The sequence below is a fragment of the Cornus florida genome, unplaced genomic scaffold, assembly GCF_030987335.1.
Source record: "Cornus florida cultivar Cherokee Brave unplaced genomic scaffold, ASM3098733v1 CherokeeBrave_3.0.0_Hap2_Chr05, whole genome shotgun sequence".
Classification (NCBI taxonomy): domain Eukaryota; kingdom Viridiplantae; phylum Streptophyta; class Magnoliopsida; order Cornales; family Cornaceae; genus Cornus; species Cornus florida.
The window spans coordinates 118,571,047-118,715,225 of record NW_026775575.1 but is presented as its reverse complement, the minus strand read 5'-3'; the positions used below and the strand labels follow the sequence as shown (position 1 = coordinate 118,715,225).

At 38.4% G+C, this 144,179-nt stretch overlaps 1 protein-coding gene and 1 long non-coding RNA gene across 3 annotated transcripts; both read right to left on the bottom strand.

Annotated features, from left to right (window-relative positions):
* Window positions 1-1,364: 1,364 nt before the first annotated feature.
* On the bottom strand, window positions 1,365-9,742 carry LOC132309014 (uncharacterized). Its single transcript, XR_009482531.1, has 3 exons — window positions 9,397-9,742; window positions 8,480-8,543; window positions 1,365-4,784 (listed from the first exon to the last, which is right to left on the bottom strand). It is a non-coding gene; the product is annotated as an uncharacterized LOC132309014 (long non-coding RNA).
* A 19,567-nt stretch (window positions 9,743-29,309) lies between these two features.
* LOC132309013 (rRNA (cytosine-C(5))-methyltransferase NOP2C) lies at window positions 29,310-118,633 on the bottom strand. Of its 2 annotated transcripts, XM_059807368.1 has the most exons (13): window positions 118,479-118,633; window positions 118,217-118,335; window positions 93,541-93,991; window positions 92,069-92,216; window positions 84,425-84,562; window positions 74,852-74,914; window positions 56,461-56,582; window positions 52,651-52,891; window positions 49,572-49,783; window positions 44,429-44,529; window positions 41,194-41,275; window positions 37,075-37,136; window positions 29,310-29,688 (listed from the first exon to the last, which is right to left on the bottom strand). In XM_059807368.1, exons 1-13 carry the CDS (start codon window positions 118,551-118,553, stop codon window positions 29,574-29,576), a joined length of 1,929 nt encoding a protein of 642 aa, XP_059663351.1. In that variant the 5' UTR covers window positions 118,554-118,633; the 3' UTR covers window positions 29,310-29,573. The 2 variants fall into 2 exon arrangements, with proteins under 2 accessions (XP_059663351.1, XP_059663352.1); XM_059807369.1 differs by lacking the exon at window positions 74,852-74,914.
* Window positions 118,634-144,179: the final 25,546 nt, after the last annotated feature.

Sequence of the window (144,179 nt, the reverse complement as noted above, 5' to 3'; positions counted from 1 at the left end):
CTCACTACTTGTCACATTAGCATTTAAATTAGAACTGCACACACCGTACCTACCACTTCTCGTCACCATACTCTTCATACACAATCAACATACTCTTTTTTTTTCTTTCACATTTCATTTACACGGTTAGATCATCTAACTATTCCTCGTATATGACCATATAACATAAACTTTAGCATATAAACATATAAACGTGCAAACACATAGCAAAGAAGCATGTTTTTCAAAACCGTTAGCATATAAACATGTAAACAAGTAGACAGTTAAGCATGCTTTTCAAATAACAAAACACTTTAGCTAATAGTCACATAAAAAATGGAAATAACTTCCCACACAACAGTAGGTAGGCCTCTACCCGTCGTCCTAATATTTTTCGAACCATTACTCTGATACCAAATTTGTAACGACCCGAACCCGAGGGTCCGAATCGCTAATCGGGTCTTTACCTGAACTCGAGGTTAACTAAGGGTACTATTGTCCATTTCTATGTCAATACATAATGTCATCCTAGGGTTTATAAAATAATAATAATAATAATAATAATAATAATAATAATAATAATAATAATAAAATGAGATCATAGTTACAAAGTATGTCAAAACAGTCTACTAACCCAGCAAAACCTATAGAGGAGCGTCGTTCGCCACTTCCTTTCTGTATATTGAAAAATGTTAATAATAAAGGGTGAGCGAAATTGCTTAGTAGGTGGTTGATCGTGTTTAATTTTACCACTCGCAATAGAACGATTCCGTGTAGAATAGTGCTATAAAGAGAGATATCGAACCCACAGGGAGATGAGATTTATATTCAGTTTTATTGGTTTACAGGTAACTGGTTGAAAATTTTGCTTAGTTGTCACGATTAAAAATAAACTAAAATTAAACTGAAATATTAAACTAAGTAATCAGAGGGAGAAATCTCATGGCTTTGACTTTACCACAATCATTATACTATGGGTAATTGTATCAACTCTGGGAATTTAACCAATTATGTTTTTAAATGAATTGAACTCAATAACATTCATTCAATTCAGGTTTTAAAGAAAGATATTTTACAAAATCCAGTTAACTATAACCTATCTGCGATTAACACGAACTATCCACCTACTTACTCTAACTACTTTAACTACTTTGCAAATAATCTATCTTTCCTAAGCATAGACTATGAAAACATTCTTTTATAAATAACATTGGAACACCATTATATGACCTCTATTCTTATGGCCAGCAGGTCTCCGCCAGATATCGTCCAATAAGATAGGTTGAGAATAGTAAACAAGCAATTACATTTAAGACAAGGTAATAACAGTTTGTAATCTATTAAAGCATGAAAACTAATTGAGTTGTCTTAATTGCTCATAGTCATATAATTAAGAAAACATAATATATTAAAATAATCCCAGAGTTAAGAACAATCAAACCATCATACTAGATTGGGTTACATCAGTGCCCTAAGAGAGGAATTAGCTACTCATGACTATGTTGGGTATCATCTGTGTTGGAGTTGTCTCTATCATCACGGACGACATTTCTCTTCTCAGGATCTTCACCTTCTAAGGTTGTAGGAACCTTAAAAGCCATCACACTACCAGCCTTCTAAATAACACCGTAAAAAGGACTTAAAATTTTGGACCTCTTCTATCAAGGTTTACGCCTTCTTTTATAGAAGAAAATAAGCATTTTGTGGGCTTTTAGGTCTTATGGCCCATCTGGGATGCGATACGGCTGATAAAGAGAGCAATCCCGTACTTTAATTCTGACAGGTCATGGAAGGCTCGAGCTTTAGGAATAAAGGCTCGAGCTTTAAGGTTCAGGCTTGAGCTTAAGGAACAAGGCTCGAGCTTCTCTGGATTGATGCTCGAGCTCCAAGAATTGGTGCTCGATCTTCACTTTGACACTTAGCCAATTTTCTTCAACTATTTTCCGAAGCGTCTTTTTTCTTCAATACTTAGAATATTTTTGAGATTGAAATCTTTTAACATTGCTCGATCTAAGCTTCATGGGCTCAAGCACTAGGTACCAGGCTCGAGCATTTGGGACTCAAGGCTCGAGCTTCAATTGATGGTGCTCGATCCTTGGAGTTAGGCACGAGGTCTGGGAGCTTGGAAATCAACTCTTTAAATTCTGACGCCTTGTGCTCGAGCTTAAAGGTCAAGGCTCGAGCACCCTATGGTCAATCTTGAGCACCCTTGGTTCAGGCTCGAGCCTAAAGGTACAAGGCTCGAGCTTCAATGCCTTATTGACTTTTCTTCTTTTCTTTGTTTCTATGCTCGAGCCTCAACACTTGGGCTCGAGCTCTGGGGCTTGGATTTCTTCAAACTTCACAATTTAAGCTCTCGGCTTGCTCTGGATGACCGACAACGACTCTGTAAGCTTCGATATCATCATAAAGTCCCAGTTTTAACCATTTCTCTGGAAAAGTACCTGTAAACACACACTAAACATAAATTAGTCTAACTATGGATAGAAGTATCACTTTAGGCCTTAACATACGTATATTTAAGGGCTCGAATATGCATATATTCAACGCTCATCACACCCCAAAACTTACATATTGCTAGTCCCTTAGCAATACAGAACTAAAAAGCCGCTTTTGTAGGAATCACGGTTGCATTTAGCCTATGCAACAAACCTTTAAACCCCTAAGTTACCCCTAGTGGACGAGTTATAGTCTCGTGAGGGTTTCCAGTGAAGATACCCACAAACTTCTCAAATCAGTGCCTTAACTGCACAGTAAGCTTATTCAAGCCTACTTTTAAATCATATTGTCCCTACAGTTCATTAATCAGTCAAATACAACAAGTATACCAATCATGTAATTAGAAAAACTTTCAATTTTTAATTTCAATTAAGCAACCATGGTCTACATATCAGTTTAATCATTCATTCAACAATCTTAATCTCTAAAACACTTTTTTAAAGTGATCTTACAATTCAACGTGTGACTTACTGTCCATACTTGCATTTATTCCTTGCTATTCCTCAATTCACATGTAAACTTTTCAAATTCCAATTCCCAAGGCTTTATTATTTTTTCTACGGGTATGCATTTTTTCAAAAAGGATACTGTGTAATGTTCAGGTCTATTAAGTTTTCTAAATCACCCATGTAACAAACTTTCAGTCAATGATTCCCAGACCAGATGGTTTTACGAAATTAAATGTTGAAACACCCCTAAGGACTTAATTGTTCAAGTAATCTAGGCAACCTAAACCCCTTATGTAACAAACTTTCAGCCAATGACTCCCAGACCAGATGATCTTAGGGCATTAGGTGTCAGAACGCACCCCTAAGGACTTAATCACTCATGCAATCTAAGTACAAACTTGAACTTGATCATTTTCTACTTCTTTTTTATTTTTTTTTTCATTCACATTGGTGAAGAATTTTTTCTTTTTATTGTATTGCATACATACCAATTTTTTTTAAAATTTTTTTTTTAATTTTTATTTTTAATTTTTAATTTTTATTTAGTTATTTTTTTCTTATGCCTTGGTCATCAAAATTATCGAATCGACCTGCTCATCTCAGTTTAACTCAAAATAAAACATGACTTCTAGTTTTTACCCCATAGAATTTATGCAAGTGTGAATATGTGCAAAGTGCAGCATCTCAGAGATCAATATTATTAAACAATAACCAAATTAACAAAGTGGACCACAGACCACTAACTGATTTAAATTTTTTTCAAGAAATCCCTTTCATAGTATTTTAGCATTCAAACCATTTTTAACCAACATCAGACTGCAAATAGATTACATGACCATCAACAGACTCAAATTCATGCTTGTAACATCAACCATTAATCATATCCTTGTATAAGCAAAAATTTAAAATTTCCCAACACAACCTTACCCCCAAACTTAGTGTGCACATTGTCCTCAATGTGTGAGAACAAAAGAGAGCTAGAAAGATATTACCAGACAAGCAGACCAACAAAAATATGTCAAAATAATGCATAGATGGGTAAAAATGAATTTCTAGCATCGTCTCCTTCAACATAGTGGTTCCTCTAAAAACCACCCAATGGTGCTTTTAGTCAAATCACCCCCAAACTTAATCTGTAGTATCTGGTAAAATCAATAAACTCCAACACACATTAGAGTATCAAGTATATAGAGTAATCATAGAGAAATATCACAATGAACTAAAATATCAACACAAGGATAATAAAAACAAAAAGCATGTATATATATCAGAAATCAGTACAATGCTTTTTAAAAGAAAAACTTAGGCAGATATACATCATATAAAAATAAATACATCAAAAATACTGCCCTAGTCAATAAAAATACAGAAAAGCCCTAGAAAGCTAATCCATAGAAGGTGGAGGAGTATCTGTAGAAGTGGATGGAGTGGACAGAGTGCGGTACAGTAACTCCTCCAATATGCTCTGCTACGCAGTCAACATCTGTCGCAGCACCGTCTGACCATCCTGTAGCTCGGCCACCCTGGCTGTAAAACTTTAATATCAGCCTAAGAAGAACTCTCAGGCTGGGCTATAGGAATGGGCCTCCTCTTAAGTGAGGGCTGGCTATCGGAGAGATCTATCTCCTCGTCCGTAGCCTTATCATCAAACTCCTCAGCATTGTCCTCCTCTGTCAGTATTGCATCAGCATGGTCGGTAGACAGAATAGTAGGCGAGGGTGGATAAGGTGGAAAATACAGTATATATGGCACACCCCTCGCCTCGGCATCCATGCGCTGTCGATCCTCTCGGAACTTATCGTCAACACCCCATTCCAGCTTCCTCGTCTTGGGCATATGCCCGAAGACTTTGTTTCACTACATGAAATGGTACTGGGTGAAGACAGTAACAATAGCCTCATTCGGGGGTATCAGAATTTAATGTTTCTGAATTTCGTCATTTTCCATTTTTAGGTTTTTCTGTTTTTGAAAAGGCATTTTCGTCTTTTCTCGTTTTGTGTGTCACGTTGGCACCGAAGGGCGTTTTAGTCATTTTCTTGAGCTGAGGGTTCTAGTGATTTTTTTAAAATCATTTTACGTCATTTAAGAGTGGTGGCGTCATTCTAAAATTTTTTTCGAGGTCGGAACAATTTTTCGAGAACTTTTTTTGGTTTTCTCATTTTAAGTGAGGGGCATTATGGACATTTCACTCATATATTTATATTTATATATTTACATAATTGGGAAGATATTTTGGAGGATAGAGGAGGCATTAAATGGAATGAGCAAGGGTAAGATTGGAATTTTACCAAAATTAGAGACCATTTCTTGTTTGACAAATGGCACCATGAGGACCATTTGACCAAGTGCAAGACCAATTTTTTTTTCCCCTCCTCTTCCATTTTTGGGTATCCCCTTCCTCCTCTTTGCTTTTCACTTTCCTCTCTCTATATTCCACATCTATGTATCACATTTATGCCTATACAAATTCAGGCTTTGATTTGAGGTGTTTGGAGTGAGCTTTAAGGAAGATTGAGAGGAGATCATTAAGGAGCTTGAGGAGGGCTTCCATTTGGCACCCATATTGCTAGGGTTTGGGAGAGATTAAAATTTGGCTTAACCTTAGGCCTTGTTTGGCTAATCACTTGAGGTAGGGGTGTTCTAATCCATTCAATCTTTGATTTTTGTGACCTAGCTTCTTAAATTTGTTGTATAACATGCTAAATTAGGTAGTTCCTTGAGTAGTTGCTATAATATTTTATATAAACTTTGTGTATCCATGTGTACCTTTCATATAGAAGTGATTTTTGAGTTATAGTTGTTGGATTTAATTGAAAATCATGCTTAAATAGTTGTGTTTTCAATTTCATTTGCTTAGTTGTTAAAGTTTGAATGTTAGTAAGTATGTTTTATTCTATTAGAAATTTTCTTGTTAAGCATGCTATATTGTGAGGTTGAATTGTATGGGATTTCTGTATTGCCATCGTATTGAAGGAGTTTCCTAATTCATACATTATCATTGGGAAAGAAAAATGGGAGAAGTGTTTTGAAAGCAAATGAAATCGTTTTGGGAAAATGTTTTGATAGAATTTTGTGAAAAACCCGGACGCCTAGTGGTCTGGGGTGTTAATGTGATCTAGAGGGAGCTAGGGAGAGACCCTAGTATGGTTGAGCTACCTAGGCCTAGACGATGCTATGGAGGTGCCATGTGGTTGGGGATTACGGGCCAACTCGTCCCTCGTGACGCCATAGAGGTGCTATGGGTCGGGTTATATTAACGGTTGGAAATAATGGTTTCAAAACGGGGAGTGGCATTGCATACCATTACATTGTATAGCATGGCATGGCTTGCAGAGGATATTGATGTGTTGTTGGATTTGTTGTTATGTTTTCCCTTCCGAATGAGCATGACCCCTTTTTCTTTTTTCTATGCTTTGTATGGGTTCACGGGGTCACAAGAAGTGTGTCTTAGACACTTCCTACTGAGCGTTTAGCTTATCCCTTTATTTAACATTTTTCAGGTTCGGGAAAAAAATTAGCAGATGACAATCCTCCACAACCCTAGACTGTATCGGAACCACCATTTTGTTGCCTTTGTATAGAATTATGATCTGGGCTCTTTTATAAAGATCAAGTATTGTGGTGTAATGTTGTAGTGACAAATGTAAATTTTGACTGTAATTATATGGAATTTTTGCTCTTTTGTAAAAGACTATGGAGAACTATGTATGATTATGTTGCTATCGTTTTTAAATGGAGATCAAAATTTGTATTTTAATGGTTTTGCATGATTTGGGATATGTTTGGACTTGAATAAGATCACCAAGGGACCAAAGGGGTTCCCATGTATAGGTGCACAGTTTTTAGACTTTCTGGACAAGATTTTTATGTTCTGGACATGTTGAACCGGTTCAACATGTGACTCCACCTTCAACTCCTCTGGTGGATTATGGAATAGAACTTGAGGAAACATTCTTGGGATGTGGATTATGAACGATAGGAACAATGGGAATCCTAAGCCTCTCTTTTTCCTTTTGTCATTTTTCAACTTGGTTATCAACCACTTTACCACTCCTCAATGTAGTGATAGCCTGAACTTGCTCATGATGAATACCTGAGGAATTGGTTTCATTAATCATGTAAGTTTGCCCTTTCGGGTTAGCTATTGACTAACTAGGTAACTTTCTATCCTCCCTTCGAGATAGAGTACTCGCTATTTGCCCAACTTGTGCCTCTAGCTTTGTCATAGTTTGACAATAAGAATTAAAAAGTTGGGTATTAGCTTTAAGATCAACAAAAGTATTGAGTACTTGATCCTCAAAAGTAGAATTATTTTGTGGCATAGGATTGGATGAATTTTGATACTGCCCCTGTGATTGAGGAACAACAGTTCCTTGATTTTGATTACGCCATGATAGATTAGGATGATCTCTCCAGCCAGGATTATATGTAGAAGAATATGTATTATAAGCTGGTTTAGAGAATGCAGCATTCACTTGCTCCTGTGGGATCTCAGATGATTGTCCCAGCATAGGGTAAGTGTCAGCAAAATGATTAGGATTAACACAGATTGAACAAACTTCTTTTGGTAAGGCAGTTTGGGGATTAACAACAATAGTAAAGCTAGATGATAAGATTTGATTGAACTTACGGTTCAAGGCTTCTATTTGAGCGGCTAACTTACTAGATTTATCTACCTCATAAAGTTTTTCAACCTTATGCATTCCAAGTGAAAACCTAGACCTAGAGGAAGAAGCATGTTGCACTGAGTTTTCATTTAGGGCCTCAAACAGTTCCCAAGCGTCAGCCAGACTCTTATGTAGAAAAGCTCCATTACTGGAAGCATCAATAATGTTTCTATAAGAATTTGTAAGACTATCATAAAAAATCTGTATTAAGTGCCATTGAGCAATATCATGGTGTTGACACATTCTTAGAAAATCATTATATCTCTCCCATGCATCATGGAGCTATTCTCCCGGGATTTGGGAAAATGCCATAATTTTTCTTTTCATTTGTGTGGTTTTACCCATAGTGTAGTATTTCTCCAATAACTCCTGTTGCAACATGTCCCATGTAGATATGGAATTTGTTGGAAGGGACTGCAACCAAGTTCTTACTTTATCCTTGAGCGAGAATTGGAAAAGACGCATTCTGAATGAATCATTGGTAATAGTGTTCAACTTGGTAGTCGAATACAATTCCAAGAATACATCCAAGTGCTTATAAGGATCCTCTATTGCAAACCTATGAAAGGGGAAGTATATGTGGTAGGAATAAAATGATCCCTCAATTGTGGTTGTGGTGGAGGAACAGGTGGAACCCGTTCTCCATTACCATTACCATTTCCATTATTACCTGGTGCATCACGTTGATCAGCTATATTATCAGGGAACTTCTTATAGAATTCAAATGTCTTTTAAGTTTTCTTAATTGTTTAAGAGTTCTCTCTATTTCAGGATCATGCACTAAAGGTGTTGTTCGATTATGGCGAGTTAACATGCACTGGTTCCACTAATCCTAAAGTAACGAAAATAAAATATTCTAAGTAAGAAAAAACAGTAAAAACTCACAGAAGTTTTAACAAACCGAAGCTTTTTATCCCTTAAACGTCTTTGTCCTCACTGCTAACTTGTACTTGAAAAGAAAAAAAAATTAAGATGAGATATCAGAAAGTCCGAAGACTGATAAACCAGAATAAACTAATTAAAAACTAAGTTAAAAACTAATCTCCCCTGCAACGGCGCCAAAAATTGATCGTATTTAATTTTACTACTCACAATAGAATGATTCTGTGTAGAATAGTGCTATAAAGAGAGATGTTGAACCCACATGGATATGAGATTTATATTCAGTCTTTAATTTAGTCATACTAGTTTACAGGTAACTGGTTGAAAAGTTTGTTTGGTTGTCACGATTAAAAACAAACTAAAATTAAACTGAAATATTAAACTAAGTAATCAGAGGGAGAAATCTTAGGATGATTTCCTTAGTTCCCTTTAGGTCATATTAACGCCACAGACCCTCGGTATCTCCTCGGCGTCCGGGTTTTTATAAAACAACTTATCAAAAAAAAAAAAAAAAAAAAAAAAAAAAAACCAAAACCCCTTTTCATTTCAAAACAATTCTTTCCCATTTTTCCTGCCCAATGCTATGCATGAATGCATCATGCTTATCCATGTCATGTCAATGACCATTATCATACATCCAATTTAAGTTCAAGTCACATAGCATAATTTTACAAGAACTCCCAAAGGAAATATCATGCTTTCACATCATGAAATTTGACAAATTCTAAACATAATAGGCATAAAATATTATCAATTAAGCATGTTTTTCATATAAATCAACTACTACACATAGTCATGAACTTCATATACCACATTTATATCATTTTAAGGATAATCAATATGAATTAAGTATGCTTAACAACAAATTATGTAGAATTAATTCATAAAAGCACAAGAATGCATGGATTAGAGACCCATACCTCTTAAGATGCAAAAACCCTTAAAATGGGTTCTAAATTTGAAATCCCAAAAGTACACCAAACAAGGAATTGCTTACACCTATGCGTCGATCTCGCTGTACTCTCCAATTTGCCGCAAATGACACTAACAAACTCCCAAAAGTTGAAGAGAAATCAAACTTGTAAATGATGGTAAAAGAAAAGAAAAAGGGAACTGAGAGAGGAGAAAGAGAGAGCAAATGTAATTGAAAAGAGAGAAAAATGAGAGTCTGATATGTGAATTGAGTCATTTGTAATGACTTTGGTACAGGTGAGTCCCACTGCTATAAAAAAATATCTCCTTTATCACTTCATACTCATAGTACACAACCACAAAATACATCAGAGCCAAAAAAATAAGGGAAAATTACATATAAATGGAGTCAAAGTTCCATATTTACTTAAAGGCTGAGTCAAAGTTCCATATTTCTCTAAAATGGATTGCTGAGGTGGCACATGGTTTTTTACTGTTTAAAAATTGTGGTGCCTAAAATACCCTTCCACGAAGGTACTACTTTTTCTTCGAAGGTACTACTTTTTTGAACTGAAGGTACTACTTTTTGGCGTCCAGGTACCATGTTTTTTAAACACCCGCGAAGGTACTACTTTTTCTCCGAAGGTACTACTTTTTTGAACTGAAGGTACTACTTTTTTGCACTGAAGGTACTACTTTTTTGTTAGGGAAGGGCATTTTAGGCACCACAATTTTCTAAATAGTAAAAAACCATGTGCCACCTCAGTAATCCATTTTAGAGAAATATGGAACTTTGACTCAGTCTCTAAGTAAATATGGAACTTTGACTCCATGTATATGTAATTTTCCCAAAAAACAAACAAGGCCACGTGAAGAAAGTCAAAAAAAAATCTCATTTCGACTGGCAGCAACACTAGCATACAATATATATATATATATATATATATATAATAAAACTAAATCAAACCCAAATATCTCCGTGGGTCCCGCACTATACCAACTCAATCTTTCTTTCTCCTCCTCACTTCAGCTGGTGCATCTCCCATTTCTTTAATTTGATCACTTTATTCTTCTTATCTCTATATTTCATCCATTTCAATAATCATCACTCACACCATAAAGCAAAGCCACGTGCGACCCGCACAAATAAAAACATTTCAATCTCTCTAATCTCATTTTGGCTGTTACCCAAATTGTGCCAACAGATTACATACATATATATATATCATACATATATATATATACTGTAACAATCCAAATTAACCCAATAAATATCTGTTTAATGAGTAACTCTCTAATCATAATTAAATAATCATGACAATTAAAAATGACGAAATAAATTAAAATCCTAAAAAATTCGAGTTGTTACAACTCCATCTTCATACCGAAGGCTTGTTGGGCGGTTAATTTATTTGACTATCACATGACCCGACTTGACATATGCATTCTATGTTTTAAATCAATTTATGGACAAACCATGAGTACCACATTTAGAAGCAGCCCATCGTGTCTTACGATATGTGAAACAAACACCAGAACAAGGAATATTTAGTTCAACAGAAAGTTCAATTCAACTGAATGCCTTATGTGATGCAGATTGGGCTTAGGTGTCGTGACACTCGACGGTCATGGGTATTGCATACTTCTTGGCAGTTCATTAATTTCCTAGAAAACCCAAGAAACAAACGATAGTATCACGGTCCAGCGTAGAAGCAGAATATCGATCTATGGCTGCAACCTGTTGTGAAATTACCTGGTGAAGAACAATTCTACAAGATTTGGGCATCAAACATTCACATCCTGTTAATCTGTATTGTGACAACTAGGCAGCGCTCCATATTGCTTCAAACCCAATCTACAATGAACGAACAAAGCATATAGAAATTGATTGTCACCTTAAACGAGAAGTTCAAGAAGGAATGATCAAGATGACTCATGTACCCACATCAAACCAGCCAGCAGACATTTTTACAAAACCATTGAGTTCTTCACAATTCTCAACTCTACTTAGCATGTTAGGAATTATTAACATACATTCCAAACTTGAGGGGGAGTGTTAAGGAATGTAAAGTCAACAGAATTTGGGATTGCACAAAATCTGGATTGCTTCTTGATTCGTTTCCATTTATATAGGAATGTAAATAGGCATTCATAGTGCATATGCTCTAATTTAGGATCTAAATTACTTATTGTATTGTATATATATTCCCATATTATTAATGAACAAATATAGAGAAATTCATTCGTTTTACAAGTAAATAGATACAACTGTTTACCAAATTTACTTACTTTTTATTTTTATTTATATATAAATATATATATTTTATATCAATTTATTTATTTATTTATTTTATATATATATTTTTCTATCCCTTCTATGTTATAATCTTCCTATACATATATATATGTTGTGAATATGCATTTTAACAAAAAAAATTCCTAAAATAATAAAATAATGATTAACTAAAATAAATTACTATTAAAATAAAGAAAAGTTTGAACACATTTTTAGTTTTCTATTTAAGGAAGAGGTAGAGTTTTTCACTAATTAAATATGCTTGTATAGGTTTTTAGGTGGGATATAGTAAACTCATACAATACAATTAATTTTATAAGAGTGTTCTAAGAGGCGTGGGTTTTAATTGGAGATAAATGAGTTTTAGTAATTATAGATACTACTGTTTACCAAATTTACTTGCTTATTTTATATATATATATATATATATATATATATAGATATATATATATATATATATAGATATATACTCCCTCCGTCCCATAATAAGTGTCATGTATTGGGAATAGTGACTCACAAATATGTATTTTAACAAAAAATTTCCTAAAATAATAAATAACTAAAATAAATTACTAGTTTTTTATTTAAGAAAGAGGAAAATTTTTTACTAATTAAATATGCATGTGTATATTTATACGTGAGACGTGCTAATTTATTTTTTGGAATTAATGTCCACGTGCCGTATAATTTGTTATACTTTAATGAACTTTTTTTACACTTCTAGAATAGTTTAGATTTGTTTCCAGTTTAATATGAATCGGTGATTGGAAAATAAAATTGCATTTCTAAGTGTTGCCTGGATACTGACATCCATACCAAGTAAAGTTAAACGTTTAAAAGTAATTTGTATTAAACCTATATGGATATACTTGTATTTCTTCATGTCTCTGAAGATCTTGTGGAGACAATAACCTAATTATTGTATCCTGATTGCTCAATTGCATTGTCGGTTCCATGGTTTTTACTGCCCATAGATCAGTAATATTGAGCATTCCGATTTTGTAAATGCTACGAGCATTTACTGGAGGAATAGTCAATTTGTTCAATTGATTTTGAACCCTTGTAAATTCAACCAATTCTGAATTTTTTATAAATTCAGAATCTTGTGAATCCTATACTTCCAATCTGGAAGAAATGGGGTTTAATATAACTGTTAAAATATTGTTAATGCTTAAGATCTAAATAGTATAATCATTGTTATATTATATAATGAACAGTAAGTTATTATTTTGTTGGTGTTCTACTTAAGAGATGCCCTATTACTCGTCTGTTAACGGTTTACTGGAAACAACGACCTGTAGAGCAATTTAATGCAAAAATGGTCTTAACATTCCAACGCGACTTTTGGATGACCCATAATAGAATCTAGTTTAAGTAGGATCCAAACAGATTAGTAGTCTCATTATTCATTACATAATTACAATAATAATTATCCTACCAGAACCTAAAAAGCATTAACAATTAATATAAAGTTAAGCCAACATATGGCTCTGATACCAAATAACGAGAGGATCGTGAATATGATAAGTGTTATTTATCGCATCCATTATAAGGTACTTGATACCTATTGTCCAAATGCCATACGCCTTGATTCCAAAGGAGAAATAGCGTTATGGAATACAAATATGTTCACCTCAAATGTTGCCACAAAAAAGGATGATTCCTTGGAGTGAAATAACATTTCCAGAACATTGGAAAATCCCTAATGCTGTTCTTGCAAAGCTTATTTTGAATAGGAGTCTAGATTGTGTTATCCAGGATAATGATGGTGATGTTCTTCTAAACTTTAGAAGATCTTTGGATTTACCCAGAACTATATCATCCAGAGGCATTAATTTGCCTAATAAAGTTTCATATACTTCTTCTCGAAATTCTTTCTCGGGATTCTCGACAGCTGAAGACAAATAGGCAGCATCAGTAAAACTAAAGGGGATCCAGTAGTCCAATAATGAAATTCCAATGGGAGTATATGAACCAGAGTCAGAAAAAGGCCAAAGGTTTCCACGGGAATTTGGTGTGGAATTTACCCCTACAACATCAGAAATGGGAGATGGGAAAGAAAGAGAAGAATTTTAGTTTTAATGGATTTTACACCAAATAGGAAAACCATTAATGCTGAATTTCAACAGGAGCAATATCAAGAATTCAGAACTTGGTATTTTAATGAGTTTAGTAAAGAGCAACTACAGCTTTTTAAAACTCAGTTTTATGAGTATCTTCAAGAAAAGGGGACTGTTATACCTTTTGTTTCTTGGTTTTGTTTAACTCATCATTCCATTATGAATTTGAACATTTTGGATGAGTTTTAAAGACATGGACTACAAAAGAGGATAAGGTTATTCACTCAGTCCATACCCCTGCTGAAGCTCTACTTTTGAGAAAAGTAGATAGTGACACTGGTGCCAAGGTAGAAACCAAGGCTTATAACCAGCCATCTTTTATTGACAAAGTAGGTACTGTTGTCAAATAAGATATTTATAAAGCAAACAGACAAAATAATTATACAAATGTCTACATGCAAATGATAGGGTCCCAGCTAGGGAGAATTGAAACAGGTATGGATACGGTATTGAATATTCTTAATACCAAATACATAACTATAAAACCTTCCCTAGAGGCCACCTTATCCAAGGCTCTTGTTCAACCTACAATCGAGGTTTCAGGTTTCAAGCTGTCACATCCAAAGAAGAATGAGGAATTCTTAACTCTTTTTACTCAGAAAATTCAGGGACTCAAAATCAATACTTTGTCCTATGATGAATTTGAAATTATTTCTGAGACTGACGTATTTCCTCATATAAAGGATTTTCAGGTTGATTTCTCTACCATGCCTGAATTCAACAGAATTGTCTACAATAAAAATATCCACTCTAATATAGCTCCTGCTCCGAGTAGATATTATTATCCTAGACCAACCCCTCAAGATATTTTGTATGAAAAAGATTATTTTCATACTCAAAAATCTTTTCATGGGAAAACCATTTATGAATGGAACATAGATGGAAAATATGGTTATTAGATTTATGAGGTTATACATCAAATGTTGATGTATAATCAAGTCTGTAAAATCAATCAGAACACTGACCCAACAATTGCTAAATTTATTGTTGCTGGTTTTATAGGAATCCTTAAAGGATGGTGAGATAATGTTCTCACAGATGTTCAGAAAGCCGAGATTTTCTCAGCAGTCAAGATTATCAAGGATGAAAATACTCAGCAAGAGGGTCCGACACCTGATGCGGTTTATACCCTCATCATTACTATTGTTCAACATTTTGTTAGTCCAGAAGGGGCTAACAGTGAACGTAGTAGAGAGTTGTTATAGAATCTGAGATATCCATCATTGACTCACTTCAGGTGGTACAAAGATGTATTTTTAGCCAAGGTTTTATAACTCAGTTTTACCTTGAAGGGGTTAACTCGCGACGAAACGCTCAAGACGGACCTACAAATAGGCGAAGGCCCCAAGAGCCTAATGCCCGAACGGGATTGACCAGATAAACTGCTCAGGTTCAAAAAAGCTGAACGGCCCCAAGAGCCGATTGCAAAATAGACGAAGACCCCAAGAGCCTAACGCCCGAACGGGCTTGACTAGATAAACTGCTTAAGTCCAAAAAAGCCGAACGACCCCAAGAGCCGATCGCAAAATAGGCAAAGGCCCCAAGAGCCTAACGCCCGAACGGGTTTGACCAGATAAACTGCTTAAGTCCAAAAAAGCCGAACGGCCCCAAAAGCCGATCGCAAAATAAGTGAAGGCCCAAGAGCCTAACGCCTGAACGGGCTTGACCAGATAAACTGCTCAAGTCCAAAAAAGCCGAACAGCCCCAAGAGCTGATCACAAAATAGGCGAAGGCCCCAAGAGCCTAACGCCTGAACGGGTTTGACCAGATAAACTGCTCAAGTCCAAAAAAGCCGAATAGTCCCAAGAGCAGATCTCAAAATAGGCGAAGGCCCCAAGAGCCTAACGCCCGAACGGGCTTGACCAGATAAACTGCTCAAGTCTAAAAAAGCTGAACGACCCCAAGAGCCGATCGCAAAATAGGCGAAGGCCCCAAGAGCCTAACGCTTGAACGAGTTTGACCAGATAAACTGCTCAAGTACAAAAAAGCCGAACGGCCCCAAGAGCCGATCGCAAAATAGGCTAAGAGCCAATTGCGAAATAGACGAAGAGCCGATCGCAAAATAGGCGAAGGCCCCAAGTGCCTAATGCCTGAACGCTAATTGCAAATTAGACAAATACATCGAATCACAAGCAATAACGTAAGCAAAAGCAATCCCAAAGATTGTCAAAAAGAAACCTCCATGTTCTTAAAAGTAGGTGAGGGTTTTTTACAAAAGAGGTAGGGCATACCTAACACCTCCAAAAAAAAAAAAAAAAAAAAAAAAGGAGTTACGCAGGATCACTATCAGGCACAGCTCTACCTTCTGCATTAAACCTCTGTGTAAATGCATCAATCAACTCTACCCTGGCTGAAAAAGAGGAGGGGGTATCGAGGGACAAGGCAGGTAATCCCTGGGAACCCGAATGATATTAGATGGGAGGCAGAACCTCGCCAGACACCTCACCCTTCAGTAGAGCAGCAAATTCTGTCTCTCTAGGGCCAGCTGAAGGCTCGGCATTTTCACTTGCAATCAAGAGCCCCTGTTCGGCATCATGCTCATCAACGTCACCATAATCCCTGTCCTCAGAAGGCAGCTACCCCTGAGCAAAACCAAGCCTGAAGCATTTGGCATAGTGAAGATTCGCAATCTGGGAGAAATGGTTAAACATCTCCAAACCCCCATCCTTGCAGGTTTGAATAAGAGAGTTTGCCTTCTAAGCTGTAGGTCAAGCTCAGCTGCTTTGTCCTCGAGTTCTTTATCTCTTTTGTCAAAATACTCAATTGACTTAAGCTGTTGAGCTTTTTCCCTCTTTTCCTTGACGAGGGAAGCCTCCAAAACGCTTATCCTCTTTTGAAGGGCAGCAGACTGGTTTGTATGAAGGGAGTCAGCTGAGAGCTTTTTCACAAGAGCAAACATTAAGAAAGAGCTTTGTGCAAAGGCAACATAGAATTGTTAAAAAAAAAAGAGAGAAACCAAAAAAAAAAAAAAAAAAATAGAAGGATAAGAAAGGGTTACCTCCATTATGGACTTGGGAGTAAGAGACAACATATCATTAACACTCATCTGTTGTTGTAAAATTTCATCTCTGGGAGGCCACATCCCTCTAGCTAAGCCCATCAACGTCTCTGGGTCTTCGGCTCCAGAGTCACCAATGGTGATAGGAAACACATCAAACTTCATCATTTCGGGGAACCACTTCTCGGTAGACCCCGCAAAATCACCCCCAACGACATTAGCAGTGCCAGGAATTAAAGCACTTTTTTCCTCCAAAGGCCCTAGCCATTAGCTTGGGACGCATTGAAGAAGAATCATCCTTCGCTAAGGGACATTTAGTCCCTGATTGGACTCCTTTTTGCTTTTGAGAGGGAGAGAGCTTGCTCGCCTCGACAAGGAGGTTTTTCCTTTCTTGCAGCAACTTAGCAGTCGCCACCCTCTCTTTCTTCATCGTACGAGGTTTTGGAGGAGGAAGTTCCATCGCTAATTGAGAAAGGGAAAGAGGGGCAGGCGATAAGATAGCCTCAGAGTCAGAAGCGTTAAGATTAATAGGCTCTTCAGGATTTAGAACAATTATTGGAGAATCCCTCGAGATCACCTCAAGAAGAGAAAAGGAGATAAGGATCTTGGCAGAAGGAACGTCACTCCAAACTCTTTCCTGTAAATAAGTAAGACGACTATCTACAAATTTTGAAGAGAAAAAATCAGTTTTGTGACCTAGGAAGTCATAAATATAACAAAATTGCTTTACGACACAGACGAAGCAAGAAGACTCGCCCGAATCATCAAATGCGGGAACAGATGGGGCATGAAAGTTCGATCGGACGAATAAATCTCGAGCGAATGAAGATCGCCACGCCTGTCCGACCTTAACGATTTTGTACTTCCACTTTTTGTCAGAGGTATTAAGATGAGAGAAAAGAGTTCTACCCAGTCTAGAATGAAGGTGGAACCTACCCTCTCCTCCTTTCAATCCATCAAGTGAGTAGCAAAACAGAAGATCAGCAAGATTCAAGGTTAAACCTCGAACCCTGTTTAGAGCAAGAAGACATGAGAGAATACGGAAGAAATTAGGGTTAACTTGAAGAAGAGCCAGATTCAACACCGACAAAACCCGAAGGTAAAAAAGATTTAAGGGGAATCAAAAGGCGGGAAAATGTAAAGCTGAGAAGAGCATTTCGCCCTCCTCCAATTCCTCACCTATGCTGAAGTTCAAATTATGGTTATACTCCTTAAGGGTAACGTCAGAAGGAATACGATTCTTCTTTCTCAACTGAGAAATCAAAAAAAACTTCATTTCTACAACATCTGCAAAAAGGATTATAAGACCCTCGGCATAATCGCTCAGACTCACCGCCACAGTTCCCGACTTAGAATCAGACATATGAACGCTATGAGTTCGTTCACTACTTTCTTGACTCATAATGTAAGAAAGATGGAACGAAAAGAAGACTAACCTCGGCGGATGAAAGGAGATGTTGAAGCAGCAATCAGATTCTCGCCAAAACTTAGGAACAAAATCACAGATGCAGATGTCCAGATCCCGAAAACCCAGTATATAAGCTAAAAGGGGCAGATAACGGAAGGGCAAACATGAAGTCCCAGAATCGACAGCACGAATGATACTGATTAGCAGTAACAGCCGCGAAAACTTCTCCACTTCCCGAAAATAGTTACAATTCTTTATATGAATCAAATTTATAAAAAGGAATCGGGGGCAAAGTGTCAAGGGAAAAAATCACACCAATCGCAAAACACCACGTGGCTGCAAAAAGTAGTCCACAACTAAGTTGAAGTAGCTAGAAGCCTACAATCAGATGTAAACCCAACAAAGGAAGGCCTACTTAATACAAAGGCTAAATGGACGACCCAATCTTGATAATGCCCAAATCCCATAACATCCGTAATAATGTTGAGTGCACGATCTGTAGGCATAATTACCTACGTTTGGGAATAAAAGCCAAAAAACGGCTCCATGGAAATTTCTAAGCAAAAACTTATAAATAGAGCCTGAACAAAGTGAAGGATCATTGAATTCCCAATACTGCTACTCTTTCATAGATTTGTTTATTGCCTTCTTGATTTTTTCTGTGTGTTCTCTATAATTATCTCTTTAGGTGTTCGGGTGTAAGAAATTGCACTTACAGTAAATTTTTTTTTTTGCCCTGTGCACTGTTCCCTCGGGAATAGTGCTCGCGGGTACTGTTCATGTGAATAGTATTTTCTATTTTTTATTTTTCCCTGGGTACTGTTCCTTTGGCTACTCTTCCCTTAGGTACTATTCCCTTGGGTAGTGGTCCCTTGGGTAATTTTTCCCTTGGGTACTCTTCCCTTGGATAATGATCCCTTGGGTAATTTTCTCTTAGGTACTATTTTTGGTACCCTTGGGTAATCTTCCCTTGAGTACTATTTTTAGTACCCTTGGGTACTCTTCTCTTGGATATTATTTTTGGTATTCTTGGGTAATCTTCCATTGAGTACTATTTTGGTACCTTTAGATAATCTTCCCTTGGGTATTATGTTTGGTACCCTTGGGTAATCTTCCATTGGGTACTATTTTTGGTACCATTGGATACTATTTTTAGTACCCTTGGGTAATCTTCCCTTGGTAAGGGAATAAATTGTACGAGCTTCACTCAGGTTGTCACTTCTTTAATAAGGGAATTAAATTTTACGAGCTTTACTCAGCTCGTCCCTTTAGTAAGAGATTTTTATTTACTATCCCTTATAGTAAGGGGATATTGATTACGTGATTCATTCAACCCGAGTTCTTTTAGTATAGAACATTTATTTACTATCCCTTATAGTATGGGGATATTGATTACGGGATTCATTCAGCCCGGGTCCTTGTAGTACAGAACATTTATTTACTATCCCTTATAGTACGGAGATATTGATTACGGGATTCATTCAGCCTGGGTTCTTTTAATACAGGACATTTATTTACTATCCCTTATAGTACGGGGATATTAATTTCGGGATTCATTTAGCCCGGGTCATTTTAATACAGGACACTCATTATCATCCCTTATATCCCTTTAGTAAGGGAATTAGATTTTTGTCAAGCGTCGGGAATGCCAAGTCCTACTGAGCTAAGCATGCTTGATGATTACTTTCTTGCCCCTTTTAATAAGGGAAATAGATTTGCTCGAGCGTTGTGAGCTCTCCCTTTAATAAGGGAGTAATTGACCCTTCGTCTCTTTACCGAGGGAAGAAGATGAAGTTGACCCTTCGTTCCTTTATGAGGGAAAGAGGTGTAGTCTGAAGGAGGGTGACCCCTTTAATACAAGAGGTAGTCGTCTTGTCTCTTTAGTAAATGAAGGAAGCTTTAATTATCTCACCCTTCTGTGTAGAAGGAGTAGTCGGCTTCTTGTCCCTTTAATGAGGGAAGAATGTATTGTTGGCCTCTTGTCCCTTTAATAAGATAAGTGAATTAATATGAGTTTAATATTACCACATAAGTAGGTAACTGAAAATGTAATATTTTATAGCGTAAAAATTGAGGGTCATCCATCTCATTGGTGATGGTGACTTTATTGGAAAACAAAATAACACGTGAGGGAGCTACCCTCCATATAAAATGATGAACTGAGATGCCCCCAGTCTTTATTTTGAATGACTTGATAAGGTTAATTCCAGTTGTAAGACAATTGTTAGTCGGTATACTTATCTGAGTCCTCCTCACGATATGTCTTATCACTTTTGCTAAAAAACGATCTAATACCTGGTATCTTTTTCATCAATGGTGAGAGGGGCAGACCTTTTCTTGTCCTCTCTTTCCTTTCCCTTCCGTGCATTCATGGCGTCTTCAGCGTTCATGTGTTTCTGCGCTCTGATCAACAACTCTACCATATTGGTGGGAGGTTCTTTATATAAGGTGAACAAGAATCTGGAGGTTTGGAGGCCTCCTATGAAAGCGGTCAAAACAACCTTGTCGCCCACCTCTTCTACCTGCAACATCTCTATGCTGAATCGGGTGATGTATTCCCGGATCGACTCTCCCTTTTGTTACTTCACGGTAAGCAGGTAGGTAGCCGGCCTCATATGCCTCTGTCCTGTAATGAAGTGGCTCACAAATTGCTTACTCAGTTCTTCAAAGGTGTTGATGGTTCCTGGCTTCAGCTTATTGAACCAAACTCTTGCCGATCCTTTAAGTGTATTGGGAAAAGCTCAGCACATGATTTTATCTGGTACGGCGTGTAAATGCATAAGAGCTTGAAAGGTCTCCAAGTGATCGAGGGGATCTTTGGTCCCGTCGAAGCTTTCGAACGAAGACATCCTGAACTTACGAGGCAGGGGGCATTTCAAACGGCGGGGGCTGAACGACAAGTTGGTCCTCTGCACCAGGTTATCTATGGCAATAGGACTGTAATGACTCTGTCATTTTCTTTCCTTTCCTTTTTCTCAGATTTTCACGGATATTTTTTTTTCTGTTAATCTTTTCCTTTCCGAGTTCAGTTTCTCGTCACTTAGTGTCGTCTCGGGTGCTCTGGAATGATTTCCAAGACTCTTTTATTTGGATTGACAACTTTCTTTGAGAATCGCGTCATTTCCACATTTTTATTTTTTTCGGCACTATTCACTTTTTGTTCTTTTCCCTATTTTGTCTTTTCCCCGTTTGTCACTTTGTTGGCATAACTTCATTTTCATGCCCAGAGTTGGTTTTTGACTTCACATATCTTCATTCTAAGTGGTTTCCACGAAATATGTATCTTTACTTTTGCAGAAAAGAACTCTGGTTGCTCCCGGTGTCCATAGGGGCATGGATGCATAGTTTTTCAGAATCTTTTTCTTTTCTTGGGGTGTTTTTCGTAACTATCTTTTGAAGATATTTTATTTCAGGGGTTTTTAATTAAATATTGGGGCCATTGTGCAATTAAGGAAAGTTATTGCAAAAATACCTCGTTTTGAGCCTAGATCTTTGTATGGGATTCATTTTCACTTTTTTTCGAGTCGTGTACTCTTAGAATTGTCTTCTGGTCATTTTCCCCCAGTTGCAGGGTTTCTGACCCCGGTTGCCGCCATACTTGTTTGGGGCATATATCTCTGCTCGGGACTCAGTTTTTGACGCCGTTTCTTTCGTTGTTCATCTTTCTCATTTTAGTTCGTTTTCGTTCACGGAGTTTTGCAATTTGAGTGCGTCTGCGCGAATTTCACTTTTCTGGACCCAGCGGGGCCCTTTCAAGGCACTTTTAGGGTTTTACTATAAATAGAATGCCTTAAAGTAAAAAATCACTTGTTTACCTTCTTCCTCCCTCTTTTGGCAGGATTCCATGGCAGCCATGGGGCTGTCACCTTTTCTCTCTTCTTTTGGACTTCTTCCCTTTGTTAAAAAGTCGTAGTGCCTTCGTGTTTTATGCTTGTCTTGATTACGCGCATCTTTCCCCATTATTAGAACCCGTTTTGGCCATTTTTTGAGTTCAGGTTTGAGGTCAAGTTAGGATTTTGGTAGGTCCTCTTTGGAGTTTAGTGTTCACCGTGTTGTCCTTGACAAAATCCCGAAGTTTCATCGAATTCAGAGCGGTTTCATTTTGGTGGCTTTTGAGATTTCATCTCAAATTGAGGTAAGGGGTGTTATAGGTTATTGCTTTTGTTGTCTTGCATGCTATTGATGCTTATACAACTTGTATGCATGCTTTTGTTCAAAATCTAGAATTTAATTTAATTATTTTCTATAGTTAAGATTTAATTCTCATGATGATATTCAACTTAGAATTAAATTGTGGCATGCTAGTAAATTAGGTTTTGCTATGTTTGTTAACATATATTAAATTGGGATTATTTGAATAAAGATTGCATCTTTTATTTAATAATTTTCTTTTGAGAAAGTTTAATTATTATGGTCGTACCTTGTATGGAATTAACTTGTGATAGACTATTAAATTAAGTCTTGGCATGCTCTTTAACATACTTTAATTTTGGAGCATTTGGATGAGTATGAAAATCTAGAGATTTTAATTAAAAGAATTAATTAAAATCGATTTAAGGGTTCCTTTGGCTAAATTGAGTTTTAAACTTGATATTTGAAATGACTAGGACTTGTTTACTAGCATATATATTAATTTGGGACCATTTGAAATTGCTTTAGAAGTTAAAGATTTAATTATCATGATTTAATTAAATTCTACTTTGTTGTTCCATTGACCTAATTAAGATTTTGAATGGATGTATGTAATGACCAAGCAATGTTGTTTAATATGTGTTAATTAGGGTTCATTTGATTGAGATTTGAAACTTAAAGAAATTAATTAGTTTATTTAATTAATTTTCGTTTCTATAGCGTTAATGATTTAATTATGTGTTTGACATTAGTTATATGTTTAAATCATGATTATGGATTTGTATTAGATTCATGAGTTTATGTTTTCAATATTGAAATATATTGCCATAGCGTGTAACAAATCGCACACTGAAGATTCGACATTTGTCATGCCACAGTAGTTGTGGACTCAGTGCATGTATTGTATGTGTTTCCAAATTCGATTGTGCATGGTAGATAATTGATTATCTTGTATATACATGTTGATATATACGTTGTTGCACAACTTGTTGATTTTGGAAACTTGGGGATGTCGTTGTTTGACTACGGCTAGGACATGGTTCTAGTACGGGATATTGTCCCTCTATAGTCTAGTGCGCACGTAGGGAGGTTACCCATGGGCTAGTAACCCTAAAGTAACTATGGCATCGGTCTGATCCGGCGTGATGTCCAAGTATCCACCTTGTTTAATTTCACTTTTCATTTCAAGATGATATCATAACTTGTTGTTCCTTAATTGATTTCCCATTTTGAGTTTCAAGATGTTAACTTTAAGAAATCATGCTTTATGCATTGTATTGGAAGTTCCAATGTTGGTTAAATTGCATCGATATTGTGATTTGTGCTTTGATGTTCAAATGTAGCTCAGGAACGATCCTATAAATTCATTTAGAACATAAACGTTAGGTGGCATGATCCACTTTAGTTATTTTCGTGTTTTAGATTTCAAGTTGAGGACTTTGAGAATCTATATCTTGTTGTTTTGTATAACATGCTTCTATGTTGTTAAATTGCATGAATGATGTGATTTATGTTAGAAATGATCTAAGGTAGCTTAGGATGATCCCCGAGTCTCATCTTGACATAGATGTTAGGTAGCATGAGCCCCTTTGACTTGTTTCACCTTAAGGTGATAATTTTGTAAAATACTAGGTCAATGCATGTTCATGTCCTATGCGTAGCTTTATGTTACTCACCCCGAAGTTACTAGGGATTTGTTTCAGGTATGAAGATTTGGTTCATGATGCTCATCATACTTTGGATGACGTGTAACTTTTAAGTTTCCATTTCATGCAAATGTTAGCATGAAATGTCATTTTGTAGCCTTATATGTCTAAACTTGTATCTTTGATTCCATATATGTAATGTGTACATAAGTACACCTTTTACAATGTATTTGACTTGTGTGAGATGGGGCCGAAGACCAATGACATTTATATTGCATCTTATGTAATTCTTGATTTCATGAAATGTTATGAAAATATTGAAAAATGACAAGTCATTACTTCACCATGTTTGCATCAGGTGTGGGAATTTCATTTTTATTCTTTTATAGGGTCTCATTAATCATGTTTGAAGTGTGGCCAAGGGTCAAACGGTAATTTAAAATCATTTGTTAATTTTAGTTTTCTAATTTCCCATTTCTTATTCATTTTTATCTTTTTTGGCCGTCGGGGGGATCGGATTTTGCGTCGGGGCTTCTCGGGAGCCGCAGACCATTCTCGCGCGCTTAGAATCATTTATTACACTTGCGTGCACATTCGTTTCAATCTACAAATGCAGTTAGGGTCAAATGCATATTTAGTGCAAAGTTGCATTTTTTAAGTTTTTAAGCCCTTACTGATCTAGGGGCATTTTGGCCATTTCATAGTGTATTTTTTTTCATTTTCTCCCATGTGGCCGGGTAGAAAATTTGATTTTGGGAGGGGTTTCTTTTTCATGTTTTTTAAGAAAAAATTGTTTGATAGCCCGTTTTTTATCTCAGATGTGGACAGCTACTGTAGCATTTTTTTTTGCCCTCTTGACCTGTTCTGATCTAGGGGCATTCTGGGAATTTTTCCTTTCATGAAGTCGGGTAGAAAACTCGATTTTAGGGGGGGTTTCTTCTTTGTGTTTTTCTAGAAAAATTCGTTTTTGACCTCGTTTCGGCTCTTAGTTTTGGCTGGAACTTTTCTTCCGCTAGCATGTCATGGTGCTTGTCAGGATGCTCGTGGGATGCTCGTGGGGTTCTCGTCTCGACGTCGTGACTTCGATTCTTGTTTTCGCTCGTTCTCCTTCATTCGGACTCCTAATAGAGTGAACTTTTTATTGAACTTGACTAATTTTTCACTGTCTTTCCAACGGTGTGCTCGGTTGCACCGGATCTTCCTGGAAAATTACCAATTTACTCTTTTAGCCTTAAGTGCTCGTTTTTCTTCGTCATGCCATTTCTCTTTCGTCCGAACTCCGAATCATGTGATTCTTGAGTCCATATTGATTAGTTTTTCGTTGTCTTTCCAGCGGTGTGCTCGGTAGCATCCGAATTCATATTTTTAGAAATTACCATTTTGCCCTAGGGCTTATTTGTCATATTTTCGATCTTTTATTTCCGCATCAGTTCTCATTGAGTTCTACGACCTCATAGAAGGTCATTTTGACTTCTTAGAGTCTTGTTTTCTGTTTTCACTTCCGCATTCGGATCTGTTATCAGGTCAATCTTCAGTTCCTCACAGGATGCACTGGCTTAAAAAACCAGGGTTGTCATAAGGACCTTTCCCTTTCATTGCCTGCATTACATCTTCCATTTTCGCCTTGAGATCTTAGATCTGTAGGTCGAAATAGGTAACTTTCTCTGTCCTTTCCTTAACACAGAAGGTTGTGCCTGTTTGAGACTGGGGATTCCGTGGCGGCGAGGAAGGAGGTTCTCTGTGTCGGTTTTAGACTTGGTTTTGTTCTGCTTCGAACTTGTGAGAAGGATTGTTTTCTTGGTCCTCCTCGTGTTGTTCCCCATCATTCAGATTGGGAGGATATAGGTCGGACAATTCTTGTTGAGGTGGTGGTCCCGTTGGGATAAGATGTTGCAGGGTCTCTGCATTTTGTTGGATCAACTGGTCCATACCCTGATTCAGAGTTTGGACCTGTAGTTCTAACACTGCAAGTCGTTCCTAGTCATTCAGGATATCTGGGTGTTCACCCGACCTTTCTCTTTGACTGGATCCCTACAACGATGTTTCTGTTCCAGCTACCATACTGGACCGCAAGTACATATACCCAATCGAGTAATTGATTTAAGGGAATCGTCGTTCCCACAGACAGTGCCAATTGTTAGGGGAGAAATTCACGCGGTCCGATATGGCACCGTTTTCTTGCAAAGAAAAGAGTAGAAGATCGATGAAGCTTGACGGCACCGGTGTGGTGCCTGCCAAGAGCTATCCGACGATCAAGTCAGTCACCGGAGGTCTAAAAGAAAGGTAGGGATTTAATAATTATTTTTTTTCGTACCTTTATTGACTGGTAGGATCTCTTTCTTATAGTCGTTTTTCCTCAGTTCATTTGCGAGATTAGAGGATATCCGTTTGTTGCCAAATTTGTTGGGATATGATTTAACCCTTTGACTTTCTCAAATCGTACCAAGGTTATCTTATCCTATTGAATCACATCATCTTATCCAGTGAAAATATCATCGTTTGAAAGTAGAAGAGATCTGGCGGCTAGTCGATACTTAGTTGCCTCTATTGTTAGGTCAAGATAGATTAGATTTATTTTTCCCTATTAATATATATGTTGGACATAAGTAAAGAATTAACCAGAGGTTTCTTCACAGCTCATTAATTTTTCAAGCGAATAATGCATATTACTATATATACTTGCATTGAGATATATCCAAGTGGGCAATTATATATATGAAAGAACTCTATATTAGGATCCTAGTGATGCATGTTCACATTGGCCCCCGGTGCTGTATTAAAGCTTCTTCAATGATAGGACTATATTTTGCTGAATCGGAAACATTGTGATTAAATGTAATTATTTTTTAAATCCTTAAATTTATTGATTATCTATTTTAGCATAGATATCTTTGTCGTTTCAATCCATTTGGAATATAGAGATGATGATGTTATGGAGATAGAAAAGTTTATGCTCAGATTATGTTATTGTATAAAACACAATGGGAACAAAAACTGTAGATGACATAAATGCTTTGAAACAGTTAGAATTATGTTATAGTTTATGCTTCGAAACAAATGAAGTTTTGTTCTAGTTCATGTTCTAATATTAGAGTTCTATGCTCTATTATTATAATTATTATTATTATTGTTATTATTGCAGGTAAAAGTGGGTGATGCTAGAACATAAAGCAACATGAAGCATTGGGAAATATTTTAGCTCATTTCTATGTTATTTTTGTTCGGAAGAATAATATGAAAATGTATGTTAAAACTTGAATAAAATTGTTTCTATGTTGTAGAAATGAAATTACTTATATACTATATATTCTTCAATATGTGCAACTGATATTGTTTCTTTAGTTAGAAAAAAATCTATGCGGATGTGGAATTGTGATGATAGAGTACAGTTGAGGTCTAAAAACGAAATAACAATTAGGAAATAGCATTATTTGAGATCAAAATTGAAAAGGAAAGCAAAAGGACAAAGAAGGTATTTGCGACTGTAAATATTGTCACAAGTACAATATAGGTGACAGAATTTTGCTGTCACAAATAAAAGTAGTTGTGGCACTTAAACGAAAGAAAACTGTTACGTCGCGATGTAGTGCAAGGTGGCGGTACCGTACCGATATTTTTGTAACTAAAACTTTTTAGTGACAAAATATCGGGTATTAGTGATAATACACTCATTTGTTGTAGCGGCATAAGTCTACCACTTAGTAGCATTAAAATACCATTCATTTATACTTTTCCATATTTGTCATAGAATAAGGGTGTGTTTGTGTGAAATGTTCACAATCAGGGTTAATAGGGTTTTTATATGCTCATCATGAACATTAAATATATATTGTTTGATCACATGATGATTTTAGCAACGGCGACTCTTTTTCTAATTTTTAAAATTGAAAAACTATTATACATATTTCTCAATGTAAATTAGTTTCCGTATTTTCATGACAAAAATTAACCTAGTAATAAAAAAGTTAAAACTGTAAGAAAAAAGATAATCTTGAAATAAGTATAATATTTAGTTTCGGCATTTTAGCCGAAATGATGGGCCTAATGGGTTGCAATAGAGAGGGACTCATATTGATTTCTCCCTATTTCATTTTATGACAGAAGTTCGTTCAACGATTGAAATGCCATGTTTAAGTATCATTTATTTTATTTTTATTTTTTATGGTGAAAAGGTTTTCTTGATAAATCATTAAAAATTACATGATTTTAAAGTGTTTAACTACTTGGTTAATACACTTGATTGAATGTCTAAAGGATAAAAACACACATATATATGTTGGTTATTGATGAATAGATGAAGTCGGGGGGTGAGGAGGAGGAACTGTAGAAACAGAACCACAACCATTCCCATTAAACAGTCAACCCTGGAGCCCACACCAATCCTCCTCCATTTTCTGAATAATAGGTTTAGAAGCTTTGAGGCTCTTCCAAATCCAAGATGCACTGCCACAGAAATTAGATTCCAGAAAAGAGCATGAAGTAAGTATTTTTGCTTTAGAGCACTGAACCACCCTTCAGTTCCAAGTCTCCAAGCTACTTTTGATAGATTGAAAGCTTCAATATTTAGAAATCCAAGACATTGCATGATTCGGTGTAGCAATGAGGACTGACTTTATAAGAGTTTATCTTCCTGCTTTGGAAAAAATTTCTCCCTTGATCAGCTTTATTTTTGAAGTCACTTTGTCCACCAATTACTTGAAGGAAACATTTTTAGATCTGTCAAGAATCCCAGGTAATTATTAGTCCATCCTGCATTTTTGATACCCAAAATTTCCCTTATCTCATCTCCATCTTCTCTGCTCACATTAGGACTGAATAGGTCACTAGACTTGTCAAGATTTATACCTTGTGCCGACATAAGCGATTCACTTTCACATTTGTAATTGAAAACTCGGGTTGACATGACAGGCAAATTGTATTTCAACAGGCATAGTTCAAGCATGAAAGGTGCAAAAACATCACATGTGCCCCCTTTTAAAAATATAGGAACAATATGCAAGGCATTTAACCAAAAAAAAACAATATGCAAGGCTCAAATCCATTCAAAATGATCACCCTACACACTCCTTATTAAATTAGGAGCTGAAAGTCTCAACCATTCAGTGACTTTACAGTAGTATTCTTAATGGAGAAACACTAGTCTAGCTATTATCTCCATCCAGAAACGCAATTTAACTAAGCGATTTGCCACATTTTGCTTTCACGTTTTAGGCAAAAAAAAGATGAGCATGAAATTCATGTCCCACCTGTGATTTATTTGGCACAGTTTCCCCCTCTCAACTTTGGTTAAGAGAAAAAAAAAAAAAAAAAAAACAAAACAAAAATAGTAAAGGGTTGTACCATAGTATAACACAAATTGTTTAAATAATTTGCATACACAATTTCTAAGAATGAATTGAAGGCGGAGTGATAATTCTCAATCATATACCCCTCTACAAGATGTTCGACCCAGAATTCCGTGAAGCAAAAAGATTGAAAATATATATAATTTTTCACAATCTTCAACATTGTTTTCCCCAGAGCATTTGCACTGTGGCCACAATAATCAGATCCCCAATCCAAGTAACATGTTTTTTGAAAATGAAGTCAAGTGTCTTTTAGGCCAACACTAAATTTGGCTATGAAAAACCCAATTGTATCAAGTACAGAAGATGGATCAAACCTCTGAACAAGATCTTCTTCACCAGGTCTTAACCATTCCCTGGAAATCCAGCATCAGAACAAATCAGCACTATCAAGATCGGATGAATATGACGTGAAACTAAACTTCATATACCTCCTCGAATTAGAAATGGGAAATCTTGTTCAACTACTTTGTTAATGTTTAAACTAATAATTACTCCAAAATGTTAAAACATAAGAGAAGATTTCTTTAGGTTGCTTCACTAAAAACAAAGTTGCATTTGCACAAATTTTAAAAATGGATGGTCATTATAGCAGTTGGGATTCTAGTTTGGTAGAGATGAAATGCCGACACATCCTGAAAATATGTTATCATGTAATCAATAAATCTTGAACTTTGGAAAATCCATAATTGCACGAAAACACAAATTAAAGGTTGAAGGGAACAGTGTAGTGTTCCGGATTTTTCGGCACTTTTTCTTTATTTTTATATTTATTATTTCCAAGTCTTGTTTCGTGTGCCATGCGAGTCCCGGGAGTTTTTTGGGACATTTCTTCAAGTTAAGAACTCTTAGAAATGTATTTTAGTCCATTTTACCATTTTTGGATTTTCGGGTCCGGGACCAGGTTTCCGTGCTCGAGAATTCTTCCTGGTTTTCATTTCCATTTATCATTATTATATTGGCATGTTATTTATATGTATATGAGTGGTTGGATATTTCATGGCATGGAATGTAGACAGACTTAGAGAGGGAGGGTATTTTAGTAACCTTGGGTGAGAGGTGGGGGGCACCTATTATGGAGATTTGGGTGTGAAAGGTCGGAGGCGTGTTATTGTTTGTCGGTTTGGGGAAGAGGAGGGAGGTTGGGTGTCTAGAGGTGTGACTTCATCAGCAGGTATGGGTTCATGGAAAGGTATACGGTTTCGAGTTAGGGATGGGTTGTTATGTGAGTTTTTGGACGGATGTTTCGGGTGAGGATGTGGTGTTGGCTTGTAGGTTTCTTAGACTTTATAGGATGGTTGAGGAGAATCATGTAGTGGTGGCAGATTATTTTAGGTTAGAGTATGGGAGAGCTAGTTGGGATGTGAGATTTCACAGAAATTTTAATGATTGGGAGTTGTTGGAGTTTACCGAATTAATAGGATTAATTTATAATCAAGTGGTGGAGGGGGAAGGAAGGGATGAGATGGTGTGGATGGGAGATTCTAAAGGGGTGTTTAAGGTGATTCTAAAGGGGTGTTTAAGGTGATTCTAAAGGGATTCTAAAGTGGAGCTGAAGTCTTACGAATTCGATAAGCAATGGGTTTCCTTGGAAGGCTGTATGGAGGACTTTAGCTCCACTGAAGGTGGCTTTTTTTACGTGGACAGCGGTGCTTGGAAGCATTCTTACTCCGGACAATCTCAGTAAGAAGGTGGGCGAGTCGGTTAATCATCTCTTGCTGTATTGTAGAGTGGCAGCAGATGTGTGAAGTTTGGTCTTGAATGTTTTTGGGGTGGAATGGGTAGTGTTAACACGATGGGTATGTTAGAAGCTTGGAGAGGGAGACGAGTGGAAAGTCGGGTTAGGAATGCGTGGAGGGTTGCACCTCTTTGTATTTGATGGGGGGTCGTGGTCCAAGCGGAATAGGAGATCTTTCGAAGGAAAGGAGTCGTCGGTGTGGGTTATCAAGGCGAATATTTTGCATTCTCTTTATTCTTGGGTTAATGGGTAAAACTGCCCATCTGTGGATAGTTTTTTGGATTTTATTGCCAACTTATCGTTGTAATGACGCATTTTGCGTATTTTGTTTGCTTTGTTAAGGGTTCGCTCCCCTTTGAGCACGTTTGTTAATATATTTTTACTTATCAAAAAAAAAAAAAAAAAAAAAAGTGTGCGGACCAGCTGGCTTATATGATGACTCATGGTGTTACTAGTGGTCCGTTTCATACATCACTATCCAAGTTGGGCATATGTGATATCTATGCACCAACTTGAGGGGGAGAGTTAGCGTGTACAGTCGTATAAATATCTACATATCTAGGTTTTATATAGTATTAGTTGTCAACTTAATTATATAGTTGACTTACCTTAAATAGGTTTGCGTATTCGGTATAAATACCCTGGAGATATATGAAAGTAATGGATTTGGTCAGCCAATTGTCAATTTATAATTTTCTCTTGAGGATTGCGTGAGAATGTTACTTGTGGAGTTCAGACCTGAGGACCAGAACGACATGGTTATTGGGATTGGATTGATGATGGGAAATGGCCTGGCCAACCATTTTTCTTGAATCAATCCTTCCTTAACATCATGTCGGGTTTAAGGTCAATGATCATTTCGTGTGAGTGGTAGCAGTGAGAGTAGGATGTGGTGTGTCACATAAACGAGGTGTTAATAGTTTTATTTAGAGGTAAGTTCCAATTGGAATTGATGGTACTTCTATGGGTTGAAGTGATTTGTCTTCATTGATAAGAGTGTTCAGTTTAGATGTTTGGAATCCAATAAGCTTGAATGGTTTGAGCATTTGACCTTCGAGGGTATTTTGGAGACTTGATGGTTCGAGAGTAGTGGTGATTCCACTTAGGAACAATCATTAGAGGGCTTATCTATTCTAGCTGCACTGAGAGTTGATGAGTATGACGAGTCATTTGAAATGTACTAGGTGGTAGCTGGGAGTCGTGTTTTGGATTGCGTGCACCCTTAGAATGGTGAGTTGAGTTGGTGTCGATGTGTCGAGTGGTCTTGCTGACACTATCCTTGCAAGTTTTCAGGATACTTTGAATGGTTGTGTAGAGTGCATTGGATGCTGGATCCAACCCTTATGTGGAATCCGGCAGTCTTTGAGGTGATGTGCCATATGAGGAGCACCTGGAAGGGGTGATGGGCATTAGGTTGCTAGTGACTTTAAGGTGAGACTGTTTCTTTGACTTTGGGTATGTCGAGTAGTGAGGATAGTGAAGTGGTATCCTTTAGAATTTTCTGACATGTCCTTTGGGAGGTGATTACTTGGAGCCTTTTCTCTTGCGGAGGATAAATTTCAGGGACGGAATCTTTTTAAGGAGGGTAGATTGTAGTGTTCTAGATTTTTCGGCGCTTTTTCATTATTTTTATATTTATTATTTTCGAGTCTTGTTTCGCGTGCCATGCGAGTCCCAGGAGTTTTTGGGTCATTTCTTCGAGTTTAGAACTCTTAAAAACGCATTTTAGTCCATTTTACCATTTTTGGATTTTCGGGTCCGGGAGGTCCCATGTGGGGCCGAGACCGGTTTCCGTGCTCGGGAATTCTTCCCAATATTCATTTCCATTTATCAATATTATATTGGCATGTTATTTATATGTATATGAGTGGTTGGATATTTTATGGCATGGAATGTAGATAAACTTAGAGAGGGAGGGTATTTTAGTAACCTTGGGTGAGGGGTGGGGGCCACCTATTGATGCACATGGGAAAAGAAGACTATAGAGTCATCTTGGAACCAACTTCTCATTCCATTTTCCCCTCTCATCCAGCCAACTCTTCTCTCTCTTTATATATATATTTTCTCTCTCTTTCTCTCTCTACACCATAAACTTCTATCTTCAACCTTAAAATGAAAAGTGATTTACTTGGCAAGAGCTTCATTTTGACACCAATCTTGCTTGCAATTAGGATTGTTGAATTTGGGCCAAGCTAGGTTTTTGTCCTCCATTGAGGTAGGGGTGTCTAAACCATGTAATTTTGCCTAGTGAGTTTTCCTTGGTTTAAATTTCAAGATGAGCATGATAATTTCAAAAATTTTGATGAGTTTGATTTAGCTGTGTTTAGAAATTGAAATCGCGTGTTCTTTTTTGACAAAGTTGTGGTTCTTGCTATTTACTTGCTTAATTGTATTTTCATGTGACCATATATGTAATTGGAAGCATATGTATGACTATTGTGTTATTATATGTGCAATCATATGAGGTCTTGCCTATCAAATGTGTTTAACTATGACACTGTTGCCATGTAAGTATCTCTCCATCTTGCTTAGTATGTGTATGATAAAACGCCTCAATGAATGTGCTTATTAATTTTAACAAGAATGCATGACTTGAAATGGATGGTTTCATACTTGTACATATCTATGGAGTTGATGGTATAACATGATTTATTCATGGCATTGGCATTGGCACGGGGGGGCGGGGGGGGGGGGGGGGGGGGGGGGGGGGGGGGCCTGTGTTGGTTTGGTTAAGGAAATAATATGATTTTCAAAAGGTTTGTGAAAAAAGATTTTAAGAAAGAAAGGGCCGAAAATCGCAATCCGGTGGCTAATTCAACCTAGAGGGAACACATGCCGGTTTTGGACGTGTATAATTGAACTAACTAGGCCCCAAATGGTTGTCGGTTTTGAGGTCAGGGATAGTTGTCAATTTCACCTCGATACAGTTGATTAGCGGTTTTCAGTGTGAGTTTGGGTTGGAGTCGGGATTGCATTCATTGCATGGCTCATTATCATTGGCATTGACAATTTTATAGCCTTACGATATTGCTTATTGCCAACATTTGATGCTTTCCCCCTAAGCATGATCCCCACTCCACTTTCATCCCTTTTCTTGGGTGTGTGGCTCATGGGAGTCCAAAGTGTGTGTTTTAGGCATTTCCTACTGAGTCGTCATGCTCACCCCTTATTTTAACATTTTCAGGTCATGGAAAGGAAGTAATAGATGACATGCCTCCACGAGCTTAGAAGTGGATGTTGCACCCTTTTTGATTCATTTTAAGACTTGCCTAATGTAGAAGGATGACCAATTCTTCAAAGTTGTATTTTTGTATCTTTTGATGAAAAACATTATAAATGTGACCTTAATGAGTAAGAATAACCATGCCCAAATCACTTTTTCATTAAGAATAACCATGGCATTCGAGAATAATCATCAATAAAATTGACAAAATATAGAAACTCATTCAAATTGGCAGTTCGAGAATGACCCTGGATTTCCGTGTGAACTAAATCATAGGACTTGGTCTGGCGATGCTAATGACGACTTGGGAAGGAACTACGATGATGCTTGCCCAACTAACAATCTTTACACACTAAAACAGACACATAACTCAATGCAGGAATAACTAACTGTAACTTGGCCAAAGATGGATGACCTAAACGAAAATGCTACTAAAGAGGAGAGACTGTAGCACTCGAAGCTAATGACAAGACAAACTGAGGTTCACCAAGATCTAAGTAATATAACCCATCCTTCTCATGTCCCGAACCAATCATCTTCTTTATCCTTAGGTCATGAAAAACACATGAAGTCGAGGTAAAAGTGACGGAACATTGTAATTCTTTAGTCAATTGACTTACAGAAATCAAATTAAAAGGAAAATCAGGTACATTGTGAAAAGGCATGTAAAGGGTGTTGGTACTCTAATGTTGTAATATCTTTACGAATCATAGTGGAATCTCTTCTCATTTGTGTGCGTGATTGCTTTGTTGGCTTTCATTGGATCTTTCTATTCATGTATTTCCGATGTCCCAACAAATTGGTATCAGAGTCGAAGGTGAAGGAGAACTAGAAAACATAAGGAGTCTCAACGAGTGCTGCAACGGGTTTCAGTTGCAGGTAGTGTTGTTAAAGGTGCGCACCTAGGTTCCAGGTTCTTATAGGCACAACAATTGTGTCTGTTGTGTGCCCAGGTGCGCCTTTGACGACATTTGTGCCTTTAATATTTTAAATGAATATTCTTTAATGGCAATTAATTTTTCACTTGTGTGCCTTGCATTACTCAGGCGCGCGCCTCGCCTCGCCTTAAGCTTAGGCTCCAAAGGGCCTCTAGCGCCTTAGTGTGTCTCGGGCCTTTGATAACACTGGTTGCAGGTGGAGTCAATTGGCCTGGTTGATCATGATGCTTAAAAAATCGTGATGGATTTCATGGCGTGGAGCTTAAGTAGTCAAGGTGGATCCTTGGAGGTTTGATTGATCGGGAGGACAATCAGTGTGGTAAGAGGATCGGGACATCTTGGCATGAAATCCGAAGGAAAATGAGGAACTGGGTCTGTGGGTGAATGTCCCACAATTAGGTTGACTAGGTTGTAGTGAAGGTTCATGGATGGAAGTCCTTGAACTGTTTTGGTTTGTATGAAGTTGCAATGAATTATCCTGATCAATGCCATGGAAAACGACGATTGGTTGGATGAAATTTGAGCCAAGATGGAAATTGTCTCAAATTTCTATTCTAATTAGGTTTCTATTTCAGAGACGTACTCTGTTAGGAACGTACTTGTTTAAGTCATGAGCTTCAAGGAATTATAATCCTCGTCCAACAAGGAATTGGGTTTGGAACTGTATAACTAGGTACTTGGGCTTTGGGTTAAGACTTATGAGATTGAGAGCGATGTAGTCTCACGAGGGAGTTGATGAGTAGAGAAAGTTAAAGGGTTAGTAGAGTAAGAAAAACACAGGGGATCACTGGTAGCGAGGAGCTAGAATCGTGGAGTGGAACATGGTAAAAAGGTATGTACTCAACTGTTGTAATATATTTACAAATTATAGTGGAATCTCTTCTCATGCGTGGATGTAAACCGGTTTTGGCCCAATCACGTTATATCTTGTGTTTGGTTGGGATTGTTTTGTTTGATATCATTGGAACTTTGTATTCATCCATTTCCGCTGCACCAACACTATCTCTACCCATTAACTCCCTTATGAGACTACATATCTCTGAATCTCAGAAGTCTTGATCCAAAACATAGGTGTTTATTTATAGAATTTCAAACTTTTTTTTTCCTAAATGAAGAATTTTTTTTTTTATAAATATTGAACAATATGGTACAAGGTAAAAAGTAAGGGCATACCCTCACTGAAACAAGTTCCTAGAGACAAAAAAAGCAGGGGTAAAGTCCTTGCTACAAGTTCTTGAACCCCTACTTAATTTAGTATATTTCGAAGACAAGCCCCCAAGACATCCAAAACATCCCATACAATACACTTGGTAGAATTTCAAACTTAATTCCTTGGAGCCCAAGACTTGTCTAACAAGAAATTACTTAATAAAATACTACTCTAAAATAGAAACCTAATTAGAATATGAATTTGAGACACAAGTCCCAACGGAATTGAATGAAGACTTGAGACAGGCGACATGTAAAAACAAACCTTCCACGCAACCCTTGCAATTGAGGGACTTCTCTCTTTGTTCATAAGAATCTTAATAAAACTGACCTTCCACAGATAAAACATTACTACACTCAATTCAAAATAGGCAAGCAGGTAGCACAATTCATATTACTTTCTAATGTGGATGGCATCTTCCTTAACTATAATTATCAGTTAGGAAACTGAGCCAGAAGAAAACAATGCATTTGGAACTATTTATAACATGATAATACGAATATAGCAGAATCATTTAGCAGCAACATTAATGCTTCACCATGGAACCAAAAACATAGTACTTCTAATTACAAAAAAAAGAATGGCATCTTAGGGAATATATTCAATAGCATACGAAAGGAAGAAAGTACATACTCAGTATATCCGTCAGAAAATTCACAACCACCAACAAGGCCAGGTCCTCCAATTCTTGGATGCTGAAAATGTAATATAAAATCAGGGTAAAAAAATCATATCGTATACCTATTTAATAATCATATCGTATTCGGCAAACCATGATATATACATAAATATATACATATATATCATAGTAATCTAGGTGGTAACATAAAGCTATTAGAATAATAATTATACCAAGAAGCAAATCAAATTTTCATCACAGTAGCTTAAGTTTAATAAGAAAAATTAATAAAAGTAAGTCCTAATTAATAGGAAAAAGGAAATTAACAAATAAAGATAGTTGCTTAGGACTAGAAGGTGATAAGGAACAGGAAAGCTACAAAATATAGTTTGAGAAGATTTTTTATTTTTTATTTTTATGAGTTAGATGCAAGTATACATGAGCAAAGAGTATCTGACTAGTGGTCTCTCCGAGTCTTACTATATATTTACATACACTTGGAAGGATCCTTGAAAAAGAAAAAATCAAAGACCTTCTGTGTGTGTGTGTGTGTGTGTGTGTGAGAGAGAGAGAGAGAGGGGGGAGGGGGGGAAAGAAACAAGGGAATCTGCCATCATTACGACAAGCGCAGCGAACCCAATAAACAATCAAGAAACACGACAGAAAATAAACACACCACATGCAAAGAACACAAAGATTTAGCATGGTTCGACACAAGTCGTGTCTACATTCATGGTGAAGATCCAACGAAAAGTTTCACTATGCAATAATCAAAAGATTACAAGTTTTAGCCCCCAAAACCCTAGCTCTTGTTCTCACTCTCTTTTACGCAATTTGCAGTCTCTCCATATCCCACTCCAAACCCTAAATGCCCTTATATATTGGGCTACAAGAGAGTACTAAATAGGGTGTCCACAAACCACAAGAAAAAAAGGGTCAAAAAAAATTTGGGTCACGGTTGAAAACTGGTCGCAACTCAAACCTGGAACCAAATTCGGGCCACAACATCACATATAGAGACTCCAAGATTTTATCTTTGGTCACATAATTTAGATAGAGTTTCATTCTTCCATCTTCAAACATGCTTATTTTATGTTCTGAAGTTATATATCACATTTGATTTCATGTATCATCATCACCATCATCATCCTTGCCTTTATCCCATAAGAATGGGGTTGGCCACATGAATTATCTTTCTCCAAGCCTTTCTATTACGTGTCATTTCGCCTGCTATATTTAATTTTTAAGATCATCTTTAATAACCTCACCCAATGTTATTTTTTGGTTACCCTCTCCATCTCTTCCCTTTTATCACAACTAGTCTTCCTCATTTGACCGGTGCATCTCTAAGTAACCGATGTATGTGTCCAAACCATCTAAGTCTACTCTCTCTAATTTTCTCACCAATGGGAGCCACCCCTAATTTTCTTTTCACATTTTCATTAGTGATCCTATCTCTCCTTGTCACTCCACTCTTCCATCTTAAAATTCTCATTTCCGCTACACGAAAGCGTTGTTCTTGTTTCTTTTTTAGGGACCAACACCCCGCTCCTTACAACATAGTCTAATAACGGTTCCATAGAATTTCCTTTTAGCATACGTGTTACTCTTTTATCACATAAAATCTCCACTAGCTTGCCTCCATTTTGTCCAACCCGCTCCAATTCTACAAGTCACATTGCTATCTACCCCTCCATTTTAAATACCAAAAGTGGTAGTTTTTAGTAATTCTTTGGTTTTGAAGTGTTATCATTATGTTATCAATATCCAAATTTTTACTAAATTTGCACTCCATATATTCGGCTTTAGTTGGATTAGTTCTCAATCCTTTTGATTCTAAAGCATTTCTCCACGTTTCTAGTTTTATTGCTAAATCCTCTTTAGAGATATCCAAAAGCACGATATCATTGGCAAATATCAAGCACCATGGAATCTCGTTTTGGAATTCGGTTCTTATTTCATTTAAAATTATTGCGAATAGTATTTTTTTTTTTTTTTTTTCTTTTGGTAAGTACAAAATTGTTGCGAATAGTTATGGGCTTAGCACCGATCATTGGTGCAATCCTATATTTTCTGAACTCATTAGTTTCCCCAAATGTGGTTATGGACTTTAGTTATTGTGTTCATCTATATATCTTGGATACTTTTTATGATTTGTGAGGGGATTTGTTTTCTTTGTAGGGCCCATCAAAATATATCTCTTGGGACACTATCATATGCTTTTTCTAGGTCTATAAATACCATATGAAAGTCTTGTTGCTTACTCCTACATTCTTCAACTAGCTTCCATTGTGGATCTCCTAATATGAAAACGAATTGATTACCGGATACCAAGGATTCCTTTCTTAGTCTTTGCTCCATTACCCTTTTCCATAATTTCAGTGTGTGATTCATTAATTTAATTCTTTTTTACCTGCCACAATTTGTGTATCCCCTTTATTTTTGTAAATTGGTACTATTGCACTTTTCCTCCACTCATGTGGCATCATGCCTTGTTTTAGGATGTTAAATAACCTTGTTAGCCACTCAATTCCCACATGACTTAGTGTGCACCAAACTTTTATGGGTATATTATCCGGGCCTACCACTTTATTACTCCCCATCTTCTTAACCTACCACTTTATTACTCCTCATCATCTTAGCTGTGTCCTCCACTTCCTTCTTAGTGATTTTATTTATCATTCCTATGATAACTTCATTTCCTTCTATTTCTTCTTTAGCATATTCCTCATTTAATAGATTTTGAAAATAATTTTTCCATCTAGTTAATATTTTGATTTCTTTGCCTAAAACTGTGTTATCTAGGTCCTTAATACATTTAATTTGATTTAGGTCCTTAGTTGATTTATCTCGATTCTTTGCTAATTTATAGATATGTTTTTTGCCCTTTTTTGTGCCTAGTTTTTAATATAAGACATTTAGTGAGTTTTGCTTAGCTTTTGCTTACTATCTTCTTCGCTTCACATTTGCGTTTAATATACGAGTTTGTCTTCTTGTTGCTTTATTTTTTTCCATGCTTTAAAGCTTTTTCGCTTTTGTTTAATTATACGTCACATTTCCTCGCTCCACCACCATGTTTTTTTCTTAATGAACTACTCTCCATTAGTTTTGTCCAAAATTTCTTTTGCCTTACTCCTAACTGATATAATTTGTCATTTCAAGCCACAAGTTGTTTACATCATCATTCCAATCCCATGGCTTTTCCTTTAATAGTTGGTCTTTAAACGTGGTCGTTATCCTACCTTTTAATTCTTTCCACTTTAATGGTTTTATGGCCATTTTTTTTTGCTTTTTCATACCTAAACCCTTTGCTTAATAAGTCTAAACTTAGTATGCGATCTTGATTTGTGAGGCTCTCCCCAGGATTCACTATACATGAGGTCCATTCCCTTCTTCTATACAAACAATAATCAATTTCTGTTTTACTTAATCCACTTTTAAAGGTTAAAAATGCTCTTCTTTCCTTTTAAAGAAAGGAAGAAAGTTTTAGCTATTGTTAAGTCATATGCTTTTGCAAATTCTATAGTGTTTCTCCTATCTCATTTCACTCTCCAAACCCACATCCCCATGGATTCGTGTATAACCTCTCCTATCAACACCTACATGTCCATTAAAGCCACGCTTACAAATAAACTTTCATGATTAGGTAAAGATTGTATCAATTCATCTAACAATTCCCAAAAGAGTTTCTTTTTCTTGTGGTCTAATGCTCCTTGAGGAGTGTATGCACTTAAAATATTCAAGATATGTCCATCTAAAACAATTTTAAAAGTAATTAATCTATCTCCTTGTCTCCTTTATCTTTTCCTCCCAGTAGAAAAGTTTATATCCTTATTCCTTCCCCAATTTCTCTAGCCTTTTAACCTTTCCATTTAGTCTCTTGCAAGCAAGTTATGTTTACTTTTCTTCGTTTTAAGGTATCTACTAAATCATTACACCGACCTGTTAATGTCCCTATGTTCCATGTTGGTATCCCATGTTATGGTGGATAATACTTTGGCAACTGAACTCCCATAACTAAATTTCGAGTGATGAATTGTACAGAAGTGATCAGTAAAAACTAAAAACTGTTACAAAATAACAGTTTATTCATGGAAATCGTATGTAAAATTTCAGTAAGCTTATGATCTAACCTGTGATGCCAATGTGAGAAACTTGTAAGTATCCAAAGCATATCGAACCAGTGCTTCATTCTCACCAGGATTTATTGTACAACTGGAAATTAAAAGCATTATTGGCAATTGTACTTTCTTTTCACAGTAAAAGGAAAATTATTGATATAACAAGATAATCACGCCACTCCCAGAATTATCCAAACCAAAACTCACAACAAACAATAAATAAGTACTAAAATGTAAGTTCCTAGATGATGGATAGGAAGGAAAGAGGGAGCATATGCTAGTACAAGAATGTGAGAACTACACGCATATAACTTGCATATGGAAATTCTCTCAAAGTTTTATACAAGTATGTTAAACTACATGCAAATAACATGCAGTTCAAACTTCAAAGTACATACATACAAGATGCCTGTGTCAGTGTGCCTTCGAACATAGCTTGTGATAACAGAGAAATACTGACATGGAAAAGAATCCTATAATGGGGTAATGACATCTGAAAGTCCACGAGAATAGTGTTAGCCAAACTACCACATTTATGACCAACTGATTGGTGCATCAATTTTTTTCATGAAACCTTTGTAAGAAACAAGCATGCAGTCAACATCCCACATCGCCTATATGTGAAAAAGGTGAAGTGCTTATATGTGGTGAAGTTATCTCCAAATGGTATGAGGCCTTTTGGGGTAAAATCAAAAATCAAAACTGTGCGGGCTCGGGCCCAAAGCAGACAATATCATACCATGTGGTGTGGTAGGTCATTACAAATGGTATCAGAGCTTGACCCAATCGGAAGTGTGGCCAACGGGGATGTTGGTCCCCTAAGGGGGGCTAATTGTGGCGACCTATGTGGGCGGGTAAAAGAGGCACTGGCAGGCTACCACATTAGGCAAGTACAAGTGCATAATCCCACATCGCCTAAGTGTGGAAAAGGTGGAGTGCTTATATGTGGTGATGCTATCTCCAAATGGTACGAGACCTTTTGGAGTAAAACCCAAGAGAAAGACCGTGCGGGTTATGGTCCAAAGCAGACAATGTCATATCATGTGGTGATGGGAGTCATTACGCTACCACACTGGGCAAGCTACAGGTGCACAATCCCATATCGCTTGGGTGTGGAAAAGGGAAGTGTTATATATGTGATCGGTACACTCCAATTGTTATGAGGCCTTTTGGGATAAAACCCGAGAGCAAAACTGTGCGGGCTCGGGCCCAAAGCAGACAATATCTTACCATGTGGTGAAGTCATTATAGCATTATTAGGAAATCACTATGAACTCAAAAAGGAACAAGAGAGGTCGCAGAGATTGTCCTATGGCATCTTAAGCATGAATGTCGGCAATGGATGAGGAAGAACTAGCTGTCGAAACAGCACATGTGGAGATGTTCATAATACTCCTGTCTTACTACCTAAAAATTGCATCCATGAAAGGTGGCGCAAAAAAGAACATGAAACTTCTTTATCCTGTGAATGTTACATAGTTTCAGAAACTGATTTTTAACGCCTTTTACTGGTTTCCTAATGTAGAATGGGTAGGGCTGTTCTGATACTAAACTGCCATAGGACCAGAATGATCTGATATACTAATTTGATATAGGGCCAGAAAGAAAGCAGAGGATGAGAAAACAGAAGATGAAAAGAGGCTAGAAGAAGGAGATAAGAAGACAGATGGAAGGGGTAAGAAGACAGGTGGAAAGGATAGGTTGGATAGAAGGAAGCATTGAGAAGAGCAAGGATGACGAGGATAAAGAAGGACACAAAGAATTTTTTTTTTTTTTTTTTTTCCCATAATTGAGAAGACACAGAATTCTTCAACCATGATAATATTTCAATAATCAAAGATAAATATAGGCAAAAACAAGTCCATTGTAAGTGTTGGAATTGTCTCTCAAATTCTTACTCTAATTAGGTTTCTATTTTAGAGTTGTATTATGTTAGGAAGTTTCTTGTTAAACAAGTATGGGCTCTAAGAAATTGTAATCCTTGTCCAACAAGGAATTGGGTTTGGAACTCTATAAACAGGCACCTAGATTATGGGTTGAGACTTATGAGATTGGGAGAGATGCAACCTCATGAGGGAGTTGATGGGTAGAGATAATTTATGGGTTTGGTAGAGTAGGAAAAACACTAGTGGCACTGGTATCGAGGAGACAGGCTCGTGGAGTGATACATGGAGAAAAGACATGTACGCGGTGTTGGTACTCCATTATTGTAATATCTCGAATCATAGTTGATGTAGTACAACAATGAACAGTGCATGAACAGTTAGTGAACAGTGCCTAAACAGTGTTTTCTAGTTTTCATTTTCTGTTTTAGGAAAGTTTTCATTGTTTTAATTTCCTAACTAGTTTAGTCTTTGCTTTAGGAAAGTTTCCATTGATTTAATTTCCTATATAGTTTAGGATTTGCTTAGGCCCCATAAATACATGCTATTATAATAGTTTAGGGCAATCAATTATCTCTTTTATTAATATCAGAAAATAGAGAGCTTTTCTCAATCTCTTCTTGTGGATTGGAGTGTTTAAAGAATACATTGCTATTCCTAATTATTTTGCTTGCTTTCATTAATCTGCTGCGTCAAGTTGGTATCAGAGCCTTGATTTACCTTGGGTGGATGACGATTGCTCGTTTTGGTAGCACTAACTTTGATGACAATGGTCGCAGAGTGAAGGCCCCTTGGGCAACCATGCATACTCAAGATCTGTTCGTAGCAACTGGTTTTGGAATTGGTGGCAACCAGGTTCGTGGTTCAGTTGGTTCAGTTCGAGTTCGCGTTGATGATGTGTCTCGCAGCCAACCGAATATGGGTTATATTCCTGTTTATTCACGTAAGCCTCCAGCCTATGCGGCTTATTTCGATGATTCTTCCGATGATGAGAAGTTCGTATTCATATGCACTTCAAGCTCTCGGGCCATGTTTTATTCTCCATCATCCCCTTAAAGGGAAATTGGATTGTATAATATGAACTTGTAAATTATGCTACACCTGACACTCGTAAAGCTCTCCACTCTTTCTAATCACAGACACTTCTCTCCAGGGAAAAAGAGAACTCACCTAATTCTAAGCCTTAAGCTTCCTCCTCAACACTTCAGAAGACACAGGAAGGATTGTTAAATACTACATATAACAAGACTATTTACATTAATCATGATTGGTTAGTTAATGATCAGGACAATTTTCTATTGTTAAGTTGCATGAAATGTATGGCAAGTGGTATGCCAATTGAAAACTAAGAAAAAATTGCTTACGTGGAATACACAAGAACTCCACCAGGACGAACTAGATGGACAGCCTGGTCAAACATTCTCCTCTGATACTTCGCATGGTTCCTTAGTGATTCTATTGTTTCCTGCAATAAACAACAAATTATATTTGGCTTCTTCTCAAAGTAGAAAGAGGAAAACAAGAAAAGAAACAAAAAAGGATAAGAATAACTGCATAAAACATTAAGATTATAAAAACGCTCTTACTAATGACGTATTATTCAACGCTCCCCCTCAAAGCTGGTGCTAGATGTTATACATTCCAACTTACAGAAAATAATATGAAAGTTTCCACTCATCAATCTGTTGCTCAAAATGGCTACAAGTTGATCCCCCTATTTCTACTTTAACATGCTTGACTCTGCCATGTTACATTGGGTTATGTACAAAATTCATGGCAGTACAATGTCTCAACAAAACCAAGTAGGATCCTACTCTTTGATCATGATCTTGGAGTTTGGCAGTTCACTAGAAATGAGAACAGTATCAAGTCTAGAAAGATAAAAACAAGTTACACTGGTCAACAGAAGGTAGTAAATGAGGCTAGGAGTATGATGACTTCTATAGTAAGATACATATAAAAAGACAATGAGAAAGCTTAGGGAAAAGACCAAAATATTGTGTTCCTTAATCAGTTTTGGGGAGTAGGAAACAAGCTAAGAAGTACAATAACTAAGAGACCAAACCATAGCAGTGTGATGACATTTATCATAGGTTCAATGAAACTGAGAAAACCATATATATATAAATATATATATGTATATATATATATAGAGAGAGAGAGAGAGACTAGATGTAAAGTCACAAAACTAAATATTTTATAATGTAGGTGAACATTATTATAGATGCTCCATCAATTTCCAAAAGTTTCAAAATTCTTGTTGAAGCCAATTTCTAATTTCAGGAGAAAGCAATTTTGAATTTCCTCTGAACTTTAGCTGATGCATACATCCAGGGGCCCATCTAAAAAAAGCCAATTTCTATGAAAATAGTTAAGGCCCCGCTTTTTCTTCCACTCTCGCAAATAGAATTATTGGTGTGCATTTGGTTTCTGTGGCTTTATTAGTCAAAAGAGGGGCACCCCGCGGACCAAGGAACACATTTTGACGTGCTTCTTGTAGGCGCTCGAGCAGCTCCCTTCTTCTGAACTTGTAGACGGTCAAGACCCTTAGTGATTGGAGTGTTTGCTCCACAGGTAAGACCACATCCTGTCCATAAGTGAGGGAGTGTGGAACAGTGGCAGACCGAGGAGAAGTCCCTCATGTACAGAAGGCATCGGACAAAGCTGGGGTTTTTCTTCACCATCTTCTCAATAATAGCTTTGATGACCTTATATTGTGGAAGCTTCGGCCCCTTACTATGCTCAGAGAAAAAGATTGCGGAGGAAAGCGAATCTGGCGCTAAGAATAAGAATGACGGCAAAATCCCTTGACATATGAAACCTTATATTCATTGTTTGAGTTAAATAAACCACCCAAAGCTTTCTTAACCAGAAAAACAACCAGAGCCATATACATTATATGAACATAAAGCAAGCGCTCAGTAAAAGAATGGAAAGGCCCTGCACTTCCCCCCGCTCCGACCAAGCGGCATCGTCCTCAAACATGCACATCCAAGATCATTTCAAGTTATTGAACTTTATTGTTTATTGGTGTCTCGCAACATCCTCTGATTATGGAGGATATCACTGGGAAACTTCATGAGTTTACCCTTACTCAGGCGTAGGATAGCATGTCAATACATTTATACAAAACTTCTACCCTGAGCACACGCAATAAAGCTGTAGACAGTCAAGTGAAATCCAATCCACGAAATAACTTGATTCACCCATGTTTCTAACAAGGACAAATTCACTTTAACATGATTAAAATTATGTAGTCATGTATTTAAATTTGCAGCTATTAAAAAGTGGCTCCCACTCATTAAAGATTTACAGCATAATTGGTGCAAGCTAAAGTTACTTCCCTCACCATTCTAGGCCTAGAAATTGATCTGCTCTTTCAAAAAGCAAGAAGTGGCGCCTACAAGGGAATGGAGAGTTCCTATCTGTCTTCTGCAGCAGGAAATATTTTAAGGTATCACATATATGCACTTTATTAGTAGATATTGTATTAAAAAAAGGCACTTCAAGATTAAAGCATATAGAGATGTCTGGTAATTGATCTTGTTGGAGGACATTATTGTAGTATTATTTCGTTATCAAGGATATTATTGTACTTTGCTGGTTTTAATATATAAGAGGGAGGTACTGTAGAAATCCCTACAGACCTACAGATTTCCCCGACAATTCTTCTTTTCTTTTTTTTTCACTTCTTCTCATCTAACCCTAAAACAAGTTACACAAACTTCAACTTGGTATCAGAGCCTCTCAAATCAAAGCCAGAACATATTGGCATCGAAGCCGCAGGACATTAGGAGTCGCTACAGTCTCCATCCTTACGCTGATGTCGAATGATGTCATGCTGACATTAGCATCCACAGGCTGATAATCATATGTTTAAGCTTGCCCGAGTGTTCTCGCAATTTTGGCAGTATTTGTTCTTCGTTGTGAAGCCATTTGATTCCCTTTTTTTTTTTTTTTTGGGGAAGTTCAGCCCAAGCAGTTTCGATACGGATTCTGAGGTTCTTTTGGCTGGTTTTTCTTGTTGAAATCTCTCCTAAATTGTTCGTCTAGACCTTAAAGGGGTTTGTTTGTTGATTGTTTGCTGAGTCATTGGATTTGTAATGATTTTTTAGCCAAAAAGCTGTTCGGTTGTTTATCAGTTTGCTATTGGCAGTTCATATTGGTTCTTTTTGGGATTAAATCTGACAACTAATTGCTTCTGGAACTTGTTTGGGTGCTTGAGATTTCCAGATCTATTAGTTTTTTTTTCCTAATTGATTCTCACCCCCCTCCTCAAGGAATTGTTTGCACCCAAGAGGAGTCGAACCTTAGACCTGATGCTTCCCGAGGCACCAGGGTCAAGTTCTTACCCACTTGAGCCAACCCCTTGGGGTCAGATCTATTGGTTTGTTACTTCTGCAATCAATTTTTGACTTCTTGTTAGATCTGAAACTATAAATTTGTTCAGCTCCCGTTTCCTTCTGTTAGAATATTACCTATGGCTGATGCTAAACCACAATTCATCAAGGATGATGATATGCCTAAATCGATTACCTTGAAAAAATTAAATGGAGTTAATTATCTCTGTTGGGCTCATGCTGTTCAGATTTTTTTGCGTGGGAAAAGAAAGTTGAAATACTTAACTGAAGATCCTCCCTCTCACAAGAAGGAACTTGAAGACTGGGTGTGTGAGGATTGTGTTGTTATGGGATTGCTATGGCGCAGTATGGAACCCGAGATTTCTAGTACAGTTGAATTTTGTGATTCTTCTAAGAAAACCTGGGACTCTCTTGCAGATTCATATTCACACCAAAGTAATGATTCTCGGATTTATGAGTTGTACGAGAAGAGTTTTGCTACTAAGCAGTCCGGGAAACCATTATCGGAATACTACAGTACTCTGACTACAACATCGGGCATTTACTACTGATTTAGAACAAAAAAAGCGACACTGGAAGGAGTTTATGATTTCTTCATAGATTTCGTGACTTCAAAGATCAGATTATTGCTAGCGAGAAGTTACGTACAGCTGCTAATGCTTATTCTCGACCATTGAGATCATCTTTGGGGTGATGCTCCAATGTACTCCTCCAGAATCTTCTACATTAGTGGCTAGCAGTGGAGGTCGTGGTAGTTCTCGTGGTGGTTCTTGTGGTAGCCGTGTGGTCGTGGTTTACAAGGTGGTTCCCGTGGTGGTGGCCGTTCTAGTGGATGTGGTGACAGGAAGTGTGATCATTGTGGTGATACAAATCACACTGAACATTATTGTTGGGTGAAATATGGCAAACCAGAGCATGCACATCAGGTTGCAGATAGTACTACATAGCCACTGCAGCCTCAGACTACTTCTGAGTTCTGGACATGTTTCTGATTCTGGTTCTTGTGAGACACTCACTACTCAACTTAGCGAGCTCCTTCAAACATTGAAAACTACTCTTCCATCCACTTCAATTGCAACCATAGCCAATTCAGGTAATATTGCATATTTGCATGTGCCGCTCAATCTCCTCAATCCTGGGTCATTAAATCCAGAGCTAGCTCGCATATGTCTAGTACATTATCTCTCTTTTCTGCTTTTACATCTATTAAACATCACATAGTTCTAGCTGATGGTTCCTCTAGGCCAGTCCTTGGGAAAGGTGTTCTTCACCCTACCAATTCATTGTGCTTAACATCGATTCTATATGTCCCTAATTTTCTTTTTAATTTGCTTTATGTAAGTCAATTAACTAAAGCATTAATTTGTTCCATAACCTTTTCTCCTACTTCATGTGTTTTTCGGGACAAAGAAAATGATTGGTTCGGAGCATGAAAAGGACAGTTGTATTATCTGGATCCTGAGGAACCTCGTCATGTCTTGTCATCTGCTTTGAGTGCTACAGTCTCTCCTCTCCGCTTTGGCAAAGTTGCGATCTGTTTTAGAATGTGAAGCTTGTCAGTTAGGCAACATCACCCGTAGTTCCTTTCCAAGTTGTAGTCGTAGTCATAGTCGTCAGACTGAGTCTTTTGATGTAGTCCATATGGAAATTTGGGGTCCTTCTCGAACAGCCAGTTTGAATGGATTTCTTTATTTTGTTATATTTGTTGATAATTCTCAAATGACATGGTTATTTTTAATAGAGATAGATCTGAGTTACCTCATATTGTTGCTAAATTTTATAATGAAATTCTTACTCAGTTTGGTAAGCGCATTAAAAAATTTCAATCTAATTATGTTCTCTGACAAATCTAACACAAAGAGTTCATCTACTTTTATTATACTAGGACTGGTTGCTGATAACTTGGAGGAAATGAAAAGTGACAAGAGAAGAGATTGTGCATTAAAAAAAATATATCCATCCATAGCACAAGGCATGTGAAAGCTAATGTGGTTCCAACTACAGCAAAAGACTTGGGCTTTCATTAGGAGATTGGTGAGTCCAAATCGTGGAGACAGGACAGCCATATGACCCAAGGCAAAACAAAGCAGTAAAGCTAAAGGAACAAAAGTATTTTAGTAAACAAATTTTCGGTAAAATGTCTTACCTCTCCAGCAAATAGCCGGGGTCTCAGACCAAGAGCAGAACACGGAGCATCAAGAAGAACTCGGTCAAAGCTATTTGGAGAAAAGCCTTCAGATTTCCCAACCCTACCACCTGCGCAATGATTTCTTCCAGGTCCATTTCTAATTTTTCGAATATTCTTCCTGAGGTCAGCATTGCTAGCATATGTTCTTTGCTTTTCTTGTTCATTGCTAACTGAAAGATTTCGTATTAGAGATGGGAGTCAAACATGTAGAGAGAAAAACTTCATCATGCAGACAAGATGAACCCAGATTAACATACCCGAAACAAAAATAATTTAATGGCATGCATATTCTAAGGAAGTAAAACAAAACCTAGTATAGGAAATTGACAGTAATCAGCACCTTAGTAAGTATGCTTGGAGAAGGATGAAAAATAGAAATGACCCTTGGGCCTCACTATCAGGCTGATGAGTCCCACCTATGGTGTTACATTATTTGAAACTGTAACAACCCTCACCCCACCAGACAATATTGTCCGCTTTTGGCTCCCCTGGACCAGAGACTTCCCAAGAGGTCACCCATCTAAGTACTACTCCAGGTTAGTAAGCATGCTTAACTCTGGAGTTTTGGTAGGTTCACGGCCATCACGGCTTTAAAACGCGTTGTGTCATACAAGGGTGTTGAACCTACATATAGCACTTCACTCTTCCACACCCAGGGGATGTGGGACTTGTGAGCACACGTAGCTCGCACCAATGCCTTGCGTCTCATAAGCTTGCTCCCATCCACCAAGCCTCACAATTCCACCCCCTTGGGAGTCCGACATCCTCATCGGCACACTTCCGGTTGGGTCAAACTCCGGTACCATTTGTAACGGTCCTCACCCCACTAGACACGATATTGCCCACTTTTGGCTCCCCCAAACCAGAGACTTTTCCGGAGGTCACCCATCTTGGTAATACTCCAGGTTAAGTACGCATAACTCCGGAGTTCTGGTAGGTTCACGGTCATCACGGCTTTAAAACGCATTGTGTCACGGAAGAGTACTGAACCTATATATAGCACTTCACTCTTCCACACCCATGCGATGTAGGACTTGTGAGCACACCTAGCTCACACCAAAGCCTTGCCTCTTAGAGGCCTGCTCCCGCCCACTGAGCCTCATAGAAACTACTATTGGGTTTGCTTAAACCAAATTGGCCCCACTACCTCTAGCAAAAGCAATCCCCTTAGCAGCCCAGACCCCTAAGCCCCCTGGGGGAACACCTACTACTGCAATTGCTTACCGCCCCTATTCTCACAATAAAGCCTCTCCTTTATAGATGAGGCAGAGTCCCTTCGCTACCCTACCAAAGAAATGGCTTGATTTGCAAAAGGGATGAAACCAAGGTCACACCATTAGGGTCAGCAAGAAGAGAAGTTCTATCACGGAAGAGTTACTCGCTTCATGCCCCCTTTTTTTTTCCTCCCTCTGTCTAATTCCTTCTCTTCAACCTGAAGTTAAGTTCTTCATTCATATAAATAAGGTTCGGCGGTTCATCCTTATTTTAGAGATGATATTATAGAATGAGTAAAGTCATACTGCTCAACAACCAAAGGAAAGGTTGTCGCAAAATCGAATAGCTTTCTTCGAGAGTCTTCTTTTCGGCCGAGTCTTACTAGCTCTTACCTCCCTGTTGCTATGATAATTCAACTCAGTCAGTCAGGATTTCCTTTTGGCATAAATAAAAACTAGTGAAAAGCCCTACACAAGATACTAATACAAGAGTAGTCTCATTCTCAACTACCAAGGAATTTTGTTTTTTTCCCCTATTTGAAACTCACACGCCCATTTGCCCCTACGGGGACTTGAACCCCCAACCTTCTATTTTGCAAGGTGGGGAAGTACCAATAGGCTACAACACTTGGTGGTAACCACCAAGAATTAAAATACAAAGAAGTTGTTATTCAGTTTGGTTGTTTTTTTAGTAATATTCATGAGACAAAAGTCCACACTCATTAAACGATGCATTGTGTTGTTAAAAGCCCTACACCGAAAGCCATAATGGAGCTTTACACTATGCAACTACAGGAAAAGTATGTGTTATGACAAACGCAACGAACCCAAGTTGAATCAAGAATCACGACAGAAAAGTAAACACGCCACACAGAGAACACAAAGATTTATACGTGGTTCGGCAACAGCCTACGTCCACGGTTGGGATCCGGCGAAAGTTTTCACTATGTGTCAAATCGGAGATTACAAGTTTTTAGCCCCTCGCTCTATTTCTGTACGAATTTCAGAGTCTTTCTCTTACCCCACTCCAAACCCTAAACGCCCTTATATATGGGGCAACAAGAGACTAATTAGGGTCCACGACCCATGAGCAAAAAGGGTCAAAAAGCTCATCCAACGGGTCGCCGGGTTATAAGTAGGTCGCAACGCGACCCGGCACCAAATTCGGGCCACAATATCACAACATGCATAAGCAAAGGGTAGAAAAACAAACCCAAAATTATGATAAGACAAGCTTATACAAGAGAGACAAAAGGTAGAGAACACTAATCATTTATCATAGGAAAAGAATGCTCCTCGGTGATACAACGTAACCTTACAGAAAACTTTAGACAATATCTTATGCAGGTAAGGAAAAAGAATATGCCAACTTGTGCTTCCATTTTTCAAGCTGCTATTAACAAGACCATCTCTAAAATTTTCCTTGCAAGACAAATCAGTGCCAAAACAAATCTGAGAGGTGCACATCAGCCAAATAAAAGCTTCCCCGTCCCTACAGTCGTAAGAGAACTAAACCTGAATCTATGTAATCCAGTCAAGGAATCAATTTTTTTTTTTTTTTGTTTCAAACATAATTCAATTAGCATCAGTTAGTGACTAGTGATCTTGATAGTTTTTCAGCATTTTATGTGAGAGAATGGAAAGTCAGAAACAACTCACGAATTTACTGGAAATTCCAAAAAGATTTTCTATTAACATGCACCATACACCACACAGACCATATGCTGATAACACTATTCAAAAACCTACCACACCCAATAATACTTTCTTTTACATATAAACAGAATTCATGAATCACAGATATATGAACAGAGAGTGCATACAATTTTCCTTGCAAGACAAATCAGTGCCCAACCCTTCTCCAGGAATGGAAGACATTTTATCCCTTTGAAGTCTCATGTAGTCTGAATTTTGAAAAATTGGCCCCACAGTGTCCTCACTACAACACAAAGTGTTCATATCATTCAATTCATTTCTTCGCCGCACAGCTTTAAGAGCGTCCAGTTTATACGTGGTTATACAATTCAAGCCCATTTCAGCAGCCAATTTCTGAATATTGAGCACCTAAAACAAAATTAAGATTTAAAATAACAAATAAAATCATCAATATATATATATATATATATATTTTAAAATGGAAGGGGGCATAAACAAACAATTATTAATTTTAAGAAGTGACCCAAGTAAAATGAATAGTATGATTTTTGTTTCTACAACATTCATTTTAATGTCAAAGAATCAGAAATATCATGCCATGTGAAATTTTAGAAGTGCTGATGAAACCCAAGGAAAGTGTAATTTCTGTAATACATTTTTTGGGTTTTCAAACAAGTAAAAATTTTCAATTTTTTTTTTAAATACATAGATTTAAACATTCAAGAACATTGACTTAATACCAGGTTAGAGACACAATCCTAGTAGTAATAGGACCTGCAATGCTAAAAGGAGGTAAAAATATTAAATATATAATTGTGCTTGCCTTCACTTAGAAACCCCACGCCCCTCTTACAGTAAGGCATGCTGTCAAAACTAGAATCACTTTTTTTTACCGATGCTATTCCAGTGAAGTCCAGTAATTAGCCTATCCCAAACAGCTCGATGCCGTCATAAACTCATTCTTGAGTTCTATCACAATTAGCCTATCCCAAACAGCTCGATGCCGTCATAAACTCATTCTTGAGTTCTATCACAGTGGGTGTTCTTGTGAGGAGATCCCCGTGACAATGAAGAATGCTTTTACTGGCCTGGAACATTAAACAACACAATCACTTTCCATCCAACTCCAGGAGGGCAGAGGGATTTATGTGAACCCCCAACTTCCTTTTAATCCACATCAAAGAGCTCTTGCTATTTGCCTTCTACTTGACATATCTGCCTTAACAGGCTTCTTTCCTCATGAAGAAGAGCTAAACCCTTTTGTTTTGCAAATTTACGATTTCAATATTAGAAGTCACCAAAGAATGAAGGAAATGAGTTTTCATCTTTGTTGGAGTCTTTCATATATGGATTTACCTTAAGATGGAAATCCATGAGTAACAAGTTTTTTTTTTTTTTTTTTTTTTTTTCTTAGTTGGTACTCACACACACATGCCTCCAAGGAGGCTTACCCTTGACCTCCCTTTGGGAAGTAAGGGCATGGTACCGTTAGACCACTGGCCCATTGGTCATGAGCAACAAGTTTGTAAAACTATTCTTAAAAATATAAGAGGGTCAAGCAGATATAGAGAAAACGCATAAAGAGATCTTAGACTTGCTATCTCAGATTATCATACATCGTCGAATGTATGTGTGAAATAACGAATGCCATGAACATTCATTCTAAAAAGGAGAATTTTTGCACATCATCCATGCATTTACTTTACATGAATACATCAAACATAGATAACCTTTATTTGTCAAAATAAAAAACAAAAAAGAAATGAAAAAGAAAACTGATACAAGTTAGGGTTCAAAATATTTTTATCAAATCATGATTGTCAGTCCTCTTGTTTATTTTTTCTGTAATATCCATAAAACTTAAATGTAGCTAATGCAGTACAAAACATCGGGTATGAGTTAATGCAGCCTCAAATAATTTCTAACTTCCCAGATTATGTTCACCATAGAGGTTTTCTTATTAACCTTTTAGCCAATGCATTGATGATCAATAGCAAAGATGTTTCCACTCGAATGTACAAGAGACCAGGCAAAGAGATGGGATGTCTCATCCAGTCCCTGAAGAAGTTTTCGATCACAGATTAACCGCCTTATCTTGATTACTTATAATTGACGTTTTTCCTGCCATAAAATAAATTTGTGGAGGACAGTTGGTGCTGAGACAGCTCTACTACATTATGATTTTCCCACATTACTTCTGCATTGATTAATGTTGGTCTTGCTTCTTCTTCCACCTGGTGGGTTCAAAGATTTCAATATCACAAGGGATCCAAATAATTCAAAACTCCATACCTTCTTATTTTAAAAATGTTTCCACAAAATTGTAGATATATTTACTTCGTTCTTATAGGACTTCAGGGTGTGAACTGTTGAGTTCTATGGAATCTTAATAGTGTAAATTAATTTCAAAAAGAAACTTTTGCTAGCATAGGCATATCATCAAACCATCCCAAGTTAATTTGATCATCTTTCCTCCACCCACTGGGACCGCCTCACAGGTGGCGTAAATTAAATAAATAAATAAATATTCTTTTCCAGGCCACCAGGACATCCTTTAGAAAAGGAGTGCTCGGTTCTCATGGGCGTTTGCCAAGTGCATGAAGAGCAAAAAAATCTTTAGTAAAAGGCAAAACGATAGATAGATCTGTGCTCACATATGTCTTTGTAATAGTGGCAAATCTTGTGACAACTTTTTCCTTCACATTGTATTCTCAGTTTAATATTTCACCTTTGGAATGCAAAATTGGCTACAGAAAACAGGCCTATATTTCCACATTTCTTAGCTCTTCATTTTGGGCCTTTGGTGGACAAAGGGATGGCTACGACACTATAATGCCTCTCTGGTACATACAAAATGAAACATTCAGATACTTGAGAAGAACAAGAAACATTGCACTTTGCAACCAATTTGATACACAATTCCATTTTGGCCCTCAACATCCAAAAGCCTTTTAATATCTTCATGCATTTTGTACCACCACCCTGCAAGTGAATAATGGAGACGATTTGCATTGTTTTTCTTTTTCCCCTTTTAATTTCCAATAATTGCTCCCATTATGCAGGGGCTTCTGCATATTCAAGGGAGTAGTGAGAACCATGGTGATACCACTACCAAATAACTTTGGCAACAACAATAAAATAGAGATGGGAGCTTTTCTATTGACTTAAGTAAACTATTTCCCTTAGGCCGTCATAAATTGTCAGGGACAGTAGATAGCTCAAGTGTAATTGAGGATAGTATGGACAATACACAAGGCCCTTACTGCCTGCACATTCTTCCATTAAGAAAGCTGTAAATTTTTAAACATCATTGAGATATATTTTACATGGGTGCTTTAATCTTACTTGGAATAAGGGTTTTTGGCTAAAAGGAGGAGAATGGTTTTAGAAGTATACTCGATCTGCCCCTCCCAGCTCCCTCAATTAATGGGTCCAACATTAAGTATGGCCCTTTTTTAGGGAAGATGACCTCAAAAGATATTTTACAATTATATACCATCATAAACAGCTTGATGAGTGTAAATTCAATGGATGCCTAAACTCTCGCTGGTTGCTTGTGGTTTCATTTTAATTTGAGTAAATTCTTTTCTTCTATTGTATTTTTTACTTTATAATTCTATTTATGGCCACCCTAACAGGTTGTCAAGTGTATACTTGTTGTATGTTTAAATTGCCTGGGGTTTAATTCTAATTGGAGAAATCTCTCCATCCCCTTATACTTCTATTTTGGTAAGGTTTTGTTTCATACCCCCCACCCCCACACCGAAACACCTCAACACGCGCGCCCAAATTTTATATGCATTTAATCCAATTTAAATTTAACCCTGTCCAGACTCTATAATGTCCAATAGACATGTTTCTTTTTGCCATAATGCTCAATCTAGGGTTAGTCTAATGTGCTTGAAAATTTTATGATTTGGGAGCTATATAAAGGAACTAATAATATTACAGTTACATGTCAAGTTCAGAAGCTGCACCTTATTGTGAGACCTATCAACAGCAACCACTTCTCCTTTGTCCCCCATAAGGATTGCAATCGCAGTTGTTTTCCCTCCCGGAGCTGCGCACAAATCCAATATTCTCTCTCCTTGTTGAGCATCTAAGCCAAACAGAAAATGACCATTTCAAACAGAAAAAGGAACTTTCCCCCAAAAAATCTAAGAACAAATATGCACATTTTCAATACAAAACAAACCAAGTAATCGACAAAAAATTGACACTTTTCATGCTCATTATTCTAAATAGAGAAAATTAACACCTCCTTCCCACCTACCTTGTTGAGAATCATTAAAAAAAAAAACAAAATAAAAAAATAAAAACCAATATACAGTAACAACTGCAGCTCCAAGCTATGACATTTTCTCTCCCGGTGAAGAAAATTATGATTCAATTAAAAGTAGATTGAAAATCACACAATGAAAACCTCTTCTTAGTCAGGCCTTAATCTCTAGATACTGAAGATTAGGGAATTCTTGCCAGCTAAAATTCTTCATCCTGGGGATGAAAACTGATGTAGTACATGAATGGGCAGACATGAACAGTGTATGAACAGTGCTCGGAATAGTGTTTTCTAGTTTCTATTTTCTGTTTTAGGAAAGTTTTCATTGTTTTAATTTCCTTAATAGCTTTGTGTTTGTTTTAGGAAAGTTTCCATTGATTTAATTTCCAATATAGTTTAGGATTTGCTTAGGCCAATAAATACATGCTATTGTAAAGATTAGGAATCAATTATTACTTTTATCAATATCAGAAAATCGAGAGTTTCTCTCAACCTCTTCTCGTGGATTCGAGTGTTTAAAGAATACGTTGCTGTTCTTATTTATTTTAATTGCTTTCATTGATTCGCTACGTCAAGTTGGTATCACAGCCATTCACCATGGACAGTAATCAGGGAGAACGTGCGGTGACTGCAGGAGAATGTCAACAATTGCGTCAGGAATTCAAACAAGAGATTCAAACAGCAGTTGAACGTCTAACTGAAGCCATGAATCGTGTGCAGATTCGTAATAGGCATGATCAGGACCAACCTAATGGTGTGAATTAGCCATGACAAAGGGCTGGAAATCAACGTGGTCATCTTCAGCGTGCTAATAATCAGCGCCAGTTTCAACAAAACGTCTGGTCAAATTCGAGCAATGATCAGATTGAAGGTATTGTTCTAGCATATGAAGATCACAGGGTCGAAGCAAATCATCGAGATTTGTGGATAAAAACTGACCTTCAGTCTTTCAATGGTCAACTTGATATTGAAGATGTCTTGGACTGGCTTGAAGAAGTTGAAGACTTTTTCGAGTATTTTGAGATACCCGAGAACAAGCAAGTTCCGCTTGTAGCCTTTAAATTTAAAGGATGGGCTTCAGCTTGGTGGAAACAAACACAGATTAACCACAGGAGGCAAGGAAAACAGCCTGTGCAGTCGAGGTACAAGATGAAACGGCTATTGATGGCTAAATATCTGCCACCAAATTATGAAGAGCTGATGTTTAAAAAATATCTGAATTGTGGAAAAGAGAGTCCATCTGTCAAAATATCTACAGAGAATTTTTTTTTAAAAAAAAGAGAGTGATATCAAGAAAGATCAAAATAATTTTGTTCAAGTGACGAGTGATGTTATGGAGGTTGATCAGAAAAAAATTTGTTTTGCTCCACTTCTTATAGTTGAAGACGATGCAGTTAAGGAATTTGACACAGTAAAAGAAGATGGTGACAAAAATATTGATGATGAAATTGAAAAACAGGGATTAATAGTTGATCAACCGGGTAATTAAATTTCCAAATTAAATGTTGAAGACGACATGAAAGAGTTTGTCGGTGAGGTAGCAAATCTAGACACTACAATGGTTAGTGACAGAACAAAGAAATTTTCTTTCAGTAATTTTTCTATTGCCCCTGGTGTTGTTGCAATGGGCCCCATCAACCATTCCAACTCCAGTGTCTGGGTTTTTCCCAAAATCATGTGTACCAACAGCTTCCATCTTTCATCACATGAGGCTTATAAGTTTAGAGATGGTCTAATATATTTTCGTAAGCCAATGACGACAGATTTTCATAGAAATACCGTGACTTTGTTCCCTAAGACTGCGAGATTGAGGTATCTAGCATACTCTGCTCCGTTTTGTATGGATTTCACTAAGAGAGTGATAAATAAAGGGCATAATGATGAAGAAGTAATTGACACCCAAGACTTTACTAAAGTCTTCGATGGGGAGGTTCCTATAATGCTCTGGTCGAATTACTGCACACCATATCAAAACTCAGAAAAATATTTGATGGAGGTTGGAGGGTGTCCATATGATCAAGGCGGGCATTATCACTTACACAATTCCTTTCCTTTTGAGTTGCCAAGGGAAATTGAAAATCTATCACTGTTGGTGTTCTTTTGCTATTGGACAATTAAGAAGCAATTTTATGAAGTCCCAAGGTCAAATCGTCAATGGTATAAAATTTTGTTCATACTCATATACGATGAACCATCAGTGAAACATGAGGATGACTTCTACCAGTGTTCAACTCGAGGGCAAGTTCTTTTAAAGAAGGGGGGAGCCTGATGTAGTACATGAATGGGCAGACAAGAACAGTGCTCAGGAATAGTGTTTTCTAGTTTCTATTTTCTGTTTTAGGAAAGTTTTCATTGTTTTAATTTCCTAATAATTTAGTGTCTGTTTTAGGAAAGTTTCATTGTTTTAATTTCCCTAATAGCTTTGTTTTTGTTTTAGGAAAGTTTCTATTGATTTAATTTCCTATATAGTTTAGGATTTGCTTAGGCCTATAAATACACTCTATTGTAATAGTTTAGGGATCAATTATTACTTTTATCAATATCAGAAAATCGAGAGTTTCTCTCAACACCTTCTTGTGGATTCAAGTGTTTAAAAAATGCATTGCTATTCTTATTTATTTTAATTGCTTTCATTGATCCGCTGCGTCAAAAACTGAGAACACGTATTATAAGGAAAAGAAACATCCTGAAGGGGATAAGATGGAGGAGCGGACTCTAGAACCGTTTCTAGGTCTAGGATGATCCTTGGGTTCCAAGCCTTCCAGATTTCATCATTATCGAGAGTCTTTCGACAAGACAATGTTCGAATTTGTTCGGTGACTTAGGCTGACAAATGTTGTAGAACAAAACTGGAATTTGTAACTTTCTTTTTAATTTCTAGCTTAGATTAGAAATTTCAAAAAGTTAGTGTGTGTTAATCTCCTACTCATGGTGATGAAGAATTTCAAGCTACACCCGAGGGTAATTGCATAATCTTATTCCACAAGGGTAAAAGGTAAATTGACACATTGACGCACTCACCAAAATAGGGTTCATGCATACATGGTAAGGGTTTCTAATAATCACATGATTTGATTCCCTAAATCTTTTTAAATATGCATAAAAAGGTTTGTTGACCCAAAGTTTCCAACCAAGGGTACAACAGACATTCCCTTTTTTTTTTTTGATAAGTAATAATTCATTAAACAAAAGGGGTACATTAGACATTTTTTAAAATGATCCACCAATCAAGGTTTTGCATCCATTTATTAAAACTTTAATTTTAAATAACACAAAAAAAGGGGCCAATAGGCTTCAGGCACTTCCTAATCTTAATTGCTAATTAGTGGCTAAGGAGATTTAGCATGGATCCCATTATCTGACCATTTCAAAGTGGTCTATTCTACAATTTTAGCTTGAACCCTTTTCTGGTTCTTATTCATGCTTATGTACATGCGCATTTTCTTTGGTATCAATTAGCTAAAGAAATATGAAGTAATCTTATCTACCAAAAAGTAAAAGAAAAGCAATTTTATAGCTGCTTGTTGGGTAGTGGTTAAGAGGATTTCTGTGAGGATCCCATTACCTTATTTTAGTAAGTGGTCATCACTCATCTCTATATTTTTAGCCTGAACACTTTTGTGGTTTTCATTCATGCTCAAGTACATGTACATGTTTCTTTGTTATCAGTTTTATAAATAAGTATGAAGCAATTATCATCTACCAAAAAGAAACCACCGCTGGAGGGTCAATGTAATATTTCCCATTTTTCCTATTTTTCATGGTCGGGGATTTTTCGATTTTTCTGATTATTTATTTTCTTCACCTTGTTTTGCGTGCCGGGCACCGTGGGGTGTGCTAGGTGAGTTCCAAGAGTTGATCGAGCATTTCTTCAAGTTCAGGACTCTTAGAAATGCATTGTTGGCCATTTCGGCATTTTCCCCTTTTTTAGGCCGGGCGGGATCGGCAACCCGATTTGTAGTGTATATATGTGTAGTAATGTGTTTATTTTTCGGGGCTGTGGCATGTCATAGATTATTAATTGATGTATATTTGTGTAGTAGTGTGTTTAAAAGTATGTGGTTGTAATGTGTTTAGTTTATATATGTTAGAATGTTTATATCCTCCATAATGTTGGGTCATTATGTAATTACTCATAGTAGTTAGGCTTATTGTGTAATTAAGCAATATTGTGTAATTAAGCAATATAACCCTTGTTCTTTATATAAGCCTCATTGAGAGGGCTGAATAATACACACAGAATATACATTTCTCTCTCTCTCTCTCTCTCTCTCTCAAGAATCTGAACATGGTATCAGAGCAATATAGATTCATGGGTGTGGGAAACGACAAGTGTGTTGCCCTTGTATAAGATTGGACGCGCGATTGGAATCGCGAGTGTGCTGTTGGTGTCTTTGCCGGAAGTTCTTGTTGCCGGTAGGTTGAGAGCAGCACTCGTAGTCATCATCGTCCTTCGTCACCGTCAGATCTGAAGCCCGTAGTCGTCGTCGTCAGATCTGCAACCTCCTTCGTCGCCGTTAGATCTGAAGCCCCTTGGCCGCTTGTGTTGTTGCCGCGTTGATCGTCAGAAAGCTCGCTGACATCCACCGTCATCGTTTGCAGAGGTGAGGCTACATAGATTCGTCCTTTTTCTTGGTTGGAAGTTGCGAAGGTTCGGTGCGGTGTCGCCGCTGTGTGCTTGCCGGAGTCTGTTGGTGGTTGTGAAGAAGAACAGCCTTGTTTGGCTACGCGGCTATGGTATTCCAACCCTAGTTTACTAAAACCGGGATAGCAGAGACCTGGTTTTGATCCGACCCGGTTGCCCAGACCCGACCTGGTTGCCGATTCTACATTTTTTTTTCCCAGGTTCGTCTATGTTTTTTTTACCTTCTCCATGGCTTCCAATTTAGACCTGTTATCTTCTAGCTCCTTCGATCCTCCCATGACTTCAGTCAAGCTTAATGGCAAAAATTACAATTTATGGGCAAGTTAGTGGCCATTTTCCTGAAAGCCAAAGGCTTTGGTGCTCATTTGGTTAAGGATAAACCCAAAAGCACTAATGCTGATTTCAGTTCATGGGAACAAAGGGATGCTCAAATCATCTCCTTAATGCTGAATTGTATTGAACCTCATATTAGCTCCAACTTATTATATCTGGACACTGCCAAGGATATATGGACCCGACTCCAACAGTTATATTCCGGTGCTGGTAATATAACCAGAATTTATGAGGTGTGTAGACAATTTTTTGACCTCCAGCAAGGGACTCAAAGTTTAGAAGAATACCTCTCACGGGCAATGGGACTTTGTGAAGAAATGAATATGTATCAACCCATCACCTCTGATGTGAAAAGCATGCAAAAGCAACGTGAGGATTTTAATGTTGTTCGGGTTCTCACAGGATTGTCACAAGAGTTTGAACCTATTCGTGCACAGATTTTGGGGAGTCCTGCACTTCCCTCTCTACCTGATATGTTATCTAGACTCCAGCATGCCACTTTATCTAGTGGCGCTTCAGGAGGTGCTACCAGTGGTGTCACTGCTCCTCCTAGCAATGAATGTTCTGCCTTAGTTGTGAACCAGGGTGGCTTTCAGTCTTCTCGTGGTGGTGGTGGTCGTTTTACTCGTGGCCGTGGTTGAGGCAGAGGCCGAAACTCAAAACTTTACACTCACTGCGGTCTTACTAATCACACTGTCAATTACTGTTGGGATCTTCATGGGAAACCACCACCTTCTTCCTATGCACAACAAGTGACTTCTCTCTCTGCCACACCCACTGCTCCACATGTGGCTGTTGAGAATGCTATGGTCACGATTCCCCGCGATGAGTATGCTCAGTTTCTGTCTCAACAACGGCCATCCACCTCATCTTCCATGGGGTCCTTGGCCGAATCAGGTAGTGCCCCTGCATGTCTTTTGTCCTCTAGTCAGAGTCCCTGGATTCTTGACTCTGGCGCATCCGATCACATGACTGGTAGTTCTCATCTCTTATCTGATTTTCAATCTGTTCCTTCCTCTCAAAGTGTTACTCTTGCTAATGGATCATCAACTAAAGTTTTGGGTTTGGGAACTATTCATCTTACCTCTTCTATGTCCCTTTCCTCTGTGTTATATGTTTCTCAATTCCCTTTTAATTTGTTGTCCATTAGCAAAATTATCCCACATGTTGTCTTTTTCAGGATCTCAAGACAAAGAAGAGGATTGGTACGGGACATGGAGTAGGTGGCTTGTATTACTCCGATCTTGCACCATCTCCCACGGCTTTTCAATCATCTTTGTCTTCTTTCCAGTGGCACTGTCGTCTCGGCCACCCATCACTATCAGTTCTGCAGTGTCAAGTCCCCGGTCTTAGTCGTGTTGAGTCCATGTCTTGTGAAACATGTCAGCTTAGTAAGCATTGTCGTGTAACTTTCAAAACAAGGGCTAATAATCGTGTTGCTAGTCCTTTTCAATTAGTTCATTCAAATGTATGGGGACCAATAAAACATATTTCTATTAATGGATTTCGTTATTTTGTGACCTTTGTGGATGATCATTCTTGGATGACTTGGTTGTTTTTAACGAAAAATCGTCTTGAGTTGTTTTCTATTTTCAAAATATTTCGCAAAGAAATAAAAACTCAATTTGGGTGTTCCATTAAAGTTTTACGTTCTGACAATGCCAAAGAATATTTCTCGGACCCATTTGAGACTTATTTTCATGCTAAAGGCATCATTCATCAATCCTCTTGTACTTATACTCCGCAACAAAATGGAGTAGCTGAACGTAAAAATCGTCATCTTCTGGAAGTCTGTTGTGCCCTTTTATTTCATATGCATGTTCCCAAACGATTTTGGAGTGATGCCGTTCTTACGGCATGTCATCTTATTAATCGGATGCCCCCATCAGTGTTAAAAGGTAAATCTCCTCATTCTGTTCTATTTCCTGACTCCGTATCGTTTAATTTGACTCCGCGAGTCTTTGGCTGTGTGTGTTATGTCCATAACCTTGGACCCGATCTTGATAAACTCAACCCTCGTGCTACTAAGTGTGTTTTTCTTGGGTATTCTCGCACTCAGAAGGGCTATCGTTGTTATAGTTCTCATTTTCAACGCTATTTCACTAGCGTTGATGTAACATTTTTTGAGTCTCTCCCATATTTTTCTGATTCTACTACTTCTCTCGATATTACTTTTGAGCCACCTATGCCAACGATTCCATCTCAGTTTCCTGCTTTCGCACCTCCTCGCTTTACTGTCCCATGGCAGGTTTATACTCGACGACCTCGACCGCCTACTTCGCTCCCTCCATCTCTTTCAGAGTCTTCGGATCCGATGCCTTTACCTGATGATTTGCCTATTGCTCTCCGTAAAGGTATTCGGTCGTGTGTTACTGCACATTTCATTTCTAACTTTGTCTCTTACCGTCATATTTCATCCTTTTTATCTTGTTTTTTAATCCAAAGTATCTGCTACTTCTGTTCCCAAGACTTAGCAGGGTGCTTTCTCTGATTTGGGTTGGCGACAAGCCATGGTGGATGAAATGGATGCCCTTCACCGTAATGGAACATGGGATCTTGTTCCCTTACCTCCGGGCTCCAAAACGGTTGGTTGTGAGTAGGTCTACACAGTTAAATACCTTCATGATGGGTCTATTGAGCGGTTGAAGGCTCGTCTAGTGGCAAAGGGGTACACTCAGACTTATGCTATTGATTATGATGAGACTTTTTCCCCGGTTGCTAAGATTTCTTCTATTCGGGTTCTTATTTCCATTGCTACCAATTGTAACTGGCCGTTGTTTCAATTGGATGTTAAAAATGCCTTCTTACATGATGACCTGGTTGAAGAAGTTTATATGGAGCAACCACCTGGGTTTGTTGCTTAGGGGGAGTATCGTCACACTGTTTGTCGCCTTAAGAAGGCCTTGTATGGGCTGAAACAATCTCCATGGGCTTGGTTTGGAAAATTCTCTGAGGTGGCATTAGAATTTGGTCTTAACAGATGCCAGACCGATCATTCGGTATTTCACCTGCGCACTAAAGCTGGCTTTATTTTTCTTGTGGTGTATGTAGATGATATTGTGATCACAGGTGATGATTCTGCAGGCATTGCTAAGTTGAAGTTGTTTATGCAAAATCGATTCCACACTAAAGACTTGGGTAAACTTAGGTACTTCTTGGGTATTGAAGTTGCTAGATCCAAGGAAGGTATAAGTTTATCTTAACGAAAATATGTGTTGGACTTGCTAGAAGAAACGGGTATGTTAGGTGGTCGTAAGGTTGATGCTCCTATGGATTCAAATATAAAACTTGTGTCTGATGAGGGTAATCTATTTAATGACCTGGGCAGATTTCGTCGCCTTGTTGGGAAATTAATTTATCTCACTATCACTCAACCTGATATTTCATATGCAGTTAGTGTTGTAAGTCAGTTCATGGGAGCTCCGAGAATGCCACATTGGATTGTTTTTCTTCGGATTATCCGATATCTCAAGCAAGCTCCAGGTTTTGGGTTACTATACAAATCAAATGGTCATCTCAGGGTGGAAGGTTTTACAGATGCTGACTGGGCTGGTTCTCCTTCAGATATGAGATCTACTACAGGCTACAGTACATTTGTAGGAGGAAATCTTGTTACGTGGAAAAGTAAAAAGCAAACGGTGGTAGCTCGATCTAGTGCTGAAGCTGAGTACAGGGCAATGGCCCATACCACTAGTGAGTTAACATTGATATAACATTTTCTAAAAGAACTTGGGTTGACAGTTAAAGCTCCTACTCTATTGTTCTGTGATAACCAAGCAGCTATTCACATTGCATCGAATCCTGTGTTTCATGAGAGGACCAAACATATTGAGGTTGATTGTCACTTTGTTCGGGAAAAACTATTAAGTAGGAGTATCTCTACTCCATTTGTGAAGTTTGAAGATCAACTAGCTGATATGTTTACCAAAGCACTGGGTCATAACCGGTTAAGGACTATCTATTCCAAGCTGGGATTATTTTATATATATTCTCCAGCTTGAGGGGGAGTGTTAGAATGCTTATATCCTCCATAATGTTGGGTCATTATGTAATTACTCATAGTAGTTAGGCTTACTGTATAATTAAGCAATATTGTGTAATTAGGGTGTATAACCCTTGTTCTTTATATAAGCCTCATTGAGAGGGCTGAATAATACACACAGAATATACATTTCTCTCTCTCTCTCTCTCTCTCTATCTCTATCTCTATCTCTATCTCTCATGAATCTGAACAATATATATATATATATATAAAACAAAAAAAAAATGAAAATGAATGATATTTGGCCTCGTGGGACCCACCATGGCATTAGCCATTTAGATAACCAAATGGTCATCAATCAGACAATTTGTTTTCTTTCTCCCTTTCCTGCGTCTTTTCTTTTCTTCTTTGTTTTCTTTTTTCTCTTCACCACCTTAAAGCTTAGATCCGTCCTCCTCCATTGAGAATTTGACTTTGCCACTGAAGGCAAAGTTAACAAGCACGACGAGAGCTTCGAATTGATCACAGCAAAGGTGGATTTGGGTGATTTTGCTGAATTTCAAAATTTGGAAAAATTGGGGCTTTTGCTTTAAATTAAGGTAGAGTTGTCCTTTTGTCAAAGTCCTTGATTTTGGTAATTAATTGGATGTCTTTCCCCTCTTTTAGTATGCTAATTTGATGTTTAATTGGATTATTTGGTTCTTGGGTTTTGGTTTGTGTATGAGCCTTGTCTAATTGCTGTGTTAAATGTGATTATATGTTTAGTTGTGTAAAATTGCAAGATGACTTTTTGTTGAGTTGCTATGTGATGGATTATATAATTTCTCCTTACATAGTTGTTGTGGGATTATTGGTTATTAACTTGCTAGGTGATTTTAAAGAGCTTAAAGCATGCTATAATTGTCAATTTATCTTGTTGTGATTATGGAAATGTCAATCGTATTATGAAGGCATGTTGATTATTGAATAATTGAATTTGAAGCATTTTCATATGCACGGCATAAGGGTGTTTATGGGCTTGAGAGCTATGTGGACTTAATGTGTGGATACATGAGGGTGTGGTTGTGATGTGTGGATACAGGTGTGGGTGTGGGTGTGATGTGTGGACACGTGAGGAAGTGGGTGTGAAGTGTGGTTCCATTGGGTATTTCATGCATTGCATTATTTATTGATGGTGATGAAGATTAATTGGAAATGAAAGTGTTGTGGTTGAATCCCCAACATGATCCCTTATTCTTTTTTTCTATTCATTGTATGTAAGGCATGTAATCACTAACCTTGCTTGAGGAGATGCCACTTAGGCAATCTCTACTGAGCCATTGTGCTCACTCCTCTACAATATTCAGGTTACAGGGAAGGGTAGGTGGATGTTGATCCTCCACATGCACGGACGGGACTAGAAAATATTTCTTATTAGCCATTTTGTATTATGATGTATATTTGTAAAGTGTTAAACATTTTTATGTAACTGTTTTATAGTTGTGACCTGACGATGTAACTTTATTCTTTGGGGCATGTTTAAATATGTTTTTGGGACATGTATATATATATTGGACTGGACTTCTGTAGTTAAATTTAATTAATTATATTTCCACAATGGAAATAACTGTAATGTCTTAGACGACCTCGGGTTCGGATAAGGACCCGGTTAGCGATTCGGACCCTCGGGTTCGGGTCGTTACAATCAATGCTAATGTGCTCAATAACATATTATTTCTTTTTTGGGGGAAATACCCTAACCTCCCTAAGGTTTGTCTAAATATCTCTCAACTAAAACTATTGTCAGTATAGCCCTTGACCTCCCTGAGATTTTCAAAATAACCCTCGACACCCCCCTTGAGGTTTGTCCGAATTTGTATGACCAGTTGACCTCCCTTAATGTTAATCAATGGAATATTTTCTAAATACCCAAATTACCCTTACATGAGAGAAAATGACTCAAATTACCTTTTTAGAATACCAAATGACCATTTCTTATATCTACCTTTTTGGATTGTATTTATAAGGTTGAAAACAATTTTTTGTGGGCAGTTGAAGACAAATTGTTTTTGAACAAGTGGTTTGTTGATGAATCAAAGGATGAATTATTATTAGCCAATGTCTATGTGACGTTGTGGCCCGAATTTGGTATTAGGTCACATTGCGACCCGCTTACGACCCGTTGGATGAGCTTTTGACCCATTTTTGCTCATGGGTTGTGGACCCTAATTAGTACTTGTTGAAATATATAAATATTTCTATATAATTGTGGAACAAAATCCTTCACTAATCATGCTGATCCGGCCAATTTTCTTCCAATTATAAATATTTCTATATAACGGTGGAGCAAAATCATTCACCAATCATGGTGCCTCCTTTGACTATTGTACACCTTCCATATTCTTTTTATCTTTACCGTGCCTATATATAAGCTCTTTGTACTCAACCAAAATATATCTGAATAATAGAAATGTAACCCTTAGTGGCTCTTTGTCCATTGCTGTAGGCCTTAGTGCCGAACCATGTATATGCATATGTTCTCCATCTCTCTCTCTTCCTTTTTCTTATTTACATTTCTTATTTCCGCATCCAAAATTTAACATGGTATCAGAGCCTAGATGTTCTTGTAATCTCATATAGAATTTGAGGGGGAGTATTGGTATTATTATCATAGAGCATATTCTCCATGTCTTCGTATTCATTTCCCTTCCGGTCCATTTTTCGGATGGTTTAGCACCTCGGCATTCCCTGATGTTGTTCCAACCCATTCCCGGCGTTGTTTCGACCATTTCCCGGCTTAGTTTCGGCCATTTCCCGACGTTGTTCCGGCCATTTCCCGGCGTTGTTCTGGATTTTCCCGTCATTTCCTGGCTTAGTTCCGGCCATTTTCCCGGTGTTGTTCCGGCCTTTTCCCGGCTTAGCTCCGACCATTTTTCCCGGCAAGTTCTAGTTTATTTTTCCCGGCAAGATCTGGTCATTTTCCCCAACAAGATCCGGTCAATTTCTTGGCTTTGTTCTGGACACCTTCTCATCATCTTTCAAGGTGTTTCTTTAGCACGTTAGGCATTTATGATATTCATGCTCCAACTTGAGAGAGAGAGTTGAAATATATAAATATTTCTATATAATTGTGGAGCAAAATCCTCCACCAATCATGGTGATCCGGCCAATTTCCTTCTAATTATAAATATTTCTATATAACGGTGGAGCAAAATTCTCCACCAATCATGGTGCCTCCTTTGACTATTGTACACCTTACACATTTTCTTATCTTTACCGTGCCTATATATAGGCTCTTTGTACTCAAGCAAAATATATCTGAATAATAGAAATGCAACCCTTAGTAGCTCTTTGTCCATGGATGTAGGCTTTAGTGCCGAACCATGTATATGCATGTATTCTCTATCTCTCTCTCTTCCTTTTTCTTAATTGCATTTCTTATTTCCGCATCCAAAATTTACAAGTACTCTCGTGTAACCCAATATATAAGGTCGTTTAGGGTTTGGAGTGGGTGCATGAGAGAGACACTGAAATTCATACAGAATTAAGAGTGAGGGGTTGAAACTTGTAATCTCCGATTTTACACATATGGAGAAAGCACACAGTACAATTTAGTTGTGCTTGAGTAGCGACGTTCTGCGAGAAGTTGCTATAGAGACTACGGCGGATGGGCTGTGGAATAAGTTGGAGTCCCGGTATATGACAAAATCTCTTGTGAACCGCTTGTATCTAAAGAAGCAATTGTTCACTCTTCAGATGTACGAAGGTTCGTCTCTCAAAGACCATCTTGACGAGGTAAACAATATCATCATGGACTTAAATAATATTGATGTCAAGATAAAGGATGAAGATCAGGTTATTATTCTGTTGTGTTCTCTACACCTTCGTATGAGAACTTTGTCGATATGATGATGTATGGCAAAACTGCTTTGTCCATGGAAGATGTGAAAAAAGCTCTGAATTCCAAAGAGTTGCAGAAAAGGACATTTGAGGGCAATACAAAAAGTTTGGCAGAAGGGCTGGTTGTTAGGGGGAGAACGAATAATAAGGAACAGTCTGGCAGCAGAAATCATTCTAAGTCTAAGAACAGAACGAAGGTGTTGAGATGCTACATTTGTCGCAAAGAAGGGCACTTCAGGAAAGACTGTCCGCAGCGTAAGAAGGGAAAGGGAAAATCCTCTGAAGTTGTTAGTTAGGATGTTGTAGAGGGTATTCAGATGGTGCTAACGTTCTCACGATTTCAGTCGGCAACTCTTGCAATGAGCGGATTCTAGATTCGGGGGGTTCGTTTCATGCTTGTCCAAACAGGGATTGGTTTACCTTTTATTGATCTATTTATGGAAGGGAAGTTCTGACAGGGAATGATGCGGCGTGCAAGGTTGTAGGTATCAATACAGTTTGAATTAAGATGTATGATGGGATTGTGACGACATTGACTGATATCGGGCATATACCAGAACTGAAAAAGAATTTGATTTCACTGGATACGCTGGATTCCATCGGGTGCACTTACAAGGCTGGAGATGGAGTCATTCGGGTTTCAAATGGTGCTCTTGTGGTGATAAAGGGACTGAAGAAGCATGGTTTATATGCTCTACAGGGTAGCACAGTCACAGGTTCAGTTGTTTTATCGTCCTCGGATCCAAATTCACATACTACATATGCGGCTTGGGCATATGAGTGAGAGGGGGATGGATGTTCTGAGTAAGCAGGGTTTGCTTGGTTTTCAGAAATCTAAAAAGCTGGATTTTTGTGAGCATTGTGTCTTGGGAAGCAGTGCAGAGTGAAGTTCAGTATAGGAATTCACAGGACCAAAGGTACGATGAATTATATTCATTCTAATCTTTGGGGTCCCTCTCAGGTTACTTCACATGGTGGTGGTAAATATATGATAACGCTAATTGATGACTTTTCTTGGAAAGTTTGGATTTACATTCTGAAGCACAAGAATGAGGCCTTTGTTACATTCAAGCAATGGAAGACCTTGATTGAGAAGTAGAGTGGAAAACAAGTCAAGCACTTGAGACAGACAATGGCTTGGAATTTTGTGATGAAGAATTTAACGAGTTCTGAAGACTCACAGGATTGTGAGGCACCACACAATGAGGAAGACTCCACAACAAAATGGAGTTGCAGAACGGATAAACATAACGCTATTACAGAGGGCACGATGTATGATGTCCAATGCAAGGTTAGACAAAGGGTTAGGGGCTAAAGTTGTTTCTACAACTAGTTACTTGGTGAACCGGTCTCCATCTATTGCTATCGACTGTAAGACTCCGAAAGAGGTATGGTTTAGTTCAACTGCTAGTTACAATAATCTGAGAATATTTAGGTGTCCAACGTATGCTCATATAAATGAGGGAAAGCTTAAATCAAGGGCTAAGAAATGCATATTTCTTAGTTATCAGCTCGTGGTTAAGGGATACAGATTATGGTGCCTAGAGGCTTCGGGAAAAAAGATAGTTGTTAGTAGGGATGTGACCTTTCATGAGTCTGCAATGCTTACTCCGCAGAAGGAAGTAGCTGATTTAGGGAGAGCTCAGGGTGTCAGTGAACAGGTGGAGCATGTAGAGATTCAGTAAGAGGATAGTCCTGATCGGTCGACTAATTAGTAGGTGCAGTTTCTGGCTGATGGAGATACACAGTTGCAGCATTATAGTATGGCTAGAGACAGGCCTAGGAGGGATATTAGGCCACCTGAGAAGTATGGGTTTTCACATGTTGATTCGGTTGCTTATGCACTTAGTGTTGCAGAGGATATTGATGAGCAATTACTGTGTACTTTTCATGAGGCCATCAGAGGTAGAGAGTCAGCACAGTGGTTTGTTGCCATGAGTGAGGAGATTGAGTCTCTACATAAGAATCATACTTAGGAGCTAGTTAAGAAGCCCAAGGGACAGAAGATTGTGGGCTGTAAATGGGTCTTCAAGAAAAAGGAACGAACTCCAAGGGTCAAAGATGTGAGGTACAAGGCATGCTTAGTGGCAAAGGGCAATACACAGAGGGAAGGGGTAAACTTCAATGAAGTGTTTTCTCCTATGGTGAAAACATATTTCAATCCGGATGTTACTTGCTATCGTTGCTCTGTATGACTTGGAGTTAAAGCAGTTTGATGTCAAAACTGCTTTCTTGCATGGTAAGTTGGAAGGGCAAATTTATATGCATCAGCCTCAGGGGTTTGAGATTTTGGGAAAGAAAGATCATATTTGCCTACTGAAGAAATCCTTGTAAGGGTTGGAGCAGTTTCCTAGACAGTGGTACAAATGATTTGACACCTTTATGGTTGGGAATGGCTACTATAGGAGTAAGTTTGACAGTTGTGTGTATCACAGGAGGCTCTCAGATGGTTCATATTTGTAATTGTTGTTGTATGTTGATGACACGTTGATAGTTTGCAAGAACATGTTTGAAATCAACTTGTTGAAGGCTCAACTTAGTGATGAGTTTGAGATAAAGGATCTTGGTGCTGCAAACACGATATTGGATATGGAAATTCACAAGGATAGAGGAGCGGGCAGATTGTATTTGTCACAGAGGAAATACATTGAGAAGGTGCTAGAACGCTTTGGTATGCAAGCGTCAAAGCCTGTGAGTACCCCATTGGCTGCCCATTTTAGACTTTTAACACGATTGTCACCACAGACCGAGAAGGAGGTGGAGCACGTCTCGTGTTCAGTATGCTAGTGCAGTTGGTAGCCTCATGTATGCTATGTTGTGCACTAGGCCAAACATTTCACATGCAATTAATGTATTAAGCAGATACATAGATAAACCTAGGAAGGTCCATTGGCAGGCTATGAAGTGGATATTGCGGTACTTGCGAGGCACTGCAAATGATGGCTCAGTCTATGACAGAGCTAACAGCACGTGTGGTAGTGTTGTTGGATATGTTGATTTGGATTATGCTGGAGATCTTGATAGGAGGAGGTCCTTGACAAGGTATGTCTTCACTCTTTGTGGGAGTGTGATTAGTTGGAAGGCGACTTTGCAGCCCATAGTTACATTGTCTACTACTGAAGCTGAGTACATGGCACCTACAAAGACAGTGAAGAAAGTTAGAAAGTTATATGGTTGAGAGGCTTGGTTGGTGATTTGGGCTTGCAGCAGGATGATTAACTGTGTTTTGCGACAGCCAGAGTGGCATACATTTGATTAAAAATCAGATGTTCCATGAGAGGACCAAACACATTGATTTCAGGTTTCACTTCATCAGATATGTGGTTGCACAGGGTGCTATTGCAGTGAGGAAGATTGGGACAGCAGAGAATCTGGCAGATATGATGACTAAGGTCATTCATACTCTCAAGTTCAGACATTGTCTGGACTTGATTGATACTTGCAGTTGCTAAGGCCCTTAAGGGCATACGATGGAGGCGAAAGGAGTAGCTAGAGATGGTGGAGCGTGGCGTAATTCGAGCCAAGGTGGAGATTTGTGATGTTGTGGCCCAAATTTGGTGTCGGGTCGCGTTATGACCCACTTACAACCCATTGGATAACCTTTTTGAACCCTTTTTTCTTATTTGTTGTGTACCATAATTAGTACTCTCTCGTAGCCCAATATATAAGGGTGTTTAGGGTTTGGAGTGGGTGCGTGAGAGAGACTGAAATTCGTACAGAATTGAGAGTGAGGGGCTGAAACTTGTAATCTCCAATTTTACAAATAGTGAAGACTTTCGCCAAATCTACACCATAGAGGTAGGCTTTGCCGAATCATGTATATATCTTTGTGTGGTGTGTTTATTTTTCTGTCGTGTTTCATAATTGTTGCTTGGTTTGTTGCGTTTGTCGTTACAGTCTATTTTGTTGAATTATATGAATTCTTTGTTTTGACAGCAAATATGTGTTAAATTATATGTTGAAATGGTTATTTGGTACACTAACAAAGTCATTTGAGTCATTTTCTCTCACTTAGTGGTAGTTTGGGCATTTATAAAATATTCCATTGAGAGACTTAACTACTCTAACTAACGTCAGGAGTGGTCAGAGAAATTTGGACAAACCTCACGGGGTGTCAGGGCTATTTTGATAATAGTTTCAGCTGTGAGATATTTGGCCAAACTTCAGGGGAGGTCGGGGTATTTCACCCTTTTTAAAAATGTAACAAATTATTTCAAAAAGTTTTATTGGACTAGGATTTAATTAAAATAGGGATGCTAAAACGATGTGAGGGGTGCTCAAGAGATGACAAGGGCATCACAAATTATTCGATATTTAACACAAGAAACCTAAACTCAACCCCTGTGAAACAAAATCAATTGCATAATGCACAGTATCCTAAATTGTAAATTCAATTTTAAGTCTTTATCTAATGAGTTTGATTAGAAAATTTATGGGTTTCTCATTGAGTAGTGTTTAAATCATGAATACCCTTTAGGGCGCCATGATTGGCTCGAAGGTAGGCTGCCCGATAGCCTAAGATCGCTACACTTACTTGCACAACAAGGAGTTCTGATCCATTTCAACTGGAGTTGTGCCATATATTGATGAATAAATCCAATTAAGCCCCTTTGAAAATCTTTTGTAGATGACCTAACAAAGAGCAATTGGTCTGAACTGCATCACTTTGGTTGGATTCTTCACCTTTGGGATCAAAACTCAAGTTCTACGATTCAGGCTTTTCAACAGACTACCTGATCGAACTTCCGAAAACAAAACAGACTACCTGATCGAAGAAAATCATTAAATGCAACGTGATATCTCTCTTGATGACATCCCAATATTTCTAAAAGAACACTGGGGAGAAACCGCGTATCAATTCTTATTCAATTAGATAGCTCATCCCATATGGATTCAAATTCCCTCTCTTCAAACCTCCATAAGGAGTCCGCACACGGGGATCCTAAAACCCCAAAAAATGTCTATAGTCAGAAAGAAAACTGGACCTGAACTTCCAGCAGCTAGAATTTCTATAACACAAATCCTGGATCTTAAAAACTTAAATTATTAAACTTACCGGCAAATAAAATAAAAAAAAAACCCTTAAATTATTAAAGACTTCAGGAACAATTGAAAGGATAAATGAGTTCGGTAGGTATAGTCAATTAAGTTATGTAAAAAACAAATATCACAATAGACAGCAATACTTCCATCTGAGAGAGAAGAGAGTATTAATAATCAGTTAGACAACCAAAAGGCGACGACAAATACCTAGGGTATGTGCAGTTATAATGCTTGGCAGGTTTTGAAGAAAAATTTCCCCCTCAAGCACATCTGGGGAAAAAAAAAAAAAAAGAGATTGGGAAAAGTAAAGTCAGAAAATCTTTACATCTAATCAGCAAGTTTGAAGATGAAATAGTAAACCATAACAACAGAACATAAGTCTAGAAATCAAAACAACACGGAAGCTCACAGAGGGTAAAATGCCCACTAACTGGCAACATTATGCGATTTTGCCGAGCCTCCCTCGATGGTGATTTTGTTGACTTCTTTAGTCTCATGCTAAAAGGATTTCAAGTCTGACCCATCCATTTTACATCTTAAGTACTTACCATTCAATAACATATCTTAATTTGTATTGGAAAAAAGGACACCATCATATACTGAGCAGATGCAAATGTAGCAACAAATAAAGAAATAGTGATGGCAAGATCCTCATGCAGATGACTTATATTCCATGATAATAAGGAAAGGGGGAAAAACAAACAGAAAAAAATAAAAAAACAAAAAAATAAAAAACAAAAACAAAAACAAACTAAAAAACAAAAGAGAAAATAGGTCTCTTTTGTTTGAGTGGTGAATGCAAAAAACCCCAGTGGAATCACAGCGATGAAAGATCCAGACAAGGTGCATAGGTCTCTTCTGTTTGCATGTTCAATGACTAAAACTAACTGATTATTAATTTCTACTTTTAACCAACTAGTCAGTCATGCAACAAATACCAACCACCCAATCAGAAGTAAAGAAACAAAATAAAGAGTAGTTTTAAGTGGAAAATCCTCAATAGGAAAAACCCAGAGAACCTTGTTGAGAGCTACCTATTCCACTACTAATGAGAAAAACAACATTACGGCCAATTATAGAATCAGACTACGAATTATCATCCATTGATTTAAACTTCAGTCACATAGTTCCAGCCAGTTCTACACATTGTCGAGCACAGATCAACTTGATTCTCAAACACTTCAATCTACAAGGCTAGCTGCTACTTATAATAGCAGCAACCAAGTACTCCATGTTACCCCATTGACGCTCTCCAACCAGAGGATCAGCACACTCTAATGTGAAGACATAATTAAAAAGCAGCAGCTAGCCATTCTTCAAAAATCTCCTTGCAAAACTCCAACACAAAGTGAAAGAATACCCAAAATCCCTAAGAGTCCTCTCAAACTCTAAGAGTAAGTTTATGAAAAAAAGAACTAAAAAAGCCCTTACTCTCTAAAATTTTGATATGTGTATCAGTGTATGTAAGGGCCAAATCTCTAGAAATCTCATAAGGCCTCTTTATAGTGTATAGGAACCCTAATGTCGCTTCAACAATGATTTAAAAGCCTTTTCCGACTTTTTCATCTTCAATTTGAAAAGTATAGGAATACCACTAAAACTAAGCTCTTGGAGGAAAAGAGAAAATTGTCGCATGGGGGGTGTGGGGCAAAGGTTGGAATTAAATCCCATCTCCCCTAAAAATCTAGTAATGAATCAACCAAACTTTAAGATCTCCATAAGCCAAAAATATAGAAAGGTTGATATCTAACGGTTTGATTTAATTTAGGAAAAGGTTTTCCTTATGAACTACCAATACCCTAGTCCTCGGGCAATGGTCAACAGATAATTCGCATATTCTATAAAATTCTCACCAATACAGATAATTCACATATTCTTTAAATTTCTCGTCTATACAATACCAATTAAGGAGGAAATTTCCCTTGCAACAAAATTATCAAAGGTCAAAATCTTCTCTAAAACTACAATCCACCGTAAAAAAGAGCCACATTGGATGGGACTACCCAGAATCATTTTTAGGGAAACCAGGAGGATCTCTCTCCCCTCAACACCTTATAGGAAGAACGCAACTCAAACTTCCTTACCTTATCAATGCCTAATTCAGGGATCCTTACTCCCCCAATCTAAAGCAAAGGCAGAGAGTTCCAATAAACTCCATAACACGTAATCGTCCTGCTGAAACGAGGATCCCAACCCATTCCTCCCTTACAATCTAACTAAATAGGTGATATAGGCCTCCTAATCAACAATAGTTCTAGATAGGCCCAGAAAAATCATTTCAAAAGGTCATCCATACCAATGATCGTGCAAAAACCCCACTATCTGCCCATTTCACAACATATGTAATATGCTTGTATAACTCCTCACATCCCTTACTAGTGCTTAACACCACCACCACAATTCTTAATTCAGGAAATGCCCAAAATTCATGAGTGCAAGAACCTAGAGTGAGTCTCCTATTGATGCGGAGTCTTAAAGGGAGTTTGAGAGCTAGAAGTTGGATGGACTACAACCAGTTAATGACACAAGTGTGATGATGTGGCCCGAATTTGGTGTAGGGTCGCGCGACCCGACGACCGGTTGGATGAGCTTTGTGGGGGCCCAAGCCCACCAAAGCTCTAGTACTCTCTTGTAGCCTGATATATAAGGGTGTTTAGGGTTTGGAGTGGGTTGTGAGAGAGACACTAAAATTCATATAGAATTGAGTGGGGCTAAAACTTGTAATCTCCGATTTTACATATGGTGAAGACTTTCGCCGGATCTCTACCGTGGACGTAAGCTTTGCAGAACCGCGTATAAATCTTTGTGTTCTTTGAGTTATGTGTTTATTTTTCTGTCGCGTTTTTTAATTGTTGCTTCATTCATTGCATTTGCTATAACAATAAGGATAACTAATAGTTTTCCTACACGTTATGGGGAAGAAAAGGAAATAAATCCCCTGCTTAAATGCTACTATAAAAGAGAGGGAGGGGGGGTCAACTCAAGAGGTACGACAAAAGATCCCTACAAAAGTCTTTTCATCATCCTGATATAGTACTAACTTTATCGTCGAAGACTCTTTTTTTTTTGATAAGTAATAATAAATTTAAAAAAGGCGTTCAATAGGGGAACGCGTCCCATAGACATATTATCGTCGAAGGCTCTTACGCCAGTACCACACCGGTGCCCCTCTGATTACCTTCTCTCTTCTCTTTCAAATACAACGTCGTTCCTGATTAATGTGAAATCTTGCATCAAGGGTTGCCGCTGTCTGTGGGAATCACAATGGTTCAGTTGCAATCTAAAACTCAAGTGGGATGTCAGCACCAACCACACCATGGCGCTGGAGACCAATCGGAGGGGCACAATTGTTCAGTTGCGATCTAAAACTCAAGTGGGATGTTACCAAGGTTGCCGCTGTCTGTGGGAATCACAATGGTTAACTCAAGAGGTACAACAAAAGATCCCTACAAAAGTCTTTTCATCTTCCCGATATAGTACTAACTTTATCGTCTACCTTCTCTCTTCTCTTTCAAATACAACGTCGTTCCTGATCAATGTGAAATCATGCATCAATAGTTGCCGCTATCTGTGGGAATCACAATGGTTCAGTTGCGATCTAAAACTCAAGTGGGATGTCAGCACCAACCGCACCATGGCGCTAGAGACCAATCACAACATGGCGATGGGAGTCAGCACCAGTCACATCACGACGATGGCCACCATTCACACCATGATGGCGGTCACAAGAGTCAATCCCATCGTGGGGGAGACCGATCAAGTGGTTCTCAGTCCCGTGCCAAGGGAGATTAGTCGATGCATGCTACTCGTCATAAAGACGCGCCTAGGCATGGGGAACGTGTTGTAGCGTTGGAACAACAGGTCCATAACCTTAGTCAAGGCATGAATCAATTGGTCCAGCAAAATGTGGCAATTATGCAATGCCTGGCTATCATTTTTGTACCACCTGTACCTCTTAATCGGGAAGGTGATCACCTAGACCAAGACGATGACGGAGTCGAATGTAGCCAAGTAGAAGATCGACAAAGGGAGTTGCGCACTCCCACGCCCTATTCCCAACAGCAGGAGGATGCATCTTAAGTTGGGGAGCACATCGAAGCTACCTATGTTGACCAACGGATTAAGGATCTAAAGTTGAGGGTGGAAGACATGGCCAGGCCTTAAAAGGCAAAGGCCCTGCTACGGTTGACGAACTAGTACACAAGACCAATTTGCCTTTTTCTCGTGAGATCATGGGCCTCCTGTTGCCAACGAAGTTCAAGACACCACAGTTTCGACGGAACTCAAGACCCCTTTGATCATTTACAAACTTTCATGTCACTTGTGAATTTGCAGGTTGTGCCAGACCAAATCATATGCAGGGCCTTTCCTGCCACGCTCAAATGATCGGCACGAGCTTGGTTCAGTAGGTTGAAGCCAGGCTTAATCCATAAGATTGACGAGCTCAGCAAGCAATTCGTTGGGCACTTTATTGCAAGAAGTGCATGGTATATTTAATATTCATTAAGGAAGGTACATTGTATTACAGACCTTTGTTACAGGTTGAATAGGTCATAATTCTGGTTTACACTGACATTTGTCCTTCCATGGGCATTTCTATAAGTTTATGTGTGAGTAGTGCACATGCTTGACACATGTAATGTGGTCCTTTAGAGATAATTCTATGAAAGTTGCACAATTCTTTGGCAACAAGTTAGAATTTTTATCACAAACCCATACATGTATGTATTCAGTTATACATTGTACTACTAGACAAAAAAGACTGGGTTGGCAAGGGTAAAGTGGTCCTTTCACACAGGGAAAGTCATAATATTCCCCTCTCCAATGATTGGTGGATTGTAGCACAATTCCATCCACTTTTAGGGCTGCATCGGCACACAATGTACCACTATATATATACTGTTATAGCAATTGTGTACAGTGTGCCTCTTGCGAGCTGTGAGACATTGTTTGTGAGCTACATTGTGTGAGACACTCGAGAGACAAATGAAGATGAGCATTTCTGAGTTTTAAGTCCATTGTGTGAGCTTTAATTCATCTCAGAAATCATTATAGTGAGTGTGTTCATCATATTGAAATAAACTATAAGGTCTTATGAAGTTGTTTTCTGGTGCAAGATGGTGGTTCAAGGGTTACATATGTAGTGAGGCATTTCCAGAGCTCCTAGAAGGTTGAGTCAAGTTTGTTTTAACATTTTACATCTGTAAAACCACGTTATTGTTCATATTTTCACTGCAATAGTTTTTTACCTCTCAGAACTCAGTTTTTGTGTAGTTCTTGGTGTATAGCTTCTGATTTGAGTACTATATGTTGATATCTTGTTGTGGTGGCTACTACGTTTATCATTTGAGCAAGTTTACTTTATCATTTTGAGGTTATGTAAGTTGAGATTTGAACTATGCTGTGGTCATTTCTGGATTTGGACCTTCAAACCTAGCCAGTATGTATTTTCTGCAGAAAACAAGCCTTATATTGAGTTGATATTGTTATACCTTAATATATTGATCATGTTCATCATCTGATCAAGTGTATTTTGGTGAGATAAGGTTGTGGCAATCAAGTTTGGGTCTGTATTAAGGCTGTATTTCATTTTGATTAGTCATACCTCATTTCTGCATAAATTGTTCAAGTACTTTTGTACTGTTTTCATCTTGTAGCTGTGTTTTCATTCTGATTTCTTGTAACAACTATTGTAAGATGTATATTCAAGTTTTATCATGTATTTGAAGAGCTGTGAGAGCTGTATTGGTACAAGCAGGGGTGCTTAGGACAGGGGGAGTGCTGTGTGCACAAGGTGAGCTAGGGGGTGTGCAGAATGTGAGACAGCTGAGTGTGTATCAACTTGCATACAACTAGTGGATGATTTTGGGTGAAGCCCACGAGTTTTTTAATCCCTATTGAGGGGGATTTTCCTTGTAAACCTGGTGTCTTTGTGGTTGTGAAGTTTCATCAAACACTTGTGACAGATTAAGGTTTCACGAACTTGGTTTAATCCGTGAATGGTTTATTGTGAAAAGTGTCCAAGTGTTTAAAAGAAAAGAGAAAGAATCAATTCACCCCCTCCCACTCTTGGTTCATAAGGAAGAAGGCATAGAAAATCGCTTACTTATCTGCTAAATGTCAAGCAGGACAAAGGAGTCTTGTTGCTGGACTTCATCAGTCGGTTCAATACCAAGATGTTGCAGGTGAACGAAGTAGATGACAAGGTGGCTCTTACAGCTTTTATGGGGGATTGAGTCTTCCAGATTTTTGTTCTCCATATGAATGCCAAGAACGCTATGAACACGCCCAGAAGGGTAAGTCAAATAACGACAAAAAGGGGATTAAGAAGGGGCTAGCCACAGGAGTACACGAGGTTCGGATGCACGAACCCCAACCAAGTCCCCTTGGGTGGAAGAACAAGTCATCACCTTTTTGGTGGAAAACGCCAAGGGAGTCCACCAGCCCCACAACGATTCCCTGGTCACGACGATGGTCGTGCACAATTACAAAGTCCACCGCGTGCTAATCAACAATGGTAGTTCTGCTAACCTACTGTTTTTTTATGCTTTTGACAAGATGGGGCATAGGCAGAGAACGGTTGAGACCTACTACATCACCCCTAGTTGGCCTCTTCGAAGAGTTGTTCCCCTTAGGGGCGGTTATGCTCCCATTGACAGCAGGGATCAGTCCAAGACAGGTCACTGTGATAGTAGACTTCCTGGTGGTAGATTGCTCGTCTACATACAATATCATCTTGGGGAGGACGGCCTTGAATGCTATGAGGGCTATTACTTTCACTTACTAGTTACTACTTACTCGTGCGGTTTCCTATGGAGCAAGGAATTGGAAAGTTAGGCGGCAACTAGGCGTCAGCAAGAGAGTGTAACGCCGCTGCCTTGAGAGCAAAAAAGCTATAAGAGGCGTTAACCATATAGGGTCTCAAGGCGTTGGCTAAAAAGAAGTCCACTCAGTGGGCAAAACCAATAGAAGATCTTGTCGAGGTTAACCTAGAGGATGAGGAAGCCAGGAAAAAAAGTGAGTACATGGTCGCTTCTCAACCTGCTTATCAAAGATTTACTCGTTTAGTTCCTTAGAAGAAACCATGATGTCTTTGCATGGACGCATGAAGACATGCCCGGTATCGACCTTGCCATTGTGCAGCATCAACTCAACGTGGATCCGTCCCTTAAACCCGTCCGACAAAAGAGGCAGGCGTTTGCTCCAGAAAAGAACCTAGCCGTATCAGAGGAAGTAGAAAAACTCCTGAAAGCCAATTTTATTCAAGTACACTATCCCAATTGGCTGTCAAATGTGGTCTTGGTGAAGAAAGCAAATGGCATGTGGAGGCTCTACGTTGATTTTACAAATCTTAAAAGTGCATGCCCGAAGGATAGTTTCCCTTTACCGAGTATCGATATGTTGGTGGAAGGAATTACGGGGCATGAGTTATTGAGTTTCATGGATGCTTATTCTGGATACAATCAGATGCCCATGTATACTCCGAGGACAGTGAGAAAACTTCTTTAATCACCGACAGGGGCTTGTATTAATATAAAGTGATGCCGTTCGGACTAAAGAGCGCTGGTGCCACTTACCAAAGGTTGGTCAACACAATGTTTAGCAGATAGGAAGAAATATGGAGGTAAATGTGGATGATATGCTTAGTGAAGAGCTTAAAGGCAGAGAACCATCTGGCCGATTTACAAGAGGCCTTTGATGTAATCAAAGCGCACAAGATGCACTTACTTATCCAAAAAAAAAAAAGTGCACAAGATGCACTTTAATTCTCTAATAGGTATCTCATTGCACTCTTTTCTTTTCCTTTGTTTACAATACCCAATAGGGATATCCTATGAAGCACGGACACTTATAGGACTGAGCCGTACCCGTGTCGTGTCCGTGTACCCGTGTCGTGTCCATGTCGAATACCGACACTCGTCAGACACTCCTCGGACACATGTCCGACACTTCATATACGTGTTCGTAAATAAAAATAATTTTTTATTATTTTGGACACTTTCCCGACACTTCTGGACACTTCTTGGACTCTTACATTGACATTTCAAAATATTTCTAACACAAGTCTAACTGGTGATCTTGAAAATAATATTAATACATTCTAAAGTATTCAACTTTTTTCTTGAAGAAAAATTAACATTATACACATATGATCACAAGCGAAGCATTAAATGATATTTTGTCATTTAAAATAAAAACATTATTATGACAAAGTAGTCGAATAACTGTATATATAGTGTAAAAGTCATTATAACTCTTAGTATAAAAATTAGAAATGAATTAAGTTTTATAATACTATTACTCAATCTCACTCCTTACCTCTCATCGGGACTTCTCTCTTTCTTGGTCACCCAGATGTTGTAACTCAATTGCCCACATGTTAGGCAAATGGGCTCTACAATCACACCATACTGATCTTTATTGGCCCTTAAGGCCAAGTTGGCTTGTATTAGCTTTAGATGTTGAAGCCCTCTCCCCTTCCCTTAAGTCCTTTTTTTCTAGCCAGGACAAAAAAAATAAATAAATAAATAAAATAAAATGGATGTATATAAATAAAAATTCATATTTATTTATAGCCGTACCCGTGCCCTACTTTTTTAAAATTTGGCGTGTCGACGTATCCATGTCCAATGTCCCGTGTCCATGCTACTTAGGGTATATCAATGAACTTACAGCCAAACAATGGGGCTGCAACACAAGCTGGCTAACCCGAGCCCAACCCAAAAAAAATTGGGCTTGTGCAAATTTTATTTGGAATAAGGATCCCGAATTCATTTTGGTCTGGGTTGGGTTCGGATTTGGTTGTGTGTAATATATATATATATATATTTGTTTGTTTTGTTTGCATATTGATAGGTAGTTTGTAATATTTGTATTACTTGCACATTGAGTTCAATATTTTTGTTAATTTTTGTTCAAGTATGGTGCTCGCATTGTTGTCTCACATTAGTGTTTTAGTGTGGAGATTGGCCACACAGGCAACCTGAATTGGCCTGACTTTCTAACTTGAAATCTCAGCCCGAGTTGCAAACCTAAATCCAACCTGAGTTTAAAATTTTAAAGGATGGGTGGTTGAGTAGTTCGAGTGGAAGGCCGGGCTACGGTTGGGTTAGGATTTGAACATTTCATATGTCGCATTGAATCCGAGTTGTACCTCTAACCCGCCCGAGTTGCAACCCTACCAAACAATCATGTTTGTCTATGAAGATGTAGCATATACTTCTTCTGAATAAAGACGCTACTCTTCTCTGATTTAACCACTTCAAACCAAGAAAGCACTTCATGGTTTTTTACCTTGAATTCCCTAGCCAAGTGAGTCTTCACTATAATCCCAGCATTCAGCATAAAGAACAAAATTCTAGTCGGAATACAATGTTTCCATATAACATTCAAATAACCTAAAATATGATACTGAGTATCAGTTACCTCTCATGCAAAGAGAATATAGAATGACCCGTAATTAGCTTATTTGCATTTAATACAGTCATCTACTCAGTTCCCTTGAACTTGTTACCTTGATTTTCCGACTGCATATATTTTCAAATAAAATGTGGCAGCCCATTAGGGCATCTTGGTCAGATCACTCCGGACCAATATTAACTAGATGCAACAATCATATTCTCTATTCTATGACCCATTTCAAACTGTTGGATGTTGTATATGTGAATACACAATAAAACTACATTGAATTATGAATACTGAAATGCATGGGCCCAACACTAAGTTTCTTATAAACAGCATAATTTTTTCAAGTATATTCACCTAAGAGAAGATGTATACCATGAAAGGAAGGTAGTTGAAATACTCTGTTTTTCATATCCAAGGCTATTCCTTCTGAAACGCGGAAGATCCCAGCTCTTGACATCAATGTGGTTCCTTGACCAATATACAGTCCATTCCGTTCAAAATAATAAGGATCTACGAGAACAATAACAAAAGTCAAACCGAAATTTCCAAGAAATTTTAAAACATTCTTTTAGCAGAAAATGGAAAAAAATTATTTTGTTAAGCATAATACTAAACAAATATTAAAGTATAAAAAATAAAAAAATAAAAAACTGCCATAGTATACATTTTTTATAAAACAAATATATTGCAGGTAACAGATTACTCACATATCTGACCACATTTAGAATTTGATCTTAGATTCCATAGACCTTCACAAACATCAGTATAGCTATATAGCGATATGTCTTCAAAATAAATATGTTCTTGTTGAAAGATTTAAATATTAAAATTACACCCTCTAATAGCTTAAGCTTTTAGAGTAGATGATAGTTAACATGGTATCAGGGCAGGTAAGGTCCTGTGGCACCCTGACAATTAAAATTGAAATACATGTTGGACCAAAAGAATGCCACATGTGAGAAAGCTTAAGGGATTGAAACATGAGATTAAAAGGTGGAATAAGGAGGTGTTTGGGAATTTGGAGTGGAGGAAGAATAGGGCATTTGCGGAGATTGCCGAGATTGATAGGCGGGAAGGTGTTAGTGGCATTGATGAGTGTCAGAAAAGTAAGAGGGATGCGTGCCAGAAGGAGATTGCTGAGATTGCAGTGGCGGAAGAAATCTCTTGGAGGCAGATATCTAGAGCCATACGGCTTAAAGAAGGCAATAAGAATACTAAGTTTTTCCATCGCCTTGCAAATGCCCATAGGAGAGGTAATCACATTGGGAGGATTACAATTGATAGGGAGGTTCTGGTTAGGGAGGAGAATGTCAGGGGATTGTCTCTTTTTATCATGGTTTGTTTACGGAGCTTTATTTATGGAGACCCCAGCTTGATGGTCTGCACTTTGACGTCATTTCTGAGATTAATAGAGATGATTTGGAGAGTCCATTTTCTGAAGAGGAAGTGTTGAAGGCGCTAAGGAGTTGTAACGGGGACAAAGCTCTGGGGACAGATGGTTTTACTATGAGATTTCTACTAGAGAGTTGGGATGTGGTTAGGGCAGAGGTGATGGCTACGTTTCATGCCTTTCATATTCAGGGGAGGTTTGAGAGTTCCTTGAATGCATCGTTCATTGCACTTATTCCAAAGAAGGGGGGAGCTACGAATGTTAAGTACTTTAGACCTATTAGTTTGTTGGGCTACATTTATAAATTAATAGCTAAAGTTCTAACATTAAGGTTGAGGGGTGTTCTGGACGATATCATTTCGGAGTCTCAAAACGCCTTTATAGGTGGGCGTCAGATTCTTGATTCAGCTCTTATCGCTAATGAATGTGTGGATACGAGGCTAAAGAGTGGCATCCCAGGGGTTCTTTGTAAGCTTGATGTTGAGAAAGCTTGTGATCATGTGAGCTGGAAGTTCTTGTTGTATTTGATGGACTGAATGGGTTTTGGGGATAAGTGGAGAAGGTCGATTGAGGCCTGCATATCTTCAGCCAGATTTTCGGTGATGGTTAATGGGTCTCCGACTGGTTTTTTTGGTAGCTGGAGAGGTTTGCGCCAAGGGGATCCTTTGTCTCCTTTTTTGTTCATTATTGTTACGAAGGCTCTTAGTAGGTTGATGGGGAGGGCGGTGGAGTTGGGTTTTATTAAGAGGTTCATGGTGGGTGGGGGTGATGCTCATCATATGGAGATATCTCATTTATTGTTTGCGGATGACACGTTGGTATTTTGTGAGGCTGAGGTGTCCAGATGAGGTACTTGAGATCGGTGCTAATTTGTTTTCAGGCGATTTCAAGCTTGAAAGTGAATGTAGGAGTGGGGGAAGTGCAGAATATTGGTGAGTTAGCCTCTGTGCTTGGATGTGGAATTAGTAGCTTTCTGATTACATACTTGGGGTTACCTTTGGAAGTTTCTTCGAGGACTGTGAGTGTTTGGGATCCGGTGGTGGAGAGGATTCAGAGGAGACTTGCAGGGTGGAAGAAGTAGTACTTATCGAAAGGAGGGAAGGTCACTCTTTTGAAAAGCACGCTGTCAAGTCTCCCTACTTATTTTTTATCCCTATTCCAGATTCCATATGTGGTTGCTAGTTCGATAGAGAGGCTTCAGAGGAATTTTCTATGGGATGGATTACAAGGAGAATTTAAGCATCATCTTGTTCGTTGGGAGCAGGTTTGTGGGCCGATTTAGACCGGAGGTCTAGGGATAAGGAGGTTGGTGCCATTTAACAGGGCTCTCCTTGGTAAGTGGTTGTGGAGATTCAGAGTGGAACGTCATAGGTTGGTGTCGGAGTTTGGAAAGCCATTAGGAAAGGATGGAATGAGTTCTCCAAACACATCAGATTTAGAGTTCAGGATGGTAGGGACGTGAGGTTTTGGGAAGACCTTTGGTGTGGTGATTGTACCCTTGCTTGTTCATTTCCCAGATTGTTTAGGATTGCTATTGATAGGTATGCCTCGGTTGATGATTGCTATCGGCTTAATAGCGGGAGGCTGACTTGCGATGTACGGTTTGTGCGAGCGTTTCAGGATTGGGAGTTGGACGACATTTGCGGGTTGTTAGATCATTTATATCTGTTTGAGATCCGTAGCGGAAATAGAGTTTCGCTTGTTTGGCTGCTTGCTTCTCGAGGATCGTTTGAAGTGAAATCATTTTTCCGATGCCTCTCAAATACTACAGGGATTATGTTTCCGTGGGAAATAGTGTCGAGATCTAAGGTGCCGCTCAAAGTGGCATTCTTTACTTAGACAGTGGTGTGGGGCAAGATCTTGACGCTTGATAATTTGAGGAGGCGAAGACAAATCACAGTTAACTGGTGTTGTACGTGTAAGTGTAATGGGGAATCGGTGGATAACCTTCTTAAGCATTCTCCAGTGGCTTTGGATTGTTGGTGTCTTTTGCTAGGACTGTTTGGGGTTTCATGGGCTATGCCTCGATCTACGAGAGGATTGATGGAGGCTTGGAGAGGGTGTTATATGGGAGGCCATGCTTGTGGGTTTTGGAGGATGGCGCCATTGTGTTTATGGTGGTGTTTGTGGAGGGAGCAGAATAATAGATCCTATAAAGGAAAGGAATCCTCGATTGTTGTTCTTAAGTCAGCTTTTATTACATCTTTATGTTTTTGAGGTTCAGGTAGGCTTTGTTCCTCGTTGAAGGAGATGATTGATTTTATTTCTTCTCTGGGACCATAGGATCCCTTCGTTGTTTTTGGGACACGTTCCCCTTTTGAACTTATTTTGAATGAATTTGCTTAATTATCAAAAAAACAAAAAAAAAAAAAAAGAACGTCACACATGAGGGAGCGTATTGAAAGATTTAAATATTAAAATTACACCCTCTCTAATAGCTTAAACTTTTAGAGTAGATGGTTGTTAACAGTTCTAAACCTAATTTTGGCAACATTTCGAAAGTACACCAACATGCAGCATATTTGTGTACCCGTCAAAGAGTCAAATATTCTGGCAGGCTCATGCACCTGGAGAGCTGCAAAATTGTCTGAACGCACTCAATTCTATGGTTTCAATAGTACTTTATGGATATTGGTTAGCATGCTTATTAAGTTACAATAAAAAAAAAATTGTATGTTTCTTTGGTGATGTGATATAATTTGAGAAAGTAGATGAGTTTGTATGCTTTTGTTTGAATTTTGAAATTAGTTTTGTCATTGGTTGAATCTTATTGATCATTAAGTGTTTAATTAAGTTAATTTAGCTAAAACACTAAATGCTTGGGGGCAGTTCACAATTTCTTTGTTGAAGGCCTCTTCTTACTCAAATAAGCAGCCATACGCATAATATTTCTATGGCATTGGATAATATTTTGTTCATGTTCCTAATTTCATCGCGTGGATACTGGTAGTAAACAAGTGGCCGAGTTTAGTCTGAATTTACTGTTTGCTATTCTTAGAGAGAATTTCTCGTGTTTTCTTTTTTTTCCGTAAAGTAATTAATTCGCTACATTTGGTGTGCAGGAATGGAATGGAATGCAAGTGGGAATGGAATGAGAATGGGAATGGAATGGAATGGTCATTCTCATTCTATTGTTTGGTTGTAAATATGAAATGTGTAGGAATTGAATGATAATAACCATTCTAGTGTTTGGTTGAACCAATTTAAAATTTAGAATAGAATAAATTTCTAATTGAATTCTCCAAAATATTCCTCTTAGTAACAAATAAATTAAATTAACAAAATGACATTTTCTAATAATTTTTTAAAAATAAATGGTGGCAGTGGCGGTGGTGGATGGTGGAAAGCGGTAGTAGTGTAAATGGTGGTGTTGGAAGGCGACGGTAGTGGCAACGGTGGAAAGTGGTGGCAGTAGTGGTGGTGGAAGGTGGCAGTGGTGTTGGTGGAAGGCAATGGCAGTAATGTTGTGGTTGTGGTGGAAGGAAATAGTGGTGTGACTATGGTGGTGGTGGTGGTGGTGGTCAAAGGTGGTGGCGGTGGCGGTGCTGGAAGGTGGTGGCGGAGGTGGAAGGTGGTGGTGGCAGAGGTAGAAGGTGGCGGTGGTGGTGGTGGTTGTGGAAGGCGGCGGTGGTGGTGGTGGAGGAAGGCGGCGGTGGTGGTGGTGGTGTAAGGCTGTGGCGGTGGCGGTGGCGGTGGCGGTGGCGGTGGTGGAAGGTGGTGGTGGTGGTGAAAGGCGGTAGCAATGGCGGTGGTGGTGGTGGAAGGGGTGGCAATGGTGAAAGGCGATGGCGGCGGCGGCGGTGGTGGAAGGTGGTGAAAGGCAATGGCAGTGGTGGTCGTAGAAGGTGGTGGCGGTAGCGGTGGTGAAAGGCGGCGGCGGTGGTGGTTGCGGCAAACGGTGGCAGTAGCGGTAGTGAAAGGCGGTGACGGTGGTGGTGGTGGTGGTGGTGGTGGAAAGTGGTGGTGGTGGTGAAAGTCGATGGCGGTGGTGGTGGTGGAAGGCGGTGGTGGTGGTGGTGGTGGTAGTGAAAGGCGAAGATGGTTGTGGTGGAAGGTAATGGTTTTTGGACTTGAAATATGAGTGTTTTTTGGGAAGTCGATTTTTTAAAATAAATTACTTGGGAATGGAAAGGCCATTTCATAAGTTAAGTTGTGGAATGGATTTTCATTCTAATGGAATGGCCATTCCCACTTTAAATTGTATACCAAACAAAGGAATGATTGGAATGGACATTCCAATCCTGCACACCAAACGTAGCATTAGAGCATTTAAATTTAATTTGACCTTTTTTACAACAATAATGACACATGGGAACATTCTTAGAGGGATCTAACTTTCTAGCTTCACTAGACTTCCTACGGATAACTTTTTCTTTAGAAGATTTTTCAACTTTGTCCTTTGAGTCTTGTTTAAGTTTTACACTTGCGTTATTTGTTCTCTTAAAATTTATTTCTAGCTTATCAATGTTTAATTTTAGTTCTTCATTAAACTTCCTACACAATGTAGCCTCTAATTCAAAAGCATTTACTTGACTAGGACATAGACCCTGTTTAGTACTCTATTGTGATTTGAATTAGAGGCTAAATAGGGTCAATTTTTTCCTTCCTATACAATTCTTCATCATCCTTCCCTGTCAAAGTAAATGCTTCATTTGAAATGAGTACTAAATAGGGTCAACATTAGGGTTTGGAGTGGGTAAGGAAAGAACACTGAAAATCGCAAGAAAGAGAGTGAAAGCAAGAGCTAGGGTTTGGGGACTGAAACTAGAAATCTCGATATTTTTGCATAGTGAAATCTTTCGCTAGATCTTCACTGTGGAGGAGGATTTGCCACAAACTACGTAAATCTTTGTGTTATTTGTGTGCGGCCTGTTTACTTTTTGTCGTGATTCTTGCTTGTTCTTGGCTTGCTGCCTTTGTCGTAACAAGCTTTTTGTTACAGTTAGAAACTGAGATTAGATGAGAAAAAGAAAATTAATTTTGGGAAAATTTTCACCAAACTATGATGGTGTCCTATTGTGTATTTATAGTTATAACAATAAGAGAGAGAGATTCTCTCAACAAACTTATCCGTTGTTTGTTTGTTACGACAATAAGAGAGATGGAGAGATTCTCTCAACAAACTTATATGAGATTCTCTCAACAAACTTATTTGTTTGTTATAGGTTTGTTACAAAGATTGTATTACCCTTTGATTTGTCCAATATATCATTACTAGTGCCACAGAAAAATTATGCGTGAATCAGGTTTGCCAATTCATACATCAGCCACATGAGTCTCACTTAGTTGTCGTTAAAATTATTCTTTGGTACATCAAGAACACTCCTCATTTTGACATGCATCTTGTTAAATCTCGTGATGAACATCTGAGGGGATTTTCTTACTGGCTTTCGTGTTTACTTTGGTCCTATGATCCTATCCTCATCGTTTAGGCCACTAAGAAGCAAACCAATGTTTCTACATCAAGTGTTGAATCAGAATATAGGGCATTAGCACACAGAGCAACTAATATCAAGTGGCTAACAAACTTTCTTCGGGAGTTACAAAATCCATTACACCATCCTCCAATCCTTCATTCAACAATATCAGTGCTACATACTTAGCCTCCAACCCAGTTCTTCATGCCAAAACCGAACATATTGAGATTGACTATCACTTCTTAAGGGAAATTGTTTTATGTGGCTCTTTAAAAAAAACGTGTTTGTTCCAAGTGCTGACCAAAAAAGCAGATTTCTTCACCAAAGCTCTATCGGTACCCCGGTTTCAAATCCTAAGAGACAAGTTGTTGGTTCATCCTTGCTACATCATCATCTTGAAGGGGGTGTTAAGAGATTAACTAATGATATATTCAATCAATCAGAAAATCAGATCAAAGGGTAATCCAATCTTTGTAACGAACCAATAACATACAAATAAGTTTGTTGAGAGAATCTCTCCATCTCTCTCTTATTGTTGTAACAACAAACAAATAAGTTTGTTGAGATAATATCTCTCTCTTATTGTTGTAACTATAAATACACAATAGGACACCATTATAGTGCGGTGAAAAAAATTCCCAAATTATTATCTTCTTTTCTCAGCCAATGCTTCACCTCTATCTCTCTCCTCTCTCCTCTCTTCCATCACCTATTCCAGGAACCACAAGTATCTATCAAGCTTGATAGATCAAATTATTTACTGTGAACATGAATCAGGCACGCACACTTAATTACTGACTGCTCGTGCAAAAGAGGATACCAATGTTCAATTTGAACACAATGTTATCAGTGGGCTACACTTTTCACTCGGTCTCAACGAAGCCAGAATGCACATCATCTTTTCTTTTTCTTTTTCTATGGTGGGGGTGGCTGCAGATTTAATTAACTTTTACCTAGTTTACTCCACATCTAATCAACTCCTTTCAACAGAGTAAATTTCTATCACAATCAACCCTTTTTGGACACAGTGCACTGAGATTTAATGTTAATAAAGCAACACATTCAATAAATGAACTATCACACTCCTGTGGTTATTTTTTATGTAACACTTGATAAGAATCAAGGACTCGAGAGACAAAATGATTCAACAATTTATACTAAAGAACATTCAGTCTAATAAGTGACTGCAGAAAACTATAAGTTTCTTGCCTGTCTGCAAACCCTGTAGAACAGTCCCACGTGTTATACCAATACCCCATCCACCATCAGGACCAGGCTGCTCCACAGCAACTGAAACTGCCACTACATCCCCTTTTTCAACATGACCACTGCAAGCCAATACACCAGGAACATACACCTACATAAAAACTACCATAAGGAAACAGAAGCACAATGTCCAGTCATCACGCTTGTTAGGCATAAGAAAAAATTATATTGACCTAATAACATGATCTAAAACTACATTTGTAAAAGACATACACCTCCTATAGACTATCCCACATTCTCCCCCTCCCCAAACCCCCTCTTCAAGAAATAACATGAAATATATATATATATATATATATATAGGTAATAATTATCGAGTGGGCAAAAATTAAAATGAAAGCATTTTCTTATCTATAAGAATTAAACTGCATGTAATAATCATATCACTTCAGCATTCTGAAATTTCAAATTGTTGCCTACGTGAGAACTTCCAAGTTTAACAGAATAATAACAAATCTTTGAGAAGCCCTACAGTTTTCGGTAGGAAAAAAAGAAAATAATGAAGCCTTAGCTGTTTGATAAAACTGGAAATTTTAAAAGCTGAATTTTAAGTGCTGAAGATTTAAGAAACTTAAAATTTTACCTCATTTTAAGTAAGATTCAAAATGCGTTATCAAATGCACTTAAATGGATAAACACTTAATTCATTTATAATTAAGGCTCTGTTTGTTTCGACGTAAAATATTTTCCTTTTTCAGGTAAAATATTTTTTTTGCTTTTACTTTTCGGTGTTTGGCAAAGCTCTAGGTCGAGATTGAGGTCGAGTCCATCGGGCGGGGCGTGTAAAATAACTGGCTGAAAATTGATGGGTAAGTTATTTTTGTTAGGTTTTAATATTTTTTTTCTTCATAAATATGTTACGACAACCAAACACCATAAAATAAACAAATATTTCTGAAAAATATTTTACATCCAAACAAACGGAGCCTCGTGTTGAATTGGATCAGCACCTTACAGTGAGCAATTCCTTCTGCATGAAACATTAAAAAGAAAAAGCAAATTCCTTGTGTGTGAAAAGGAAACACTAATATTTGAGGAAGCACCAACAGGCCTGTGGCCTAGCGGTACCAAGCTCCTACTTCTCAAAGAGAGGTCAGGGGTTCGAGCCTCAATGGAGGCATGTGTGTGTGAGTACCAACTAGGAAAAAAAAATATTTGAGGAAGCTACTGTGAAAGAAATAATCATAAGGAATAGGAAAATAAAAATAAAAGCAGAAGTGCAGGAAGAATAATCTGACACCAACATAGTTTAGTTTAGTCACGTGTGAGAAGCTGAAAAACTTAAGGAGTTAAAAAGAAAAGAATGTGTAATCTGGAAAGGAAAAAAAAAAATGTAAACTCCAGGGGTTTAGATTGCAAAGAATAAATCTTGATAGAGGAAGTTAAGCGCATAGGCAATACAAGAGTGTGCTAACCTGAGCACCACGTAGAACAGCTTCGGCACATTTCCGACTCACAATTACCTCCTTAGGCTCCTTTGGATTTCTATCTTGTGCATAATTATATTCAATAGCATGTGGTCCTGAACCTCTCACAAACACAACATAGTCTAGCCCAGGTAACTGACACTTAGAAATGTCTCCATTTTGTAAGCCTGCCTTAAGGGCATCTTCACTTTTGGAAAATTCTAAGGCTGCATTGCTACAGTCATCAAAGTTCTTGGGGATATTAGATTCTTCCACAAGACTTTTCTGCTTCTGGAGCATATTATTAACTTTAACATTGGCATCACTTTTGCACTTGTGCATGCTGTCAATAGCATCTCGTAACCCAGTTTTCGGTAGAGTTCTCAATAGCTTCTCAATAACAGCATCACTGGTTGTCTTGATGGTATTCACACGAATACAAGAGTAACAAGATGGACAACTAAGCAGAAAACGGGCAGATAAGTGTAAATCAGGAGAAAGACTACATTGACAGGGAAAAGATGTCAAATAATATCTCCTACATGCAGCATTCAGACATTAGACGCTAAGAAGATGGATGCATAATGAATCAGATGACAAGGACTAATATGCATGCAAATAAAGTAGAATAGGATGGCAGTTAAACATTTCATAAGATGAACCTAACAATGCTCAAGTACATAACAGATAGTATGTAGCTGCATAAACATGTTTAATATATATAGCTAACAGTAATATAAATATAAACTGTCAAAACTCAAGTCACGAAACTCACATCATGTTAGCAAGGGTCAGAATAATATAAAGCCGTCCAAAGAAGCAAACAGGGAGACTTTATATAGCAATGAGATGTAAAAGGAAAGTAGGAAGATTAACAGCAGCAAACTCTCAACATTTTTTATCTTAGCTTGAGGTTTGACCCCACACCCAGACCATATATATATATATATATGTGCAGAGAGAGAGAGAGAGAGAGAGAGAGAGATGTCACAGCAACAAAGAACAGGTTACCAAAACGTTTGAGAAACTACTTTGGTCTTGTAATCTCAAGAACACTACTCTCAAGAAAACAAATTTTCCTTGATCCAAACTTCAAAAGGATGCTGTCCGTGCAAGATAGAGCCCTCTTCTCTTACTTATTAGATAGAGTCCCATCTCTTTCCATTTAGATTTTAGACAAGATGTGGCTAACCCAAAATTTCCAATTTGCGCTTGAAATCATCAGGAGTACTGTTTTGATGGTTGGGAATTGAAGTGGACATCAAACTGCACTTTTTTCTGTAATTTGATAATCGTTAAAATTTTCCTATTGTTTGCCTTATTTAGGAAAGCCATTCCAGCAGGTGTTCATGTGTGCATAAATGAAAAGAAAGGTAATAAACCGAGTCATAACTGCTGCTTCAACGCCCACCCTTACAGCTACCAATTTCAGAACCGCACACAAAAGAAAACCTTGCTTTCCTAAACCAATCATTTGGTTCATGCCTACGGGACGGATGTGACACAAGGTTATGCCATGCTTCCTTGACTCGTATGTCATCCTTTAAGACTTTCTGAGAATTTCAAATCATCATACAAGGATATTATTTAATATTTCTAGTTAGTACTGCTAATTATTTTATCATACATCCAGAACAATTTTCTTCTAAATACAATTCCTCTACATGATATTTACCAGTAAAAATTATTAATATGCCATACAGATGTCATATGACTTTGAAAGAATAAAGAAATTAAACTAAACAAGAAAAAGTTCTTACATGGTCTACTTATATAATATATATATATAAGAAGAAGAAGAAGAGGAAGAAGAGGAGAAGGAAAAAGATGGTTTCGCCCTTTCCAACCTTTTTTTTCATTTCTAGCATACCAAAAGGCCTTCAAAGTTCAAAAACAAACTGTAGGCTAACGGAAGAAGGGAGAAGTACAAATTTAGTAAGAAGTAAAATAAATGAATCGAGTTTGATGTGGTCAAATGGAATGAACTTGGTTTCAGAACAGAAAATAAACCCATTAACGAGTGTAAGGTTGCAAATGGAAGTCGACTTGGTACCAACTACGTAATTTTTTTTTGATAAGTAATAATTGAAATAAAAAAGGCGTTCAAGAAGGGAACGCATCCCTTATACAAAAGTGGCACTAGGGATTAAGATCCCAAAGAAGCCAAAAAAATAATTAAATCTTCGGAAGAAGAACAGGACCTCCTCTTCACATAACTAAAAAGAGAGCGTATGATGTGAAGTTTTAGACTCGCTGTGGACGATTCTTTCCCTTCGAACATTCTACATTCCTCTCCTTCCAAATGCACCACCAAACACAATGTGGTACAACTCTCCAATAATCGCAAACAACACTACTCACACGGCATCCTCTCCATATACAAATCAAATCCTTAGGATAACAAGGCATAACCCAATGCATATCAAACAGACAAAAGATAAGATTCCAACAATCCCTCGCTATAGGACAATGTATTAGAATGTGAGCAACTGACTCACCATCTTGTTTGCACAAACAACACCAATTAACAAGACAATTGCCCCTTTTAAAGTTTATGTTGAATATTGAGCCACCCGCTGACGTGAACCACACTGTCGTTTCGTCATCTAAGCCGCGCTGCGGACATGAACCAAGTTGCTTCCATCGTATCAAACTCGCCGCCGACGATCGTGAGACCTTGGGCATGGTTGTGATGGTTGTGAGGGTGAGGATGGTGGTTGTGGCGCCACAAATTGTGGTTCTTGAGCCTAGATTTCCGGCGACCACCATGACTATTCACCGGAATATAGTGTCATAAAATAGATCAGGAAAAGTGCGTCGATGACGGCATTTTCCAGTTAGTGTTGTGGCGGCTACTGGGGGGGGAGGGATAGGTGACTGTAGTGTTTTTTATTTATTTATTTTTTATAAGTAATAATAACATAAAAAAGGCGTTCAAAAGGGGAACGCGTCCCTTATACAGAAATGGAACCGGGACTAAGGTCCCAAAGAATCCAAAAAATTAATTAAACCATGAGAAGAAGAGCAAGAGCTCCTCTTCACATAATTGAAAAGAGAATGAAGAATGTGAAGTTTCACCACTGCCGTAGACGACTCTTTCTCTTCAAACATTCTACTATTTCTCTCCTTCCAAATGCACCATCAAACACAATGTGGGACAACTCTCCAAAAATCACGTACATCCCTTTTCACACGACATCCTCTCCATACATGAATCAATTCCTTAGTAGATCGTGGCATTACCCAACACATGCCAAACAATCCAAAAATAAGATTCCAACAGTCATTCGCCACAGGGCAATGCATAAGGAGGTGATCAGCAGACTCCCCATCTTTCTTGCATAGACAACACCAATTAACAATACAATTGCCCCTTTTCCTCAAACTATCAATTGTCAAAATCTTTCCCCAAACAACGGTCCAAACAAAGAAAGTTGTTAGAATGTTTATGTATATATATATTTATGTTGGGTCATTATGTAATTACCCATAGTAGTTAGGATTATAGTGTAATTAAGTAACATTGTGTGATTAGATTATAACTCTTTTCCTTTATATAAGCCTCATTCGGCTTAAGGGTTATACACAAAATATAGATACAGAATTCTCTCTCTCTCTCTCTCATGAATTAGAACATGGTATCAGAGCTATATGAATTCATGGGTGTGGGAAACGACAATTATGTTGTTCTTGTATGAGATTGGAATCGCGATCGGAATCGCGAGTGTGGTGTTGGTGTCTTTGCCGCAAGTTTCGGTCGCCGGTAGGTTGAGAACCTCATTCGTCGTCGTCCTCAGATCTGAAGCCTCATTCGTCATCGTCAGATCTGAAGCCCCTTTGGCTGCTCGTGTTGTTGCCACTTTGGTCGTCAGCAAGCTCGCCGACATCCACCGTCGTTATTTCCAGAGGTGAGGCTTCATTGATTCGTCTTTTCTCTTGGTCGGAAGTTGCAGAGGTTCTGATTCGGTGTGGTGTCGCTGATTATTGAGTCGGCCGCTACTTGTGATTGGGTTGCCGTAGCCGGTGCATGCTTGCCGGTGTCTGTCAGTGGGGTTGTGAAGAAGAACAGCCGTGTTTGGCTATGCGGTTATGCTATTCCAACCCTGGTTTACTAAAACCGGGATAGCAGAGACCTGATTTTGATCCAACCTAGTTCGCCCAGATCCGACCCGGTTGCCCAGATCCGGCCAGAATACAGATTCTGTAATTTTTTTTTCAGGTTCGTTTTTTATTATCTTCTCCATGGCTGGCAGTTCAGACCTGTTTTCTTCTACCTCCTTCAATCCTCCCATGACTTCAGTCAAGCTTAATGGCAAAAATTACATTTTATGGGCAAGTCAGTAGCCATTTTCCTGAAAGCCAAAGGCTTTGGCACTCATTTGGTTAAGGATAAACCCAAAGACAGTGATGCTGATTTCAGTTTATGGGAACAAAGGGATGCTCAAATCATCTCCTTAATGCTGAATTGTATTGAACCGCATATTAGCTCCAACTTCTTATATCTGGACACTGCCAAGGAGGTGGGTAGACAATTTTTTGACCTCCAGCAAGGGACTCACAGTTTAGAAGAATAACTCTCATGGGCAATGGGACTTTGTGAAGAAATGAACTTGTATCAACCCATCACCTCTGATGTGAAAAACATGCAACGTGAGGATTTTAATGTTGTTAAGATTCTCACAGGATTGTCACAAGAGTATGAACCTGTTCGAGCACAGATTTTGGGTAGCCCTGCACTTCCCTCTCTTCCTAATATGTTATCAAGACTCCAGCGTGCAACTTTATCTAGTGGCGCTTCAGGGGGTGCTTCAAGTGGTGTCACTACTCCTCTTAGCAGTGAACGTTCTGCCTTAGTTGTGAACTAGGGTGGCTTTCAGTCTTCTCGTGGCGGTGGTGGTTGTTTTACGCGTGGGCGCGGCCGTGGTCGTGGTCGTGGTCGTGGTCGTGGCAGAGGCAAAGACTCAAAACTTTGCACTCACTGCGGTCTTACTAATCACACTTTCAATTACTGTTGGCATCTTCATGGGAAACCGCCACATTCTTCTTATGCACATCAAGTGACTTCTAATGACGGGGATTCTTCTTTTTCTGCCACACCCACTGCTCCAAATGTGGCTGTTGAGACCGCTATGGTCACGATTCCCCGCAATGAGTATGCTCAGTTTCTGTCTCAACAACGGCCTTCCACCTCATCTTCCATGGTGCACTTTGCCCAATCAGTTAGTGCCCCTGCATGTCTTTTGTCCTCTAGTCAGAGTCCCTGGATTCTTGATTCTAGCGCATCCGATCACATGACTGGTAGTTCTCATCTCTTATCTGATTTTCAGTCTGTTCCTTCCTCTCAAAGTGTTACTCTTGCTAATGGATCATCAACTAAAGTTTTGGGTTTGGGAACTATTCATCTTACCTCTTCTATGTCCCTTTCCTCTGTGTTATATGTTCCTCAATTCCGTTTTAATTTGTTGTCCATTAGTAAAATTACTAAATCTCTTAACTGCTCCGTTACATTTTATCCCACATGTTGTCTTTTTCAGGATCTCAAGACGAAGAAGACGATTGGTACGGGACATGAAGTAGGTGGCTTGTATTACTTCAATCTTGCACCATCTCCCACGGCTCTTTAATCATCTTTGCCTCCTTTCCAGTGGCACTGTCGTCTCGGCCACCCATCATTATCAGTTTTGCAGTGTCAAGTCCCTAGTCTTAGTCATATTGAGTCCATGTCTTGTGAAACATGTCAGCTTAGTAAGCATTGTCATGTATCTTTCAAACCGAGAGCTAATAATCGTGTTGCTAGTCCTTTTCAGTTAGTTCATTCAGATGTATGGGGACCAATAAAACATATTTCTATTAATGGATTTCATTATTTTGTGACTTTTGTGGATGATCATTCTCGAATGACTTGGTTGTTTTTAATGAAAAATCGTTCTGAGTTGTTCTCTATTTTCCAAATATTTCGCAAAGAAATAAAAACTCAATTTGGGTGTTCCATTAAAGTTTTACGTTCTGACAATGCCAAAGAATATTTCTCGGACCCTTTTGAGACTTATTTTCATGCTAAAGGCATCATTCATCAATCATCTTGTACTTATACTCCGCAACAAAACGGAGTAGCTGAACGTAAAAATTGTCATCTCTTAGGAAGTCTGTCGTGCCCTTTTATTTCATATGCATGTTCCGAAACAGTTTTAGAGTGATGATGTTCTTACGGCATGTCATCTTATTAATCGGATGCCCTCGTCAGTGTTAAAAGGTAAATCTCCTCATTTTGTTCTATTTTCCGACTCCGCATCTTTTAGTATTACTCCGCGGGTCTTTGGATGTGTGTGTTATGTCCATAACCTCGGACCCGGTCTTGATATACTCGACCCTCGTGCCACTAAGTGTGTTTTTCTTGGGTATTCTTGCACTCAGAAGGGCTATCGTTGTTACAGTCCTAATTTTCAACGCTATTTCACTAGTGCTGATGTCTCATTTTCTGAGTGTCTCCCATATTTTTCTGATTCTACTACTCTCGATATTACCTCTGAGCCACCTATGCCAACGATTCCCTCTCTGTTTCCTGCTTCCGCACCTCCTCGCTCCATTGTCCCATTGCAGGTTTATACTTGACAACCTCGACCGCCTACTTCGCTCCCTCCATCTCCTTCAGAGTCTTCGGATCCGACGCCTTTACGTGATGATTTGCCTATTGCTCTCCGTAAAGGTATTCGGTCGTGTGTTACTACACATCCCATTTCTAACTTTGTCTCCTACCGTCATATTTCATCCTCTTTATCTTGTATTTTATCCAAAGTGTCTGCTACTTTTGTTCCCAAGACTTTGCAGGATGCACTCTCTGATTCAGGTTGGCGACAAACCATGGTAGATGAAATGGATGCTTTTCACCGTAATCGCACATGGGACCTTGTTGTTGATTATGATGAGACTTTTTCCCCTGTTGCTAAGATTTCTTCTATTCGGGCTCTTATTTCCATTGCTGTCAATTGTAACTGGCCATTGTTTCAATTGAATGTAAATGTCTTCTTACTTGGTGACCTGGTTGAAGAAGTTTATATGGAGCAACCACCTGGGTTTGTTGCTCAGGGGGAGTATCGTCACACTGTTTGTCGGTTTAAAAAGGCCCTATATGGATTGAAACAATCTCCAAGGGCTTGGTTTGGAAAATTCTCTGAGGCGGCATTAGAATTTAGTCTTAGCAGATGCCAGACCGATCATTCAGTATTTCACCTGTGCACTAAAGCTGGCTTCATTTTTCTTGTGGTGTATGTAGATGATATTGTGATCACAGGTGATGATTCTGAAGGCATTGCTAAGTTGAAATTGTTTCTGCAAAATTGATTCCACACTAAAGACTTGGGTAAACTTAGGTACTTCTTAGGTATTGAAGTTGCTAGATCCAAGGAGAGTATAAGTTTATCTCAAAGAAAATATGTGTTGGACTTGCTAGAAGAAACGGGTATGTTAGGTGGTCGTCCGGTTGATGCTTCTATGGATTCAAATACAAAACTTGTGTCAGATGAGGGTGATCTATTTAATGACCAGGGCAGATTTCGTCGCCTTGTTGGGAAGTTAATTTATCTCACTATCACTCGACCTGATATTTCATATGCAGTTAGTGTTGTAAGTCAGTTCATGGGAGCTCCTAGAATGCCACATTGGATTGCTGTTCTTCGGATTATCCGATATCTCAAGCAAGCTCCAGTTTTTGGGTTACTATACAAATCAAATGGTTATCTCAGGGTGGAAGGTTTTACAGATGCTGACTGGGCTGGTTCTCCTTCAGCTAGGAGATCTACTATAGGCTACTGTACATTTGTAGGAGGAAATCTTGTTACATGGAAAAGTAAAAAACAAACGGTGGTAGCTCGATCTAGTGTTGAAGCTGAGTACAGGGCAATGGCCCATACCACTAGTGAGTTGACATGGATACAACATTTTCTAAAAGAACTTAGGTTGACAGTTGAAGCTCATACTCCATTGTTATGTAATAATCAAGCAGCTGTTCACATTGCATCAAATCCTGTGTTTCATAAGAGGACCAAACATATTGAGGTTGATTGTCACTTCATTCAAGAAAAATATTAAGTGGGAGCATCTCTACTCCATTTGTGAAGTCTGAAGATCAACTAGCTGATATGTTTACCAAAGCACTGGGTTATAACCGGTTAAGGACTATCTATTCCAAGCTGGGATTATTTGATATATATTCTCCAGCTTGAGGGGGAGTGTTAGAATGTTTATGTATATATATATTTATGTTGGGTCATTATGTAATTACCCATAGTAGTTAGGATTATTGTGTAATTAGGTTATAACTCTTTTCCTTTTTATAAGCCTCATTTGACTTAAGGGTTATACACAGAATATAGATACAGAATTCTCTCTCTCTCATGAATTAGAACAAAAGCCACCCTAGTTGGAGCCATGGCCCGCCAAATAGTTTTCCACGGGAAATCACGATTAACAAAATTAGACAGACATAAGAACAGGGATCTTACTTCGAAACGACCATGTGAAGAAGGAACCCAAATCAAATCATCATTATCTCTGCCACCACCCTCCTGCCGATACAAAAGATCCAGAAAAACACATACCTCATCCATCTCCCAATCCTAAAAAGAGCACCAAAAGTGCACATCCCACATAATCCCACTGCTATCAAGACGATAACAATTAGCTACATAGGCGTGTTTATCAACTGCAATACTAAATAATCTAGGAAATGTACGAGATAGTGGTCGATCACCACACCAAAGATCTTCCTAAAACCGAACGCGACGTCCATCATGAACTTTGAATCTGATATAAGCAAAAAAAGGCGTCCCAACCCTTCGAATAGACTTCCACATCCCTACTCCTCCCACAAGAGTAACCGGATGTGTAGACCAGCCTCCATATTCTTCCCCAAACCGACAGGAAACTAACCTGCGCCAAGGACGGTGTCTTTCCTTCCCAAATCTCCATAACCATTTACCCAAGAGGCTTGATTGAAAGGAACTAATCGTCTTATGCCAAGTCCACCCAATTTCACGGGCTTGCAAACTTGCTCCCATCTGACAAGGTGATACTTGAACTCGTCTCCCCTTCCTCCCCATAGGAAATCCCTTTGAATTTTTTCAATCCAATCCACAACGGAACAAGGAATTTGGAACATAGAAAGAAAATAAATGGGAAGTCTCGATAACGTACTCTTAATAAGAGTAACTTTACCCCCCTTAGACAAATATTACTTTTTCCATCCTACCAATCTCTTCGCATACTTGTCAATCACTGAATCCCAACTCCCCACTATCCTTGAAGAGACCCCTAGGGGCAATCCCAAATAAAGAATAGGGAAAAAAACCCACCCTGTATCCAAGAACTACAGCTAAAGAGGAGATATCCTGAACATTCCCTACTAGGACAAGCACACTCTTAGCCACGTTGACCTTTAGCCCGGAGACCGACTCAAAACAAGTCAAGATGCACCTTAGATAACGAAGTTGAGACACATCAACATCACAGAAAACCAGGGTATCGTCTGCGAAAAGTAAATGAGAAATCTCCATCTGATGGACTAAATCTCTACCCACTCTGAATCCCTTAATATAGCCAAGGTCCTCTGCCCTGCGCATAAGTCTGCTTAAACCCTCCATAACAACAAGAAAAAGGAAAGATGACAAAGGATCACCTTGTCTTATACCCCAGGTGCAACAAAGAAACCAGTGGGAGAGCCATTCACAAGAATTGAAAACTTAACAGATGAAAGACAAGCCTCGATCCACTTCCTCCATTTGCTTCCAAACCCCATTCTTTGTAACAAATAGAGTAGGAAATTCCAGTTCACATGATTGTATGCTTTCTCAATATCAAGTTTGCATAAAACTCCAGGAATACCACTTCACAATCTAGAATCCACAAATATGCCAGCAATAAGAACTGAATCAAGAATTTGTCGTCCTCCAATAAAGGCATTCTGGGGGTCCGAAATAAGCCCATCCATTACTTCCCTCATCCTTAGAGCAAACACCTTAGCAATAAGTTTGTAAATACAACCCACCAAACTAATAGGACGGAAATCCTTTATGTCAGAAGCGCCTCCCTTCTTAGGGATAAAGGCAATAAATGAAGCATTAAGCGACTTCTCAAAGACACCAAAAGAATGAAACTCCTGAAAAGTACCCATTACCTCATATTTTACTATCGCCCAACTTCCCAACAAAAAACGCATAGCAAAACCATAAGGCCCGGAGCTTTGTACCCATTACACCTTGATAAAGCCTTTAGAACTTCTTCTTCGGTAAAAGGATTTTCAATCCTATCTCTATCCAGCTCAGAAATAGCCTCGAAATGGAGACCATCAAGTTTGGGTCTCCAAACTAATGGCTCGGTATAAAGCTTCTAATAAAAAGAAGCAATCCCATTACGCACCTCCTCCTCTCTCCACAGCGCCACACCTTCCACTCGAATTCTTCCGATATGATTACTCCTCCTATGAGCGTTAGCTAATCTGTGGAAGAATTTTGTGTTCCTATCTCCTTCTTTTAGCCAAAGAGCCCAAGATTTTTGTCTCCACGAGATCTCCTCCATACTAGCAATCTCAGCAAGAACCACCTGACAGGAGACTCTCCTAGAACGTAGAGACTCCACATCCCCACCCGCCTCCTCAAGACGATTAAGCTCGGAAAAATCAGTAAGGACTCTGTTCTTCCTCCATTCCAGATTCCCGAAAACATCCTTGTTCCACTACTTAAGAGCGAATTTGAGAGCTCTTAACTTCTTTGTTATTATGAAACTGGGCAAACCTAAAACAGTGACTCCCTCCAACCAATATCTGACTTGCCTTTGGAAATCCTCCGCTTGCAGCCACATATTCTCAAATCTAAACGGGAATCTTCGAGAACACAAGCCCCCACAATCCAAGACCAAAGGAACATGATCAGAGGTGACCTTTGCTAACACCGCTTGAATGACATCTGGGAATTTCTCTTCCCACTCCCTAGAAATTAAAAATCTATCCAGTATTGAAAGAGTGATTGGATCCCTGCCATTTAACCAAGTATAGGCTGCACCTTCCATTGGTAAGTCAACTAGAAGATACTCATCAATAAAATCAGAAAATTGATCCATTTCCAATGACCTTCTTCCCCCTGTAGACCTCTCTGACGGGGACCTGACAGAGTTGAAATCCCCTCCCAAACACCAAGGGAGAGACCACAATCCTTGGACATGACTAAGCTCCTCCCAAAAGATGGGTCGCTCATCATCAACAACCGGTCCATAGACTCCAGTAAAAACCCATCTGAAATTGTCCTCTTCCGTATTAAACAGACAAGACACAAAAAATCTCCCCATCCACACGTTCGTTCCAGATAACCATCTGCTGTCCCACATGATTAAGATCCCACCCGAAGCACCAATGGCATTCAAAGCCTCCCATTCCACAAACCTTCCTCCCCACAAACTCCTAACCACCCCGTCAGAAATGGATGCCAGCTTGGTTTCTTGTAAGCAAACAACCTGGGCACCCACTTCCTTAAAGCAACCTTCACCACCCTTCTCTTGTTTGGATCATTGAGACCTCGAACATTCCATATAATGATTCGTAGCTTCATTAAAAACCTGATAAAATTATTTCCCCTCCACCCTTCATAAGACTCCTACTCCGGGTCCTTCCCCTTTCCTTCACCACTCCTCTTTTCCCTTCGTAGTTGACTTCAGAAATAAAATTCTTTATCTCCTGTGCCCCTTTCCAAGACGATAAAGGCCTCGTGTTCATAACTTCATTGGTCACTGCAACCTCTCTCCCTTTCACAATTGCTTGAAGGATAGTTAACGTCTGATCTTCATTACCTTCTGAAAAGACTCCCAACAGCTCACTAGTGACTCCAATATTGTCAACTACCCAATCTTTCCCAAAATCAGCAACCTCTTCATCAGGTCGCATCATGGCCAGTGGTTCCTCCACTAGAATTTCAGAACCATTCTCCATCCAGGGTGCAAGCTCTTTGGAACAAACCTGTTGGAGAGATCCCGAATCATCAACCGCCTCCTCTTCAAACTCTCTATCATTCTCATAAAAAGAATATGATTCTATATCTAAATCATCCAACCCAACGAATCTTCCAGACCATTCCCCTCAACCGCTGCAAAAGGCATGCAGTTAAGGCCTTTCAAAGCTACACTTAATAGAAGCTCATTGAACAGAGCTACAGCCTCATCCTTGGATAACTGAAAATGCAAATCTCTACCCACACAGACTGTAACCCCTTCATAAAATTTCTTGATTGCACAGTCAGTGATTTCCATCTACCTAGAAACACCAGAATCACTATCTTCCTTTCCTTCTGTATTCAACCCATGCATAAGGTCATTTCCAATGTCCGTTACCGACAGCCCACACCTCTTTTCCACTTCAGTCACAACGCCGGCACTCCTCAACACCTCACAAGAAGGGGTAGAAGAAGAGGATAGAATATTAAAGCTCTGAGAATGTGAAACTGAGGGCATACCTGGAACGAAAGAAGAAGTCCACTTCTGCTTTTCTTTTCGGGACCATCTAACTCCACTGTGAAAGTCCCGAGACGAAGATCTGAAGATTCGTCCCTTCGTCTGTGTAGAATCAGAGAGGGATGAAGTAGAGATACCTGCGCAACACAGAGAGTGACGTGATCCCTTCTTAACAGGACCTCCACCAGCCGCGGCAACAGATAAATTCATCCATCTCTTCTTCTCCGGTGAATTCTAGAAAGTTGCAGAGGTTTCATTAGAACGACGGCTATGTGAATGCCTTATTTCTGTAAAAGTAGGAGGGCTAGGTTTGGAGTTAATAAAGGAGACTAAGATTTTATTATTGGGCCCCGTAAAACCTTTCTCTTCAAATTGCTTATAGAATGTGGGCTGGGCTTGTTTTGAAAGGAAACAGGCCCCGTTGAGCAGCCCACTTGTCATGTTAGGCCCATAGACCTTTGTAGATTCACGCTTAGGCCCAACAGAATCAGCAACATAAAAATCTTCTTTAATGCCACGATCATGGCCACGTGGTTGGTATCCGTTAGCGCGGATATTACGAGGGAACGAAAGGCGATGACTGAGGGCATGATTGACACGAGTCTTGGATCTGCCTCGTCTACGCGCTTTTGGAGCGTGAGAAGGCAGTCGCCTCTTTCCTTCAACGCCTTGGTGGTTCTGTGGTTTCCGGCGACTACCTTCAGTTGCAACAGCCAGGATGTGTGGGCTCTCTCCAAAACCATAGTAGGATTTCGGAAGGATGCAAGGTGTGATTTCCTCTATCAGAATAACCCTGAAAGCCACATGTTGCTCCTCAACAAAAACATACTCAGGTATCACTTTTCCGACGGAAACATAGAGGAGGATTCTCTGTCCATTCGCCGAAACGTCTGCCTCGACACCTCGAAATCCACCACATAAATTCCCAATTGCTTCAAATAGCTTGTTACACCATAGATGGAGGGGCAAACCAAACAAGATCACCCTTCGTATTATTCTCTCTTTTACAGCAGAACAACCAGCCGCGAAGTACCAAATGTCGATGGATAATAAGGCTTCGCCCCATCTCTTCCTCCCTTCATCCAAAACCCTTAAGGCCTCAACTTCCAATGGAAACCTGAATAATAGCAGATCGTCGGGCAAAGGAGAAAGTTTCACCCCACTTGATACCTTCCACTTTTTATTTTATTATGGTCGTGGGATGGGGATTGTGGTGGTGGCGGCATCACTGGTGATGGTGATGGCGGCTCCGGCTGTGGTGGTGATGGTGACAGTGTGTTGGAGGTTGTGGGATGGGGATTGTGGAGGTGGTGATGGTGATGGGAGCCGGCTATAGTGCCCTGTGTGTTTGTGGGAGATGCTAGGGTGAATACGATGAGGAGAGAACCCAGTAAAATGAACTTGGCCTAAAATTCCTAAAATAACCTTATTTTAACATGGTTAGAACTTACATATTAAAGGCATATTTGTCTAATAAAAATAGGGAGAAGCTTATCTTCCCCATGACGGAGGGGATGTTAGCTTTCCCCTATATATAAATATATATATATACACACATATTCATATGAATCATATATATATAATATAATTGTAAATTTGCAAAGCATTTAGGGAAACTTTAGCCTTTTAATATATTTCTCTAGGTTAAAGAGCGCTTTTGACAAAGTCAAAGGGTATTTAAGTTATTTTACATGGTGGCAGTTGAAGTGTGAGTGAAAGACAGAACAAACGTTTGCCGTATGAGCAATGGTAATTTTCGAAAGTTGTTTCATTGTGATATTTGGCCAAACTTCAGGGAAGTTCTGTTACAATGTCCCGAAAACCCAAAACATAAAACCAAAGCTTTCATTTTGGAGTTGTAAAATTTCCAAGGGCCTGTTTACTAACAAGAAGTAATTTCTGTTTTCTACTGTCAACTCTGAAAAAGCAAAAATAAAAGTAAAATTATGTTCAATAAAATTGATTCTGATTTCTAAAAAGAGAAAGTGAAATCAGTTTTAAAGAAGAAAGTGAAAAGCGACTTTTTGATGCTTTCTATACTTTCTGCAGTGTAGCGGGAAATTGATTCCTACACTGTTACCACATGGGCCACTGTTTATCCCAAATAAGTTGTGCGTGAGTTGCTGTCTCGTTTGTTTATAACATCTTCTCTCTTCTCTCTATGCTCGTCACTCTTATCTTCTCTACACTCTCTTCGAACCATATCTCATCCCTGAATCCACCATGGACGACACAACCGAAGGCTTATGGTTGTTCTTCAAGGCTTCTCATTTCGAACCCACCATATCTCCATCTGCCCAAACTCTTCTACCCATCAAATTTAAGCCTTTGCGTCTCTATTACTAAGCACCATAATCGAACCCAGATCAAGGCAAGCCACTTCTGTAACACCCACAGTGGAATCTTCAATTTCTTTAACGAGGCTGAGGTCCACGATTCCGGCATAGGAAGAGAGATGATTCGCTAACGGGAACTAATGGATTTTGTTTTGGTTGTTTGTAATCGTATGTGTTTGTGTGTATGCCCAAAATGTCTCCGTAAACCCTAGAAAATTCTCTGCAAAGCCGGCCACACACACGATGAGAGACAAGCGCACGATGATCGAAAAAATCCACCGATGAAGCAGCTTCCGATTCAATTCCCTCTGATTCTCCATCTCAGAAGCGTCTTCTCATCGATCCAAACCCTAACCATTGTTCGATCGCATCGTCAGCCTCGATCTTGTCCTCCGACGCCTCGTCGGATAGATTCTGTCAAAAAACCAGAGATTTGCCCAATTTGTCCGATTGCCACAGTTATGGACTACGAATTAACAACACTAGCCCCAAGGACAAACTCCAAACCCTAGACAGGGTTTGGCGAATCGTCATCCTCTGCAAAAAATGCATAAAACGTGTCCAGTTGAGGAAAGCAGTGATGGCAAAAAGGGCTGTGGAATTCGCGAATGGTGCATTGGATTTGGTGATGAAGAAAGATGAGAGTGATGAAAAGGCTGAAAGTTTGGTGAGCAGTTGTAGTGCTTCTGCTACTACCACGACTACATTTGCTGAATATGAACCGGGGATGGTGGGATTGGTGGATGATAGAACTGGGTACACAGGTGAATATGAACCAAGGATGGTGGGATTGGTGGATGATTGAACTGCTGGTTAGAGGTGATGATAAAAAACAAAAGCAAAATCATAATTATTAAACATGATTTTGTTATTTTTCTTTCAAAATTTTAATGAATATGAGATATTATTAAACATTATTTCACTTTCTATTTCAGTTTAAGAAATGAAAATCATGATTTTACTTTTGGAGAAAGCAAAAATAAGAAAGTGAAAGCGTTAGTAAACGGGCCCGAAACAAATTGGCAACCGATTTTGGAAAGTTTTGGTTTTTTTAAAGTTGCCAAAAAGCAAAACTAACATTATCAAACTGCTTTTTGTTGCCGTTTCGTAAATTTTCAAAATGGCAACAGAAAACCAAAAACCAAAGTGTTACCAAACAGGGCCAAACCTTTGTGTGAGATTACAGCCACCCGAATATGATGAATATATCAGGGCTCTGGTTAAATTGCATCAAACAATGACAAAAAATGCACAAGAACAATTACAACTTTAGGAGCACTGAAAATGCAAGGCTAATCAGATTATAACAAAGGGTGGATTTTGAATTACCAAGAAGAACCAAGTAAAATGTGCACCTTTTCACTCCATTATGATTTTATTATGGGAATCCTGGTCGATATGGCTCAATCACAATGTAGTCGTGATATTACAAGATCCAAACAGCGGTTTATAATAAAATTAAACTCGCTTGAAGAAACAGAACGTGAAGCATATCAGAAAGTTTTTGACCTACCTAAAGAGTAGAAAATACAGTGTGAAGTGCACAACATGGTTTGACAGTTAAAATGGGTAAGGGACCTACAAAATGTAAGGCCACAACTCTACCTACCAAGCTTCTCAATCCAAGTAAAACCAATATAACTTCTGGAAAGAAGATTTTTTTTTTTTCTTTTTTAATAGAATTGTGATTTTATAAGATCAACTATGAGAAAATTAAGCTCCCCTAAAGAAACAGAACATGCCAACCAGGAAAGCAGAGGCGTGATGTTTTCTGCAACGTTCAACCATGAGTTTATGTTGTTTTGAACTCCCCAAAAATGGAAAATTAAGCTAGGTAGTCCTTTCAGTTTATTTTTAAAAAATTCAGAGTGCTGAACCAGGGCCGGCCCTGGGGTAAGGCGACCAAGGCAGTTGCCTAAGGCCTCAAATTTAGGATCATAATGCAAATATAGTAGTATGTATATGTGACCATAATTTCCACAATTAAAAGACAATACACACTTATATATCATGTAAATTTATGGCAATAAATAACTTTCAAAACAAAATTATGACAATAAACACACGTACTTATAATATCAATTTATATATATATAATACAACAATTTGTACCTAACAATGATTGTTTATGTCCCCTCCCAACAAAATAAAAAAAGAATTTTCTATATTTACACTCAGAAACTTGTTTATTTTATTATTATATTATTTTTGGGCTAATGTGCATTGTGCATGCATGGTAGACTCTGTTAAACCCAGTCTAAACAATCAAAATTTTAACTCATGGGTACAATCAACCGTCACATTCTCCAAAAAAAAAAAAAAAAATTGATAAGTACAAATGTATTAGAAAACGTTCAAAAGGGGAACGAATCCCAAGAGTTGTACAAAAACCAAAAAAGAGGAAGGGGAAATCCTATGGACCCAAAGAACCCAAAAAGTCCACGATTTCATCTAAAGATATACAATTTCTCCCCAAAACCCCAACTAAAGATAGAACAAATAATAGAAAACTTCAACGCCCCAATGGAGAATTCCTCCCCATCAAAAGATCTTCTATTCCGCTCTTTTCAAAGGCTCCACCAAACACAAAGGGGGCACCCACCAAAAATCGCGAACTTGTGCCCCTACCCTTTGGCCCCTCCAAATGTCAATCAAATCCCTTTAGGTCCGGGGCATGACCAACTGGACACCAAAAAGTCCCAAAATAAGACTCCAACAGTCATAAGCCAGAGGCCAATGCAAAAGAATGTGATCCATGAACTCTCCATCCTTCTTACACAAACAACACCGATTGACAACGATTTGTCTTCTCTTCCGCAAAATTGTCCAGAGTCAAAATCCTACCCCTAGCTGCATTCCAAACAAAAAAGGCCACCCTAAGAGCAGCCTTCGAATGCCATACCGTTTTCTACGGGAAAGAGGTACCGTGAAACCCAGTGAGACAGAAAAAGAAGGACCAGACCTGAAAAGTCCCCTGCGAAGAAGGCACCCAAGTCAAGGAATCCGAACCAGTACCATCCACCTTCTGTCTATACAAAAGGGCCAGCAAACCAGTGACGTCATCCAACTCCCAATCCTGAAAGAATCGCCGGAACCGCACATCCCAAGACAACCTACTGCTATCAAGACGATAGTAGTCGGCAACCAAAGCATGTCTGTAATCAGCAATCCTGAACAACCTTGGGAACAAATAAGACAATGGACGATCCTCGGACCAAGTATCCTCCCAAAACCGAACGTCCCTTCCTTCCCGAACTTTGAATCTAATATGCTTAGAGAACTCATCCCACCCCTCCCCAATGGATTTCCACACCCCCACGGCAACAACAGATCCGATCGGCCTAGCTGACCATCCCCCTCTCTCCTCCCCAAAACGACTTAAAGTAACCTTCCTCCATAACCTATGTCTTTCACTGCCGAATCTCCATAGCCACTTGCCTAGGAGAGCTCTATTGAAAGGGACCAATCTCCTAATCCCAAGACCTCCCAACTTAAAGGGCTGCAAACCTGCTCCCACCGGACAAGATGATATTTAAACTCCTCCCCCCGACCGCCCCATAGGAAATTCTGATGAAGCATCTCAAGTCTTCCAACAATAGAGGAGGGAATCTGGAAAAGCGAATGAAAATAAGTTAGAAGACTGGACAATGTACTCTTCACTAAAGTGACTTTTCCGCCCTTCGAAATATATTGTTTTTTCCACCCAGCCAACCTTCTCTCGAACCGCTTAATAACCGGGTCCCAACTTCCCACCCTCCTAGCCGAGTCACCCAACGGCAAGCCCAAGTACGAAAAAGAAAAGGAACTAGTCCCACACCCTAAAGCAGTTGCAAGAGAATCCATCTCTGAACCTCCCCCACAGGGACAAGCACTCTCTTTCCCAAGTTAACTTTCAAACCAGAAACAGCCTGAAAACAAACCAGGACACATCTCAAATACCTCAATTGGGACACCTCTGCCTCACAGAAAACCAGAGTATCATCCGCGAAAAGCAAGTGAGAGATCTCCACCTGCTAAACTGAATCTGGACCAATCTTGAAGCCCCTGATGAAACCCAAATCCACAGCCCTTCTCATCAACCTACTAAGAGCCTCCATAACAATAATGAACAGGAAAGGGGAGAGAGGGTCCCCTTGCCTTAGACCACGAGAACTGCCAAAAACCCGAATGGAGACCCATTCACCAACATCGAAAATCTGACAGAGCAAACGCAAGTTTCGATCCATCTACTCTATCTCTCTCCAAAACCCATCCTCTCTACCAGATAAAATAAAAAATTTCAGCAAACATGATCATAGGCTTTCTCAATATCAAGCTTACACAGAACTCCAAGAACACCACTACTAAGCCTAAAGTCCACACATTCACTGGCAATAAGAGCGGAATCCAGGATTTGTCTACCCCCTATGAACGCATTTTGAGACTCAGAGATGACTCCGTCCAGAACCTCCCTTAATCGTAACGCAATGACTTTAGCGATAAGCTTATACATACACCCAATCAGACTTATTGGTCTAAAGTCCTTAACGTCAGAAGCACCGCCCTTCTTAGGAATAAGAGCAATAAAAGATGAATTCAGCGACTTTTCGAACCTCCCATTAGAATGGAACTCATGAAAAGTGCCCCATAACCTCCTGTCTAACCACCTCCCAGCTCTCCAAAAGAAATCTCATAGTAAAGCCATCTAGACCTGGAGCCTTGTCACCATTACAACTCTTCAAAGCCTTCAGAACCTCCACCTCCATAAAGGGGTTCTCTAACCCATCCCTATCCACAGCTGAAATAGAGTCAAAATGAAGACCATCAAGCCGTGGTCTCCAACGAAGATGCTCAGAGTAAAGCCTCTGGTAGAAAGAAATGATCCCCCTACGCACCTCCTCCTCCATACTCAACATCGTTCCATCCACACACATCTGCCCAATATGGTTGCCCCTCCTATGAGCATTAGCAATTCAATGAAAAACTTTGTATTACGATCTCCCTCTTTAAGCCACAATGCCTAAGATTTTTGACGCCGCGAGATTTCCTCCATAACTGCAATCTCAACACATTCTGCCTGAGATGCTGCTCTCCTATTACGTTGGGACTCAACAAGACCACCCACCCCTTCCAATCTATCAATCTCAGTGAGGACCCTATTCTTCCTCCACTCCAAATTACTGAACACCTCCTTATTCCATCTTCTGAGTTTGTTTTTCAAGAGGCGAAACTTTCCTGCTAAAATAAAGCTCGACGTTCCCACCACCATATCCTCCTCCCACCAAGATCGCACAATCCCTTAAAAATTCACCACTCTAAGCCACATGTTCTCAAATCTGAATGGAGTACAACGAGATCTCAATCCTCCACAGTACAAGAATGTGGTCCGACGTCACCCTAGCCAAAACAACCTAAATAGCGTCCGGAAACTTCTCCTCCACTCTCCAAAAAAACAAGAATCTATCAAGGCGGGAAAAAGTAGGCGTTTCCCTTCGACTGGACCATGTAAAAGAAGCTCCCTCTAAAGAAAGATCAATAAGCTGATGTCCATCAATAAATTCCAAAAAATGAATCATAGCCGGAGTCCACGGACCACCTGCAGATCTCTCCAATGGGGATATAACCACATTGAAATCTCCGGCCACACACCAAGGAAGAGACCACATCCCCTTCGCCACACTAAGCTCCTCCCACATCCCAGCCCTCTCACAATCATCCACCGGCCCATACACGCCAAAGAAGGCCCAAGAGAAACCATATTCCTCCATCGCAAAAGCACAAGACAGAGAGGAGAGCCCCCTACAAACATCCACCTTAGCCATCCATCTCCTATCCCACATGAGAAAAATGCCACCCAAGGTCCCTAGAGAATCCAGAGCCTCCCACTCAACAAACCGATTTTCCCAAAGGCTCTTAACCACTATATCAGTCATAGTATCAATCTTCGTTTCTTGAAGACACACCAAATGAACCCCCCATTTTCTCACTGCCATCTACACCACCTTCCTCTTGCCCGGGGCATTGAGACCACAGACATTCCAAGATAGAATTCATACCTTCATGAGGAAACAATACCACCCACCTCTCCCTTGCCCCTCCCTCCCTTCCCCCCCCCCCCCCCCCTCCTCCTCCCTCACTAACTTCCTATCATAGTTCACGTTTGAACAAAGATTTCTCAGCTCCCTCTCCCCTCTCCAAAAAGGACGTATCTTTTTCCTTTTGCTCGTCCTTCTAGAAAACTGTATCATCTCCATTTCTTTCCCCTCCACAGTAGCCTGAAGAATCACTAAGGCCTGATCCCGATTGCCCTTGCAAGAGACACCCAGCAATTTGCTAGTGGCCCCAATATTTGCCATGACCCAATCCTTGCCAGTTTCATCACACTCCTGCCTACCAAAATCACTATCCATACCCTCCAGACATACAACAGCTAGAGGATCCACCATCCCTAGATTAGAGTGACCCTCCTCTGCTCACAAGATCATGTCAAGAGACTTGCCCTGTTCAACCCTGCTCCCATCAACATCTCCTTCCTCGACCTCCTCCACCTCATCAAAACAAGACATCCAGTCATTACCACTGTCCATCCCACCTTCCCTAACGTAAGAATCCGGGTCAATAGTGGGCAAATCATCCGACAAACACCTGTGCTTCTGCAGCTCCTTAATCAACAAAGTAGCTAATTCATCACTGAGGGTAATACGGATATCCTTGCCAACACAAACTATCATCATATTTGGCAAAATACCCGTCTTGGGTGTCACCAGAACATCATCCTTGGGTGAACACAGATCTTCCATTCTGCCCAAATAAGGCTCAGCCAACCTATCCAACTCATCCCTAGATGCACCATACTGAAAAGAAGAGGAAGAGAAATCCGAGCAAGACGATCACCACCCCTATCAACAAGCAAACTGACCGTCCCATCTCTTTCTGACTGCCCAAAAGCCCCAAACCCAAAAACATTTGTATCAAAACCTCATCCACGGAGTCCACCTCCAACATTGGCGATAACATTCGAGACTTCCCATCCAGATCCTCCCCCATCTCACTCCTCAACACCCCACAAGGAGTAAAAACAGAAGAAAGAGCATAAAGAGAGCTCCGAGAAAAGGAAGAAAGGTACATACCAGGTTCAGAATGAATAACCTTGCGAGCATCCCACTTTTGCTTGCTTTTCTGGTCCATTTTTTGCTGGACTGATGCGATTTGCTCGAAGATTGACCATCTTCTTTGATGGATGCACAGCTGCCATTCTCGACATCACACAAACAACCCGATTGAAGCAGTCCAAATCTGTTTTCAGAGAGCAAATTCCGATAACTTACCGTGCCGAAACTTCTTTGAGCTTAACCCAGCATCCTTCTTCTTGAACATACTTACATTCGCCCAATTTTCCTTCTCCGACCTCAACCAATATCTCAAGTCCAACTTCATCTGTGCCGTAACTTGAGATTGTCCATGAGATCCTAAGCTGGGCACCAAATCTGAAGATGGGCTGGGCTGCAAACCATTAATAGAGACAGAAAGACACCTATTTGGGCCCCAACTCACCACCCTATCCTTAGAAAGAATATGATTGGCCTTAGCATGTACAAGCCCAAAAGAAGAGGACTAGAGCCTATCATGCCCCAACCCACTTATCAACCCTCGAATCCACTTGCACAACCCAGAAGAAATGGTTGGCCCAAAAGACTTGGCCTATCATGCCCAACCCAACTAGCACCTCTCGAACCCACCTTCACAGGCCCACGCTGATTAGGCCCAATCCTACCAAGCCCATTGGATGTAGATTTCAAATAGCCCCTGCCCTCACGTGCCTCATCACATGATGGAGAAGCTGTCTTCCACCCACAACGTGAGGCATCCGACCGCCAACCACGTGTCCCACTGGCGTCCCTCCCACTCGCCTTTGGCGCGTTCCTCATCACGCGTCCCTATCCTTGAGACCGGCAATCCTGCAGATCCATCGTCTGAAGCTTCGGCACACTTCCAAACCCAATCCCAGACCTGCACGATGTTCGTGTCCTTCTATCCGACGCCACCGATGGCCTCAAATCATCCCTTCCGGTGCAGGTCTGGAAACCGGCACAAGGGAAGGAGCGATCTCTTCAGTTAACGAAATTTTGAAGGCCCACCACCCGTCCTCCGCGATGATGGACTCCGGGATCTCACCGCCTTCAACCACAGTAACAACAATCCTCTCCGTATCGCTCAACTCATATGCCTCAACATCCAAAAAACCTCACATAAATCCCAAATAGCAACAAAGAGATTCTGACACCATAAATGCAAAGGAAGGCCGTACACAATGATTCTCCGGTGGTTAGCCTTCATTCTCAATCCAAAACATACAACCCTATAGCACCAAAGATCGATGAACAACTGTGCATCTCCCCATGATTTCTTTCCCCTATCAAGAACCTTCTGTGCCTCCATGATCGACAAGAAACAGAATAGCAAAAGTCCATCAGCCAGAGAGGAAACCCTAACCCCACACGAGATCCGCCAAGTCTTCGTAACCCACTCTTCAATCTTCTCTAAAGTCCCCACATCTCTATCAAATCTCCCAACAAGACAAGAGCTAAGCATAAATTCGCGAGTAGTAGTGTTGTGATTGTCCACCCTAAACACATGATCACTGGAAGAAGGTACGCACTCCACCTCTCCTTGCAAATCCAGGCGAGGGAGACTTGCGACGTCCAAAAACGACAACTTCTGGCCGTCGAGGGCTCTCATGAAAGCAGCCAAAGAAAAACACCCACTAAAAACAGAAACCCAAGAGAGGAAAGAGATGCACGAGGGAAAGTAGCAAAGGATTTCACCGGAATTAATGAATCCGGTGACTGGCCGAAGTAGTAGACTCAGGCTGCATCTCTGCTATGACAAGCTTTCTCGCTCTTGCGTCTGAGGAGACATATGATTCTGGTTATTCACATTCTCCAAAATAACCTTGAAGATAATTTGTAACTTTGAAAATAATTTTGTCCCATCAATATGAGAAACCATGACATGTTTTAACTTATTATTTTCCAAATGTTTGGATTGCATATAGAGTATTATTAACTATCCCAGCTACAACAGTTGCATTTGCTGAGAGAAGATTTTCAAAGTTAAAGTTGATCAAATCTTATCTACGGTCGACGATATGTTGGAGAAACTTAATTGGAGCACTTTAATTGACAATTTTACAGCTCAAAATGCAAGACGATCACATTTATTTTTATATGAAGTTGAATTTTGATTTTTATGACTAAGCTGTGTTCAATATTTCTTTTAATTTTTTTTATGTAAATTGGATCGTGCTCTTTACAAAGCACCAAGATCGGTTTTTGTTTTGTGTGTTTTCAATATTAATATATTTTGTACTTATCGCCTCATTTTAATAAAAATTTTGCACTCTTACAAATTTTTGGCACGTGCGAAACGGCCTTGCATTTGAAAAGTTCGACTAGGGCCTCCCAAAACTCAAAATTTTGGGAGTCTCATGGCCGGCCCTGTGCTGAATGATTTAAATTTCTAATTCAAAAGTTCTAAAGTTTATGCAATGTTCAATCTTGAGTTATGTTGTTCTGGTTTCCCAGAAAATGAAAAATTACAATAGATAGTTACTTATCAAAAAAAAAACACTATTGACAGTTGATTTAAACTTTCTAATTCAAAAGTTCTAAAGCTCTATTCATTTTTCAAGGTTTTTTTACCGCAACCAAACAGCGCATAAGCTTTCAATGTGCGGAATGAGAAGCTCAGAAAATGAATTGAGAAACATAACATAACAAATGACTGAAGAAGCATTTGAATTCGAACTTGAGAGATAGAAAAGCATAATTGAAATTTGTAAACTGAAGGGGAAAAAAAAAAAAAGGGTTTTAGAGTACGTTAGGGCTTTGGAGATGCGAGAAAAATGATCAGCTCCGTATGCCTTGATGAAGTATTCTTCCACATGGGGATTCCAATGCAAGGTTGGGTTGTAGCAGTAACGCTGCGATGGATCCATCTGTAATGTTATACCAGTTATTGAGAGAATGTATAGGAGGCGCAAGACAAAATTATATCATTAGTAAAAAACTAAAAACACGTGTAGTGATACGTATGCACGCATATATCTATATATATATATATATATATATAAACATGTACCCGGGGAGTAAGGCTGTGCAGAGTGAGATAGCTTCTCCTTCCTATTGTTTGGAGCAAATCCCTCCCTTTTTTCATTGAAGGAGGCGAACTTCTGGGTATAATGATACTATAAACTACAGTGTAAAGTATAAAGTGCTGTGACGGCGCAATTACCCTCCGCGACCTCGTTAGGTTTGGAACTTTTCACCCCCGATTAAATTCTAATCAAAATTTACTCTAACATAGATTTAAACAAAATAACAACTAGGTCTGGTCCATTAGTTCACCATTAACTCTCCAGAATAATTTTTTTGTAATGTCAAAATTACCATTCAAATGTAGGAAGTTATACTTCCTGACTTTTCTTTAAGATGTAAAAAGCTAATACCATTAAGCCACTGGCGTATTGGTCTTTTATCCTTAATTAATATGTGAATGAAACTTATCTACAACTAATTTATAGTTGGATGTCTATGTGTATCACGTTAGACTACAACGTGAATATCTTAATGTAAAGGCTGCATGCAAAGTCCAAAATTCAATTTATTTAACATAACATCTACCAATTCTTTACCATATCTTAATGTTTAATGTGGTTAAGGATTGGATAAAAACAATTAATAAATTGTAGGGATGCATTAGATTATAATACATGCATGAATGAGTGTGTTAGTTGAAAAGGTACAATCGAACAGACATAACATATTGGAGTGGATGTGCCTAGTGGTGAACTGACACCATGTGAACCATTACAACATGTTGGAGTGGATATGCCTAGTGGTGAACAGATACCATGTGAACCATTGTAACCAATTGAAATGGTTGTGTCCAGTGATGAAGAGACACATATAAATGGTTATGTCCAGTAATGAAAAGACACATATAAATGGTTGTGTCTAGTGATGAAGAGACACATATAAATGATTCTGTCCAGTAATGAAAAGACACATGTAAATGATTGCGTCCAATGATAAAGAGACACACCCAATCCGAAAAAGCACTTCTATTTCTATAAATACTCCCTTGGGCTGCCATTTGCAATTCGTTCAATTCATTTTCTTCTTTCTCCCTCTTTAGACTTGAACCCAACCCAAGTGGGTTCAAACAATAAGTCTGAGCCACTTAGACTCTAATCCAATTTCATCGAGCCATATTAAGGTTGATCCGAACCATTTAGTTCATATTACACCAAATTCAACATTTATATAATATAAATGCATTTTTTAGTCAGAGAGAATATTACACGGAGGAGGTTCGTCGTATCTACAAGTTTGTAGTACTGCTACTGGTGGATGTAGACCGTTGTATCCTGGGAGACAAACACCATAGAGTTCGTTAGTATCATGCGGGGCATAAATTGTCTTAAGGGCATAGTATCTAATACTAGCCTCGGTCCAGTTTCTTTATTTATTATTATTATTTTATTGCTTTAATTTGCATGTTTAATTAAATATTGAGTTGAATAATTATTTATTTATTTTTAGCATATTATTAATTATCTCATGGCATATTAGTATAAGGTTAATTATATCTTAAATGTCATATGAAACATATATTCTCCAACAAAACTAACCTCAAATGTATCCCATTTTGCCCCTTCCACTTTTGATTAAATTAGTAAGAGATTAATACCTCGGAGAACCACCTAGAAAAATCTAACTATAAGTCTACTCCATTGTTTTTGGGTAATTCGAGAAAGATGGTGTAGTCAGATTTTTTATTAGACAACTAAATTTTCTATTGTGCAAAATTACGATTTTGTGACTATGCTCGATTTTGGTCTCTTGTAGGGAAAAACTTGTGTTTGTGATGAATTTGGAGTTTTTGGACCTTCCAAGTGCAATGGTAAAGTTGGATTTCCAAGCCGACTGTTGGTTGTACGAAACGATAAACCTATAATTATGCTAAGGTTTGGCGATTGAACACTGAAAGTCACTTTGTAGGTGCAACTCTATATGAATTCTAAAGTTTTAAGACATTTCAAACATGACAACACAAGTGTAAAATGGTCATTTGGGGGAAATCTAACATTTGATCAAAAATTTGACTACGCGATCGTATTTAGAACACCCCAAAACTTTGCAGTGAAGGAACGAAACTAAAAATTTTGATGGTCAAAAGGTCAGATGACATTCTTCCCAACAATGCCACATAGGTGCCACACAATCAATTTAGGCATTCCACAGTCAAAGTTAACTAAAAAGTCAAACAGTTCAATTCAGTGGGCAAAGTTGGCACTACCTTGGAGCCATAGAGTCAACTTTGACTTGAAAAAGTCAAAGTTAGAATTAACGATCAAAATTTGCTTAGGAAGACGCCTCCTAGGCGCCACACAATCTAATTTGTCTTGACATGGCAAATGTAGCACGATGGTGGTGATTTAGGAGGCTATAGGACACATAAAGAGCTGGAAGCATCTCCTCATGCTATACTATTTTATTTGGCCGCTCATGCTTCAAAAGTTGTGTTAGACATATTAATGTTGAAAAATGATCTGGAAGTGTTGCCGACTACTACATTATCTAATTTGGCCTAAAGAATTGAGAGAAGCACGAGATTGATGTCACGGGCTTAGAATTTCAGCACCAATCTAGCTACTCCCGTGCGGCACCAAGTCATTGCTTCTACTCATGTAAGTACTTAGTCAGCCTAACTCCTATGCCCACCTTAGCCAACGCACTCCCCTCGTGCTCTTACTAGTGTTATAGTGGCCCTCGCCCTTTTCTCTTTTAGCTTGCACACTCACACACACTAAGGCACTTAAGTTGGCAAAGAAAAAACACTTCTATTACTTCAAAGAATGCTTTGTACAAAGCTAGCTCTCAAACTCTCTACAAGGCTCTCAAGACTCACTCTAGGACTTGATGGCTACAAAATAAAGTCTTATTCCTATTTATAGGCATCTACATCCCTAATGGATGGCTAAGATACAATCTAACCGACGGTGGAGATCGATTCTCTAAAATTTTCTCCCTCCTTCTTCACACTTTCATATATATATATATATATATATATATATATATATCTACAAGTATCTACGACATTCTAAAACTCTTCATATTACTCCACACAACTCTGGAGAACCCTAGAACCTTCCACGGACTTCTACAATATTTTACACATATCTAGAATTTTCCACACAACTCCAGACAATTCCGGAAGATTCTAGAAACTATTTTCACCATATAGTTGCCATGCAACGTCCTACTCAGCCCCTGTGTGGTATAACCTCGATAAGCGAGGCGTGACATTCTCCCCCACCTATTTTCGTGATGTTCTCGTCACGGTTTCTTCAACTGACCCAGCCTCTCGCAGGTCATCAACACTTGTGCATATATCCTTAGCCTAAACATGTGCGCGCCTTTCAGAATGTGTAAGGTCCTTGCGAGCTTTATCGTGTTAACTACCACCTCTTGACTTTCCTTCCTGTCCACGAGCGGCGCCATGCATGTGGCCTTGCCTTCCTCGCCTCCAAGTATCATCAACGCACCAAGGCATGGTAGTGGCACGACATTGTTCCTGTCTATGAACTCTAGCCCTAGTACCATGTCGTGGTCGTCCATCTCCGCAACCTGGAAGTCGGCCTTGCCCTTCCACTCTTGCATGCATAGTTCCACCTCCTTGTACATTTTGCCCACGCGTGCCTCCTCAGAGTTGACGGCCTTGATCCATCCATTCGTTTTGCACATCTCTAAGCCAAGTCACTATGCCTCCTCCAGGGTAATAAAGTTGTGTGTGGCGCCTGTGTCCACCAATCTGCGCATCCATATAGCGCACCCCGGATACCTTCTTCGCCTTGCCTTTCTTCTTGGTGTCATGTGCTGTGCTATTCAATATTTGCATAGCCCCTATACACATATTTTTTCGTCTTCCCTTGCCCTTATCCTTCACAATAGTGCTCATGGTCTTCTTGTTAGAGCAATATCGCAATATGTGCGGCCCATCGCACAAGTAGCACTTCGGCTCCCACTTACCCTTATCATGGCGCTCCCCTTTACCGCTAGCCTTAGACCTCTCTCCATGGTCCTTGCCCTTGTCATGGCGTGGGCGTCTCTTCTCGTCATTGTGCTCATCATCGCTGGACTTGGGCAAGTCCCCTTTCTTGGAGCGCTGGTCTCCCCCACTTTTGTTGTGGTCCATCCTGGGAGACGTGGCCTCTTGTTATCACGCCTAAAGTCTTCAAGCCGCTCTGCTATAGCCATTGCAGATGCCAAGTCTCTAGGCTCCCTCCTCCTAAGCTCCGTGGGCACTTAATACTGCATCCAATCTATGAACAAGCACACGTGTTGCCGCTACAGCATCTCTGGGATCTCTAGTAGGGGTGGCAAAGTTCGACACGACCCGCCAACACGACACGTACACGACACGAGTTAAATGGGTAATGGGTTTACCATAAACAGGTTCGTGTCGTAAACGGGTTGACACGAATAACCCGTTTAGTTAAACGTGTCATGTACGGGTTTATGTGGCTCAACCCGTTTAACCCGTTTAATTAAATGTGTCACCCGTGAACCCGTCTAACCCGTTACCTGTTTTGACCTGATTATTAGGGACATTTTGGTCATTTTATTATTACACAAGAAACCCTATTAAGGCTATTATACAAAATATATCAACAAATTCAACACCAGTCGGTCCAGTCTCCAGACAACTCTTCAGTCTTACCTTACGCGGCGCCTTCACTCTTCCGTCTCTCTCTCAGACCTCTCGGTCTCTCCTCTTTCCTCTCTCTCTCTCTCTCTCTCTGAAAGATTCAACACCAGACAACTCCTTCTCTCTCTCAAATCCACACCACACCAGCACACCTCGAGCGACCAAGAAGTTCAAGAACACTACAGTCTACACTTCGAGCGAACCAGCGAAGAACACAAACCTTGAACAATCGAAGTAAGTTGTCTACTTTTCTTTAATTTTTTTGTCTTCTCTCTTTCAGATCTACTCTGAAACAACAAGAGGACGATTTTTTTTTGTTTTTCCTCTTTCAGATCTACTTGAAAACAAGTTTTCTTTAAATTTTTTTCTTTCAGATCTACTTTTAAACATGTAATTATTTGTTATTGTTTATAGTAATGATTCTATTCTATTTATAGTTTTATGCTCTGTTACTGATTTTTACTCTTCTATATTAATTTCACTTAAATGTTTCGGTAGTTGCCTAGTTACAGCATCAAGGTTAGAGCTCATTGTTTATTGTGAAGATTCAATTAAAGTTTAGTAGTAGACATTATAGCAAATTTCTACAGAAACTTCTTCTTCTCATCCCATTTTTAAAAAAGTTCTCGTTTTGTTGCTGACCAAGTACCAGTACCACCCAATTAAGGAGACTTTAACAAGGGTTATTCCAGAGTTCCTTTTTCCCTTTTTTCGGTTTGGAAATAGCTGCTTGAGACCTTCAGTGAGAATAAAAGTTAGTAGAACCATTTGAGTAGTTCAAGACCCCAATTTTAACTGCAATTCAGAACCAGTAGATAGCAATCATAGCATCATAGCATGCCATGGACAATAAAGAGTCATTCTTACTCAACATTGCCTCCAAACACACCCTAGTAGTAGACAGATTTCAATAATGTCAGTTTTAAGGAAAATTATTTATCTGGACATTGAAATATCAATTTGTGATGTCAACTAGAGGAGATTTACTTAGCAAATATGCCTGGATAGCTTTCTGACATGTACAGCTTTCTTTAGTACTCTTTTTTCTTTCGATTTAGTTGAGCATTTGTTGGATTTTAAAAGTTAATGATACCACTTTCTTCCTCTTCTTCTTGTGGTTTTGTTTTCATTTTAGTACATTTGTACTATGTTTGTTGGTCCATATTTGTTTTATTCAAATGTATTTTTAGAAAGGCTGAAACTTATACGACATATGGGATATGGGAAAGGAAAAAAATAAAATAAAATAAAGAAGAGGATAATATCATAATAGTATGCCAATATGGTATGATCTAGTATTTTACGGTATATATCACGAATTTTTTTATTTTATTTTTTATTATTGTTTTGAATCCAACTGGTTGTGTTGATTAATTAGAAATGCAAGTGTAGGAGTATTTATTGTTTGCAACTGCAACAACACAATGAATACTGTACTGCTACCATTTAATGGATCCTTTTTAGAAATCTAAGAATAAACATTTCTACTTGCTGACAAAAATCTCTTTAATCTTTTTTTATTAAATTCTTTTATGGGTATTAATTTGTGAGGAATGAAATTCCCTCTATACAGACGGACTCTGAATTGAAATAATACGATTTCGCCATAAAAATGTTATCAGCAATGCAATAATACTAGTTTCTTTCCCTTTGCATATATGTGAAAAATCAGCATTCCCATACTATTTTACTACTACGCTCTCTACGTACTATAACAAATCATTATTATATATGTCCTCTTTATTAATTATTATATATGTTTGATTTATTTATTTATTTTTGGTAATATTTAGATGGATTCTGCCATGAGATTTGACGAAAGTGGATCAGAAGATGATCTTGATTTAATTGACCTTGAAGTGGATCAGAATGAAAATGCAGATGTGCAAGTGCAACCGAAAAAAAAACAGGACACGAAGCGCAAAAGAAAACTCACATCAAAAGTTTGGTTGCACTATGATATACTTCCACCCGGCAAAGACAAGAAAAGAAGATGCAGATGTAAGAAGTGTGGGACTGAGTATATTGCGGAGGGCAGATATGGCACTGGTAATTTAAAGAGGCATATAGATTCATGTGTTAGGAGGGATACACGGGACATAGGTCAGTTGCTTTTATCTCAGTCATCTGGATCCATATCTATGCGTGCTTCTAAGTTTGATTTTAATAAATTTCGTGAGTTAGTGAGTGCTGCTATCATTGTGCATGATCTGCCATTTTAATTTGTTGAATATAAGGGCATTAGAAATATGTGTTGTTATTTAAATGAGGAGGCTCAGCTCGTAAGTAGGAACACAACCAAGGCTGACATATTAAGGATGCATAAAAATGAAAAGGGTAGGCTTCGACGTATGTTGGAATCAACAAATGGTAGGATTTCTCTAACATCTGATTTGTGGTCTTCTCTAACTACTGATGGGTACTTATCTCTTACTGCACATTTTATTAATGTGGATTGGCGCTTACAAAAAAGAGTTTTGAACTTCTCTTACATGTCATCACCACACAATGGTGTTGCTTTGACAGAAAAGATTTATACATTGCTAACTGAATGGGGGATTGAAAAGAAACTATTTTCAATTACTCTAGACAATGCTTCTTCAAACTGTTCATTTGGTTGAAGTCTCAACTCAATTTGAATAATGCTTTATTAAGTGGTGGGGAGTTTTTTCACATTCGTTGTTGTGCACATATCTTAAATTTGATAGTGCAAGAAGGGTTAAAAGAGGTTGATGAATCTATCATAAAGATTCGTGAGAGTGTTAAATATGTCAAAGGTTCTCAAATGAGGAAACAAAAATTCTTGGAATGTGTCTCTCATGTTTCCTTAGAATGTAAAAGAGGGTTAAGGCAAGATGTTCCTACAAGATAGAATGCGACATATCTTATGCTAGAGTCTGCCATTTATTATCGTCGGGCTTTTTGTCATTTACAGTTGAGTGATTCAAATTACAAGTTCTGCCCATCTCAAGAGGAGTGGAGTAGGATAGAAAAGATTTATAAGTTCTTGACTGTTTTTTATGATGTTACAAACATCTTTTCTGGATCCAAGTATCCCACAGCAAACTTGTATTTTCCATCTGTGTTTTCGGTTCAATTGACGTTGCGAGAGGAAATGGATAGTAAGGATCAGTTTATGAGCAAGATGACAACTCAAATGTATTCAAAGTTTGCAAAGTATTGGTCTGATTATAGCATGATCCTTGCTATTGCTGTGATTTTAGATCCTAGATACAAGCTTAGGTTTGTTATTTTTAGCTATAACGAGCTTAATGGTGATAACAACATTGAGAGCACACTAGTTCGTGATGCATTGTTTAACCTTTTTGATCAATATTTGTTGAATTCTCCTATGGCTTGTACCACCAAATCCACATCTTCACCAAATGATGAAAGTGGGAACCGGCAAGTTGATGAGGGACAGTTAACTAAAAAGTTCATTGATGTTATGAAGGTGAATAATACTTTTGTGAGATATTAAATTCATTTAATGCCTATTTTATTCATTACATCTATTTATTTTTCTACTTTTACCATTGATTGATCTATTTGTTTTTCTTAATTACTGTAATGTAGGAATTTGACTCATTTGAGAATGATAAATTGCTTGGAAATGCCCAAAAATCAAATTTGGAACTCTATTTAGATGAACAAAAAATCAATAGAAATGCGAACCTTGATGTGCTTGCCTATTGGAAAGCCAATCAGTTTAGGTATCCAGTGCTTGCTCAAATGGCTTGTGATATATTGAGCATTCCAATCACTACAGTTGCTTCTGAGTCTGCGTTTAGTGTTGGTGGTCGGGTTCTTGATCAATATCGTAGTGCACTTAAACCAGAAAATGTGGAGGCTTTGGTATGCACGAGGGATTGGCTTTTTGGTTTGAAAGGTAAATAACTTATAATAAATTTCAAATTATATTTTTATTATTGCAGAAAATAGTGAAGTAATAAATTTTTTGTGTATGTTTTACTATAGATACAATAGAGCTTCAAGTGGATGACTTGATTGATAATGTGATGAAACTTAATATCAACAATGATGACCTTGCTGAAGGCCAATGTTCCACCAGTGTTAGCATGACCGAACATTAAAATCTGGCTAGGTAAAAAAGCCCTCTACATTTGTTTTATTTTTCACATAATTTGTTACATGCATTCTTTTATATTTCAATCTATTTTTTTTATTATTATTATTATCTAAACTTATTTTACACTTACCTATTTTGTAGGAATTTCTACTTTTGGGTGTTTCAGAAAAGAGTGCATGCAAATTCCAGAAGGAAGTTTTTGAGTTGTGGATCTTTGGCTTTTAAGAAGATTGCATGTTATTTGACATTTCTATTAAATATTTCTATTTCGGTCTGTAATAACTTATGACTTATCTTTATTTCGGTGGTCTGTAACTTATGACTTATGACTTAATCTTTATCATTGGCTTTTAATCTCTCTTTTGGATGTTTGCTAGTATTTTAATCTTTGGCCACTTTAAACAGGTTAAACAGTAAACAGGTTAAACGAGTTAAACAGGTTAAACGGTAAACATGGTAAACAGGTCATTAAACAGGTCGTGTTTGGTGTGTCTAACACGACACGTTTATTAAACGGGTTACACGTGTCGTGTCGTGTTACCCGTTTAATAAACGTGTCGTGTTCGGGTTTAGGATATGTGACACGATTATTAATCGTGTCGTGTTCGGGTTGACCTGTTTAGTGTTATACCCCTACTTCGACACGACACGATTATGACACGCGAACTCGAATTGCCACCCCTAATCTCTAGCATCAAGTTGGAATACTACTTCACATACTCCCATATACCACCCTTTTGCTTCAAGCGCCTTATGTTGTTCATGGCGAGGTCCTCGACGCACTTGGGGTAAAACTGCCTCTTGAGCTGCCTCTTGAACTCAACCGCTCTTGCGCCCCTACCTGTAAAGCGCTGACTCCACCATAAAGCAGTAGCGTCCGTGAGGTACATAGTGCCTGTTTGCACCTTCTCCTCATCGTCCTTAATGTCCATGCACTCGAAGTACCGCTCCATGAGCCAAAAAAAGTTATCAATTTGGCGCGCGTTCCTTGCCCCATCATATTCCTAGGGTTCCGGCGCCTTCTTCTTCCTTGGCTTCACCACGACCTCGCGCGCCTAGGAGAACTCCTTCTTGCACTCGACAATCTCCACGCACAAGTTGTCTACTCAATCATGCAAGTCCTTTTTCCTTCTCTCGCCCCTTGATGGTCATGCTGTCGATCAGCTCGTAGAGCTCTGCAATCTTTCTTTCGAGCTTGTCGAACTTATCTCTATGTAGACTAAGTGTGTGGTGAGCTTCTCTTCCAAGCTCTGCTCCATGAGATGGACATGGTGGTCTCCTTCGCTAGCCATGTCTTACTCCAACAAAGCTCCCTTGACGAACCTACTCTGATACCGACTGTCACGGGCTTAGAGTTTCAACACCACTCTAGCTACTCCTGTGCGACACTGAGACGTTGCTTTTACTCTTGCAAGTATTTGGTCAACCTAACTCTCGTGCCCACCGTAGCTAACACACACTCTTCATGTGCTTACTAGTGTTGTAGTGGCCCACGGCCTTTCTTCACTTGGCCTACACACTCACACACACTAAGGCCCTTAAGTTGGTAAGGAAAGAACACTTATATTTCTTCAAAGAATGCTTTGTACAAGGCTAGCTCTCAAACTTTCTACAAGGATCTCAAGACTCACTCCAGGACTTGATGGCTACAAATAAAGTCTTACTCCTATTTATTGGCATCCCCATCCTTAATGAACGGCTAATGTAATACCCATAATTTTAAAAAGGATAAACTTGGCATTTTTACTTTGGTTTTATTGCCTTTTTGTTTAACTAATTGATTATTTGTTAATTTGTTTGGTTGTTTTATTATTTATGTTATTAAATTGTTTAATTGTGTATTTAATTACATTTTTTTTTGTTTAATTGGTTGTTGATTGATTAATTGTTTTTTATTTGTCTTTATTGGAAATTACTTGTTTTAATTGGATTAAATTAGTGTAATAGTTATAATTTTAAATTAGGTTTATTAAATTAGTATAATAATTATACTTTTCAGTTAGAATTCACGAATGGGCCGATTAGGGTTCAGTTAGGGTTTTAATTGGACTTAGGTTTTGTAGTTGCCTATAAATATTTATGTCATACGTTTGCCTAAGGTTGGAGAACCCTATTCACGGCACAGTGAAGGCAGAGACATAACAGAGAGAGATTTTGAGAAAACAGAGCACGTTCGGTGAGGGTTTCGGTTGTGGCTTAAAGGTCGGACCTAGGGGGAGGAAGGGTTGAGCAGTAGGAGGTTGAGTTGACAGTAAATGGACGTCGTCAGAAAGCTTAGGAAGACGACGACAAGGTTTTAATTCCAAAACTGCAAAGGCAAGTTCTATTCTATCTCTCTCCCCTTAGCCTGTGTTCTATGCATACCTAGATGATCTCTAGGAATTTAATGGGACGCTAATTGAATCTTGTATGTGTAATATATGTCAAATTGATCATCTGTATGTGTTTAATTTTGTCTGAAATAATTCTTGCAAGTTTGGTGTTCGTCGTCTGTTTTTAAAGCATAACAAATTAGTACTGTTTTAATTATTGTATTAATTCTTACTGTTGTAAACAAAGGACTGGGATGATACTGGATATATATTAGACTGTTTAGATCAGTATTAATAAAGAACAGAAAGGTTGGAAGAGGCCGGAGATGAAGCAGACGGTCAGAAATGGATCAGGGCTCTTAGAGAGAGAGAGAGCCGGCTTCATGGAAGAGGGAGTCAGCTCCCTCAAGTGCAGACCCGGCTTTGTGGGGTTCAGAGCCGGCTTCCACCCCTTTAGAGCCAGCTCCATGCTTTAGGGAGCTTACTCCCAAGTTCTGAGAGCAGGCTCTTTCATGTTTGCGCGTTCTGGAATTTTGACGGGTACTGTTTGAGCGTTTGGTTCTTCCCGATCAGTTTTGGGACTTTGCTGGGGGTTTTAATATTTAAGTTCAGGTGTTATTAAGTCCTCTAATTGCATAGGTTACCCTGTTATATTAATTGAATGAACAGTATGAAATTAAACAACTTTGTATGCTGTTAACGATTGGAAGGAAATTAATTGTTTAGTTTTAATTTGGCGATTTAACGGGTTATAGCATGATTTTAAATCTTGTTTTAGATGCACAGTAGGGTCATTTATTTATCATATTTGAGCTATGTATGCTTTGGATTTTAAATGCTGAAATATTAGTCTTTTTCTGCAATTACATGAATTAAGGATTGGATTTAATTGCTGAAATATTATACACTATTATGCAATTACTTGGATTATGGTTTTGGACTTTAAATGACGAACTGCTATTTATGTTCTGTGGTTTACATGGTGTTGGACTTAAATTGCTAAACTGTTACTTAGGTTTTATAGTTTACATGGATGTTGTGGATTGTATGCACCGGTATGGGACGGTGGCATACTAGGGATGGTTTAACTCAAAATGCTAAGACCTACCCTATTGGAATAAGAGAATGGATTGTAAAAATTAAATCCTACCTATATTTAGGTCTGATCAACTGAGTAAGTTGAGTGACTATATGGATTAATTGTTGTTTGTAGTTATGTCAGATCGACTGAATAAGTTGAGTGACTAAGTGAATTATAAATCTTATGTTAGATCAGTATATAATTGAATGACATATTCTGGTTTTGGACGGACTTTAAATATATGGTTATGGTACCACGAGATGAGTTTGAGTCTCAGGCTCGTTGGTTAGGGTGCGTATATGCAGTGGATGCGTAGCTGGCTATGATGGGTTGAGATGTACCCTATTAGGTTTGAGTATTCATACCCACCTTTAGGTGCGTTTTTGCATGTTGCCTTCTATTCAGGTTAAGACCTCCTTTGTAGTCCAGTGAATGTCCCTTAGTATGGATATATATGTATTTATGGACTAAATAGATATTGTGGGATATCTAGGATGTATCTGCGTATCGAGTCACTGTATGGATTGCAGTTAGAGTAGAACTTGTTCATGGGCCTGACCCACTTTTATATTTTTTAGGTATCGGACGGATCCAGTCTTAGGGCTTGTTTGGCCTGGGCAGAGACGGTCATTCACTCTACCGACGACGTAGGATTTCATTTCATGCTTTGGATTTGGATTTTATTTCCAGTTGTTTATGTTCAGTTGGAATTTTGTTTAGGGGTCCACTAGATGGATTCCCGAGTTGTACTCTTGGAGGTTTTGGAGAGTTGGATTATTTTTAATCTTTATTATTTGAGGATTTGATATTTAGAATTCTTCCAGCTTTACTATTTTATTTCTTAAATCTTTTATATTCTGTGTTCATTTATATATTAATTGTTTGATATTCCCTCGGGTTTGTGCTTGGGCCTGATCAATCCATGTCTCGGATTCGAGGGGTATCACAACTAAGAAGTAATCTAACCGACGGTGGAAATCGATTCTCTATAATCTTCTCCTGCCTTTTTCAAACTTTTATATATTTCTACAAGTATTTACAACATTCTAGAACTCTCCATACTACTCTACACAACTCTGGAAAACTCTAAAACCTTCCACACACTTCTACAATATTCTATACATATCTAGAATCTTCCACACAACTCCAGACAATTCCGGAAGACTCTAGAAACTCCTCTCGCCATGCAGATGCCATGCAACGTCCTACTCAGTGCCTGCGTGTCGCCTGTGTGGCGTAACCTCCATAGGCGGGCGCATGACATTATGCTTAAAAAATTGTCAAAGATACAAAAAAGAAAAAAGATAGGCCAACCTCATCAAATAATGAAGCTGGTCCTAAAATGGACCCAAAATGAAACCAGCCTCACCCTATAACTCTGTGATTAATTTATTAATTTATTTTATTTCGATTAATTGTTTAAATTTTTGGTTTATACGTATTTAATTATTTATTATTTATTGTTTGATTATTTTGTTATGTGAATTTAAATATTTATTGTTTGATTAATTAGTTATGGGAATTTAAATGCATTTTATTTATTTTATCTAGGTGAACTAATTAATTATTTATTAATGTTTGTTTATTTCATTTATTATATTTAGTTGTAGGGAGTTGTGACGGCCTTGGTTTTACAAACCCAGTGCGTCCTGTGATGTGATGACCAGAAAGTTGACCCAATAACGGATCCCGAATACGAAAGCGAAAGATAAAACCAAGGTCTCTAGGGACATACATCATCCATAAGACGCCAAAGTGACCTTCCATGAAGTCACGGAACTCAAAGAGAACAAAAGCGGAAACAAAGTTTTAAAAACGGGTAAGTACAGTCCTAGGGGTAAAATGGTTTTTTCAAATAGATATAGGTGCTCCTGTGCCCACCATTGAAAAGACAACGAAAAATTAACAAAGTTCGACCCAAAAATCACTTGATTCAGAGTCCAGATGACAAAGATATCGAATTTTGAAGTTTTAAAACAAAAAAAAAAAATTACAAAGGGGTGCGACCAATCGCCGGTTTGGGCGACCGGTTGCCCAGCACCCTAGGAGCTCCCCCACGAGCACCCCATAACAAGTAGCGATCGATCACCAAGTGGGCAACCAAAAAGCTGACTTGCTTGTGAATAGTGAAAAAGGCCTAAATTCTAAAATGCAATTTTTTGTAACCTTGAAACCTATATGAGATGAGCTTTTTTGGAAAAAGTTTGTGAAGTAACACCTACTAAAATCATATTTTCTATATGACTACGTCAAAAGAAATCCTTATTTTTGAACTGAAATACCCAAAATGCCCTTAAGATCAGATTTTGCAAAAAAGGGTAAAAATACATGATACTCAACGTGCTCATTTCATCAAATGTGATGTTGTGTGCAAATGTGAACATACACGCAAATGTAATACGCATATTAAGACGCGTTACAAGTGCCTGCGGCCTCAAAATGTGCCTAATACAAAAAATGACATATCGAACCTCAATGTCCATAAACTTGTTTTCAAAGGAAAAACATGAAACCAAAGGTTATATATGTGAGCAAAAGACGTTTTGGCCCTTGGCCACACCTTATAAATATAAAATGGATCCCAAATAGTGTGTTTAGGCACACTTTACATATTGCAAGGTAAAAACATCGTGTGAAACCTAATAATGCATTATAACTTCCAAAAGTGAAATTTAAACATGCTAACACTTACATGTGTGCAAAATTACACAAAAAGACATAAATATAATCATGCCAACCTAGGGATGTTGTGCATCCCAAAACAAGGTTCCGGCACCTGAAAAACATCCCAAACAATTAGGGTTAGTAAACAAGTTACTCATAGGAAGAAGTGCATGTGTATACCCTAAAGTTTCTAATATCTTGTAAACTCAACATAAACCAATACAAGGGTTGATTCCACCTAGCGTCTATGTTACAAGGGGAACTAAAGGATCATCTGAAGCTACACAAGTATTTGAAATGATTATTACAAGACGTACAAGTATACAAACACAAGTATACTAAACGAAATTGAAACATACACGAAACAAGTATACAAGGCGCAAATATACTAAATGAAATTGCAAGACATACGAAGCAAGTATACATGGCATGAGTATACTAAGTGTAAATTGAAAAACACAAGATGCAAGTATATAAGACTCAAGTATACTAAATGGAATTTGAAAGTGCAAGAAACAAGTATACAAGACTTCAAGTATACTAAATGAAATTGAAAACGTAAGAGGCAAGTATACATGGCTCAAGTATACTAAATAAAATTGAAAATGCAAGAGGCAAGTATACAAGGTTCAAGTATACTAAATGTGATACCCTTTGATTCTAGAGCCACGTGCGATCAAGTCCGAGCACAGATCCGAGGGATACCCGACAATTAATATGTAAACAAGCAAGAATACAAAAGAGAATAAAAGAAACAAATGTTAAAGCTGAAAGAATTCTAGAATAAAAAAAAACCACAAAATTATTTAATTAAAATTCAAAACCTCAATTAATTAAACAACTCGGGAATCCATCTTGTGAACCCCTATTAAAATCCTAAACTGAAAAGGAAACAACTAAAACAAAATCCAAAGCTAATCATAGAAAGAAATCCTACGTAATCGGAGGAATGAGTGACTGTATCTGCTCAGCATGATCAAGCCCTAAGCCTAGAACTGACGAACACCTGAAAAATAAGAGTGGGTTAGGCCTACATGCAAGTTATATCCTATTACAATCCATACAGAAACCCGATACGCAGATACATCCTAGATAGCTCAACAATAACCAGAGTAGTCCACATATATATAAATATGTGATGACCTTGTGGGCGGGTGTGCCGTGGGTGGGTGCGAGAGACACTGTCAGGCTACCACACTGGCGAGCTACGGGTGCACAGTCCCACATTGCCTGGGTAGAGGAAAGGTGAAGTGCTTATATATAACCGTGTCACCTCCAATTGGTATGAGGCCTTTTGGGGTGAATCCCAAGAGCAAAACCATGCGGGCTCAGGCCCAAAGCGGACAATATCATACCATGTGGTGGAGTGGGTCGTTACAAATGGTATCAGAGCCTGACCCATCCGGAAGTGTGCCGACGAGGACGTCGGGCCTCCAAGGGGGGTGGATTGTGATGACCTTATGGGCGGGTGTGCCGTGGGCGGGTGCGAGAGACACTGTCAGGCTACCACACTAGCGAGCTACGGGTGCATAGTCCCACATCGCCTGGGTAAAGGAAAGGTGAAGTGCTTATATGTAAGTGTGTCACCTCCAATTGGTATGAAGCCTTTTGGGGTGAATCCCAAGAGCAAAACCGTGCGGGCTCAGGCCCAAAGCGGACAATATCATACCATGTGGTGGAGTGAGTCGTTACAAAATACACACTATAGGACGCTCACTAGCCCACAGTTCTGTCTCAACCCTAGTAGAACGTAACATGTAAAATGCACGTAACGTAGTCATGTATGCCTAGACCTACCAGGGAAACATCATTAGGTCCAATTATCCATCCTAGGCAACATACGCACCCTAACTATGATCCTGAGACTCAAGCTCATATCATGATACCATAAAGACGTATATATATATAATTCGTTCAAGATATGTCATTTATATGCTTATTAACCTGACATAAATATAAGTAGGACTTAACTTTTATAGTTAATCCAACTTATTTCAGAATAGGTAGGACTTAGTGTTTTGAACTAAGCCATCCCTAATATGCCACCGTCCCATACCGGTGCATATACATACATATAAGTAGGACTTAGCTTTTATAGTTAATCCAACTTATTTCAGAATAGGTAGGACTTAGTGTTTTAAACTAATTTGTCCCTAGTGTGCCACCGTCCCATACCGGTGCATACACACACAACCAATCTAACAATTAACATAACAGTACAAGTAGTTCATCAATTATAATTCAGAACAATATAATGATAATCAGAATCGTTACTAAACATAGTATAGTGAAATTCATAAACGTAAATTTCATAATAATCCATAAATCCAACAATTGATGAAATCTAGAATAGGTAGGTCTTAGTGTTTTGAACTAAGCCATCCCTAATATGTCACCGTCCCATACCAGTGCATGTACATACATATAAGTAAGACTTAACTTTTATAGTAAATCCAACTTATTTCAGAATAGGTAAGACTTAGTGTTTTGAACTAATCCGTCCCTAGTATGCCATTGTCCTATACCCGTGCATACATACACAACCAATCCAACAATTGATAAAACAGTACAAGTAGTTCATCAATTATAATTCAGAACAATATAATGATAATCAGAATCGTTACTAAACATATTATAGTGAATTCTTAAACGTAAATTTCATAATAATCCATAAAACCAACAATTGATGAAATCTAAACAGTTAAAACATCAATTAACTCCATATAAGCACATTATAGTTTCAGTTAGTCAATCCAAGCCTAGTTAATTGCCGGTATTCCATTACACTTATAACACTGTTGAAATATGATTAAATATTATTAAATCATATGCAAAAGATTTGGTACGTTTTAGTAAGCAAATAACTTAACAAAACAGTACTCAACATGTAGGCTTTTCTTTATCTTCATGTTGCTTCATTCTTCAATATACTAATGCGATAATGCTTCCTAATATTTTCATAGGTCCATCACAATTAATTACATCCTTTAGTGCAATTTAAATGGATTAAAAATACTCCGGACAGCCCAAACAACCCCTAAAAAGACCAAAACTGTGTGTTTTGGGCGAGAGTAGGCTCTCAAAAGTTGAGAGCCAGCTCTCCCCTTGTGAGAGCCGGTTACCCACCCTTGGGAGCTGGCGGGTCTCAACTTTTGAGAGCCTGCTCTCCACCCTTGGGAGCTGGCTCTAAAGAGCTGGGAGCCGGCTCCCTCCATGTAGGAGCTGGCTCTGACAATGAGGGAGCTGGCTCCCTCCTTTTGGGAGCCGGCTTTCTCTCCCTTAAGAGCCGTAACTTGATTCCTGTTCGTCTTCTTCACCTCCGGCGATATCCAGACCCTCTATTTTACTTTATTTAAGATTCTTAGGGTTCAATTTATGTCCCAACAGTTTCATAAATTCATAGAAATTCATTATGCATCATTAACAAGAATTTAAACCTAATCCGAAACGATTGATTCAATAATTCAACTTCAGTTAATCAACATACAGAGATAGTTCAACGACAGAATTAACATGCATAAAACATCCGTTTTAAAGTCTGATTAAGTCCTAGAGACTATCTAGGCATGCACAGAACACAAGTTTAGGGGAAGGAGTTAGAATAGCAACTTGCCTTCGGTTTCAATTTTGAAACCTTAAACCGTCGTCTCTAGTAATTCCGGCGACCGTACTGCTGTCACTGACCACTGTTGCTCCTGGTTCAACCCACAAGTAAGCTCAATTTCCCTTCATTGGTTCAATCTTAGTCTAAGCCAAACCCTAGTCTTCCTCTCTCTATTTCTCTCTGTTTCTCTCTGTCTTTCGGTATGCGTGAACAGGATTTACAAACCCTTGGCAGACATACTATTCTTTATATAGGCTTAACCAAAAACCTAATTCGACTTATATTAAGAGACGGCAACCGTAACTAATAGAAAGCAATCCTACGTAGTCGGAGGAATGAGTGACTGTATCTGCTCAGCACGATCAAGCCCTAGGCCTGGAACTGACGAACACCTAAAAAATAAGAGTGGGTCGGGCCCACATGTAAGTTCTATCCTACTACAATCCATACAGAAACCCGATACGCAAATACATCCTAGATAGCTCAACAATAACTAGAGTAGTCCATATATATATAAATACACACTATATGACACTCACTAGCCCACAGTTCTATCTCAACCCGAGTAGAAGGTAACATGCAAAACGCACGTAACGTAGTCATGTATGCCTAGACCTACCAGGGAAACATCATTAGGTCCAGTTATCCATCCTAGGTGATATATGCACCTTAACCATAATCCTGAGACTCAAGCTCATATCATGGTACCACAAAGATATATATATATATATAATCCGTTCAAGATATGTCATTCAAATGTTTATTGACCTGACATAAATATAAGTATGACTTAACTTTTATAGTTAATCCAACTTATTTCAGAATAGGTAGGACTTAGTGTTTTGAACTAATCCGTCCCTAGAATAGGTAGGTCTTAGTGTTTTGAACTAAGTCATCCCTAATATGCCACCGTCCCATACCGGTGCATATACATACATATAAGTAGGACTTCACTTTTATAGTTAATCTAACTTATTTCAGAATATGTAGGACTTAGTGTTTTGAACTAATCCGTCCCTAGTATGCCACCGTCCCATACTGGAGCATACACACACAACTAATCTAATAATTAACAAAATAGTTCAAGCAGTTCATCGATTATAATCCAGAACAATATAATAATAATCAGAATCGTTATTGAACACATTATAGTGAAATTCTTAAACGTAAATTTCATAACAATCCATAAATCCAACAATTGATGAAATCTAAACAATTAAAACATCAATTACCTCCATATAAGCATACTACAATTTCGGTTAGTCAATTATGCTTATTTCAATGCTCAAACATGATCAATACTATTTAATCATACATGCACAAATTGCTAAAATTATAGTAAGCAATTAAATCCACCAAACAGTCCATAAATTGACCAAAACTGTGCGTTTCGGGTGAGAGCAGGCTCTCAAAAGTTAAGAGCCAGCTCTCCCCTTGTGAGAGTCGGTTCCCCACCCTTGGGAGCTGGCTCTAAAGAGATGGGAGCCGGCTCTGACAATGAGGGAGCTGGCTCCCTCCTTTTAGGAGCCGGCTCTCTCTCCTTTAAGAGTCGTACCTTGATTGTTGTTCGTCTTCTTTACCTCCGGCAATGTCCAGACCCTCTGTTTTACTTTATTTAAGATTCCTAAGGTTCAATTTATGTCCCAACAGTTCCAGAAATTCATAGAAATTCATTATGCATCGTTAACAAAAATTTAAACCTAATTCGAAACGATTGATTCAATAATTCAACTTCAGTTAATCAACATACAGAGATAGTTCAACGACAGAATTAACATGCATAAAACATCCGTTTTAAAGTCTGATTAAGTCCTAAAGACTATCTAGGCATGTACAGAACACAGGTTTAAGGGAAGGAATTAGAATAGGAACTTGTCTTCGGTTTCAGTTTTGAAACCTTAAACCATCGTCTCTAGTAATTCCGGCGACCGTACTGCTTTCACCGACCACTGTTGGTCCTGGTTCAACCCATGAGCAAGCTCAATTTCCCCACCTTAGTTCAATCTTAGTCTAAGCCAAATTCTAGTCTTCCTCTCTCTATTTCTCTCTGTCTCTCTGTATGTGTGAACAGAGTTTACAAACCCTTGGCAGATATATTGTTCTTTATATAGGCTTAACTAAAAACCTAATTTGACTTATATTAAAAGACGACAGCCTTAACTAATTATAACCCTAGTCGGCTAACTCGTAAAACATATAAAACTATAAATTATAATGAATAAGAAAACCAATAAAACAATTAATTTATTATTCCACATAAGCATATACTAAAGAAAACAATTAATTAATTTAAATCATTAAACCATTAAAACAAATAATTCATTTAAATAAAACCAATTAAAACAATTAGGCAAATAATTAAATAATCAAGTAAAAATGTAATAAAACAATAATTAAAATGCTGAGACTATCCTTTTAAAATTAGGAGTATTACACTAAATGAGATTGAAAGTGCAAGAAACAAGTATACAAGGCTCAAGTATACTAAATGAAATTGAAAACGCAAGAGGCAAATATACAAAGCTCAAGTATACTAAATGAAATTGAAAATGCAAAAGTAAGTATACAAGGTTCAATTATACTAAATGAAATTGAAAACGCAACTACCAAATCACAAGCTACAAGTAATCAATGATTCACAGCTTGGAATTGAACATGAAATCAAGTAGTTGGAAAGACTAAGACATGTGGTCTCTAGACCAAAGAAGTTATTCTGGATAATTACAACCCACAAGGTACTACCTAGTGCACACTAATGTCGTAGGGAGAACTCATATCTTCCGTAGAGCTGAACCTTAGCCGTGACATTTTTCAGTCCTTACAAACTTTCCAAAATCAACAAGTTCATGACATATACATAATAATAATGCATGAAACTACCTACCAAGCATAAGTAGTGTGAAACCACACAAACCATGTCCTAATGTTTCATGTCTACAATGGCATACACTATGTCGAATATTCAATGTACAATTCGTTACACATACAATAGTATATAATATGTTGAATCTTCAATGTCCGATTCGTTACACTCTAAGATTATAGTATAAAATAACTAAATCAAGTTACCATTTGCAAGCCACGATTACTAAGCATATAATAACCTAGAAATAAGCTCTCAAGGTAAACATAATTAATATCCTACAAGAGTTTATCTTCTCAACAAGACAAATCTCTAGGAATTAACAAGTTACTGAATCAAATAACCTTTCTACACAATATTTATAAGCTACACATGCTTTGAATTTCTAAATATTAATTAAATCAAGTTACTATCATGCAAGCTACAATTACTAAATATATTACAATCTAGTAATAAGCCTTCCAAGTAGACATTATTAATATTATTCAAGATTTCATCATCATAACAACAAAATCTCTAAAATTTAGGAACCTAGTAAATGAAACAATTTACTTACACATGAAATACATACTATATATGTTTTGAATTGTAAACCCCTAAGTCAAGCATATAATTTATACTTTTATATGCAATACCACAATTCTACAAGCATGTAATCAATGTATATTAAGCCCCAAATATATTTAAACCACAAAGGAAATAAACATACAACAACCCCTACCTCAATAGAGAATTGAATCTCTATAATCCAAGGCAAACCAAGGAATTTCAAGAAACCATTTTAGAGTTTTGTAGAGGAGGATGAGGGGAAGCTTTTACCTTCCAAGCCAAAAGGTGAAGGGAAATGGATCAAAACTATGGTGGTAGGTCTAGGTTTCAAGGTTCCTTCAATGGTGGAGAGAGAAAAAGTGGGGAAGAAAGAGAGATAGTGGAGGAATATATATTCCAAAATTGCACAAAAAGTCTGTCTCACCTTAGGGATTTGAAAAAGGTCCCTCTCCCAAAATATCTCCAAAAATAATTTGCAAAAAGGTCGTTCCTTTAAATATCTTACAAATTTTACTGCACAAAAGGTCCCTAAGACGAAAAATAATTACAAAATGATAATTACATAATTACCCTGAAAAGCCAAAATGCTTTCGAAGAAACGATGCATTCATACCCTTACATGAAAATTAAACAAGCAGTATGCTTTTCTACAAAAGTAAAACTACGCATTTCATGGAAGTCAAATGTAATGGATGTATGCAAAGCCGGGATCAAATCCTAGCACAAAAAGTGAGGTTACGCGAAAGAAAACGATAAATGATAAAAGGACAAAAAAAGAAAAATGCTGGAAAAGTGAGAAGATGACACAGTCCTCATAAGGACACCACAACATCAAGAAGGAGTAGTGTCAGAAACTATTTCCTGGCATTCAACGTGACCCGAAGGGAAATAAAACCTGAACTTGAAAAAAAAAAAAAAAAATTCAGCGAAAGAAGAAAATCCTTAAAAAAGGAAAAAAGAAAAGAAGGAAAATGACTGGGTCATTACAGGAGTTGGGTTAGATCTTAAGTTAATGTATTGAACCGTGGGATTAAGAGGCCTAGTTGGGCTCTAATAGGTTTGTGGTTTTATTTAGGCCCATGTGTCATTTTATATTTGTAATTATTCTGAAATATATTATATTAGCCTATTATTGTAGGGTTAGTCAATTATATCATAAGTATATATTTAGAGAGTGAGAAAGAGAGAGTGAATGGGAAAGACAGAGAGGGATGAGACAGAGAGAGAAGGCGGCAAACCTCAAGGCTGCCGGTATTAGAGAAGAAGAATTCAGAGAGGCTTGCGATTTCGTTGGGACCGTTCTGAAGGCAAGTCACTACTTTTTTCTTCCTATTTGAACTTATAAACTCTTCACCTTAGATACCAAAATCATGAGGTTATTAACTATAGTATAAACATGATTAATTTGGCAGAAATATACGGATTTGAACTTATACATATATATACATGTATGTCTTTGTTTTTTCTAAAATTGTTAACTTAGTTTTGAAAACCCTAGTTTGATTAATTATTGTTGTTTGATGAATTTGAACCTTATTTATGTGGTGTATAACTGTAATTGCATGATTTAATCTGTTCTGTACAGCTGTTACGGATATAAAGGATAAAAATTCGGGACAAATTCTAAACAGCAGTTCGATAAGTCCGTTTATAACTAAGACATAATATTTTATGGGTGGAAATGATCTACTGAGAAAAACCTACCAGCTTAACCTTATGTGCCATGTCAGTTTATGGCCTAACACTATCGTTTAGGGCTCTGAAATTATGGTTTTTAATCTATTAGGAGACACCGGAATATTTTTGTAATTTTTGTTTGAGGCTGAAAGAAAGTCCAATTGTTCTCAAATTTTAAATTTGGAAGTTTTTGTTAATTATGTTTCTTATTCTATTTTTAAAAAAAATTAGAGAAACTTTATTTTTAGGTTTATTTTCATAATTGCTTTCGTCATACTAAAACTTGATGAATTTTAAATGATAAATTAAATACAGGATGTATGTTTGATAAATTATATTATTCATATTAGAAACATATTGTATATTGTCTTTGAAGATAAAAATCATAGTTGGAGTATATGGTGTAATGTGATAAATATTATTAAACATCATTATTCATTCTCGTTGATAAATGATATTTATCATATCAGAGTTATTACTGGGTATTTTGATAAATGATATTATAAATAATATTAATCATAATGTGATTTATTGTAATTTATGATATTAATTATATTATAAATGATATCAATCATAATCGAATTTATTGGGATTTATGATATTAATCATATTATAATTGATATTAATTATAATGGGATTTTAATTGAGAATCATGATTTTAATCATGTTATTAAGCCTAATGGATAGTAATTGTGATTCATGGTATTAATCATGATATTTATGATATTAATCATAATAGGGTGGTAGTTGTGACTTATGATACTAATCATATTAGAATATTATGGAATTTGTAATAAGATTGCAACTCGGGCAGGTTTGAGGTATAACTTTAGCCCATCAAACTAAATCCAAGCCCAGCCCTAACCCTATCATCAAAAATTCAGGCTTGCAACTCAGGCTTAGATTTCGGGTAAAAACTTCTGATTAATTCGGGTTACTAATATGACTAATCCTTACATCGAAAATTTAAAATGATCTTGAATTAATTTTAGATTAAATTACTCTTAAACAACAAAAAGTTTAAAGACTTTTTGTAGACTTTTAATAAATAGCAAACAAATTTTTAGAAAATTAATTCTCCTAAATGTTAACATACAATAAGTTAAGATTTAACAAAAGAAGTTGGAAAAAAAAAAAGTAATCATAGTTTAAATATTATATAATGTCTTTAAAAGTAAAAATATATATGAAAATAATATTAGAATTCGGGTTCGAGTTGGCTTGGGTTGTTAGCACTTTAACCCAAGTTCAACCCTAATTAAATTTCAGGTTGAGATTTTTCAATTCAAGCCCAGCCCTAATTGTAAAAATGATTGCCCAAACCAGTGAAAATCGGGCTGGGCTCGGGTTGGGTTCGGGTTACCCAACCCAAGTTGCACCCCTAATTTGTAATAGATGATGTTGATCATGCTTTTCTAATCTTAAATGATGATTATCATATTATTGATTGGTACAACGCACAAGAATGAACTTATTTAACTTATAAGTTATAAATGATAATAATCATTTGTATATGTGTTTTGTGCATTATGGAGAACATGTGGGTTGGCTATTAAGCATAAACTCACTTTTATTATCTGTTTTGGTTGTGTTGCATATTGTGTCATTGTCAGATATGGTTATAATGTCTGTAAATGTGTATATGAGCTAACTAATAAGTTTAGTCTCACATATATTGTGACATTGTTATATATGGCTATGATGCTTGGATGATAATAGGTGAGATAACTAATAAGTTTATAGTCACTTATATGGTATCATTGTTAGATATGGCTATGTGATGTGTGGGTGAGCTGGTTAATAAGTTTAGACTTACTTATATTGTGTTATTGTTAGATATGACTATGTTGATTTATATTATATATGTATATACCCTGATACAAGTTGATTCGTGGCATCGGGATCAATGATTAGGACTGAGGCGTATATTGCTGGAGGCGAGTGATGTGTATTTTTATTTATCAATAATAAAATACCACTCGCAATAGTACGAATCCTTGTAGGATAGGACTATATTGAGGGTGCTGAACCTCAAGGACTGTGGTAGTTTATCGAGTTTTCAATTAATTGTTATTTTAATTTAGAATGAAGATTTGATTGGTTTTGTTGTGATGTAATTCAATAACATAAACAGAAAATAAACTAAATAGAAGTATTGAGATCAAGAGAAAAAATACTTAGAGATTGACTTCACTACGAACCTCATATTATGGTCAATTGTTGTAATAC

Bases quoted from the DNA above. Each gene is read 5' to 3' on its own strand.
- LOC132309013 (XM_059807368.1), bottom strand. From the start codon at position 118,553: ATGAAAAAAGGGAGGGATTTGCTCCAAACAATAGGAAGGAGAAGCTAT. The intron at 84,563-92,068 runs GCAAGAAACTTA...TTGTTCTCGTAG, and splicing joins TCTACAGGGTTTGCAGACAG to ATCCTTATTATTTTGAACGG. The intron at 52,892-56,460 runs GTGCAGCTTCTG...ATTTTGTTTTAG, and splicing joins TTGATAGGTCTCACAATAAG to GTGCTCAATATTCAGAAATT.